General features: G+C 45.1%; 3 protein-coding genes across 8 annotated transcripts; 1 reads left to right on the forward strand and 2 right to left on the reverse strand.

Annotated features, from left to right (window-relative positions):
- The first annotated feature begins 26,911 nt into the window (after window positions 1–26,911).
- Window positions 26,912–48,510, forward strand: LOC132385835 (zinc finger protein 234-like). 6 transcript variants are annotated; one of them, XM_059958065.1, is made up of 3 exons: window positions 26,912–26,930; window positions 34,834–35,112; window positions 38,234–40,408. In XM_059958065.1, the coding sequence occupies exon 3, from the start codon at window positions 38,596–38,598 to the stop codon at window positions 39,796–39,798; it is 1,203 nt and encodes a 400-aa protein (XP_059814048.1). In that variant the 5' UTR covers window positions 26,912–26,930; window positions 34,834–35,112; window positions 38,234–38,595; the 3' UTR covers window positions 39,799–40,408. The 6 variants fall into 6 exon arrangements, 3 of the variants coding, with proteins under 3 accessions (XP_059814048.1, XP_059814046.1, XP_059814047.1); XM_059958063.1 differs by lacking the exon at window positions 26,912–26,930 and adding an exon at window positions 34,025–34,072; XM_059958064.1 differs by lacking the exon at window positions 26,912–26,930 and adding an exon at window positions 34,075–34,153.
- Window positions 48,511–60,513: 12,003 nt separating this feature from the next.
- On the reverse strand, window positions 60,514–61,514 carry LOC132385833 (gastrula zinc finger protein XlCGF8.2DB-like). Its single transcript, XM_059958060.1, has one exon. The coding sequence runs from the start codon at window positions 61,383–61,385 to the stop codon at window positions 60,660–60,662; it is 726 nt and encodes a 241-aa protein (XP_059814043.1). The 5' UTR covers window positions 61,386–61,514; the 3' UTR covers window positions 60,514–60,659.
- A 1,371-nt stretch (window positions 61,515–62,885) lies between these two features.
- Window positions 62,886–66,885, reverse strand: LOC132385836 (gastrula zinc finger protein XlCGF8.2DB-like). The gene is made up of 2 exons (XM_059958066.1): window positions 66,866–66,885; window positions 62,886–64,646 (listed from the first exon to the last, which is right to left on the reverse strand). Exon 2 carries the CDS (start codon window positions 63,755–63,757, stop codon window positions 63,032–63,034), a length of 726 nt encoding a protein of 241 aa, XP_059814049.1. The 5' UTR covers window positions 63,758–64,646; window positions 66,866–66,885; the 3' UTR covers window positions 62,886–63,031.
- Window positions 66,886–144,179: the final 77,294 nt, after the last annotated feature.

Below are 144,179 nucleotides of genomic sequence, written 5' to 3' on the forward strand. Positions count from 1 at the left end.
CTGAGATAAACTCCCACCCTCCCGGGGATGGGACCGGCAGCGAGACGGGACTCGGGGGAGGGGCGACCGAACACGTCACAATCCCGATGTAACACGTCATCAACCCGATGTAACACGTCACCAACCCGCCCGATGACCCAGAATCCGGTCTCCGGACCCAGACTGACCCATCCCTTCCTCTCCACAGACTCTGCGGCGACTCCCAGACCCCAGCCCCCAATCTCCGTCACCTCCACCTCCCAGTAATGTCTCCCCGATGTGAATCCCTCCGATCCCAGCACACAAGCCCAGAATGTGAATCTCTTCCCGGTGTCAGGGAGATCCCTCCGGGTCCCGGTCCATCTCACACTCTTCCGATCCTCAGACACCTCGAGACCCGGACTCGCCGTTTCCACATCCAGGGTGACAGAGACTGGGGGGAGAAGCAGAGAATTAGAGAGTCCCGGGGATCGGGGGGAGACTCGGGCAGCGCGGCCCCGGGGATCGGGGGGAGACTCGGTCAGCGCGGCCCCGGGGATCGGGGGAGACTCTGTCCTAAATGGACATCCCTATAGTCGGAGGCTGTGCTCACCGTTCTCGACCCACCCACATCCTCCCAACATCAACTCTCTCCAGACAGGTGTCAGAGAGATCTGGCGAGACCCTTCATCAGGACCTGTGCAGCTTGGATTACCAGCATCTGTAGATTTTCTTGTGTTTGATTTTTAAAGCAGGAGTTATTTTATCATGAGCTGATCCATTTTCCCATTCTCCCATTTAGTCCCACTCTCCCACCCTCTCACCATGACCTTTGATGCCCTGTCTACTCACATACCTATCAATCTCTGTCTTAAATACACACAATGACTTGGCTTCCACTGCCGCAAGAAATACACAGATTCACCACCCTCTGGCTAAAAAAAATTCTTTGCATCTCCGTTCTGAATGGGCGCCCTTCAATCCTTAAGTCATGCTCTCGTACTAGACTCCCCCACCATGGGAAACAACTTTGCCATATCCACTCTGTCCATGCCTTTTAACATCCGAAATGCTTCTGTGAGGTTCCCCCTCATTCTAAACTCCACGGAGTACAGTCCAAGAGCGGTCAAACATTCCTCACATGTTAACCCTCTCATTCCAGGAATCATTCTCGTGAATCTTCTCTGAACCCTCTCCAATGTCAGAACATCCTTTCGTAAACAAGGAGCCCAAAACTGCACACAGTATTCCAAGTGAGGTCTTACCAGTTCCTTATAGTGCCTCAACATCACATCCCTGCTCTTATTTTCTATTCCTCCAGAAATGAATGCCAATATTGCATTCACCTTCTTCACCACCGACTCAACCTGGAGGTTAACCTTAAGTGCACGAGCACTTCCAAGTACAATTGCATCTCAGAATTTTGAATTCTCTCTCCATTTCAATAATAGTCAGCCCGTTTATTTCTTCTACCAACGTGCATGACCATACACTTTTAAACATTGTATTTCATTTGCCACTTCTTTGACCATTCTCCCAATCTATCCAAGTCTCTCTGCAGACTCTCTGTTTCCTCAGCACTACCGTCCCCTCCACCTATCTTTGTATCATCAGCAAACTTAGCCACAAATCCATCTATTTCATAATCCAAATTGTTGATATACAATGTAAAAAGAAGTGGCCCCAACATGGAGCCCTGTGGAACACCACTGGTAACTGGCAGACAACCAGAATGGGATCCTTTATTCCCACTCTCTGTTTCCTGCCAATCAGCCAACGCTCTATCCACATATGTAAATTTCCCATAATTCCATGGGCTCTTATCTTGTTTAGCAACTTCATGTGTGGCACCTTGTCAAAAGCCTTCTGAAAATCCAAATACACAACATCCACTGCATCTCCCTTGTCTAGCCTACTTGTAATCTCCTCAAAAGATTTCAATGGGTTTGTCAGGCAGGATTTTCCTTTAAGGCAACCATGCTGAGTTTGGCCTATCTTGTCATATGCGTCCAGGTACTCCGTAACCTCATTCTTGACAATTGACTCCAGAAACTTTACAACCATTTCTCAATCTAACAGGTCTATAATTTACTTTTTGCTTCCTTGCCCCTTTCTTAAATACCAGAGTGGCATTTACAATCTTCCACTCCTCCGGAACCATGCCAGAATCTATTGACTTTTGAAAGATCATTGCTAATGCCTCCGCGATCTCCACAGCTACTTCCTTCAAAACACAAGTGTGCATTCCGTCTGGTCCTGGAGATTTATCTACCCTGAGACTATTCAGCTTCCTGAGTACTTTCTCTGTCGTAATTGTGACTGCGCACACTTCTCTTCCCTGACACCCTTGAGTGTCCGGTATACTGCTGATATCTTCCTCAGTGAGGACTGATGCAAATACTCGTTCAGTTCCTCAGCCATCTCCTTATCTCCCATTACAATTTCTCCAGCATCATTTTCTATCTGTCTAATATCCACTCTCACCCGTTTTTTATTCTTTATATACTTGACAAAGCTTTTAGTATCTTCTTTGATATAATTTGCAAGCTTCCTTTCATAGTTCATCTTTTCCCTCTTAATGGCCTTCTTAGTTTCCTTTTGTAAGCTTTTAAAATCTTCCCAATCCTCTGTCTTCCCACTAATTTTTGCTTCTTTGAATGCCCTCTCCTTTGCTTTTACTTTGGCTTTGACTTCTCTTGTCAGCCACTTTGGCTTTGACTTCTCTTTTTCCATTTGAAAAATTCTTCTTTTTTGGAATATATCTGTCTTGCACATTCCTCACTCCTCACATAAACTCCAGCCACTGCTGCTAGGCCGTCCTTCCCTCTAATGTCCCCTTCAAGTCAAATTTGGCCAGTTCCTCTCTCGTGCCACTGTAATTTCCTTTACTCTACTGCAATACCGACACATCGGATTTCGGCTTCTCTTTCTCAAATTTCACAGTGAACTCAATCATGTTACGATCACTGCCTCCTAACGGTTCCTTCACCTCAATCTCTCTAATCACCTCTGGGTCATTACACAATATCCAATCCAGTATCTCTGATCCCCTAGTCCTTCCTGACATCTTTACTGCTCACTATCTTAGATTTATAGATTCCCTCTCCTCCGCTCTATCATTCCGGTTTACCATCCCCCTGCCAAATTAGTTTAAACCCTCCCTAACAGCTCTATTAAACATTCCCGCGATGATATTGATCCCCTTCGGGTTCAGGGGTAACCCGTCCTTTTTGAATAAGTAGTACTTCCCCCAGAAGAGATCCCAATGATCCAAGAATCTGAAGCCCTGCCCCCTGCACCAGTCTCTCAGCCACACATTCATCAGCCTGATCCTACTATTCTTGCCCTCGCTAGCACGTGGCACAGGCAGCAGTCCTGAGGTTACTACCCTGGAGGTCCTGCTTCTCAGCTTCATTCCTAACTCCCGGAAATCTCTCTTCAGGACCTCCTCCCTTTTCCTCTCTATGTCATTGGTACCAACATGTACCAAGACAGCTGGCTGCTCACCCTCTCCCTTCAGAATATTCTGGACCCGATCCGAGACATCCCGTACCCTGGCACCTGGGAGGCAGCACACCATGTGGGTATCTCTGCCAGGCGCACAGAATCTCCTGTCTGTTCCACTGACTATGGAATCCCCTATGACTACCGCATTCCTCTTCTCCCTCCTTCCCTCCTGCACAACAGCGCCAGGCTCAGTGCCAGAGACCCGGTCACCGTAGCCGTCCCCTGTCAGGTCATCCCCCTCAACAGCGTCCAAAACGATATACTTGTTGCTGAGGGGGGCAGCCACAGGGGTGCTCTCCACTATCTGGGCATTTCCCTTCCCTCTCCTGACAGTCACCCAGTTTTCTGACCCCTGTAGCCTAGGGATAACTACCGCCCTGTAGCTCCTGTCTATCACCTCTTCATTTTCTCTAATAAGCAGTAGGTCATCAAGCTGCAGCTCCAGATCCCTAACACGGTCTCCGAGGAGCTGAATCTCGGTTCACCTGGTGCAGATGTGGCTATCAGGGAGGCTGGAGGTCTCCCAGGATTCCCACATCTGACACCCTGAACAAAGCACAGACCCTGCAGACATGCTACCTAATTCTACAGGAATGACACAAAGAAAGATGGGTCTACTCACCCACTTACTTCACCAAGCACACGGACTTTTTAAACGGTTAACTAATGTGCCCTGCTGTTCCCCCGTCCGTCCAGGCCGATTTGCCAAGGGGAGAAAAAGAGTCGGTTCCTCGCTCTCAGCTCTTCCCGTTACCGCCTAAGCCCGTTGAGCCAAAGCCCTACACTCTGCTGCCACCCACTCCGCTGCCCGCTGTATAGGGTGGTCATCTTTTTAAACTCTCCGTGCTGTCCTGTGCAGTCTCGCCGTTCTTGTACACAAAGTTTTTTTTTTACATTGTCTTCCTTCAGAATTTTGCTCCCACGCCGCCCTTCTTGTCCCAATCTAAAAAAACACCTTCAGTCCTGTATTCATCAGCCTATTCCACACTGTCCACATGAACTTAAGCAAGGCCTTTGATGTCGATGACAGACCACACTTGGAGTATTGTCTGCTTTTCCGGTTCCTGAATATGGGGAGGATGTCATTACACTGGACAGGAGGCTTCAGGAGGATGTTACCAGGACTGGGGGCTTGGGTTAAAATCAGAGAGTGGGTAAGCTTGGGCTATTCAGCTGTAGTGTAGGATGTTCAGGTATGACCCCTTATCAAGGTAAATAATTCTAAGGAGCTTAAATAACGTTCTTTTTCCAAGAAATGGGAGTACAGAACCAGAGGCCTCAGATGGAAAGTGAGATGGGAAATCGGGTAACATTCTCAGAGAGAGGGAGGTTGTTGAACGGAATTTGCCCTCAGACGCTGTAGAAACAGGTAAAAAATAACATATTTTAAAATAAATACACAGATGGGGAATGGTTAGAGGGATGGGGGGGGGGCAAACACACAAATGGGCCATGCTCAAGAAGACATCTTAGTCTTGCGCAGATTGATGAAGTGGGCCGTGAGTTCAACATCCATCAAACCCTCCCAGATCATCCTCCTGAGGAATCTCACCCTGGAGTCTGTCTGTGAAGTGTTGATGTGACGTCACGTCAGAGGGCAGCTCAGTGACACAGAACAGACAGACTGGGTAAGGACGGCAGATTTCAATCCTAAATGGGAATTTGTGCCTATAACTGTGGCCGTGTGTCACACTCTGATAGTATATCTGTGTGTGTGTGTGTGTGTGTGTGTGTGTGTGTGTGTGTGTGTGTGTGTGTGTGTTGATTGTGGTAAATATCCGTGTGGTGTGTATACACATTGAAGGATAGTGTGCACATTGAAGAATTTGTATGTTACAGTGTGTCATCACATGTCTGGTGTGTGTTGACAATGTGTCACACGTGATTGAGTTGTTTAAATGAATAAATTACTGTCTCTGAAGAGACTGGTTTCCAGGTTACTGAGGGAAATAACAATGTACATTGCTGAGGCTCTGACTACAATCTGCCAGTCCTTCCTGTGTATGTGTGTGAGGGAGCTTTGCCAGGCCGGTTATGCTGTGTGTGCTTCTCCCGAGATGAAATCTTGACTCATGTCAATGCTTGTTGGTGTGTCCGAGCTGATTCTCACAATGCTTCAATGAAGTGGTCTGATCACCATAAAACATAGGAGCAGAATTAGGCCATTTTCCTATCGAGTCTGCTCCGCCATTCAATAATTGATGATCCTTTTTTTCCCTCCTCAGCCCCACTACCTGGTCTTCTCCCCGTAACCTTTGATGCTGTGTCCAATCTAGAACCTATCAAGCTCTGCCTTAAATACACCCAACAGGTTCCACAAATTCACTAGCTGCTGGCACAAATTTCTCCGCATGTTTTAAATAGATTCCCCCTCTGTCTTGAGGCTGTGCCCTCTTGTCCTAAACTCCACCACCATGGGAAACATCCCTTCCACATCTACTCTGTCTGAGACTTTCAACATTCGAAAGGTTTCTAGGAATTTCAACATTTGAAAGGTTTCAATGAGATTCCCCCTCATCTTTCTAAATTCCAGCGAGTGCAGACACAGAGCTATCAAACGTTCCTCGTATGATAACCCTTTCATTCCTGGAATCATCCTTATGAAATGAACCTTCTGCAATGCCAGCACATCTTTTCTTAGACGAGGAGCCCAAAATTGTTCACAATACTCAAGGTGAGTCTTCACCAGTGCCTTATAAATCCTCAGCATCACATCCCTGCTCTTGAAATGAATGCTATTTAAACTGATTGAATTCAATGCTAACATTGGATTTGCCTTCCTCACCAGTGACTCTACCTTCAAGTTAACCTTTAGGGAGTTCTGCAGAATGACTGCTGAATCCAATTTCGGCTCAGATTTTTTGATTTTCTCCCCATTTGAAAAAAAAATCTGCACATTATTTCTACGACCAAAGTGCAGGACCATGTATTTTCCAACATTGTATATAATTTGCCAATTTCTTTCCCATTCTCCTCATCCTTGTCCAGCCTAACTGTTTCCTCAACACTACCGGCCCCTCCGCCAATCTTCGTATCATCTGCAAAGCCTGGAAACAAAGCCATTTACTCTAGGACAAGAGGGTATGACTTCATGATTGAAGGACGTCCTTTTAGAACTGAGATGCGGAGAAATTACTTTAGTCAGTGTGTGTGGAGAATCTGTGGAATTTGTTGCGACATGTGGCTGTGGAGGCCAAGGCATATTTAAGGCAGAGATGTACCGGTTCTCATTTAGCCAGGGCATCAAATGGTATGGGGTGAAAGCAGGGGAGTGGGGATGTCCGGAAGAATTGGGTCTTCCCATGACTGAATATTGGAGCAAACTCAATGGGCCGAATGGCCTATTTCTGCTCCTATATCTTATTGTCTATTCCATCAGCTAAATCTTGATATACAGCATAAAATGAAGGTGTCCTAACACCTGTGTCCCTGAGGAACACGAGTCACTGGCAGCCAACCAGGAAAGGTTCCGTTGACTCCCATTCGCTGTTTCCTACCAATCAGCCAATGTTCTAACCATGCCTGTAACTTTTCTGTAATACCATGGCCTCTTAACCTGGTTACCACCTTCATGCGTGGCACTTTGTCAAAGGCCTTCCGAGATTCCAAGTATACAACATCCACTGCATCCCCTTTATCGATCCTGCTTGTAATCTCCTCAAAGAATCCCAACAGGTTTGTCAGGCAGAATATTCCCTAACGAAGCCATGCTGACTTGTCCTATCTTGTCCAGTGTCACCAAGTATTCCATAGCCTCATACTTAACAACTGACTCCAATTTCTTCCCAACCACAGAGGTGAGGCAAACTGGTCAATAATTTCCTTTCTGCTGCCTTCCTCCTTACTTAAAGAGTCAAGTGACATTTGCCATTTTCCAGTCCTCTGGCACCATGCCAGGGTCCAGTGATTTTGAAAGATCATTTGGAATGCCTCCATAATTTCTACTGTGACCTCTTTCAGAACACTGGGGTGCAGTTCATCTGGTCTGGGTGACTTATGTATCTTTGGGGCTTTCAGCTTTTTGAGCAGCTTGTCCCTTGTAACAGTAACTGCACTCACTTCTCTTCCCTCGCACTCTTCAACACCGGGCACAGTGCTGGTGTCTTCCACGGTGAATACTGGTGCAAAATATTTGGCTTATCTGCCATCTCTTTATCCTCTGTTATTATGCATCCAGCCTCATTTTCTAGCTGTCCTATATCCACTCTCATCTCTGTTTTATTTTTTTTACAATACTTGAAAAACAATTTGATATTGTTTGCTATCTTGTTTTCCAAAGATAGGTGTGTAAAAAGGGCCTGAAGGATCATTGGATACCAGAGTCACCCCAACCACAACCTGTACCAGTTGCTACCATCCGGGATACGGTACCGCAGCATAAAAGCCGGGAGCAACAGGCTCCGGGACAGCTTCTTCAACCAGGCCAGTTCAATTCAAATCAATTTCTTGTTTATTTTTTCCCACCCAATCATCCTTTTAGTTCCTCTCTGTAGATATTTAAAAGCTTCCCAATCCTCTCTCTTCCGAATAATTTTTGTTTAGTTGTATGCCCTCTCCTTTGCCTTTACATTAACTTGTCAGCCATGGTTGTACTATTTCGCCATTTGAGTATTTATTTATTTTTGGAGTACATCTATCCTCATTTTCCCAGAAACTGACACCATTTCTGCTCTGCTCTCATCCCTGGCAGCATCTCCTTCCAATTTGCTTTGGCCAACTCCTCTCTCAGACCACTGTAATTTCTTTTACTCCTCTGAAATACTACAAAGTCAGACTTTACTGTCTCCTTATCAGATTTCAAGTTGAACTCAGTCATGTTGTGAGCTCTGCCTCCTAAGGTTTCTTTTAACTACTCACCTCTGGTTCAATACATAACACCCAATCCAGTAGAGCTGTTCCCCGAGTAGGCTCAACGACAAACTGCTCTAGAAAGCCATCACATTGCATTCAACAAACTCACTCTCTTGAAATCCTTTACCAACCTGATTTCCCCAATTGCCCTGCATGTTGAAATCTCCCATGATTATCAGAACATTGTCCTTTTCATCAGCTTTTTCTATTTCCAGTTGTAATCTGTGGGCCTCAACCCACTGACTGTTGGGAGGCCTGTATATGACTGGTGTCAGTGTCATTTTTATTTTTGCAGTTCCTTACCTCAACCCACAAGGATTCAACATCTTCCAATCCTATGTCACATCTAGCTGCTGATTTGCCAGCAGAGCCACACCACCCCCTCACCCGACCTTCCTACACCACCGATACATTGTGTAACCTTGGACATTCAGATCCCAACTACAACCATGATTCTGTAATGGCCACAATATCACACCTGACAATCGGTAATAGTGCAACAAGATCATCCACCTTATTTCTCATACTCCATGCATTGAGATATAACACTTTGTGTACTGTATCTGCTACCCTTTTTAAATCTGCATCTCTAATGCACTGACACTCACCCTGCTGGCTGACATTTTGTCCTCGCATCTGTCCGCCATATCTGACAGTCTGACTGCACGCTATCTTTGCATTTTACCATCAGTCCTATCCCTTCACTCCAGTTCCCGACCTCCCCCCCAACAAATTAGTTCAGACCCTCCCCAACAGCTCTATCAAACCTCTCTGTGAGAATATTGTTCTCCCTCGGGTCGAGGTGCGACCTATCCCTTTTGAGCAGTTCGTTCCTCCACCAGAACAGATCCCGATGATCCAAGAACCTGAATCCCTGTCCCCAGCACCATCTTCTCAGCCATGTTTCTCTGTCAGATTATCCTGTTTCTACCCTCACCAGCACGTGGCACAGGCAGCAATCCAGAAATTACAACACTGGGGGTACTGCTTATGAGCTTTCTACCAAGCTCTCCAAATTCTATTTTCAGGACCTCTTTGCTTTTACTTCCAATGTCATTGTCATAAATTTACCAAGATATCTGGCTCTTTGGCCTCCCTCTCTAAAATGCTGCGGACACGATTCGAGGCATCCCTGACCCTGGCACCCAGGAGGCAACATACCATTCGGGTGTCCCGTTCACATCAATAGATTCTCCTGTCTGTTCCCCTGGTGATTCAGTCCCCGATCACGACCACTCCCCTCTTCGGCCTCTAACAACAGTGAGAGTTGCTGATCCGGAAGGGGGAAGACCTGTGTCAGTCAGGGTCTGCACTCACAGGGCACATGAAGGACTTGTGTATTTTCCTGACAATCCCGGTCACCACACTGATACTCATTTTTATTCCCTACAATATTATTGTCAGTATTAAATTCCCAGTTCCTCTGGTTAGATCCAAACTTATGTACTGGCGTGTTAGTGCATTCGCCTGGGATTGGAACACAGTGGTTCATCTGCCAGTCCCGTGTATTGGTTGTATTGTGACCCTGTGCTGGTGTGTCCAGGGGTCTGACATCTCCAGCTGACCATGTGACAGTGATGCCTCCCAGTCAGTGGGGTTGATGTGGAATAAACTTCAGTTCCCCTGCACCCCAGTATTATAGACAATCTTTGCCTCAAATTGGAAGTAAATTGATCTTCATAAACAAGGAGAAATGAATCTTTGTAAGTTTTACCTCGATTAATAGCATCAAGCATTTCTCTCAGCACTGTGTTCAACAAATAGAGGTGATCGAATTTTTCAACCGGTAGGGTCTCATCTGTCACTGACAATTCCTGGACATCGTCATTAATCCTGTAAATATTAAACTGCTGGTTATAAATTGCTATTCTGAACTATTTTCAAATCCATTCAGGGTTTCAGTAAAGAGCCTGTCCTACCTTCTGTTCCGACGAGCTTCCTCCTGAAATAAATAAAACACAAATCTGATTAGACTTGGACTTACTGTCCACATCCTGAATTTCATCCAAATCATTACAAGGTGTTGAAAATTCCCACTCCCACAATCACTCAGACACACGGACAATACAGAACCATGGGGTAAATGACAGGGAAAGTTTATGAATGTCAGACCATTACTGAGAGGAAGAAACTTACAGGGAGGACAGGACAGGCTGTGCATTATCATCTGGATATGACATCAGTGTGATAGGATGGAGAAATTTAAGATCAGTGATGTATGTGATTGTGTGCAGGTGGAGGAAGTACCTCTATTTATGGGGAGACTCGTGGGGAGATGTAATTCCAGATGGATTTTAACAAATTCCACAAGAAATTTAGTGAGGAGGATGTGAAACTCGCTGCCACAGGAGTGGATGAAATGGAACAGCAGAGACTGACTGTAATGGGGAGGCTGGATAAACAGTTGAGGGACCAGGGAGTTCGGGGCACTGTTGCTGGGTGCGGTGAGTAGGTGGCAGGGGGCTTGTGAAGCAGGGATACTGATAGAAGATGGACCTAATGGCCTGTTTATGATAGAGAATGGGATATAATCCCATGTGAAATGTATCCAAAAAATAAAGAGACAGTGAAAGTTTCCATAATCTGACGGAAACCGGATACAGGAGATAAGTCTGATGTGTGGGTCAAATTCTTTGTTCTCACTGAGACCCTCACACCAACTGCATCAGACACACTCACAGCCTGTGACTGGAACCGGGTGTTAATGGGAGTTTTGGAGGATATTTAATGCGGTATTTAAGGAAACAGTCAGCAGCTCTGTGTTATGATCGGAGTAAATAATTTCAGAGAGATTTGCATTCTGTCCTGGGATGTACAGAAGTTGTGGAAGTCTAGTTTTGGGACAATAGACAATAGGTGTAGGAGTAGGCCATTCGGCCCTTCTAGCCAGCACGGCCATTCACTGTGATCATGGTTGATCATACACAATCAGTACCTCGTACCTGCCCTCTCCCCATATCCCTTGACCCCGCTATCTATAAGAGCTCTATCTAACTCTCTCTTGAAAGCATCCAGAGACTTGGCCTCCACTGCCTTCTGGGGCAGAGTATTCCACGTATCCACCACTCCCTGCGTGAAAAAGTTTTTCTGCATCACTGTTCTAAATGGGCTACCCCTTATTCTTAAACTGTGGCCTCTAGTTCTGGACTCACCCATCAGCGGGAACATGCTTCCTGCCTCCAGCGTGTCCAATCCCTTAATAATCTTATTATTATGGGACAACAACAACCCTGAATAGTTGTATCAGTTGTCTGGTGAGAAACAGTTTGCTGCCATTTGCAAATGCTGTGTGTAGGAGCAACACGTCTGTTTTCTGTCTGCATTGTATTCTGTGTTACGTGTTTATTATGGTAACTCGTCACGTGAGTGGGGACGTGGTAAAAGCGAAGGGAATAAGTTACGTATTCATACTTTGTTCTTCACAGTTTTGAGGGGAGGATGGGCGGATGTCATTCTGTTCTTGACCGCTGTGTTGCAGCTTACTTTACAATGAATTACCCTGAAGCTTCATCGCTTCAAGATTGTATTTTACTAATGAAGGACTGAAAGCGTATCTTGGACATTTTGAAATGTCATTATTGGAGTGATTGGGGGGCGCATCATGCAGGTATAACAACTTGTGTGAGGTCGCCAGCAGCGGCAATTGATTTGTTAGAATTGGCCGCTGTGCTGTGTTTATTTCAAATATACCACTGTTCATTCAGTGCCCTTTGACAGAAACAAATTGAAATATAATCCCTCACCTTGAGAAATATCACACCATCTTTCTGATCCATCTGTTCCTTTAACTTAGTGATTTCCTCCTGAATACTCCTTATATTCTCTTGAAGAGCTAGAAGATTTTTCTCCATTGGGTTGAGAATCCTCTTCTCTTCTTCCCTGAGATCCCTGAGTAAGCTCTGCTCTTTCTCAGTGATAATCTGGCGCAGTTCAGCAAACTGGGATGTGACGTGGGACTGAAGGCTGTGTGACTGTTCCTGTTGAATGAAAGGTGAAGATTAATATACTGCATTGCTGTGCTCTGTTTCCTTTTGTCGTTCAGTTCGGTCTATTGGAGTCCATGCTACTTCTGAGTGCATTCCCGTCAACACCATTCCCTCACGTTTTCCTGAAACCTACTCTCACATATTGACCCATAAACTCCCATCTGATTCACACACACCCTCCCCACCTTCACAGGGTTAACGGTAATTAGCCATTCATCCGGCATGTCCTTGGGATGTGTCGGAATCTCTCGTGGTCACAGGGGGAGCATGCAAACTCCACACAGACAGCAGCAGAGGTCAGGATCGAACCCAGGTCACTGGAGCTGCGATACTCGGCTACTCTGCATTAAAGGGAGCAAAACTCGACAGTAAAATCAGAAATTCCGCTCAGGAAGCCTCACCCGAACTCCGGAAATCTTCTCTTTCTGTTGCTGCTCCTTTTCCTGGAAGTCTGATTCCTTTTTTGTGAGAGAGTCTAAGGAAGATTTTAGCTGATCCTGGAAGTCAGAGAGTGAAGGAAATAGAAACAAAGATGCTTCAAAAGTAACAGGTGATCAAACCCGATTATCACACAAAATGCCGGAGGAACTCAGTGAGTCAGGCAGCATCTATTCAGGGGAAATAAACAGTCGGTGTTCCGGGATGAGACCCTTCATTAGGACTGGGAAGGAATGTGACAGGAGCCAGAATAAAATGGTTGGGGATGAGAACCAGCTGACAGGTGACGGGTGAGACAGCGTGAGGGGGACGTGGGGGAGGGTGATGAAGTGAGAAGCTGGGAGGGGACAGGTGGAAGAGGTAAAGGGCTGGAGAAGTAGGAATCTAATACGAGAGGACAATCGACCATGGAAGAAACGGGAGGAACTGGGCTGTTTGCGGCCCTGAATGGCGACGAGGGAGGAGGTTAGGAGTCAGGTGTAGCAAAGGACAAAGGAAATATGTTAAGTTAACGTTAGTTTTTACCTTGTAGATTTTAACAGCTTCTTTAATCGGCATGAAGCGGTGCTCTCTGTGTTCCTGCGCGTCTCTGCAGATCACACAGATCAGTGTCTTGTCCGTTTCACAAAACAGCTTCAATTCTTCCTCATGTTCCTCGCAGTGACGTTTACTTTCCTTCCCTTTCGGGTTCAGGCTTAGATTCCGAACTTTTTGTGTCAGATTTGCTAAGGCCCGATTCACCCTGAGGGTGCGGTCAGCAAACTCCTCTCTACATTCCGGGCAGGAGTTTCTCTGCTCCCTTTCCCAATACCGTGTGATACAAGAGCGACAGAAGTTGTGTCCACACTCCAGTATAACCGGATCGGTGAAGAAATCCAGGCAGACGGGGCAAATTACCTCCTCGGTCCAACTCTCGGTCTCTCCTTTCGAAGCCATGTTAACTCCGGCACTTCCTGATTCAGAATGCTTTCACTTTCGGGGAGTTGCTGATCCCCTGCAGTACCGGGATTGTCCACTACGCGCGCTGCAGACTCGGGGAATCACACAACACACTCAATGCTGGTGGAACACAGCAGGCCAGGCAGCATCTGTAGGGAGAAGCACTGTCGACGTTTCGGGCCGAGACCCTTCATCAGGACAGCAGTAATCGTGCTGCCCGTTGGAGAGATCTGGTGATGAGGCATTCTGCCAGATGGTCTGGACTGTCTGCTCAGGGAACCACTCCACTGTGTCCATCCAGTCCTTCTCCTGCAGTAACTGCAGGACATTCCGTGCTGACCACTGTCTGGTGTTCTTGTGGTCAAAGCTGCTGGTCTGAAAGAACTGTCACCAATTTCATTAACACAAGGTTCACATGGAGAAGCTTCCCGACTGAGACAGACACAGTCTCATGGGGTATTTACAGGGTAGGGGCAGGAATGATGTTTTTCCTGGCTGGGCAGTGGAACCAGGGATCGCAGACTCAAAATCCGAGGCCACCTCAGCAGGACTGAGATGAGGAGAAATTTCCCCAACACAGTGCAGTGAATATTTGGAGTTTTCTCCACAAGTTTCCTAAAGTAAACGGACATATTTAGGAGCTCGGCGATGTTGGGAACGTTTCAGGAAAGTGGCGCTGAGGTCAAAGTTCAACATGTTCTGAGTGAGGGGCAGAACAGTGCAACGGGCCGAGTGGCAACGCCTGCTCCTGTTTCTTATTTTCTAAATCACGAATTTACCTTTGCGCCTTGTTCTCCCTTGGCCTTCCGCCTGTCGGATTGCACAGGGGAGCGGTGAGAGCTCCGGAGATCCATCAGCAGCCGCTGCGGTTATTTCATGCTGTTGTTATTTTATCGGTGTTTCTCTGTTTTTGCACAGTTTGTTACCTTCAGCACTCTGGCTGATCTTTCACTGCCTGCTTCTGTTATGGTTACTATTCTATACTTTTTCTAAGTACGTCCGCAGGAAAATGCTTCTCGGGGTTGAATGTGGTGATTTATCTGTACTCTGATAATAAAATTTACTTTGAAATTTGAGTTTCGGGGATTTTCCTTTAATTCTGGGGACAAACTGTGACTGACATCTCCAGCTCCCAGTAGCAGCCCGTTCTCACACACATACAGCCAATCAGCGACCACCGCTGGGAGAGGGATGCTCCCATTGGCTGAGGGGTGTCAGTGGGCGGGACGCTGTTTGGACCGGGACCGAGTGGGCCGGAGACCGGGAGCTGCGCCTCGGGTTTCGGCTGCACCACCGGCGGGTCGTGAATCCTTTCGAAGGCAGAGCTGGAGAGACCGGCGGAGATTCCGTGAGATGTTTCAGCTACACGGAGGCGCCCGGCCTTTCCCCGCCGAGGATCGGGGCCTGTTGTCTGGAGTTGTCTCCCAGCCCCGTCCCTTCCTGCTGGGAGACGGGAGCTGCCCCGCAGCGGCTGCCGGTGGATCTCCGGAGCTCTCACCGCTCCCCTGTGCAATCCGAACGGCTGAAAACCAAGGGAGAACCAGGCGCAAAGGTAAACTCGTGCTTCAGAAAATAACCAACAGGAGCATGTCTGGCCATTCGGCCCTTTGCGCCTATTCCACCCTTTCCTCAGAATAGTCCTTTTTAAATCTTTTTATTGATTTTAAACAAACATAAATGAAACATGAATACAAAGAGCTTGAGAGTACATAATTAATAGGTTAAGGTAAAAATACAAATAGATGATAATAACCTCCGAAACTCATGGTGGTTACAAAAAATGGAGAAAATAAGAAACACCCCCCCCCCAAAAAAAAATGGAAAAAATCCTAACCGACATGGGCCATTGCATTATATCAATTATACACAGTAGCGTCAATAACTCCGCACCTCCACCCAAACAATTAAGGACAATAAAAGTCAGGTTCAGGAAAATTCAGTTTAGCTCATATGAAAATGTTGAATAAATGGTCTCCAAGTTTCTTCATATTTAACTGAAGGGTCAAAGACAACACTTGTAATTTTTTTCTAAACTCGAACAAGAAATAGTTTGAGAAAACCACTGAAATATAGTTGGAGGACTAATTTCTTTCCAATTCAATAGGATAGATCTTCTAGTCATTAATGTAACAAATGCAATCATCCGCCAGGCTGAGGGGGGATAAATGACTATTATCCACCATTGTTAAATGGAAAATTGCAGTAATAGGATGCGGTTGCAATTTCCTATTCAGAACTGTTGAAATAATACCAAAAATATCTTTCCAATAATTTTGCAAACAGGGGCAAGACCAGAACATGTGGGTCAATGAAGCAACTTCAGAATGACATCTGTCACTGGTTGGATTAACATAAGAATAAAATCGAGCGAGTTTATCCTTGGACATGTGAGCCCTATGAACAACCTTAAATTGTATTAGGCATGTTTAGCACAAATAGAAGAAGAATTGATTAATTGTAAAATATTCTCCCACTGCCCTGTGGGTATAAGACAATGAAGTTCTTTTTCCCATTCCTTCTTAATTTTTTCTGATACTCCTGGCTGTATTTTCATGATCATATTATAAATGATGGCAACTAAACCCTTCTGGCAAGGATTCAGAGCCAGAATTTTTTTCTGTAATGTCCATTGGACATAATTTCAGAAAAGGCTAACATTCAAGAAATTTCAAACGTGCAAGTATCTTAAAAAAAAATGAGTTTTAGGCTGGATAGCTGTTCAAAGGACATAAAACTGTTATCTAAAAATAGATCACAAAAACATGTTATACCTTTTGCTTTCCATAACACAAAGGCTTAGTCCATAAAAGAGGGCTGGACAAAAAGTTAGATATAATAGGGGTTGATAAGATAAACTTATTCAAGCTGAAGAATTTACGAAATTGAAACCATATTCTTAGGGTATGTTTAACTAGGGTTAGTTATTTGTTTATTTGATTTAGATAAAGCAAAAGGAGGCAAAGATCCTAAAATAGAAAACAATGAGAAGTCTTGTACAGATTTACACTCCAAGTTTACCCATTGTGGGCAAGGTACTACGACCAATGCTCGTGTCCATGATATTAACTATCGGATGTTAACTGCCCAGTAGTAAAATCTTGGGTTTGGCAAAGCCAAACCACCTTCCTACTTAATCTTCTGTAAATATTTCTTACTTAATCTAGGATTTTTATTCTGCCACATGTATGAAGATATTTTGCAATGAATAATATCAAAAAAAGATTTAGGAATAAAAATTGGTAATGCTTCGATTAAATATAAAAATATGGGTAATACTATCATCTTGATAGTATTAATTCGACCAACCAATGACAGAGATAATGGGGAACACCTGGTAACAAGTTGCTTGATTTGTTCAATTAAAGGTAAAAAATTAACTTTAAATAAACCCTTATGTTTCTTGCTAATTTTAATACCCAAATAAGTAAAATGATCTGTGACAACTTTAAATGGTAAGTGTTTATAAATTGGAACTTGCATATTTAATGGAAATAATTCACTCTTATTAAAATTCAGCTTGTAGCCAGAAAAGCTAACAAAACTGAGCAAGCAAGGATGAAATAGCAGGAATAGATCTCTCAGTGTCAGATATGTATAGTAACAAATCATCAGCATATAATGATATCTTATAAGTCCCTTACCCACGGGTAATACCAAAAATATTAGGTGATTCACGAATGGCAACGGCTAAAGGTTCCAAAGCAATGTCAAATAATAGAGGACTTAAAGGGCAACCTTGCCTGGTCCCACGGGACAACTGAAAAAAAGGAGATCTTTGATTATCGGGAAGAAGTGAAGCCAAAGGTTTATAATACATTAATTTAATCCATGATATAAATTTCAAGCTAAAATTAAAATTCTGCAATATATTAAATAAATATAGCCATTCAACTCTATCAAACGCTTTTTCAGCACCTGAAGAAATGGCATTCTAGTATTTTAGATGAAGAAGTATAAATTATATTAATTTATTTTCTAATGTTAAAAGATGTATAACAGATTTTAATAAATCCGGTCTGATCTTCAGAGATAATTTGAGGTAATACATTTTCTCATGTAGTGGCCAAAATTTTGGTAAAAATCTTAGAATCCGTATTCAGCAAGGATATTGGCCGATAGGATGCAAATTCAGTGGGGTGTTTATCTTTTTTAACAATTGGATTAATGGAGGCACCATAAAAAGATTGTGGTTATTTACCTACAGTTAACGCATCTTTAAAAATTTTACAAAGCTAAGGAGCGAGTATAGAAGAAAAGGACTTTAAACATTCAGCAGTTTAACCGTCCGGACCAGGGGCTTTACCTGAATTCATTGAAAAAGGGAGTGGGTTCCCCTTTCCAGACCCTGCCCGGGGACTTGTGCCACTTCTCAGGGTTAAATATGGAACCTCTCGGACAGGGACAGGGAGTGGGTTCCCCTTTCCAGACCCTGCCCAGGGACTTGTACCACTCCTCAGGGTTGTATATGGAACCTCTCGGACAGGGACAGGGAGTGGGTTCCCCTTTCTAGACCCTGCCCGGGGACTTGTGCCACTCCTCAGGGTTATATATGGAACCTCTCGGGCAGGGACAGGGAGTGGGCTCCCCTTTCCAGACCCTGTCCCGGGACTTGTGCCACTCCTCAGGGTTCTATATGGAACCCCTCGGGCAGGGACAGGGAGTGGGATCCCCTTTCCCAGGCAGATGCCCGAAGGAGCCACCAGAGGGGCTGATGTAATACAAGCCATGGCACGGTGGGTCGCTGAGGTAAGGGAACCCATTTGAATGACAGCCCGACTGCACGCGGATTTTGGTGAATTTACCCGATAACTACAGAAAAAAGGAGAATCCCTTGCGTACATTATAGCTCGTTTTAAGGATACGTGAGAGTCCAATGCCGGCAAACCGCTGGATCGATCAGTATGTCCAGCTGGCAGTGTAGACTTTTCTAAACTGTCTCAGGCCCAAGCCTGCCCACTCCTTTAAGTTAACTAATCTCAATTCACTGTGTCAGACCTGGCCCCAGAGTGACATAAATTCTGATGAACATGGAGCACAATAGACTCTTTAAAGGGACTGTGGAAAAGCGAGAGTGTGCACAGAGATCCGGTACTGAAGAGATGGAGTTCGGGTCCCGACGAAGAACCCAGAACGGGTGACAGGATCGTGCGGACGGTGCAGATGAAGAGGACACTTGGCTAAGGACAGAAATTGGATTTGTAGAAAGAGGGGACATTGGGCCAGAGATTGTCGCACTGCAATCACAGACAATAATAATAAGAGGCCGGAAGAGAGACCGGATGACAGTGATACTCGACAGAGTACCACATTTACTTTCCACAATCCCTTTGGTCCCGGATAGGGCAGGCCAGATGGGACGGATCACAGTGATACTCGACAGAGTAGCACATTTACTCTCCACAATCCCTTTTGTCCCGGATAGGACAGGCCAGAGGGGACGGATCACAGTGATACTCGACAGAGTACCACATTAATTCTCCACAATCACTTTGTTTCCAGATAGGGCAGGCCAGAGGGGATGGATCACAGTAATAATCGACAGAGTAACATATTTACTCTGCAGAATCCGTTTGGTCCCGGTTAGGACAGACCAGATTGGACGGATCACGGTGATAATTGATAGTGTGCCACATTTACTCTCCACAATCCCTTTGGTCCCGGATAGGGCAGACCAGAGGGGACGGTGATACAGGCGGCTGTGATCAGGCTCACCACACAGGCAGGCTCTTTTCTCACTGCTGTAATCGGGTAGAAGGTACAAGAGCCTCAGGACTCGCCCCACCAGGATCAGGAACAGTTACTACCCCTCAATCATCAGGGTGTGGAACAACACAGGATAACTGCACTCATCTGCTGTCCATAGAGATGCTCCCACAACAAATCATCGTACTGGGACTGTCTCAAAATGAGTGAAATAAGAGGTTGTTTCACTGAGACAGATCACATTCCTGTCTCAGAATTAGAGAAATACAATCTCACAGGATATTTACAGCGGAAGGGCTGGAATGATGTTTCCCATAAGGTGTGGAACCAGCGCTCACAGACTCAAAATCCGAGGAGAACTCAGCAGGACTGAGATGAGGAGAAATTTCCTCACCCAGAGTGCAGTGAATCATTGCAATTATCTCCACAAGGTTTCTAAATTGAATAGACATATCCTGGGGCTCAGCGGTGATGGGAAGTTGCAGGAAAGTGGTGCTGAGGTCAAAAGTCAAGCATGTTCTGAGTGAAGGGCAGAAGAGGTGCAAGGGGACGAATGGCCACACCTTCTCTATTTCTTATTTTCTGAAACACGAGTTTACCTTTGTGCCTCACTGTTTCTTGTCCTGTCAGATTGAACAGGGATCGCTGAGAGCACCGGACATCTATCGGCAGCCGCTGCGGTTATTTCATGTTCTCGTTGTTTATTTGCATTGACGAAGTCTGTTGTCTTCTGCACTCTGATTGATCTTTCAGTGATCCAGATATTGTTACCGTTCTGTAGCTTTGCTCTGTGTGTTTGTAGGTGTTGTATGTGGCGACTTATATGTACTCTGTTAGTTTTTGGAATAGTCGCTTGGGGAATCTGAGGTGGAGGAGTATTTGGGGCTTATTTAAAACTATACATAGATATTATCCAAATAGTGTTTATCTGACGGGTTAATTCTGATATTGAAACTAAGTGTTATTTTTGTGGTTTATAACCAGAGGATTTATTTCATCTGTTTTGGGATTGTGAATATGTTAAAACATTTTAGGTTGATGTTTGTCAATTTATAGATCAATATATTGATGTGGATTTTACTTTTTGTTTTGAAAATGTCTTATCTGGGTTTACTAATAACACCAAATCTCATGGGGATCATTTCTCTGTCACAAATATTTAGAGCGGCTTTCCTTGTTTATTTGTATATTTAAAGGTAATGGTTATATATTCGTTGCTGCTTTTGTGTGCTTCCCTGGCTTTGTTAGCATATGTTTAGTGTTTCTGTTTTTGTTTGTTTTCAATAAAAAGTTAAACTATTAAAAAAATAATACAATTTACCTTGAACTTTGAGCCTCGGGGAACTTGCTTTGACTCTGTTATCAAACTGTGACTGACATCTCCAGCAACCGGCAGCAGCCCGCCCTCGGATACACTCACAGCCAATCGGAGATCACCACTGGGAGACTCTGGCCTCCATTGGCTGAGGAGTGTCAGTGGGCGGGACGCTGGGCGGACCGAAGTTTGGAACCGGGAACGAGTGGACCCGGTGAGAGACCCGAGATTGGGAGCAGCTCCCCGGGTAAAGGCTGCAACAGCGGCCGGAGTTTTGAATCCTTCCGATGGCGGAGGTGAAGATTCGGGCGGAGATTCCGTGAGATGTTTCAGCCACACAGGGGGAGCCCGGTCTTTCCCCGCCGTGGATCGGGGCCTGTTATCCGGAGTTTCCTCCCGGTCCTGTCTCCTGCTGCTGGGATCCGGGAGCTGGCCCGCAGCGGCTGCCGATGGAGCTCCGGTGTGTGAGCGCTCCCCTGTGCAAAAGGACAGGCTGAAGGCCCAGGGAGAACCAGGCGCCAAGGTAAACTCGGACTTTAGAAAATAAGTAACAGGAGCAGGCCAGGCCACTCGGCCCGTTGCGCCCGTTCCAGCCTTTCCTCAGAGTAGTCCTTTCTTTTTAAATCTTTTTATTGATTTTAAACAAACATAAATGAAACATGAATACAAAGAGCTTGAGAGTACATAATTAATAGGTTCAGGTATAAATACAAATAGATGATATTAACCTCCCAAACTCATAGTGGTTACAAAAAATGGAGAAAATAAGAAACCCCCCCCCCCAAAAAAAAATAAATGGAAAAAATCCTAACCGACATGGGCCATTGCATTATATCAATTATACACAGTAGCGTCAATAACTCCGCACCTCCATCCAAATAATTAAGGACAATAAAAGTAAGGTTTAGGAAAAGTCAGTTTAGCTTATATGAAAATGTTGAATAACTGGTCTCCAAGTTTCTTCATATTTAACTGAAGGGTCAAAGACAACACTTGTAATTTTTTCTAAACTCGAACAAGAAATAGTTTGAGAAAACCACTGAAATATAGTTGGAGGACTAATTTCTTTCCAATTCAATAGGATAGATCTTCTAGTCATTAATGTAACAAATGCAATCATCCGCCAGGCTGAGGGGGGATAAACGACTATTATCCACCATTGTTAAATGGAAAATTGCAGTAATAGGATGCGGTTGCAATTTCCTATTCAGAACTGTTGAAATAATACCAAAAATATCTTTCCGGTAATTTTGCAAATAGGGGCAAGACCAGAACATGTGGGTCAATGAAGTGACTTCAGAATGACATCTATCACTGGTTGGATTAACATAAGAATAAAATCGAGCGAGTTTACCCTTGGACATGTGAGCCCTATGAACAACCTGAAATTGTATTAGTCATGTTTAGCACAAATAAAAGAAGAATTGATTAATTGTAAAATTTTCTCCCACTGCTCTGTGGGTATAAGACAGTGAAGTTCTTTTTCCCATTCCTTCTTAATTATTTCTGATACTCCTGGCTGTATTTTCATGATCATATGATAAATGATGGCTACTAAACCCTTCTGGCAAGGATTCAGAGGTAGAATTTTTTCTGTAATGTCCATTGGACATAATTTCAGAAAATACTAACATTCAAGAAATTTCTAACTTGCAAGTATCTAAAAAAGAAGAGTTTTAGGCTGGATAGCTGTTCAAAGGACATAAAACTGTTATCTAAAAATAGATCACGAAAACATGCTATACCTTCTGTTTTGCATAACACAAAGGCTTGATCCGTAAAAGAGGGCTGGAAAAAGAAGTTAGATATAATAGGGCTTGATTATACAAGCCAAAGATTTTACGAAACTGAAACCATATTCTTAATGTATGTTTAACTATAGGATTAACTATTTGTTTATTTGGTTTAGATAAAGCAAAAGGAAGCGAAGATCCTATAATAGAAAACAATGAGAAGTCTTGTACAGATTTACACTCCAAATTTACCGTTTGTACTATGACCGATTCTTGTGTCCAAAATATTAACTATCAGATGTTAACTGCCCAGTAGTAAAATCTTGGGTTTGGCAAAGCAAAACCACCTTCCTTCTTAGGCTTCTGTAAATATTTTTTACTTAATCTAGGATTTTTATTCTGCCACACATACGAGGGTATTTTGGAGTCAATAATATAAAAAAAATTAGGAATAAAAATTGTTAATGCTTGTAATAAATATAAAAATATGGGTAACACTATCATCTTGTTAGTATTAATTCGACCAACCAATGACAGATAATGGGGACCACCTGGTAACGAGTTGCTTGATTTGTTCAATTAAAGGTAAAAAATTAACTTTAAATAAACCCTTATGTTTCTTGGTAATTTTGATACCCAAATAAGTAAACTGATCTGTGACAACTTTAAACGGTAAGTGTTTATAAATTGGAACTTGCATATTTAATGGAAATAATTCACTCTTATTAAAATTCAGTTTGTAGCCAGAAAAGCTACTAAACTGAGCAAGCAAGGATGAAATAGCAGGAATAGATCTCTCGGGATCAGATATGTATAGTAACAAATCATCAGCATATAATGATAACTTATAAGTCCCTGACCCACATGTAATACCAAAAATATTAGGTGATTCACGAATGGCAACAGCTAAAGGTTCCAAAGCAATGTCAAATAATAGAGGACTTAAAGGGCAGCCTTGCCTCGTACAACAGGACAACTGAAAAAAAGGAGATCTTTGATTATTTGTAAGAACCGAAGCCAAAGGTTTACAATACATTAATTTAATCCATGATATAAATTTCAAGCTAAAATTAAAATTCTGCAAAGTATAAAATAAATATAGCCATTCAACTCTATCAAACACTTTTTCAGCATCTAAGGAAATCACATTCTGTTATTTTAGATGAAGAATTATAAATTATATTAATTAATTTACTAATGTTAAAAGATGAAGAACAGTTTGTAATAAATCCAGTCTGATCTTCAGAGATAATTTGAGGTAATGCATTTTCTAATCTAGTGGCAAGAATTTTGGTAAAAATCTTAGAATCCGTATTCAGCAAAGCTATTGGCCGATAGGATGCACATTCAGTGGGGTCTTTATCTTTTTTAAGAATTGGAGAAATGGAGGCATCAGAAAAAGATTGTGGTTATTTACCTATGGTTAACGCATCTTTAAAAATTATAGAAAGCCAAGGAGCGAGTATAGAAGAAAAGGATTTAAAAAATTCAGCAGTATAACCGTCCGGACCAGGGGCTTTACTTGAATTTATTGAAAAAGGGAGTGGGTTCCCCTTTCCAGACCCTGCCCGGGGACTTGTGCCACTCCTCAGGGTTGTATATGGAAACTCTCGGACGGGGACAGGGAGTGGGTTCCCCTTTCCAGACCCTGCCCGGGGACTTGTGCCACTCCTCAGGGTTATATATGGAACCTCTCGGACAGGGACAGGGAGTGGGTTCCCCTTTCCAGACCCTGACCGGGGACTTGTGCCACTCCTCAGGGTTATATATGGAACCTCTCGGACAGGGACAGGGAGTGGGTTCCCCTTTCCAGACCCTGTCCCGGGGACTTGTGCCACTCCTCAGGGTTATATATGGAACCTCTCATACAGGGAGTGGGTTCCCCTTTCCAGACCCTGCCCGGGGACTTGTGCCACTCCTCAGGGTTATATATGGAACCTTTCGGACAGGGACAGGGAGTCGTTCCCCTTTCCAGACCCTGCCCGGGGACTTGTGCCAATCCTCAGGGTTATATATGGAACCTTTCAGGCATGGACCGGGAGTGGGTTCCGCTTTCCAGACCCTGCCCGGGGACTTGTGTCACTCCTCAGGGTTATATATGGAACCTCTCAGACAGGGATAGGGAGTGGGTTCCCCTTTCCAGACCCTGCCCGGGAACTTGTGCCACTCCTCAGGGTTATATATGGAACCTCTCGGACAGGGACAGGGAGTGGGTTCCCCTTTCCCAGGCAGATGCCCGAAGGTGACCGGGAGCCACCAGAGGGGCTGATGTAATACAAGCCATGGCACGTTGGGTCACTGAGGTAAGGGAACCCATTTGAATGACAGTCCGACTGCACGCGGATTTTGGTGAATTTACCCGATAACTACAGAAAAAAAGGAGAATCCCTTGCATACTTTATCGCTCGTTACGTGGGAGTCCACTGCCGGCAAACCCCTGGACAGATCAGTATGTCCAGCTGGCAGTGCAGACTTTTCTAAACTGTCTCAGACCCAAGCCTGCCCACTCCTTTAAGTTAACTAATCTCAATTCGTTGTGTCAGACCTGGCCCCAGAGTGACATAAATTCTGATGAATATGGACTCTTTAAAGGGACTGGGGAAAAGCGAGAGTGTGCACAGAGAACCGGTAGTGAGGAGATGGAGTTCGGGTCCCGACGAAGAACCCAGAACGGGTGGCAGGATCGTGCGGACGGTGCAGATGAAGAGGACACTTGGCTAAGGACAGAAAAGGAGTTTGTAGAAAGAAGGGACATTGAGCCAGAGATTGTCGCACTGCAATCACAGACAAGAATAATAAGAGGCAGGAAGAGAGCCAGGATCACAGTAATACTCGACAGAGTAAAAAATTTACTCTCCTCAATCCCATTGGTCCTGGATAGGACAGGCCAGAGGGGACGGATCACAGTGATACTCGACAGAGTAACACATTTACTCTCCACAATCCCTTTGGTCCCGGATAGGGCAGGCCAGAGGGGCCGGATCACAGTGATACTCGACAGAGTAGCACATTTACTCTCCACAATCCCTTTGGTCCCGGATAGATCAGGCCAGAGGGGACGGATCACACTGATACTCGACAGAGTAGCACGTTTACTCTCCACAATCCCTTTGGTCCCGGATAGATCAGGCCAGAGGGTACGGATCACAGTGATACTCGACAGAGTAGCACATTTACTCTCCACAATCCCTTTGGTCCCGTATAGGGCAGGCCAGAGGGGACGGATCACAGTGATACTCGACAGAGTAGCACATTTACTCTCCACAATCCCTTTGGTCCCGTATAGGACAGGCCAGAGGGGACAGATCACAGTGATACTCGACAGAGTAGCACATTTACTCTCCACAATCCCTTTGGTCCCGGATAGATCAGGCCAGAGGGGACGGATCACACTGATACTCGACAGAGTAGCACATTTACTCTCCACAATCCCTTTGGTCCCGGATAGATCAGGCCAGAGGGTACGGATCACAGTGATACTCGACAGAGTAGCACATTTACTCTCCACAATCCCTTTGGTCCCGGATAGGACAGGCCAGAGGGGACGGTGATACAGGCGGCTGTGATCAGGCTCACCACATAGGCAGGCTCTTTTCTCACTGCTGTGATCAGGTAGAAGGTACAAGAGCCTCAGGACTCGCCCCACCACGGTCAGGAACAGTTACTACCCCTCAGCCTTCGGTCTGTGGAACAACACAGGATAACTACACTCACTTGCTGTCCATAGAGATGCTCCCACAACAAATCATCGTACTGGGACTGTCTCAAATTGAGTGAAATCAGAGGTGGTTTGACTGAGACAGAACACATTCCTGTCTCAGAATTAGAGAAATAGAATCTCACAGGATATTTACAGCGGAAGGGCTGGAATGATGTTTCCCATAAGGTGTGGAACCAGCGGTCACAGACTCAACATCCAAGGACAACTCAGCAGGACTGAGATGAGGAGAAATTTCCTCACCCAGAGTGCAGTGAATCATTGCAATTATCTCCACAAGGATTAGAAATAGAATGGACATATCCTGGGGCTCAGCGGTGATGGGAAGTTGCAGGAAAGTGGTGCTGAGGTCATAAGTCAAGCATGTTCTGAGTGAAGGGCAGAAGAGGTGCAAGGGGCCGAATGGCCACACCCTCTCTATTTCTTATTTTCTGAAACACAAGTTTACCTTTGTGCCTCACTGTTTCTTGTCCTGACAGATTGAACAGGGAGAGCTGAGAGCACCGGACATCTATCGGCAGCCGCTGTGGTTATTTCATGTTCTCGTTGTATATTTGCTTTGGCGAAGTTTGTTGTCTTCTGCACTCTAGTTGATCTTTCAGTGATCCAGATATAGTTACCATTCTGTAGCTTTTCTCTGTATGTTTGTAGGAGTTGTATGTGGCGACTTATATGTACTCTGATAATAAATTTTACTTTGAACTTTGAGCCTTTGGGAACTTGCTTTGTTTCTGATATCAAACCTTGACTGACAGCTCCAGCTGGGAGAACCAGGCGCAAAGGTAAACTCGGACTTTAGAAACAAATAAACAGACTTTCCGTCTTTTCCGCGTTTCACACAGAACATGCCTGATCTTTGACCTCAGCGCCACTTCCGCGCAACGTTCCCGGCATCGCAGAGCCCTAAAATTTGTCCTTCATATTTAGAAACCTTGTGGAGAAAATTCCAAAGATTCGCTGCCCTCTGGATGAGGAAATTCCTCCTCATCTCAGTCCTGCTGAGGTGAACTCGGATTCTGTGACCCCCATTCCTCACCACAGCCAAAGGAAACATCATTTCTCCCTCAACACTGTCAATTCCCTGTGAGACTGTGTCTGTCTCAGTCAGACGGCCTTTTATTTCTCTAATTTTGAGACAGGCCCGGTCAGTATAATCTCTCCAAGGACACTACCTCACCTCCTAAATCAATCTGGGAAATCTCTTCATTCCCTTCATCCCACAGGCTGACTCCGGGAGGGAGACCAGACCTGTGCACAGTGTTCCTTGTACGCTCTCACCAGGACCCCATATACCTTCAGAGGAGATCTTTATTCTTCCAATCAAACCTTCCTTCCCATTCAATGCTCTTCATTTAATATCGAACTCAAACAGTGAACAGACACGACACAGCCTCAGCCATGAATTTAAAGGGCAGGTGTTGCAACAGTTTGAGCTTCATACCGGGGGCCACGGAGCAAGCAGTGTGTCATAAAGGGAGGAATGTGGGAGTGTTGTATGTCTGAGCCCAGCTGTGTGTGTTTGTGTATCAGAATCAGGTTTAATATCATCTGCATATGTGGTGAAATTTGTTCCTTTGTGTCTGCAGTACATGCAATACATAGTAATAAAAACTAAATTACAACAAGTATTTATAAAATTAAATTTGAAATGTAGTGGCAAACGTGAGGGAAAATACTGAGGAAGTATTCTAGAGTTCATTGTCCATTTAGAAATCTGACGGTGGAGGGAAGAAGCTGTTCCTGAAACAGTGAGTGTCTCTTCAGGGTCCTGTAGCAATGAGCCGAAGGCGTTCCTGGGTGATGGGGGTCCATAATGATGGATGTCACCTTTTTGTGGCCTCATCTTTTGAATGTGTCCTGGATGCTGTGGAGTCCAGTGCCCATGAAGGAGCTGGCTGTGTTTACAACTTTCTGCAGCGTTTTCCGATCCTGTGCAGTGGCCTCTCCACACCAGGCATTGATGCAACCAGTTAGAATGCTCTCCACAGTACATCTGTAGAAATTTGCAAGTGTATTTAGTGACAGACAGATTCCCCTCAATCTCCGAATGAAATATAGCCGATGTTGTGCCTTCATTGTAACTGCATCAATATGTTGGGCCCAGGATAGTTCCTCAGAGATGTTGACAGGCAGGAAATGGAAACTGCTCACCCTGTTCACTTCAGATCCCACGATGAGGACTGGTGTGTGTTCCCTCGACTTCCCCTTCCTGGATCCACAATCAATTCCTTTGTCTTCATGATGCTGAGTGCAAGGTTGTTGCTGCGACACCACTCAACTTGCTGATCTATCTCACTCCTGTACTCCTCCTCGTCACCGTCTGAAATTCCAACAACAATAGTTGTGTCATCAGCAAGTTTATAGATGAGCCTAGACACACAGACGTGGTGCAGAGAGAGTAGAGCAGTGGGCTGAGCACGCATCGTTGAGATGTGCCGGTGTTGATTGTCAGCAAGGAGGAGATGTTATTTCTGATCCACACAGACTGGGGTCTCCTGGTGAGGATACAGTTGCAGAAAGAGGTGCAGAGGCCCAGGTTTTGGAGTTTGTTGATTACAATTGAGGGTCTGATTGTGTTGAACGCTGAGCTGTAATCAGCAGCCTGACTTGTGTATTGCAGTTGTCCAGGTGATCTAAGGCTGAGTGGAGAGTCAGTGAGATTGCACCTGCTGTAGACAGATTGTGCTGATCGGCAAATTGCAGTGGGTCCAGGTCCATGGACAGAGAGGATGTGTTTCCCGTCAGGACCAACCCCCTCAAAGCACTTCATCACAGCTGTGTGTCTGTGTGTGTACGTGCACGCTGGAAACAGTGATCCCAGTTTAATTCAGGAATCTTTCCTGTAGCTGGGTATCTCAAAAGAGGGGTCATTGTGATGGGACGACCATTCTGATCTGAGCCAAATCATTTAGCCAGTCGATGCTGAACCTTTAGAAATTACAAAGCACATGTGTGTTTGAGAGAGTAATTTAAACGTAGAATTCAATATTTACAAAGTAAGTTTATTATCGAAGTTTACACATGTCACGATGTTCAATCCTGAGATTGTTTTTTTTCGGACAAACTCAGTAAATCAAAGAATCATGATTGAATCAATGAAAGCCCAAACCCAATATTGTAGACAAAATACAATGTGCAAAAGACTACAAACTGTGCAAATACAAAAGAAAAAAAAGTAATAAATAATTACCATGAACAGGAGATGAAGAATTCGTGAATGTGTCCATGGGTTATAGGAACAGTACAGTGATGGAGCAATTGAATTTGAGTAAGATTATCTGTTATTTTCTCTGTTTGAAGAACTTGATGTTTGAAGGGTGATAACAGTTCCTGAATCTGGTGGTGTGGGTCCTGAGACTCCTGCACTTTCTTCCTGATGGCATCAGTGAGAAGAGATCATGTGCCACATGGTGGGTTCCTTGATGATAGATGTAGTTTTCCGATGACAGCTCACCAGAGAAATGTGCGCAGTGGGGGGAGCGTTTTTCTTGTGATGTACTGGGCCGTATCCACTACTTTCTGTAGGATTTTCCTTTCACTGGCTTTGGTGTTTCCATACCAGGCAACGATGTAAGCACTGAACATATTCTCCACACACATCTGTAGAAGTTTGTCAAGGTGTTAGATGTCATGCTGAATCTTTGCAAGCTTCTAAGGAAATGGAGATGTTGCTGTGATTTCTTTGTAATTGCACTTCCATGCTGGGCTCAGGGCAGATCCTGGAAAGTGATAACATTGAGGAATTTAAGGTTGCTGACCCTCTCTGCCTTTGATCTCTGATGAGGATTGGCTCACGGTTCTCCTGTTTCCTCCTCCTGAAGTCAAATAATCACCTCCTGGCTCTTGCTGACGTTAAATGAGAGGTTGCTTTAAGACCATACGATATAGGAGCAGAATTAGGCCATTCGGCCCATCGAGTCTGCTCCACCATTTCATTTTAGCGGATCCAATTTCCCTCTTGGCCCCAATCTCCTGCCTTATCCTGGTCGCCCATCATGCCCTGACCAATCAAGAAACTATCAACCTCTGCCTTAAATGTACATGAAGATTTGGCCTCCACAGGTGCCAAAGATACATTATCCATAGAGTACATGGATTCATTACTCTCTGGCTAAATAAGTTCCTCCTCATCTCCATTCTAAAGACACCCCTCTATTCTGAGGCTGTGTCCTTTGGTCTTAGACTGTCCCAAAAGAGGAAACATCCTGTCCATATTCACTCTATTAATCCTTTCACTATTTGATATATTTCAATTAGGTCTCCTCTCATTCTTTTGAATTCCACTCACTACAGGCCCAGAGCCATCAAATACTCTTCATATGACAACATATTTAATTTTGGAATCATTTACGTGAACCTCTTTTGGATACTCTCCAGTTTCAGCACATCTTTTTCTCAGATAAGGAGTCCACAACTGCTCACAGTACTCCCACTGAGGCCTCACCAGTGCTTACAAAAATGTCAACATTACATCCCTGTGTTTATATTCTATTCCTCTTCAAATGAATGCTGACATTACATTTGCCTTCTTCACCACAGACTCAATCTGCAAATTGGAAAATAGTCAGCCCTGTCATTTCTTCGACCAAAGTGCATGCTGATACCCTCTGCTGACACTGTATTCCATCTCCCACTTCCTTGCCCATTCTCATCTGTTGAAGACCTTCCATAGTCTCTCTATTTCCTCAAAACAACCTGATCCTCAACCATCTTCATATCATCTGAAACTTTGCAGCAAGGTCATCAATTTCATCATGCACATCACCGACATTTAACATGAAGAGTATCAGTCCCAACACAGACGACTGTGGAACCCACTCGCCAAGAGGCTCCGTTTATACCCACTCTTTGCTTCCTCTCAGTCAGCCACGGCTTTTTCCATGCTGGAATCTTTCCGGTAATACCATGGGCTCATGGGTTGTTAAAGCAGCCTCATGTGTGGCATCCGCTCAGAAGCCGTCTGAAAATCCAGGTAAACACCATCAATCGATTCTACTTTGTCCTGCTTGTTATTTATTAAAATAATTTCAACAGGTTTGTCAGGCAAGATTTTCCCTTCAGGAAACCATGCTGACTGTGGTCTATTTTATCTTGTGACACGGTACTCTCAGACCTCATCATTAATAATCGACTCCAGCATCTTCCCAATCACTGAAGACAGACTAACTGGCCGATAGTTTCCTTGCTTCTGCCTCTCTCCCTTCTTGAAGAGTGGTGTGACATTGGCAATATTACATTCTTGAGGAACCATTCCGGAACATTGTGATTCCTGAATGTTCATTACTAATGGGGCCACAATCTTTTTAGCCACCTCTTTCAGAAAGCCGGGGTGTACACCATCTGGGTCACGTGACTTATCTAACTTGGCCTTCCAGTTCCTCAAGAACCTTCACTCTGGTTCTGGTAACTTTGCACACTTCTGGCTCCTGACACCCGGAAGTCCCACCATTATGCTGGTGTCTTCCTCTGTGAAGACAGACACAACACATTTATTCAGTCTGTCTGCCATTTCTTTGTCTCCCGTCACTGCCTCTGCAGCATCGTTGTCCAGCCGCCCTAGACGTTTTATTAGATAAAAAGTGGGGTCCAAGTGCTTTAATTGGGCAAGAATGTTGCACCAACACACCAGACAAAACTGAAAATGTAACTCACCTGATGGATTATATTTGAGAGGCAGCAGATAGAATGAGAGAAGTGGGAGAGCAGTTCCACAATGATAACCCCTCAGGAAGCCGGTGGCCATTTGGGCCTCTGGAAGGATGCTGGGATACTGGTTTACATTGTACATTTCCGCAATGATAACCCCTCAGGAAGCCGGTGGCCATTTGGGACTCTGGGAGGATGGTGGGATACTGGTTTACATTGTACAGTTCCACAATTAAACCCCTCAGGAAGCCGGAGGCCATTTGGGACTCTGGGAGGATGTTGGGATACTTGTTCACGTTGTAGAGTTTATCAATCATAACCCCTTAGGAAGCTGGTGGCCATTTGGGATTCTGGGAGGATGGTGGGATACTGGTTTGCATGATGGAATAACCATTGGAGCAATAATAATACAAACAATCTGATTATGATTCTCCTGCTCAGTCGGGAGTCTGAAAAGGAGGAGATATCAGGGTTCTGGCTCCTCATGGGGAATGGACGGGGAAAAGAAAGCCCTGAGATCTGAAGTATTTTCACTTTAAAGACATCATTCACTTCGTAAGTTCTGATGATATTGGATGTCTGTTGTCATGGGACAACAAAGAGGAGGGAATGGGGAAATATGTACTGAACTTTAGATTTTATTGTAAGTATTTGATGAGACAAAATGGAGCTGTACAAACCCCGGAGTGCTGAGCTAGTATATGCGATATATGTAGGTGGGAACAGTAACCTCGTCTCGTTCTTATGTACGGAAGGAATATTTTGTAAACGCTGTGTTTGAGGTCCCCTCCCATCCCTGGTGAGAATGGAGGTGAACTTACCCCCTGCAGGTAATAAAGAATAAAGCTGCTTGATGAAGAAACACTCAGTGTTGGGATTGTGTTCTGTGAGTCTCAGCAGAGAGATACTTGACAGGGGGTTAAGGGTGAAAGGTGGGGAGTTTATGGGGCACATGAGGGGATACCTCTTCACTCAGAGGGTCACACACCCACAAAACGTCTCCCCCCGAATGAGGCGGAGCCCAAATGTCGGGTCCCTCAAATGAGCTGCTGCCAACCGGAGACCGGGGTCTTCGGGCTGGTTTGTTGCCGCCAGAGAACATGATGTGTGCCCCTGGTGATGGACACACTGACGGTAGGTGTCGGCGATTGAAAGCCCGTGTTTCCCTGCACCCCACCCCCCCCCCCCGGATCCAGCCAGTCTCGTTCCCCCGGGAGATGAAAGAGAAAGTAAATTCATCCGCTTACAACTGGACAATGATGTGTGTTAATTATTTGGACAATGCAGTTCAAACAATTAGTGAGGTTGTGGATGTCACCAAAACCGGTGTGTGGAGAAAGTGAGGGTTGTCTAAGGTTCCAGTGGGATCGAGACCAGTTGGGAAAGTGGGCCGAGGAATTGCAGGTGGATCTTAGCTGTCACTCAGAAACAGTTCTTCAGGGGGTCATAGACGACTGAGACACGAAAGAGAGCTTTTCTTGGGCTCTGGATTCAAACGGACAAGACTCATCTCGTTTGAAGGTACCACGGCAGAATAAAAGTTGTTGCTCCGCCACCCTGAGGGTGCAGTCATCAATTAGGAGCAACTTCGCACCATCCTCCACAAGTCTGACTTACCAGTCAGCACGCATTTTAATTCTTCATTCCCAGTCCTGTTCCGCCGTGTCGATCCATGGACTCCTCTTGTGCCAAGATGAGCTCCCATCCCCCCACCCCAGGGTGGTGGAGCAACACATTATATTCCGTCTGGGTACCCTCCAACCTGACGGCATGAACATCGATTTCCCCTCCTGTGAATAAATTACCGTCACCCTCCTCTATGCCCCACTCTGACCTTGTACTTCTCACCTTCCTACATTCCTCCCGGGACCCTCCTCCTGCCCTCTCTCTGGTCCACTCTCCCCTCCTATCAGATTCTTTATTCTCCAGCCCACCCTTTCTTGACCTTCCCCACCCACCCGGCATCAAATTCCAGCTCGCCTCTTCCCCTCCCCCACCACATTTTTATTCTGGCATCTTCCCCCGTGCTTCTCTGCCCTGCAGAAGGCTTTCTGCCAAAAAACGCCGTCTGTTCATAATTTTCTATAGATGCTGCCTGAGGTGCTGAGTTCCTGCAGCGTTTTGTGTGAGTCGCCTTGAATTTCCAGCATTTGCAGACTTTCTCCTGTTAGTTCCAGAAATCGCCGTCAGCGACCAGGCGATCACATGCGCATGCGTAAGGGTCGCGGGCGTTTCGCGCGTGCGCACGGTGGACAAAAAGCTCGGAGACTCGCTGCAGGTAGGAGCGGGGATCCGGGCGGATTATCATCGGTACCGGCGTCCGAACCGCGACCGGCCACACCTTTCTTCCCCACCCCGGGTTAGTCCAAGTCCTTACCCCTCTCTCTACGGGGGCTCCGGGGAATTTGCTGCTGAGGAGCGGAGACGCTGGAGCCGTGGCGGATAGATGGGTCTCTTCTTCGTGTAGGTTTCTGGGTAATGAGGCAGCCATTGATGACAGGGCCAGCGTTTTCCCCGTTAGTCCATAGGCCGTATTTGGAATCGCAGGGGGAGGGAAGGGGAGTAGATGGATCACTCGGGCACCACCGAGCACTGAGGAGCTGACCTTCCAGTCAATGAAAATGTCAATTTTTACTGTATGAAAAGAAGGAAACAAAATCCTTACATCAGCTTTAGTCCTTGTGGAAATCACCTTTGTTCCATCTTGATCTGGACCTTTCTACCTGTGAGAACTTGTTTAGTACCATTCGCTTTGGGTACATAATAATACCAATTACCTTTGGCCTGGTTAACAAGTGACCTGTAGCGTTCTCATCACAAATATGCCACACTCCAATGAGAACAAGGACTGCCCTCCCCATCATGTTCATTGGCATTGCCGCTGACGGGCTCTCCACCGTCAATCACCTGTGCGGAGGGGCAGAGTAATTTGAAACTCTCCAGGGTTTGCTATGTAACATCACATGCTCTTTGTAGTGCTGCCGTACACGATCAGAACTTGAAATAATACCTATGTTTTCTCTAATTTATTTTTCTCAGAACGTATGGACCGACCATTTGTCTGAAAGTTAAATGTTTAAACAGCCTGAAAACAGCACGGCATCAACAAAACACCAGCTGTGCAGCAGCAAAGGCTGTCTGTGTGGGAACATTTCAGTTACTGCGCAGCTCGGAATAATATGGGACAGAGAATAATACTAATGGAAGGAATCAGACTGAGCTAAGTCACAGATTGAAATTCCCATTCTCACACAGGCAGGAAATCTGTTGGGGAATTAGATGGACAGACCAGTTGCCGGCGTCATGAGCAGTTAGAAGGTGAGTTTTTCCCCCAACTTGGGTTGATCCTCGCTGTAACAGTGTGATGTCAGAGTTCAGAAAGGAGATTAAAATTATCTCACAATATATCGGCTGTGAAAATTAATCAGATACAGGAGCCGAATGAGGTTGTTTGGCCCATCGAGTCTGCTCATATAACCATATAACCATATAACAATATAACCATATAACATATAACCATATAACAATCACAGCATGGAAACAGGCCATCTTGGCCCTCCTAGTCCGTGCCGAACCCTTAATCTCACCTAGTCCCACCTACCCGCACTCAGCCCATAACCCTCCACTCCTTTCCTATCCATATGCCTATCCAATTTTACCTTAAATGACACAACTGAACTGGCCTCTACTACTTCTACAGGAAGCTCATTCCACACAGCTATCACTCTTTGAGTAAAGAAATACCCCCTCGTATTTTCCTTAAACTTCTGCCCCCTAACTCTCAAATCATGTCCTCTAGTTTGAATCTCCCCTACTCTCAATGGAAACAGCCTGTTCACGTCAACTCTATCTATCCCTCTCAAAATTTTAAATACCTCGATCAAATCCCCCCTCAACCTTCTACGCTCCAATGAATAGAGACCTAACTTGTTCAACCTATCTCTGTAACTTAATTGTTGAAACCCTGGTAACATCCTAGTAAATCGCCTCTGCACTCTCTCTAATTTATTGATATCTTTCCTATAATTCGATGACCAGAACTGCACACAATATTCCAAATTTGGCCTTACCAATGCCTTGTACAACTTTAGCATTACATCCCAACTTCTGTACTCAATGCTTTGATTTATAAAGGCCAGCGTTCCAAAAGCCCTCTTCACCACCCTATCTACATGAGACTCCACTTTCAGGGAACTATGCACAGATATTCCTAGATCTCTCTGTTCCTCTGCATTCCTCAATGCCCTACCATTTACTCTGTATGTTCTATTTGGATTATTCCTGCCAAAATGTAGAACCTCACACTTCTCAGCATTAAACTCCATCTGCCAACGTTCAGCCCATTCTTCTAACTGGCATAAATCTCCCTGCAAGCTTTGAAAACCCACCTCATTATCCACAACACCTCCTACCTTAGCATCATCGGCATACTTACTAATCCAATTTACCACCCCATCATCCAGATCATTTATGTATATTACAAACAACATTGGGCCCAAAACAGATCCCTGAGGTACCCCGCTAGTCACCGGCCTCCATCCCGATAAACAATTATCCACCACTACTCTCTGGCATCTCCCATCTAGCCACTGTTGAATCCATTTTATTACTCCAGCATTAATTCCTAACGACTGAACCTTCTTAACTAATCTTCCATGTGGAACTTTGTCAAAGGCTTTGCTGAAGTCCATGTAGACTACAGCCACGTAGACTACATCCACTGCTTTACCCTCGTCAACATTCCTCGTTACTTCTTCAAAAAATTCAATAAGGTTTGTCAAACATGACCTTCCACGCACAAATCCATGCTGGCTACTTCTAATCAAATCCCGTCTATCCAGATAATTATAAATACTATCTCTAAGAATACTTTCCATTAATTTACCCACCACTGATGTCAAACTGACAGGTCTATAATTGCTAGGCTTCCTTCTAGAACCCTTTTTAAACAATGGAACCACATGAGCAATACGCCAATCCTCCGGCACAATCCCCGTTTCCAATGACATATTAAAGATCTCCGTCAGAGCTCCTGCTATTTCTACACAAACTTCCCTCAAGGTCCTGGGGAATATCCTGTCAGGTCCCAGAGATTTATCCACTTTTAAATTTCTTAAAAGCGCCAGTACCTCCACCTCTTTAATTGTCATTGGTTCCATAACTTCCTTACTTGTTTCCCACACCTTAGACAATTCAATATCCTTCTCCTTAGTGAATACCGAAGAGAAGAAATCATTCAAAATCTCTCCCATCTCCTTCGGTTCCACACATAGCTGACCACTCTGATTCTCTAAGGGACCAATTTTATCCCTCACTATCCTCTTGCTTTTAATATAACTGTAGAAACATTTCGGATTTACTTTCACCCTATTTGCCAAACCAACCTCGTATCTTCTTTTAGCTTTTCTAATCTCTTAAGATTCCTTTTACACTCTTTATATTCATCGAGCAATTCCTTTACTCCATGCTGCCTATATCTATTGTAGACATCCCTCTTTTTCTGAACCAAATTTCTAATATCCTTTGAAAACCATGGTGCTCTCAAACCTTTAACCTTTCCTTTCACCCTAACAGGAACATAAAGATTCTGTACCCTCATAATTTCACCCTTAAATGACCTCCATTTCTCTATTACATCCTTCCCATAAAACAACTTGACTCAATCCACTCTCTCTAAATCCCTTTGCATCCCCTCAAAGTTAGCCTTTCTCCAATCAAAAATCTCAACTCTAGGTCCAGTCCTGTCTTTCTCCATAATTATATTGAAGCTAATCCAATTCCATCTCAGCCGCACTCTCCTGCCTTCTCCCCATATCCCTTCCTGCCCTGACTAATCAAGAATCCATCACCCTCTTCCCGAAAATAGACCCAATTACTTGGACTCCAGAGCAACTCATAGCAGCAAATCCCCCAGAGTCACCACGCTCCGGTTAAAGAAATTCCTCCTCACCTCCATTCTGAAAGAACAAAGCTCGATTTTGATGCTGCGTCCTCTGGGTTTCGACTCCCCCACTCTTGTCAACATACTCTCCATATCCACTCTATCGAGATTTTTCAATGTTCGATAGATTTCAATGAGGGCCCCTTCATTATTCTGAACTCCAGTGAGTAGAGGCCCTGAGCCATCAAATGTTCTTCATCTGACAAACCTTATAAGTCCTGAAATATTTTTGTAAATTTCCTTTGAACGCTCTGCAATGTAAGTACATCTGTTCTACTTAAGGGACCTGAATCTGCTCTCAACAGTCCAAGTGAGGCCACATTTTATAAATACTCAACAATACATCCTTGCTTTTATATTCTCCTACTCTTCAACATTATTTCCTCTCTATTGAGAAAACAGTCTGCACTCTCATTGCCTCTAACAAAGTGGATGACCATACACTTCTCTGAATGATGACTTTCATTCATTGATGTCTTTTGTAAATCTTTTTTACAGGTTAGAAATGACAAAAATTGTGTACGGGAATTTTAAACAGAACAACATGTCAGTTTGCTGTCTCTGCCCAGATATTTAAGGAGTTACTAGATATTTAACAATGTATCACTGTTGATCTTTGGAGATGAAGAATTTTGTCATCACAGCTGGAAAAGTGCTTTGTGTCTGAAATTAAGTTTTCTGTTGTAACTCACTGAAATCCACTGGAACCGGGGAACTGAGAACACACCAGCATTTGTTCACTGGAGATCAGTTCTTCAACTACTTTGATTGTGCAAGGGGTTTACTACATCTGATATTTGACTTATGAATTGAAAGAACTGTGGGAAGGGATTCACTCTTCACTCACTCATCTCACCTGCATGCACAACAGCGATAAGATGTCTTTCACCTGCGCTGATTGTGGGAAGGGATTCACTCGGTCATCCTGCCTACTGACACACCAGCGAGTTCACACTGGTGAGAAGCCATTCACCTGCTCAGACTGTGGGAAGGGATTCACTCAGTCATCGCAACTGCGGAGACACCAGTCACTTCACACTGGGGAGAAGCCATTCGCCTGCTCAGACTGTGGGAAGGGATTCACTTGGTCATCTGAACTGAAGATACATCAGCGAACTCACACTGGAGAGAGGCCATTCACCTGTTCAGACTGTGGGAAAGGGTTTATTCGGTCATCTCAACTGAAGGTACATCAGCGAACTCACACTGGGGAGAGACCGTTCACCTGCTCAGTCTGTGGGAAAGGATTCACTCAGTCTTCTGTACTGAAGGAACATCAGCGAATTCACACCGCAGAGAGGCCATTCACCTGCTCAGACTGTGGGAAAGGATTCACTCATTCATCTGTACTGAAGGTGCATCAGAGAATTCACACTGGGGAGAGGCCGTTCACCTGCTCAGACTGTGGGAAGAAATTCACTGACTCATCCAGGCTACAGGCTCACCAGCGAGTTCATACTGGAGAGAGGCCGTTCACCTGTTCAGACTGTGGGAAGGCATTTACTCGGTCATCTCAAGTGATGGTACATCAGCGGATTCACACTGGGGAGAGGCCATTTTCCTGCTCTGAATGTGGGAAGAGATTTATTCATTTATCTGACCTGCAGGTGCACCAGCGAGTCCACACTGGAGAGAGGCCGTTCACCTGCTCAGACTGTGGGAAGGCATTTACTCGGTCAGTTGAACTGAAGACACATCAGCGAATTCACACTGGGGAGAGGCTGTTCATCTGCTCAGACTGTGGGAAAGGGTTTATTCGGTCATATCAACTGAAGGTGCATCAACGAGTCCACACTGGGGAGAGACCGTTCACCTGCTCAGACTGTGGAAGGGGATTTATTCAGTCATCTCGACTGATGATACATCAGCGTATTCACACTGGGGAGAGACCGTACGCCTGTTCTGATTGTGGAAAGAGATTCAGTCAGTCATCCGACTTACAGACACACCGACGAGTCCACACTGGAGAGAGGCCATTTTCCTGCTCCCAATGTGGGAAGAGATTCTCTCAGTCATCCCACCTTGTGACGCACTACCGAGTTCACACTGGGGAAACTGTTTAAACAGGCGACAGGCTACAGGCTGGATATTTCACCATCACAGTTGCTGAATCAAGTTCAAAAGTGACTGTTGGTGCCGAACTCGGCAATTACTGCTGCTGTTTATCAAACCCAGTTCCGCACTCTGGTCACTGGGCGTGGGAGTTATTCCTCAGCGAATGTTCACGTTTAATGGGACTGGAATTTAATGGTTTGGATCTGTGACGCAGAAATCAGTTCTAATTTAAATCCTGTCCACACCTACAGAATCTCCTTTCTCTCCCCAGAATATCATCTCTTATAACTGCCACAAGGGCTAAATTTACACTTCCCTGTTAAGCTTCAGAGTGGACAGTGCTGCCGGCCTTTCTGTTGCTTCCATGCCCCAATGGATCAACTCCCCACCCACTGAGCAGTATCCAACAAGGTGTTCTGCTGTGGAGAATGCCCACAGGACAGCCCTGCACTGTCTTCCTAATGACCCTTACCTCTGCTGGTGGTCACGCTTCTCCTGTCCGAAGCTTGTACTCTGGGTGTGGCCACCTCTTCAGATGTTTCATTGATAGTATCTTCAGGCTCCCGAATGATCCTGAGTACATCCAACTCCCTGAACCAGTCAGTCCGGCGCTGTGAATGGGTGCACTTCCTGTAAATAGTCATCGGAAAACTGTCGGATGTCCAGAGTTCCCACATCTGACTGGAGGAGCATCCCATCCTGACTGCTCTGCACCAAAATACACCACTGTCTGAATGAATTAACATACGCAAGAAAACATCGAACGGGAATGGGGCAATGACAGTGGAAGTAGAGTGTTCAATTACCTGTGTTTTTGCCATGAGGTCGAAGGAATAGAGGCTGCCATTTTGTGAAGCTGTTCTGTCACCCCCATTTTGTGCACTGATTGCTGTGGGATAACCTGATCAGATCAACTGAACACAAGAAGTTACTGGTATTCCCATTGTAAGCCTGAAATCACTCTCACATAATCTGTGCATTATGTACACTGTCGGGTTTGCAGAAGTAATCTCGTTATCTCTGAACCTGAAGTCACTCTGAGATAAGGTGTGTATTACGTACAGTGGCAGTTCTGCAGAAGGAATCTCGATATTTCTGCTGAGAGTCCGAGCGACACAGTTTGTCTGTTTGGATCCATTGTGGAGGAGAACAAAATAAATTACCTTTGACATGATGTTGTGTAGCCCTTGGACTACATCCAATGGAAATCTGTTAGTCATCAGCCTGATGGACCTCAGCCAACAAGAATGAGATGCGTCCTCTGAACTGATAAGAGTTGTGTCAAATGTTTCAAATCATGCTTGTTTCAAAACAAGTAAAGAGTTTCAAATGCAAAGGTGTGATAACTCCGGAGACTAACTATCACAAGGAAGAACCCCCATGGAAGGGATAGGAGAAGAAATGATCGATCATTTGGATACAGTGGGATCCCCTGTTTCAGTGTTGTGAATTTGAGAAGTGGTCAGGGTGTTTATTAATACAGAGGCAGCAGTGGAATTCATGTTTCAGTTGTTAGCCTGGGGTTTTCATTGTTACTTTGTTGTTTGTGCAGGAAAATTAAAGAGAGAGCTGTAACAATTACGAGTTTCCTGATGAGGTTCCAAACTGATCTCAGTTGATGAACGGTGAACATATTTTCGCGCCCTGGGTGCACTCGAAAAGAAGGAAAAGTGGTCTGGGACCCTGGTGTCGAGTTGACCCACACAGTAGATTAGGATATTAAACTGTGAAAGGGAAAGGACAGGAGGAAGAAACCAGGGATTCAGAGGATTTCAGAGATTACTTTCATCGTTAATTATTAAGGAAATGGTCAAATTATGAGGTGTGGTTAGAAAAGTTTGACAGCCAAGGTTCCGGGACTGTGGAGGAAGAATTGTGGAAAATAGTTCGTGAAAATAAGTTAAAGAAATTACCAGGGATTAAAAATGTTGTAATGTGATGTTTGTTGGATGATCTAATTGAAGTGAAGAGAGAAAAAACTGAAATTGGCAGAGAAATTGTGTAAGTGTAGGGAAGAGTTAGAAATTGTGACGGAGCAGGATCAGGTGAATTTGATCCACATGAGTCAGTTTCAGGCTCAGTGTGAAAGCGTTAACAAGAGAAAATGAGAAAACAGAAGAGGAGGATAAACAGGCGGATACAGAATTAGAGAAAGGAAAAGTCAGGGTCGGGATTTACGGCTGTTACGAATGTCATGAAGAAATTGGCAGCTGAGAAGAAAGGCTGCGCTGATCACAAGTGTTTAAAACAGATGGAAAATCTGCAAAGTGAACTCTCAGCTCGGAGAGGAGTGATATGTGCGAGGACGGACGATGATGGTGATGCAGATTGGGGTGATTTAACGTATGAAGAGACGCTTGTATCACACACCGGTCACCAGTCACCTGATGAGGTAATCGTAGCCTTTGTCCGGGGTCAGATATGGTCAGGTCGTGTCCAAATTTCATAGAGTGTTTCAACCGTTAACCACTACTCTTTCCAGTTGGTGGATCAGGAGTGAGGGTCAAGTCACTGCCCAACTGTTCCTGACTTCGAGCTCATCCCCTCTCTCCAGCTCCATACCCAGTAAGGGGCTCTTTCTGCTCCCTCCCCCATCCTGCCAGCTGCTTGCTTCTTGCTCTTTTCATCAAGGCCCAGCACAGACAGCAACCTCCATGCTGGCCGTGCCGGGAACCCACTACAGTCGATCTCCATGAGGAACAGCCACGTCTGCCATCCTTTGTCCCTGCACTCCGGGACTAACAGTGTCAGAGCCAGGATTATTGGGGAAGTGGCCCGCCTCCCAGCAGGTTTTTCCGAGAGTGGGTGGAAGCTTCAACACCCAGTGCCCCAGTGGCGCCTGTAGTAATGGAGGGACTGCAGGACACACCAGAGTCGGGGGTGTAGGGCGTTTGTGACACGTTATTCTGTCCCCTTTGACGTGGCCCAATTGAGTGCTTGAGCTGTGAATGAGAGATGATTCTCGGAAATTTTCCCGGTGCATTCAGCAGATAGGATAACTCACGGTCTATATGAAACGGAGGAGGGGAAGCTAACCCTTCACTGTCTAACTTCAGCTTTCCATTTAGCCCTGCCTGAGGAACAGGCACCCTCCCAGGGGACACGGGGTGATTTTCAGAAGGCACCATTAGAAGCTGCTGGACTAATAGAGGTGACAGTGGAGGTTTTGCATAACTGCAGACAGTGGAAAGGGAGGAACCTTCTTTATTTGTTACGAGGTTGTGGCCGGTTTTCTCGAGTATTTTGGGTCCTATTTTGGATACGCAGAATTTGACTCCGTGACAGAGTAGGAACTGGCCGAGGAACTTGGTATCGCACAGTACCGAGGAGACCAGAAGGGTGTGTGAAATGATTGCTCCATTCAAACCCCACACATGCTGAAGCATGGGCTCTCAGAAGGATGATGCGAATGAGGGAAAGGGAGTGAGGGAGAAAGGTACTGAGGAGGATAAGGGGAAACAGGGTTCTAAAACGACCCTATCACAGAACAAAGTTTGCAGTGGCAGAATGAAGGGAGACGGGGGTGGGTGCGGCCGATCAGTACAAACTCCACAACGCCACCTAATGGCTGGGTAGTCAACGACGTGGTTGGAATATCTATGTTCCCCCTGTTATGAATACTGGATCCACAAAGTAATGATGCAATACTGGACACGAAGTTTATTTTGGCATTGATTGCCCACAACCCAGGTGGGTTGGGACTTGTCAGCATGTAACGATGGCCTATTGCCCCAAGAAGGTCAACTGTGTTACCTATAATATAATGCCCATGGTGCTGATGATAAGCCACGACTTGAATCCAGAGTTACCCAGGGGGTCTCCAAGATACATGTGCGTTCACCACATTGTTGGATGGTGCAGCTGGACCCCTTGTTGAAACTAAAGTAGGAATCCGCCCCATAAAATTTCTTGCAGATGATACTAAGGTAGATGGCGTTGTGGAAAGCTTGTTTCAAAGTTTACAGAAAGTTAGAAGAGTGGGCTGAACGATGGCAGATGGAGTTTAATGCTGATAAGTGTGAGGTCCTACATTCTGGTAGGAATAATCCAAATAGGACATAAATGATAAATGGCAGGACATTGAGGAATGCAGTAGAACCAAGGAATAATGGCAGAGTTCGCTGAAGGTGGAGTCTCAAGTGGATAGGGTGGTGAAGAAATCTTTTGGTATGCTAGCCTTTATAAATCAGAGCATTGAGTAATGTTAAAATTGTGCAATGCATTAGTAAGGCCGAATTTGGAGTATTGTGTACAGTTCTGCTCACTGAATTATAGGAAAGATATCAACAAAATAGGCAGAGAACAGAGAATATTTACTAGAATGTTACCTGGGTTTCGGCACCTAATTTACACGGAAAGGTTGAACAAATTACGTCTTTATTCTTTGGAGCATAAAGGTTTGAGTCGGGACTTGATAGAGGTATTTAAAATTATGAGGGGGATAGATAGAGTTGACGAGGATAGGCTTTTTCCACTTAGAGTAGGGGAGATTAAAACAAGAGAACATGATTTGAGAGTTAGGGGACAAAAGTTTAAGGGTAACACTAGGGGGTATTTCTTTACTCAGAGAGTGGTAACTGTGTGGAATGAGCTTCCAGTAGAAGTAGAAATAGTAGTGTATATATATATATATATATATATATATATATATATATATGGTTCATAATGCGGGAGAGTCTCGAACCACCCTAAACATGGCTACATTCAATGCAACACATTGGGAAACAGAAGATGCAGTTATTATGAATGAATTTACGTGACACTCACGTGTGGGAGTACCGTTGATATACATTCAAAACTTGGAGATTTTTTAATGTATTTAATCTTGTAATGTGCTCAATAGACCCTACATTATCCCAGATTGCTTTGCTGTATGCTAACTAAGGACGTGGAAGGAGGCGTGTGACTTTGGCTTCGAAGGACAAAAAATAAGATGATCAAAGTAAATATGTTATTATGACCTGAATTCACTTTTGTGTTGAAAATGCATTTTTGTGTCAGTGTCCCACGCAGCTGTATCCACCCCCACCCCCACGTTTCTTTGTAATGTGTGAAAGTGCACTGTTTATTTTAAGTTTTGCAATTATTCTGTGGAACGAAACAGCTGTGGGATTGGGGACAATGTTTCTGTTGCGTTTTTATTTGTTTTTCTGCATTTCGTGCGGAAGAGGAGTTGTTGATGTTTTTTTCTTGGTTTCGAGGCTATATGGTGAAGAAGAATCACAGGATTGTGTACTGCATACATATTCTGATAATAAATATAATGAAATGAAGGAATGAAAGAATGATACAAACATTGATTTTTGTACTGTCTTCTGTGTGTGTGTGTGTGTGTGAGAGAGAGAGAGAGAGTGTGTGTGTGTGTGTGTGTGTGTGTGTGTGTGTGTGTGTGTGTGTGTGTGCGTGTGCGTGTTTCGTTGTGTTTCCTTATTTGTTTTCCATGTAATTGATATTAAGGTCACCCGAATTCCACTCTGGCAATGTGAAATCCTGGTTGAGCAGATGGAAATCCGTGCATCTGTATTCGGATATAGCTGCCTACATTTCAGGAGAATATTACTCATTGGTGTACCGTTACGTTTGGGAATTTGAAATTAACAATTTTGTTAAGACTGGAATAATTTGAGAGCAGTCCTAAAAATTGCTTAACTAACAAGATATTTTTTCTTTTATAGAACAGAAAAGATTTTCAAGACTTTTGACAACTTGGTTAGAGTCCCCCAAACACAAACTAATCCAAGAGTTCATACTCTCGAGGAGAATGATAACAGTAGGTGATGCAATACAATTTTACAGGCTACAATGACATAATTTACTTCAGTATTATGTTTCTCAAATGGCTCCATTGAAGTACATACTTAGAGTGGGAGAATATTGAATTGATAAGAAACCACTGAAGGTTCAGTCACCTTTGTTGGGACAAACTAATTCACATAAACAGTCCACACATTGCACTCGTTCATTATTTAATCGCAATCTGTCACCACGGGGATTGCATCTGCCTGACGTAATTGGTTTGTAAATAATTTTAAAACAGCTATTTTTAAATCTGTTAAAATGTGTCCCTCTGGAGTCGCTAAATGGTATTAAAAACCGTAGGCTTGGGCTGCCTTTACATTTCATTCCAAGAGATCGCCTGTAGCACAGTGGGGACAGATCACTGGACAGAGAAAATGCCTGCATTGTTCAATAGGTACAGAAGTGTGGAGAAAATACTGTACGTGTTCATCGCCGTCATTGGAGTTCCTGGTAAGTGAGCAGAGCAATTCTTGTTTGGTATTTCTGTGTGTTAACCATGTGAATCTGTTTATGATCATTTGACGAGCTTCTAACTTGATGATCATTGTAGAAATATCCGTCAGAGATATTGATCCTGTCAGTTCAACACTCTGAATTTTCATATTTAATGACAAGCGGAGCTAAACTCCTGTCTCTCATCAAACTCACGTGATCGACTCGAACGTTGTTCTTGCCTTCAATGACACCTTGTCCGGAGTTGTCCCAGTGTGGGGACAGGCAGCTCTCCCGCAAGGTGTGACTGGAATGGGTTTACATTGTAAAGTTCACTGTTTCTGAGTTATCGATCAGAGAGAACCCCTGGTCCTGTGTTTCATGTCTCCCTGTGGAGTCTGTCACAGTCCGATCCCACTGCCTGTCGGTCAATAATTGGGTCTGATCATCTGAACCAGTGTCAACGGATCTGCTGACGAGAGTTATCGAATTGAACTGCGCTGTGGAATTAATCCATTAACGGAGCCGCTCAGCCTCAGGTTGCTCAGTTGTTCCTGCTTTCCCTCTGAGACGCGTCGTAAATTTTCTCCAGGACAACTCTTCGTCCTGGAGAAAAGTCTCGGCCCAATACCAAAGTTTGTTCAATTCCATGTACAGAATGTTGCCTGACCTGCTGAGTCCCTCCAGTGTTTTGTGTGTGTTCCTCTCCTCTGCATGCCTTATCGGCCCCATCATTTACGAGTTTCCAGGGGCCAGGTCAGTCACGATTAAATCAGTGAAACCGGCCAGGTCAGGGACAGGAATCGTGATCAGCACCGACCTATGTTGTTCATGCAGATCGCTTTTATCGCCGACGATTGTCCACAATTGTCTTATCTCCACACTGAAGAAGGCAGGTCAGAGACAGTGTGACCAGTGTCCCATGTTAGGTTAGCAGCCGTGCACTGACTCCACAACTCCTGGTCTTCAGCTGAAACCCGATCCCTTGAGGAATGCGTTCAGTAATGGCCTCTGTCTGTTATCTCTCTCTCCCTCACTCTCTCTGCTCCCTCGCCCTCCCACCTCCCCTCTCCCTGTCTCCCTCCCCCTCTCCCTCCTCTTCTCCCCCTTTCCCACACGCAGTGAATGTAGTGGCGATTGTGATCCTGTCTCGGGAAAGTGCGGCCTCTCTACCTGCACCACTCGCTACCTGGTTGCCATGGCAGCGGCTGATCTACTGACCATTGTCACCGCGGTCATTTTGTGGCGAATCAAATCCTATTACTTCAGGTGGAGTTTTCTGGACATCACCCCTGTGTGCAGTGTTATCGATGTACTGAGATGCACAGCCACAAACTGTTCTGTCTGGTTCACCGTCGCTTTCACCTTTGACCGGTTTGTCGCCATTTGCTGCCAGAAGCTGAAAACAAAATATTGCACCGGGAAAACTGCAGCTGTGGTTCTAACAACAATCGGCGCACTATTCTGTCTGAAAAATGTTCCCCGATACTTCACACGGCAACCCAGGGTGATCATCGACAATGTACCGTGGTTCTGTAAAGTGATGGACAGTTATTTCACTGACCCCGGGTGGGGAGGGTATGACTGGTTCGATACGGTTTTAACTCCGTTCCTCCCTTTCGCTGGGATCCTGCTGCTCAACGCTCTGACAGACACATTTTAGTGGCCAGTCGGGTCCGAAAGGGGCTGAAGGGACAGGGCAAGGGGGGGAACCGCAGTGACCCGGAGATGGAGAGCAGGAGGAGGTCTGTGATTTTACTCTTCACCCTCTCCGGCAGCTTCATCCTCCTGTGGATGACACTGGTTGTAAATTTCATATATTATCAGGTCTCAGGGAAAGGATTCAGTTTCAATGATTCTGAATGGATCTTTATGTACGTCGGGGTTTTGCTGAGTGATTTCAGCTGCTGCACCAACACGTTTATTTACGCGGTGACTCAGTCAAAATTCAGGGAACAGATAATTAGGTCGGTGAAATATTCTGTCACCTCGGTGGTTCATTACATTAATAAAGCTGCGTCCTGAGCACAAGCCGGACGCAGCCACAATTTCTCCAGTCCGGAGGCCAACTCCTCACATTCACCGCCTGATCTCGCAGTTGTTATTCCGGGGCCGACTGTCCCATTGACCAGTAGGTCTGGGACATTAGGATAGTGTGTTTCTGGGGAGGGGCAAAGCACTGTCCTGGACTCGCCAGATGTCAGTCAACGAACTACTCTGAAATGCCAGCCATCCATTGGTCTGGGAATATGTCCATCTACTCCTATTCCCACCCACCAACCTCACAGACCGACTTTCCCACAAGACAGCTGGTGTTCTAGTCTGATGCTGGTAGGATAATCAAATGTCAAGCACACCAGTTTCCGCCTTCCGCTTGAATGATTGGCTAACGTGCATATAAATAGGGCGGGTTTTGGATACATGGTGGTTGGTACTCCAAATTAATGCACGTTCCCGCCACTAACTGGACTGGAATATGGTGTAGAGGATTGGGAAATAAAAAAACTGAATTACACTCCAAAAATCCTACAGATTGTACCCACGTGAAGCCCAATAGAGAGAATCAAATTAAACTCATTCCCACGACTGAAATGAAAGATATCCGCCCCCAACGATTGTAATGAAATCTGTATTTCATTTCTGTCTACCTGATCACCTTCACCCTGAAATAGTGTGTGTTCAAGTGCTTCATAATGACAAGAACTACATGACCCAGTATGGAGTTTTCCAACACGACATAAGGAATAATTCGTTATAGTCGGGCTAATTCAGGTCGTATCAATATAATTCCTTCCCTTCTTGTTTTTACCCGGTTCTCCCATGAACCGAACACAGGTGTTCTCTAAAGGTGCTCCCCTTGTGCCCAGTATCCCACTAGATTTACCATAAGCCCCTAATTCTTAACCCTGCAAACTCTGAACCAGCTTCTGATTTGCAAAGTGGAAGGTTTGAATCTACAGTTGAATCTTCAACAGCTTTTGCAGCGAAATAGTCAACCCGTTCATTCACACCCAATTCTGAATGGACGCCCATTCCAAGTGAACCACAATATTCGACAAATGAACCACAATTGCTCACATCCGCAAACCGGTGTGTACCCCGTATATGGCAAATTACATCAGCAAATTACTGTGCATCCCATATTGGCCGACGCATTCCGTAATCTGTGTACACCCCAAATCCATGTTCAACCCCAAATCGGGGCGCCCCTCCAAATCCGCAAGCAACCCGCAAATCAGTGTGTACACCCAAATCCGTGTGCACCCACAAATCTGCGCACATTCTGAAACAGGAGCGCACTCCATAATCATTTTGCACACCAACCAGGTGAAAGCTCCACATGCAGTTCATCTAATCCCAAAGCATAATTTTCAAACAGTACACAAAACGGCTGACTCGATATTAAGCACTCGCACGCAACCCACAATTCTTGTGTAAATCCAAATCCGCTGGCGTTCGCTGATCCCATATTCGACAACACAGAAATAAGAGAGCACCACAAAATCTATGTGCACCCGTTGAAAGGACAAAGCACAGGGGTTATAAAAGTATCGGAAATTAAAACCCGTCACAACTCCAAATCCGCAGTCTCCAAAAAATCTGTGAGAACACCGAACTCAGTAAACATCGCCAGAAAGCCCGAAAGCAATGAAAATCTGTGCCAGCCCCAAATCAGTGCGCACCCCAAACACCTCACATGCATAATAGCTTATCTCAGAGCAAGAATCATTTCAAACAGTTTAGAAAATGGCTGTATCAACATTAAAAAAGTCCCCAGCCAACCAGTTGTTTGTTTGCACCTTCCGATCGGCCGAAACCCCAAATCTGGATGCAACCTTAAATCTGTGTGCAGTCCTACCTCCGACAGCACAATCCTAAATCTGCGTGCACCCCCAAATCCAAATCCCCCCACCCAAAGCCGTGTGCACTCCATAGTTGCCGACAAACCGCTAAATCTGGTCCCCAGGTAAGTGCGCCCCCACATGTTCGGGAAGACAGCCATGAATTTGTGTGCAACCCTAAACGCATGCGCACCACCAAGGACCACGATTGTCGTTCCAAATCAGTGCGCACAACAGACCTGCTGACAACCCCATATGTGCATGAGATTATCTCAGAACAAAAAATGAGTCGCATTGAAAATCTGCCTCGACGTAAAAACTCCGAACCCAGTCCAAAACCCGTGTGGAAATCTTGATGTGCAAGACCATCACGTGCTGCCACGTATGCACCCCGATATTTGAAAGCGGACATCACTAAATCCGCGTGTGTTCCCATGTTCGACAACGCACACTAAATCTGCGAACATTTGGGTGCGCACCCTCAAATATGTGCACATCACCAAGAGGGCACCACAAACCCGCTAAAAATCTGACACGCACATCAGAATGGTTTCAAGCAGTTCTCAGAATAGCTTCCACCACCTTCAAAAAGCTGTGTACATTCATTATCAACGTACAGGAAACAACCTTTATATTTATTACTCAACCAAATCTACCGACACCCCTAAATTCATTTACATGCACGTCCTGAACTGGGGTTCTGCCAGCGAGATGTTTCCTGAGACGCCCGGGCAGAAAGGGGGCGCTTCACGCAAAAATTAGAGTTTCTGACATTGAGACAGTCTGTGAAGCCGATCTATTGACTTACATCCTGACCTTGGCAAAGTTGGATGCCAAAGTTCATCGTTGGTTCGTCGCGTTGTCTGCCTATGATTTCAGCCTGAAGTACCGGCCGGGCGGCCGGAACATTGATCCAGTTGTTTTCTCCCATGTGTGCATGAAGGTCTGGAAATGGACTGAGAGTGGATGGGCGTTCCCGTGCCTGGATTCATCACGGGGCTGGTTTGAGCGGTGGGTCATTTGGGAACTTCTGGTTGCGCCATTCCACAAGCCTGACCACTCTGGATGCAAAGCAGTTCTCTGAGCTGCTTCCAGAGGGAGTGACCTCCGCTCAGCGAGATGACCCTTGTGTAATCACTGTTTGCTCGGCGGCTGCGGAAGCGGAAATGGCCCAAGCTGAAATGAAGAAACACCCTGCCGTATCTCTACTGCGGAGAGACTGGCCGAAACGGCAGTTGAGGAACCAGATTCTGTGCCGGGTCACGTCTGCTCCAGAAAGTTCTCCGCGTTCCCAGTTGCTTCAGTCTGGGAAGTATCGAGGATTGTGTTGAAGTCATTTGATGATAATTCAGGTTAATTGGGGGTTGAAAAGATCTAGGGATTGGATCGTTTCTACTGACCCCGAATGAAAACTATGGTCGAAGAGTACTGTAAACCGTGACTGCGTAAAGACTGTGTAAACCGCGCATTCGATGTGTTCGGAGGAAGACGCTGCCTACAAGGCCCATTCCGTTATCTCATTTGCAGAGAGTGGGGCCACTTGTTCTGGTGTGTATGGATTTCCTATCAATAGAGTCTGGTTCCAGCAACACGGCGATCTTGGTTATTACTGAACACCACACCGGATGTGCTCAAACCTTCCATACAAAAGATCAGAGGGCATCGACCGTGGTCAGTGTTATGCTCATTCTGGCCGCCCCAGACGGATACATAGCGATCAGGCCCAATTAAGGAGGTAGTAGCAAGATGGGGAATTACCCGAAGGAACAATGACAGTACCCTTCCCCTCAACGGAAGCCTCCAGGCAAGTTCCTCCATGATTGTCCTGATGGTCCCGGTGGAAGTGTTGGATGAGGGAAGTGTCCAGGATAAAGGAACTGGCAACCTAGGAACACTGGGCCCAGTCGACCCCTGTCCCGACGTTTCACATCTAGTAGCCGCCGGATGGTTGGCAATGATCCGGGATCGTGTAGGGGTTTCAGTCGGAGGACACAAGGGGCTGACGGAAAGTGGATTTAACTGGGAAACGTGCAAAGATCTTGGTAGTTTAAGTAGGACCGCTGTGAGGTTGATGATACTTTAGACTCCTAAAGGTTCCAGGAAGCGAGGGGCGAGTTTCTTAGCCTCGTTTTTGAGAGGGATGTCTTTGGATGAAAGCCACACCATCTGCCCAGGTCGATACTCAGGCGCAGGAGTCCGGTATCGATCGACAATCCTCCTCTTGCGATCGGCTGATCTGAGCAGGGTCGTGCGTGTGTCCTCCCAAAGTCGCGGCACCTATAGATATGGGCCGGAACAGACGGCACCACGATCTTGCTCGGGGAACAGCGGGGGTTGTTTCCCAAAGGAGCACGCGAAGGGAGATCTTCCGAAGGCCGCATTAACCAGAGAGTTGTGGGCGTACTCAACCCACGCGAGGTGGTCACTGCTGGTAGATGGGTTGTTGGTTTTTATACAACGTAGCGTCGCCTCCAAGTTTGACATGACCATGGTTCCTGCCTTGGCCCAGCTTGTCATTGCACTCTTTCCTCCCACTTTGCCCAGAAAAGACCCAAGGCTTGAGCTTCAACCCTCCGGCCTTCGGGATCTGCTCCACATTCGCCGTAATGGATTTTAGCTGGTCAAGGTTGTTGTGGGAGGTGAGAATGTCATTGACGTATCTGTCGTGTTGGAGCACCTGCCGCTCCTCCTTGAGTTGGGTGAAAGGAGGGAGGTTAGCAGTTTCGCGCATTGCTAGCTGCGCAATGCCCCCTGCTGGTTTGTCTCAGATGTTCACTCTTGTGTTTGCATATTCTCCCAGCTCCTCGTCCTCGGAGTCTCGCCAGAGGAATCTATGCAGGTGCACTTCCCGGTCTTCCAACCAAATCGAATTGTACATCTTTTTAATGTCACCCAGAGCAGCGTATATTCCAGCCCTAAATCCGAATCGGACAGATCGAATCTGGTTGAGGACATCTGGACCTTTCATTAGCAGGTCGTACAAGCTCACGCCTCTGAACGTTTGGCTGCTGTTCCACACGAGTCTCACTGGGGTCGTGACAGAGGGCGGGTTCGGAGCAATAAGGTGACTGGAACTGGCCCGTTCCAGCTGAACACCGTGTCCTCGGACAATTTCATTTCAACCCTTCGATCAACCATGTCGCGCACTTGAGCAGTGTACTTAGGTTTCCACTCGGTTCTTTGGCTCGTTGCTTTTCCGTCCGGAGAAACGTAGCTTCGACTGTTCTTTTATTGTTTGGCAAGGAAGCTGGGTCTTCCAACCAAGGATACCTGGCGTGTCAACGTGGTTCCTTGCTGTGGCGGTCACCTGTGACATAGGTGAGGCCTCTTCTTACAACTTCAGGTTCCCTCTCTTCAGCCAGAGTCATTCATTCCTTTGCCGCCCGGCTGGCAGTTTCCGCAGCGGCAACCCCGGCATCTTGGCTCGCATGCTGCGCCAATACGATCCCACTTCCTCCACTCCAGGAAGTCCCGGTTGGTGGTTGAAGTACCTGACTCCTGGAGCTTGATGCCATCCTGTCTGTTTGGTGGAAGTTGCTCTGGGACTCTGCTGGTGAGCTCCTCGTACTGGACAGCAGCCGCTCTCATTGACCTTGCAAACTGTGACTTGGACATGGGGACCGCCACAGACAGCTACTCAAAGAGGTCAGGATGTGCTCCTCTGGCCATCTTCCCCAGGGGTCCGTCCCACAGCACGAGGTCTCCAACAGCTCCGACTCTCTGAGACGCCAGCTGACCTTCTCTATGGCTTATGAGTAAATCTATTTCTCTGGGTCGCACAAGTTCATCAGGCGGTATGTCTGGGAAGAATTTCTGCAGTTGCTTCGGTGTCACAAGTTTGTGGAGATTTGTGGAGTCTAGACAATAACAAACCGATTGCTGTGATTTGAGAGTGCCCTTGGGTGTGACGTTTAGAAGGTACCGCTTTGTCTCCACCTGAATCTTCATCCCCGCAACCCCATGGACGACGAGAGTGATTTCCTCACTCCTGAGGTTCAGTCCACTTGCAGCCTTCTGGGTTGTATAATTGCTGTCTGAAGCCAAGTCAATTAACGTCCCTATTTTTTGTCCAGCATCAGCTGTGACTTCGAGAAGTCACTGGCATCTCTTACAATCCACTTTCCACCGGAAGGCCCGGCTTATCTTTCACAGTGCTGAAGGCTCAGGATGCAGTGTTTGAAAATACATCGCAACACTGTTTGGCCAATTCCGGTGAAAGTTTACTGAAGAACTCCTCTTGATCCTCTCTATATTTCTTCCTGCCTTTATCTTCCTCTGGAACGAATCTGCTCTTTCCCTGACCTGCGCTGCTTTTCTTTATTTCAGCATTGGGGCACAGATAGTAATGATGCTCGGGAGTACGCTCATCCTTGCAGTCTTGGTCTTTACACAGACAGGCGGGTTTGCAGTATGAACAGTCATCATGGACCTCGAGACACCTCTTGCATGCCGCCACCTTTCTTACTGCAGCCTTTTTCTCTCGTAGCTTTGGCGCTCGAAACCGTTTGCAAAAGTGGAGCTTCCTTTTGTGCTTTCCATCACCGCAGACGACACACCGCGCATGGTCGTCGCCTGACTTGGTAGACTTGGCTCAGCCCTGGTTTCTCTTCTACTCGGATCTTCATCCCTCAGTTGCTGCAGCTGCTCATATACGCTCTCTTGCTCTTTGAGGAATTCCAAGAGACTGTCAAACCGATTATAAGGTGCCACAGCATTTCCCCCGTCAGCGACATAGACCAGCCATTCCTTTTTGACAGTTTCTGTAAGTTTACTTTCAATTGAACTTGTCACCAGTGGATTTTTGATAGCACCCGTGTCTCCAAGGCCACTCAAGTCTTGTCGTGCCTACTCCACAGTTTGAATTAATTCCAATATTTTCCGTGGCTGACGATTTCTGGCATTTTCTGTAACTCCTCCACTATTTCAACAGCAATGCGCGTTCGATTCCCATAGCGGTTTTCGAGAACACGGAAGATGTCATCAGCAGTGTGATAAGTAGAGAGGCGAAGGTCTCTTCTGATTTTGTGGTCAAGACTGTCCGGTGGTTGAATCTCTATCACCTCTCTTGAACAGGTCGGCTCTCCCTGCCTCTGCAGTGCTTCCCAGCCCTTTTTCCATCTGTGAAAATCACGTTTTCTCCCAGTAAACTTGGGAAGGGCCGTCGGTTTCAGTCTGCTGGCGGGCGTGGGAAAATAGGAGGAAAAGCCCAACGCCGTTGGGGTTAGTCTTTCAGCATCCTCATTTCTCCTTTCTTTCTTGGAAACCAACTTGGGGATGTGGAGTTCGAGCCACTTTAGGCGATTCAGAAGGTGCTTCCGATCACCTGGCGGGATCCATCATTTCCACCGACCATGCACCTCCTTCGCTGTCTGTACCAGTCCTTGCAGGTGGTTAAGCAAGATGTCATACGCCTCCTAGTGGCCATCGGGTTGTACAGCAGCGACGTTTTCACATTCATCCTCTGCTGCTTGTAGTGCTGTGAACAGTTCAACATTTCCAAAGTTATTCCAAAGAGTCTCCTGGATTACGTTTCTGATCTCCTTCAGTTTCAACTCAGACTCATTTGCCGTCTTTGCCAGGTCGGCTTTTTGCTGTTCAGTTAACACGGCTACTTTCTCTGCGTTCAGCTCCGCCTCCCGTTCCACAATGAATCCGGCCTCCACATCATCATTGGCTTCCATGACTTTCTCGGCTTCTGTTGTGAGTTTATTGAAACTGACTCTGAGATCCTCTTCAGACATGTTTTGATGGGCCCTGGTAATACTGTTGGCCAGACGAGAAAATACTCATTTTGCTGTCGTTCGCATTACCTTGAGTTGCTCAACTGATTTCCCAATAGCCTGATCAGCCATGTTTGATTCCACCTGCAGGCTGTTCACAGGTGAAAGGGCAAGTACAACTTTTTAATGGCGCTTTGATGTTGTTTTATCTCAACTTGATTTTCTTCCTTTTTGAGGATTCCAAGTTATTGCTCCTACTGCTCCAGCTCAAGGCTCCCAGATTTCTGTTTCCTGGTCCTCCAGCTTCCCGGTCAAAAAGTTTTATTTTTCCCCACTGACAAGCAGCATTTTCACTGTCAACACACACAAAACGCTGGTGGAACGCAGCAGGCCTGGCAGCAACTATAAGGAGAAGCGCTGTGTGTGTTGCTTGAATTTCCAGCATCTGCAGATTTCCTCGTGTTTGCCTTTTCACTGTCAACCAGTTTTTCACTGTCAAGTCGGAGTTCTTGTTCTGTTGTTTGAACATGTGCAGCTTCCCCACTTGAAAGAGATTGAATGCGCCTACCTAAAGGTTTTTAACTGGATTCCACTCAATGACCAAACAACGTTTCCTTATATTTTTCGCAACTGCGGCAGTTTTAAAGTTCCGTTAGTTCTTAGTCATAAGTCATAAAAAATGTCATAAGTAATCAGTCATAAGTTTTCATTAGGTTAAGGTTAAGGTTGAGGTGAAAAACTGGCTGCCTCTCGGATTTTGTAGACGAATTCGGACCTGCACCTCGGTTTCTCTACTGAACCGCTATGGCCTCCGACCGGGCGAACTCTCTCGAAGGTTCGCGAGCTCTTAAGCCCCACGTCATCTCCAAGAAGCGCCTGCGCGCGATGGGCCCCGTGTCGGAGTTAACTCAAACGCAGTGACAGCGGTGCTCTTTTCCATGAAACGGGCTCCAGTTATTTAAAGTTCGGCATCTTACCGCAGATTCCAACGCTGCTCTCGGACTGCCGGCGTGATGATGCAGGGTCCGCCAAACTGTTTCAGGCAGTAGGTTCTGTCTGGTCTATCAGTAAATTCTTGTTCTTGCTTTTAACCATTTAAATATTATTTTCTTTTGCCTCTGTGTCCCAATGCTTTCTAGAAACTCAAGTTTGACTTGACACTCACCTTACTCCCCACCGCTCCACCATCTCACCACAATACCACAAGTCATAGGAACTGAAATACTCATTCCGTCCGTTGAGTCTCCTCCACCATTCGATCACGACTATTGGATTATCCCTCTAAACCCCGTTCTGCTGCCGCTGCCCCGTCACCTTCGACACTCGTATTAATCAACAACGCACCATTTATTTACTTAAAGCCTATTACTCCGCTGGGTTTAGGACAGCAATGCAGAGGTTCACCAGGATGTTGTCTGGATTAGAGGCATGAGCTGCTGTGTAAGGAGAGTTCGGACAAACTTGGGCTGTTTTCTCTGGTGTGGGGGCGGCTCAGGGTGAGCTGAGAGAGCTTGATCAGATTACCAGAGGTATAGACAGAGTAGAGAGCTGCCACTTTTAACCTTCTGCGTCAAAATGTCCAATAGCAGAGATCATGCATTTAGAGAGATTGCAGAAGAGGATCACCAGGATGTTGGCTGGATTAGAGGCATGAGCTACTGTGTAAGGAGAGTTCGGACAAACTTGGGCTGCTTCTCTGACGTGGAGGAGGCTCAGGGTGCCCCGACACGGCTTGATAAGATTAAAAGAGATATAGATAGAGTAGATAGCTGCCATTGTAAATCTTCGGGTCAAAATACCTAATACCAGACAGCATGCATTTAGGTAGATGAGGGGCCTGTGGAATTTATTGCCACTGACGGCACAGTTGCCAAGTCATTATTTAAAGCAGAGGTTGATCAGTGCTTGATCAGTAAAGGCATCAAAGGTCATGGGGAGAGGGCAGGGAATGGGGTTGAGAAGGGAAATAAAAGACACACGGGCAGACTCATTTAGGGGCTCTTGTCTGGCACGGAGCAGTGGGGCTGAACACCGTTTTCCACTATCGGACCTTCACTGAGACCATTTCCCATCAGTACATGTTTTACCAACAGTACATTTCAATGTTCAAGTTCAATGTAAATTTATTATCAAAGCGTGTTAAGCAGATGTTATCGAACAATTCCTTTTCTTGTTGGCAAGGTGACTCAATGCTCACCCCCAATCTTGGGGAGGGAATGGGACCAATTCCAGAGGGGAGGGTTGGGTGAGTGTGGGACTTTGTGAAGGAGTCCGAACTCCATCCTCCTCATTCCCCTTCCCCTTCTCACTCCCCTCCCTCCCACTCCACTGATGTGTTTGTGAGAGAGACAGAGAGACCTGTGTGCCCAGTCACATTCCGTTAGTGATGTGCTGTCCCTACTCACACTCCTCACTCCTCTGTACACAGCAATCCTCACAAGCTCAAATGATCCAAAAATCTTATCCCCTCCCTCCTGCACCAACTCTTTAGCCACGTGTTAAACTGTATAATCTTCTGATCCCTGCCACATCACACGGACAGCAGTCCTGAGATCACAGACCTGGAGGAGTTGTCCTTTCAATTAGCACCTCACTCCCTGAACTCCCTTAACTTAACCTTGTTACTCTACCAGCCCATATCATTGTTACCCACATGGACCACGACCTTCACTGTTCACCCTCCTGAGGAATGCTGAGCACTCAACCTGAGATGACCCAGATGCCAGCATGCAGGAGGGAATTTCATTCATCCTGGAATTTCATTCTCACCTACAGAACATCCTGTCAGTTCCCTGAGCTAACAAGCCACGTATCAACACAGCTCACCTCTTCTCCTCCCTGCCCTTCTCAGTCTCAGAGCCATGCTCAGTGCCAGAGACCCTATTGCTGTGACTTTTCTTTGCCAGGTCATCCCACCATCCCCGACTGTACCTAAAGTGATACCTGTGTTGTTCAGAGGGATGGGCACAGGGGGAAACAGAGAGTCCAGTTTCTTCCTCACTGTCACCCAGTTCCCTGTGCCGTGCACCTTGGGTGCAAATACCTCTCAAATGTCCTACCTATCACCCCTTCAGCCTCCTGAATGATCTGGAGTTCATCCAGTTCCAGCTGCAACTCCGTAATGTGGATTGTTCGGAGCTGAAGCTGGATGCCTTTCTCACAGGTGTAGTTATCAGGGACACAGCAGGGTCCTCTGCCTTCCCACATCCCAGAAAGCAGCTTTCCACCACCCCGCCTGTCATCTCCACTGTTTCAACTGAGAAAATGTAAAGAAGGGGCAAAAAAAATTCTACATCCATCATGATTTTGCCTTCTCTGACTGACTGCTCTCCCCACTGAAACCTCAAAGAATTAAAGCCTCAAAGTCTCCGCTCCAACTCTGTCCACTCCAACAGTGACAGCTCCATTTGCTCCAGCTAATGAAGGTTTTCTTGATAATCCATCCTGACTGTGGAGTGGCCACCGCTGAAAGCTCAAAAATAACCAGCCCTGAACCACTGCCTTTAATACTCCATTGGTGAACCTGAGTGAATTACGTCCTCTGAAGCTTATGATCTCTCAGATTCACGTTGGGTCAAAGCTTGATACGGTGACACAAGGATGAATGACTGATTGAAACCCATCCCAGTCAGAGCAGGTGACCACCCTCATCACAGTGTGAACCCACCACTGTCTCTGCAGTGTGGATCAGTGTGTGAATGCCTTCCCACAGTCTGAGCAGGTGACCACCCTCATCACAGTGTGAACCCACCACTGTCTCTGCAGTGTGGATCAGTGTGTGAATGCCTTCCCACAGTCTGAGCAGGTGACCACCCTCATCACAGTGTGAACCCACCACTGTCTCTGCAGTGCGGATCAGTGTGTGAATGCCTTCCCACAGTCTGAGCAGGTGACCACCCTCCCCACAGTGTGAACCCACCACTGTCTCTGCAGTGTGGATCAGTGTGTGAATGCCTTCCCACAGTCTGAGCAGGTGACCACCCTCCCCACAGTGTGAACCCACCACTGTCTCTGCAGTGTGGATCAGTGTGTGAATGCCTTCCCACAGTCTGAGCAGGTGACCACCCTCATCACAGTGTGAATCCACCACTGTCTCTGCAGTGTGGATCAGTGTGTGAATGCCTTCCCACAGTCTGAGCAGGTGACCACCCTCATCACAGTGTGAACCCACCACTGTCTCTGCAGTGTGGATCAGTGTGTGAATGCCTTCCCACACTCTGAGCAGGTGACCACCCTCACCACAGTGTGAACTCACCACTGTCTCTGCAGTGTGGATCAGTGTGTGAATGCCTTCCGACGGTCTGAGCAGGTGACCACCCTCACCCCAGTGTGAACCCACCACTGTCTCTGCAGTGTGGATCAGTGTGTGAATGCCTTCCCACACTCTGAGCAGGTGATCACACTCACCACAGTGTGAACCCACCACTGTCTCTGCAGTGTAGATCAGTGTGTGAATGCCTTCCCACAGTCTGAGCAGGTGATCACACTCACCCCAGTGTGAACCCACCTCTGTCTCTGCAGTGTGGATCAGTGTGTGAATGCCTTCCCACAGTCTGAGCAGGTGACCACCCTCCCCACAGTGTGAACCCACCACTGTCTCTGCAGTGTGGATCAGTGTGTGAATGCCTTCCCACAGTCTGAGCAGGTGACCACCCTCCCCACAGTGTGAACCCACCACTGTCTCTGCAGTGTGGATCAGTGTGTGAATGCCTTCCCACAGTCTGAGCAGGTGACCACCCTCCCCACAGTGTGAACCCACCACTGTCTCTGCAGTGTGGATCAGTGTGTGAATGCCTTCCCACAGTCTGAGCAGGTGACCACCCTCCCCACAGTGTGAACCCACCACTGTCTCTGCAGTGTGGATCAGTGTGTGAATGCCTTCCCACAGTCTGAGCAGGTGACCACCCTCCCCACAGTGTGAACCCACCACTGTCTCTGCAGTGTGGATCAGTGTGTGAATGCCTTCCCACAGTCTGAGCAGGTGACCACCCTCCCCACAGTGTGAACCCACCACTGTCTCTGCAGTGTGGATCAGTGTGTGAATGCCTTCCCACAGTCTGAGCAGTTGATGTTCAGTCAGTTGAGATGTCTGAGCGAATTCATTCCCACAATCAGAACAGGTGACTGGCATCGCCCAGTGTGAACTCGCTGATGGACTTTCAAGCCTGATGACCGAGTGAATCCCTTTCCACAATCTAAGCAGGTGAACGGTTTCTCCCCAGTGTGAATTCGGCAGTGCCTCAGCAGGTTGGATGACGCAGTGAACCCCTTCCCACATTCACAGCACGTGAACGGCTTCTCCCCAGTGTGAATTCGGCAGTGCTTCACAAGGTGGGATGAGTCAGTGAATCCCTTCCCACATTCACAGCATGTGAATGGCTTCTCCCCAGTGTGAATTCGGCAGTGCTTCACAAGGTGGGATGAGTCAGTGAATCCCTTCCCACATTCAGAGCAGCTGAACGGCTTCTCCCCAGTGTGAATTCGCTGATGTACTTTCAGATGAGATGACTGGGTGAACCCCTTGCCACATTGAAAGCAGCTGAACGGTTTCTCCCCAGTGTGAACTCGCTGATGTTCAGTCAGTTGAGATGACCGAGCAAATCCTTTCCCACATTCAGAGCAAGTGAACGGCCTCTCCCCGGTGTGAACTCGGTAGTGTCTCACAAGTTTGGATGAGTCACTGATTCCCTTCCCACATTCAGAGCAAGTGAATGGCCTCTCCCCGGTGTGAACTCGCTGGTGTCTCTGTAGTGTGGATGAACGAGTGAATCCCTTCCCACAGTCTAAGCAGGTGAACGACATCTTTTCAGTGTGAACTCACTGGTGTTCATTCAGTTGAGATGATTCAGTGAATCCTTTCGCACACAGAGCAGGTGATTGGCCTCTCCCCGTTATGAACTTGCTGGTGTCACTGTGGCATGGTTGAGTGTGTGAATGCCTTCCCACAGTCTGAGCAGGTGACCACCCTCATCACAGTGTGAACCCACCACTGTCTCTGCAGTGTGGATCAGTGTGTGAATGCCTTCCCACAGTCTGAGCAGGTGACCACCCTCCCCACAGTGTGAACCCACCACTGTCTCTGCAGTGTGGATCAGTGTGTGAATGCCTTCCCACAGTCTGAGCAGGTGACCACCCTCATCACAGTGTGAACCCACCACTGTCTCTGCAGTGTGGATCAGTGTGTGAATGCCTTCCCACAGTCTGAGCAGGTGACCACCCTCCCCACAGTGTGAACCCACCACTGTCTCTGCAGTGTGGATCAGTGTGTGAATGCCTTCCCACAGTCTGAGCAGTTGATGTTCAGTCAGTTGAGATGTCTGAGCGAATTCATTCCCACAATCAGAACAGGTGACTGGCATCGCCCAGTGTGAACTCGCTGATGGACTTTCAAGCCTGATGACCGAGTGAATCCCTTTCCACAATCTAAGCAGGTGAACGGTTTCTCCCCAGTGTGAATTCGGCAGTGCCTCAGCAGGTTGGATGACGCAGTGAATCCCTTCCCACATTCACAGCACGTGAACGGCTTCTCCCCAGTGTGAATTCGGCAGTGCTTCACAAGGTGGGATGAGTCAGTGAATCCCTTCCCACATTCACAGCATGTGAATGGCTTCTCCCCAGTGTGAATTCGGCAGTGCTTCACAAGGTGGGATGAGTCAGTGAATCCCTTCCCACATTCAGAGCAGCTGAACGGCTTCTCCCCAGTGTGAATTCGCTGATGTACTTTCAGATGAGATGACTGGGTGAACCCCTTGCCACATTGAAAGCAGCTGAACGGTTTCTCCCCAGTGTGAACTCGCTGATGTTCAGTCAGTTGAGATGACCGAGCAAATCCTTTCCCACATTCAGAGCAAGTGAACGGCCTCTCCCCGGTGTGAACTCGGTAGTGTCTCACAAGTTTGGATGAGTCACTGAATCCCTTCCCACATTCAGAGCAAGTGAATGGCCTCTCCCCGGTGTGAACTCGCTGGTGTCTCTGTAGTGTGGATGAACGAGTGAATCCCTTCCCACAGTCTAAGCAGGTGAACGACATCTTTTCAGTGTGAACTCACTGGTGTTCATTCAGTTGAGATGATTCTGTGAATCCTTTCGCACACAGAGCAGGTGATTGGCCTCTCCCCGTTATGAACTTGCTGGTGTCACTGTGGCATGGTTGAGTGTGTGAATGCCTTCCCACAGTCTGAGCAGGTGACCACCCTCATCACAGTGTGAACCCACCACTGTCTCTGCAGTGTGGATCAGTGTGTGAATGCCTTCCCACAGTCTGAGCAGGTGACCACCCTCCCCACAGTGTGAACCCACCACTGTCTCTGCAGTGTGGATCAGTGTGTGAATGCCTTCCCACAGTCTGAGCAGGTGACCACCCTCCCCACAGTGTGAACCCACCACTGTCTCTGCAGTGTGGATCAGTGTGTGAATGCCTTCCCACAGTCTGAGCAGTTGATGTTCAGTCAGTTGAGATGTCTGAGCGAATTCATTCCCACAATCAGAACAGGTGACTGGCATCGCCCAGTGTGAACTCGCTGATGGACTTTCAAGCCTGATGACCGAGTGAATCCCTTTCCACAATCTAAGCAGGTGAACGGTTTCTCCCCAGTGTGAATTCGGCAGTGCCTCAGCAGGTTGGATGACGCAGTGAACCCCTTCCCACATTCACAGCACGTGAACGGCTTCTCCCCAGTGTGAATTCGGCAGTGCTTCACAAGGTGGGATGAGTCAGTGAATCCCTTCCCACATTCACAGCATGTGAATGGCTTCTCCCCAGTGTGAATTCGGCAGTGCTTCACAAGGTGGGATGAGTCAGTGAATCCCTTCCCACATTCAGAGCAGCTGAACGGCTTCTCCCCAGTGTGAATTCGCTGATGTACTTTCAGATGAGATGACTGGGTGAACCCCTTGCCACATTGAAAGCAGCTGAACGGTTTCTCCCCAGTGTGAACTCGCTGATGTTCAGTCAGTTGAGATGACCGAGCAAATCCTTTCCCACATTCAGAGCAAGTGAACGGCCTCTCCCCGGTGTGAACTCGGTAGTGTCTCACAAGTTTGGATGAGTCACTGAATCCCTTCCCACATTCAGAGCAAGTGAATGGCCTCTCCCCGGTGTGAACTCGCTGGTGTCTCTGTAGTGTGGATGAACGAGTGAATCCCTTCCCACAGTCTAAGCAGGTGAACGACATCTTTTCAGTGTGAACTCACTGGTGTTCATTCAGTTGAGATGATTCAGTGAATCCTTTCGCACACAGAGCAGGTGATTGGCCTCTCCCCGTTATGAACTTGCTGGTGTCACTGTGGCATGGTTGAGTGTGTGAATGCCTTCTCACCATGTAAACAGGTTACTGTCTTCTCACTGGGGAATTTTCAGATGTATATTTAGCACCGTCGACAGAATGAATTGCTTCCTGCTGTCAGAACAGGTGGAGCATCTCACTGTGGTGTGAACTTCCTGATGTATCTTCAGGCTGGATGACTGGGTAGTTCCCCTCCCTCACACAGAGCAGGTGAATGGCCTCTCCCCACTGTGAACTCACTGGCGTGTCTGTGGGTAGGCTGTGAGTGAATCCCCTCCCTCACACAGAGCAGGTGAATGGCCTCTCCCCACTGTGAACTCACTGGCGTGTCTGTGGGTAGGCTGTGAGTGAATCCCCTCCCTCACACAGAGCAGGTGAATGGCCTCTCCTCACTGTGAACTCACTGGCGTGTCTGTGGGTAGGCTGTGAGTGAATCCCTTCCCACACTGAGAGAAGGAGAATGATATCTCACTGCGATCAATCATCTGGCAATTCAGACAGTCAGATGTTTGAATCCCTTCTACAATCAATGGGTTGAAGAACTGATCTCCAGTGAGCAAATGCTGGTGTGTTCTCAGCTCCCGGTTCCAGTGGATAACACTGAGTTACAACAGAAAACTTCATTTCAGACACAAAACACATTTCCAGCTGGGATGAGATAATTCTTCATCTCCAAGGATTGACAATAGCTGTGTCGGTCTTGCAAAGAAAATATTTGGCCAATCCTTATATATCCGTAAATAGACAGCCCATGCACAAGTGTTCTGCCATTTCAAACCTGTAAAAATATTTGAAAGGACATCAATAGGTGAAGGACAGTTTTTCAGGTGAGATTTTAGTCTGTGGTGAGAACATAAGGAAAAGGAGTAGGAGAACATCATCTGGCCCGTCTCCACCAACCTGCCTTTTCCCCATCGCCCTTCATTCCCCTTCTTTGCAAACATCTATCCAACCTCGTCTCAAATGCATTTACTGAGGTAGCCTCCACTGCTTCATTGGGCAGAGAAATCTATAGATTCCCAACTCTTGGGGGAAATCTTCATCTCCATCCCAAATGCCCCGAATGTTAAAGTGATGTCCTCTAGTTCTACTCTCAACTACCAGTGGAAACAACTTTTCTACCTCTACCTTAACTATCTGAATCATAATTTTGCATGTTTCTATAAGATCATCTCTCAATGTGAGCTCTGGCATCAGAATATCACCCAGTTCATCTCATGTTGAGATATACCACAGGTGACTGTGGGAAGCAGATGGAGTTCAACCTGGTGGTTCATTTCGGTAGGTCCAATTTGAAGACAGAATACAATATTAATGATAGGACTCTTGGCAGTTTGGAGGAGCAGCGAGATCGTGGGATCTATGTCAATAGTTCATGCAAAGCTGCTACGCAGCTGGACAATGTTTTTAAGAAGGCCTTCATCAGACATGGGACTGAGTTCAAAAGTGGTGAGGTACTACTACAGATATAAAAGGCCTTCGTTAGGCCCTACTTTTAGCACTGTGTTCAATTCTGATCACCTCACAACAGGAAAAAACACTCTAAATAGGGTGCAGAGGAGTTTGACAAGGATGTTGCTTGGATTGGAGAGCACGCCTTACAAGAGTAGGCTGAGTAAACTTTGGAGCGATGGAAGATGAGAGGTGACCTGAGAGAGTTGTATAAGATGATGAGAGGCATTGATCGTGTGGATAGCCAGAGGTTTCTCCCCAGGGCTGAACGAGCCAACATGAGGGGGCATAGTTTTAAGGTGCTTGGAAGTAGGTACAAGGGGGATACCAGAGATAAGCTTTTTTTTTCACTCTCTTTTCACACAGAGAGTGGCAGGTACATGGAATGCACCGCCAGCGACGGTGGAAAAGGTGGATACAATAAGGGTCTTTTCAGACACTGTTCGGTAGGTACGTGCAATGCACTGCCAGCGACGGTGGTAAAGGTGGATACAATAAGGGTCTTTTCAGACACTGTTCAGTAGGTACGTGGAGCTGGGAATAATAGAGGGATATTTGGTAGTGAAACTCTTGGCAGATTCTAGAGTAGGTTATATGGTCGGCATGAGGTTGTCATCCGAAGGGCCTGTAATGAATTGCAGACTTATGTTTCTGTGTTTATATGTGAACTCCCCATCTTCTAACAAGGCATGGATCAAGCCTCCTGACTGACCAACAAAATCTCTGACTGTATTCCTGTCTGTATGAGAAAGGGCTCTACTTCTGCCTTCAATCAACCTATGACTTGGCTCAGTCTGTCTCTGTCCTTTGGTATTATTTCAAGTTCATGTTCCACAACACGACAAAGTGAACTTGTTACTACATGTCTGATCCTGGAGATTTTCTAATTACTGGGATCCCCTCCCCCCAGCTGAGTGACAGTGATGAACCCATCGATGGCAATGCCAATGACTATGAAGGGGTGGGCAGTAGTTACTCTCATTGGAGTGTGGCAATTTTGTGATGTGAAAGCTACAGGTCACCTGTCATCGAGGACAAAGGTGTTTCATATCGTTATTTACCCAGAGAGAACTAAAGCTGACCGGAGGATTTTTTTTATGCTATACAATAGTAATTGACATTCTCACCGACTGGGAGGTAGACTCTTTATCTGAGAGTAACCGGACACTATATTTTTGTTCCGAGGTACCGATCCTCGGATTTACATGGCTGGAAGTCGCTGCGTTAGGGACAATCTCTATGGGGACAACGCTGGCCTGTCAACCATGGCTGCCTCCTTACCCAGAAGACAGCACGGCGGAGAAACCTGTCCATCAGCCATCCAAGGACCCAGCGATGCGCATGCGCCGGAGAAATGGCGGCGCCGCCAGCTCTCAACCGCCGTAAACTCCCCGTGACTCGGGTAAATCGTGGGACTGAGAGAGACGGAAAGGACCGGGATTGTCCTGAGGTGCGGGACCAGTGTGGACGGAGCTCATGGTAATTTTCCTTTAATCGCGGTTCAGACGCCGGTGATTAAGCTCCCACCCGCGGCCCCGCTCCTACCTGCGTCCGATCCCCGAGAGCCTCTCGTCTGCTGAGCGCATGCGCAATGTTCACGATTGGCTGTGCCGCCCACGCATGCGCATTGGTTTAAACAGGATTAAAAAATCTGCAGACGCGGAAATCCAAAGCAACACGTGGAGGAACTCAGTGGGGCAGAAAGCAACTATGGAGAGGAGAGAACAGTCGGCGTTTCAGACCCACACCCTTCTTCAGGACTGGAAAGTCAGTATGTGGGGGGAGATGAAGTGATAGGGCAAACCGGGAGACGGGGAGAGTAAAGAGCTGAGAAGTTAATGAGTCAGAGAGATAAAGGGCTGGAGAATAATAATATTTTATTGATCCTGAGTGGGAAATTCATTTCGTTACAGCAACAACATTTAGAAATACACTTAACAGTGTGCAGACTTTACTAATAAGAAAGTAGAGAATAATAATATACACAGTAATACTGTACCAATGTGCAATAATATTGCATGAAATAATAATGCAGGGATTATTGAACTAAGATGTGTGTTCACCTATCTCAGAAAGATGAACTCTTGCAGTTGGTAAGAAACAATTTCTGTAACTATGCTTGAGACGGCGGGGATGAGTGAGTCTGTTAGAAAGAGGGATGGGGAATCTGCTGCCTGTCGGGTAGGTGATGGAGAGGATATGACAGATTGTCCATAATCGGTAAGTTTATCAAAGAATGGATCCATGTCTCCTGATGAGTTTACTTTGTCTTTTTGCACCGATGCTGCTCCCCCAACAGAAAGCAGCAAAGAAGACTGCACTCGCTACAACAGACTGGTAAAAGATCTGCACCAACCTGCCTCACACATTCAAGCATCTCGGCTTCCTTAGAAGACAAAGTCTACTCATCCCCTTCTTGAAAACAACCTTTCTGTTGGTTTTTCAGTCATGTCTTTACCCGAGGTGAACACCCAACTAATTGTCCTCCACCACAGTGACCTCTGCTCCCAGAATGTGTGCAGGACTCGTCACTGTCCTCTTCCTCCTAAAATCAATCACCATTTCCCTGGTTTCGGCCACATTCAGGAGCAGGTGATTCCTCCTCACTATTCCACAATCCTGTCCACCAGTCCTCTGTACCCCGACTCCTGCCCATCTCTAATGCACCCAACTACCGCAGAGTCATCAGAGAACTTCTGCAAGTGGCCAGACTCAGAGTTGTACTGAAAGTCTGAGGCGCACAGTGTGAACGGAAACGGAGACAGGACAGTCCCTTGTGGGGCTTCAGAGACACTCACCTCCACTTCAGGCACAGAACTACCGAGCGGTACAAACTGGGGTCTGTCTGCCAGGAAGGCAGTGATCCAGGAGAGAGTGAATTTGTCTACACCCATTCTTTGCAATTTCTTGCTCAGAAGACGCGGATAGATTACACTGAAGGCACTAGAGCGATTTAAAGTGATGATTCTCACAATGCCACCAGCATCATTCCAGTGGGAGTGAGCTCACTGCAACAGGTGGATGACAGAACACAGAAGCAAAGAAAACCTGCAGCACAACACTGAGCCCAACATGTCCTTATCGTAGAACTGCCTCGGCTTGCCCATAGCTCCATGTACCTATCCAGGAGTCTCTGAAAAGACCCTATCGTTTCCACCTCCACCAAGGTCGCCGGCAGCCCATTCCACGCACTCAGCACTCTCTGCGTAAAAAACACAGGCCCCTGACATCTCCTCTGTATCTACTTCCAAGCACCTTCAGAATACCTCCATTCGTGCTCGCCAGTTCAGCCCTGGGAAAAAGCCTCTGACTATCCACATGATCAATGCCTCTCATTATCTTGTACACCTCCATCAGGTCACCTCTCATCCTCCGTCGCTCCAAGGAGAAAAGCCAGGTTCACTCAACCGATTCTCATAAGGCATGCTCCCCAATCCAGGCAACATCCTTGTAAATCTCCTCTGCACCCTTTCTATGGTTTTCACATCCTTCCTGTAGTGAGGCGACCAGAAATAAGCAGAGTAATCAGAGTGAGGTCTGACCAGGGTCATATATAGGTGCAACATTACCTCTCAGCTCTTAAACCCATGCACCGCGTGCCTTCTTTACCACAAATACAACTTGTGTAGCAGCTTTGAGTGTCCTGTGAACCCGGACCCCAAGATCCCTCTGATCCTCCACACTGCCTAGAGTCTTACCATTAATACTACGTTCTGCTATCATATTTGACCTACCAGATGAACTACCTCACACTTCTCTGGGTTGAACTCCATCTGCCTCTTCTCAGCCCAGTTTTGCATCCGATCAATGTCCCGTTGTAGCCTGTGACATTCCTGGGCGATCTCTACTCTCTTTCTTGGAAAAGGGAACAGCATCTGCATCCCTCCAATCGTCTGAAACGTCTCCCGTCCTCATTGATGATGCAAAGATCATCGCCGGAGGCTCAGCAATCTCCTCCCTCACTTCCCACAGTGTCCTGGGGTACATCCCATTGGGTGTCGGTGACTTATCCAACAGATGCTTTCCAAAAGCTCCAGCACACGGGATTGTCCACTCCTGACACACAGTAATCCAGAATGTCTCACAGAACACAGAAAAAAAACGGCGAAACGTAGGAGCTGCAGCAACAAGCTGTCACAAGCGCAGCACCATCTTAGAATGTAAGTAGCCTGGAGTGTCCCGTCTGACAGTGACCGCAGGTCAGGGTAGGAGACAGCCGGAGAGACTACATCTGCTGACCCGTCTGACAGTGACTGGTCAGGGTAGGAGACAGCCGGAGAGACTACATCTGCTGACCCGTCTGACAGTGACTGGTCAGGGTAGGAGAGCGCCGGAGAGACTACATCTGCTGTCCCGTCTGACAGTGACTGCAGGTCAGGGTAGGAGACAGCCGGAGAGACTACATCTGCTGACCCGTCTGACAGTGACTGGTCAGGGTAGGAGACAGCCAGAGAGACTACATCTGCTGACCCGTCTGACAGTGACTGGTCAGGGTAGGAGACAGCCGGAGAGACTACATCTGCTGATCCTGTCAGTATCAGCCCCAGGACACTGAAGGCCTGTGTGAGCCTGCTCTCTGGTACTTTGTCTCACCTTTACAATCTGAGACTGAGTCGAGAAAAGATACCGGTGCTGTGGAAGACTTCCTGTTTGGTTCCTTTGCTCAACAAGGCGACTCCATCTGAACTTAATAACGACAGACTAACTGCCCTCACATCTCCTGTGATGACGGTGACCGAGAGGCTGGTTCTGACTTATCCTGGACGCTCTAAAGTTTGCCTACCAACCTCATGAGGGTGTGGATACATAATCTACCTGTTGCAGCGAGCTCACTCACATTGGTATTGTGAGAATCGCTTTTTTTTAATTTCGCCAGTGCCTTCAATACAATCCAGTCGCGTCTTCAGTGCAACAACCTGCAAAGGATGGGCGTGGACAAACTCACTCACTCCTAGATTACTGCCTTCCTGACAGACTGATGCACCATCAATAACTCACTCTGAGACGCAAGGCGAGATATCGGCTTTTATTGATTGGAAGAAGGAACAAGCAGTGAGTGACCACCATACTACATCCTGGAGACTGAGAGGCCGGGCTCAGGCCTTGATCGCCTTTATCCAGGGGTCTGTGGGAGAAGCCACAGGAGCAGTCGGCAGGGGGCGTGTCCAGACAGGTATATGTAGTTCACCACACAGACAGACCCCAGTTTGCACTGCAAGTGGTTCTCTGCCGGAAGTGGTGATGAGTGGTACTGGAGACCCACAAAGAACTGTCCAGTCCACGTTTCTGTTCACACTATTATCTCACCTCCCCTCACATTCTTTCTCCCTCCCTTCCGTTCCAGTCCTGAAGAAGGGTCTCGGTCTGAAACGCCGACTGTTCTCTCCTCTCCATAGTTGCTGCAGGCCCCTCTGATTTTCCTCCAGCTTTGGATTTCTCACATCTTAAGTTTTTCTCCTGTTTACTCGCATGCGCATGCGCGGAGGTCGCAGGTCATCCCGAATATCGCGCATGCGCTCAGTAGGCGAGAGGCACACAAGGACCGGTCGCGGGTAGAAGGGTCTCAGGGGGGGAAGTAATCTCCGGTGTCTGAGACACGATTGAAGGGTTATTACTGTGAGATCCTGCCGCACTGGTCCTGCACTCCAGGACAGCCCCGATCCGTACCCGAGCCCCGGGAAGTTTTCAGCTGACGAGCGCTGCAGCCGCCGCCATCTCTGCGGCGCATGCGCATCGTAGATTTTTGGTGCCTGATAGATAGGTTTCTCGTTCGTGCGGCCTTCTGGGTAAAGAGGCAGCCATGCGTGTCTCTGCCAGCGTTGTCCCGGTTCAGTCGAGGAATTGTGAGCGAATATCTCTCTCAAACACTGCCGAGGTCCAGCTGTATAAATGCAAGGATTAGAAACTCGAAGCAAAAATATATTTCCGAGTTAATCTTGGATGAAAAATCTACCTTCCAATCAGTAAAAATTTCATTTAATGCTGTATGGCAAAAAAAAATCCTTCAGTCAGATTTAGTTCTCTCTGGGTAAAGAAGGAGAGAAAACAGCTTTGTCCTCGATGCCAGCTGAGTTATGGCTTTCACATCACAAAAGTGCCACACTCCAATGAGAGTAACTACTTTCATGTCATTGCCATTGCCATCACTGTCAATCAGCTGGGGGGAGGGAGTCCAAGGAATTAGAACATCTCCAGGATCAGACATGTAGTAACAAGTTCTCTTTGCAGTGTTGTGGGACATGACCAGAACTGAAATAATACCAAAGAACAAATTGAGTCAAGTCACAGGTTGATTAAAGACAGAAATTGCCCATTCTCATGCAGACAGGAATACAATCAGAGAATTTGATGGTCAGTCAGGATGCCTGATCCTTGCCTTGTTAGAAGATGAGGAGTTCATACAGAAACATAGAAATCTACAGCACATTACATTACATGGTATGAACTAATTTAATAATTGTTTTAAATATTTACTGAACCATCATGTTACACCCCAGCCTGACTCTCTTTATACCTGGAGAAAAGTAAAAACGAGCTGCTGGAGTTACACAGCTCGTCAGGCAGCGTCTGTGGAGGGAAATGGAAAATCGACATTTTGGGTTGAGACATTCCAGATGAAGGATCCCAACCTGGAAAGTTGATTGTACATTTCTCTCCACATTTGCTGCCCGACCCACTCAGTTCCTCGTCATCACGTTTCTTACTCAAGATTCCAGCATCTGCAGTCTCTTCTGCCACTCTTTACAGAACTTGCCCCTTTCAGTCCTGCCTTAGACTGAACCGGGCTCTTCTCTCTGGCTTCATTTCTGTTCTGCTTCTAATTTAGCCCATCACGCCTACCGGGACACAGGCGGCCAGCAGCATCTCGTCAGAGTCCCCTGTCCAGGGCCTGGGATTGATTGGCGTCTGGCTTCTCCTCTCACCACACGACTTCAATCGTCAATCGTCTTCCAGGGGAAGGTCCTTCCGACCGCAGGGATGAGGCCTGTGGAGATTCATTTGACGTTTCTGTCACACTGGGTTTTTACGGGATGCCCGACCCTTCTCCTATCATATCAGGGCTTAGGCAGTCTATGGCTGAGTTTTCATTCAGTTCTGATCTGCTTAATCTATTTCTGATCCCTCACTGATCTGGAAATTACCACAATTCCTTTCCACAGAGAGCAACATAATGTTCACTCCCTAAGACTACAGCGCGCGTAGTGGACAATCGCGGTACTGCAGGGGATCAGCAACTCCCCGAAAGTGAAAGCATTCTGAATCAGGAAGTGCTGGGAATTAACATGGCTTCGAAAGGACAGGTCGAGAGTTGGACCGAGGAGGTAATTTGTCCCATCTGCCTGGATTTCTTCACCGATCCGGTGTCACTGGAGTGCGGACACAACTTCTGTCGCTCTTGTATCACACGGTGCTGGGAAAGGGAGGAGAGAAACTCCTGCCCGGAATGTAGAGAGGTGTTTGCTGACCGCACCCTCAGGGTGAATCGGGCCTTAGGAAATCTGGCTGAAAGAGCTCGAAATCTAAACCTGAATCCGAAAGGGAAGGGAAGTAAATGTCACTGCGAGGAACATAAGGAAGAACTGAAGCTGTTTTGTGAAACGGACAAGACACTGATCTGTGCAGGTGTGAAGGAACACAAAGAAAACCGATTCATGCTGATTAAAGAAGCTGTTAAAATGTACACGGTAAAATGAACGTTAATTTGATACTCAATTCATTTTCTCATACATATATACCATCAGCCTCCAAAATAAACTGATCATTCAGTTTAAACTTCTACCATCTATCCCTCCTGCTGCCCACCTCCTCAACCCGCAACTCTCCGCTCTCCATACGGATCGTGCTCTACGTACTGTGTTACGTATTCAGGCAACAATAAATATATGAGTTCGGCAAGGGTTTCTTATAATAAAACAACACGTTTATTAAACACAGAAAACAAACCCCCCAAAAGTAAACAAACACTACCGTAACCGGAAACAGCTGCTGAGCGGCTGTTCAAACAGTTCGTAAAGTGATATTCCCAAAACAGTTCTTTGAAGTGATATTCCAAAACAGTTCTTAAAGTGATATTCCAAAACAGTTCTTAAAGTGATATTGCCAAAAGTTCAATATGCTCACAGTCCATTTAAAAGGAGAGACTTTACAGGACGATTTAAGTTCTCTTTCACGTCGCTTGCTTCGATTCCCGACGTCGAAATTCCCACGAAGAATTTACGAAACAGAACGGCTTAAAGGCACTGACCTTTCCTTCTCCACTACCTTCAATCCTTTCTAGGTAAACCTAGGGATTAACACGAAGATAGTCAACGAAATCCTTCCAAATAAGGATCAAACAAAGGTCGCCCCCGTTTCACCGTAGAAAGCGATTCTCCTCGATCTTTACTTCCAACCTTAAATCTTCACTCTCCTGTAATTGCGAAATAACAGAATCATAAAGAACCTGTTGGCATTAACCTTTTCAACTTCAGGCATTAAATAAAAACTTCATCCTTCAACTAAACTGCGTCATCACTTCAAACACGCAGTGGCATGAAGTCAACTTGGCAAATCCAACCACGAACTGCCCCTCCTCACAGGGTGGGGTCTACCTTTTATAACCTGTAAAAAAAACCCGTCACATGATCTCTACTGGCGGGAAAATGACGTCATTCCACCATCACAAGACCATCACCTCAAGTCCAGTACAGCTTCAACCCCAGTCACATGACAAGGGCTCCACTGTCATGTGTCACGAGTATGTAACACCTCCCTCCAAAAAAAAACATTTTTGGTCTGACAAGAACAAAATTTTTTAACAATTGCTTACAAGAAAAACAAAGGTATAAATTTTATAACATATACAATCCACAACACCATCATATAACAGCTTATAAGTCACAATACAGTAGGAGCGTTACAATTGAAAAAAAAACCACTCCATAAAAAAAATTACAGTGTACATTCAACATCGAGATAGACAATCAGCAACCACATTATCTTTACCTTTAATATGAGTTATCACAATATTGTACTCTTGTAACATCAAACTCCTTCATCTGTTGTCTCTGATCTAACTGTAAATGTGCTAATTTTTCATCAATATTTTCCAGAATGGTTGAATTTGGTAACCTAACAGAAACAATGTTGGATTTAGAATGAAAGTCAGATGAATCATCTATCACGTTCCTAGTTAAATCAAACTCATTCTCACTAACCACAACAGTCACTGTATCAGATTGTTTCTCAAAATATGGTTTCAACATATTTATATGGCAAAGTTGTGTTGACCTTCTACGATCTGGAGTTTTTACCACGTAATCCACATCATTAATTTTAGACACAATTTCATAAGGACCATGAAATCTAGCTTGTAAAGGATTTGTCTGCACTGGGAAAAGAACCAACACCTTATCTCCAGGCTTAAACATCCTCATCCTAGCATCTTTATCATACCAAGTCTTCATTTTCTCCTGAGCCAACTTTAAATTTTCCCTAGCTAAGCTACAAGCTTTATGTAACCTGTCCTTAAATTTCAACACATAGTCCAACAAATTAGTGTGTACTTCCTTATTAATCCACTGTTCTTTCAACAAAGCTAAAGGTCCTCTAACTCTATGCCCAAACACAAGTTCAAATGGACTAAAACCTAAAGATTCCTGTACCGATTCCCTTACTGCAAATAAAAGTAAGTTTATACCCTCATTCCAGTCACTTTCATTTTCCACACAAAATGTCCTAATCATATTCTTGAGGGTAGAATGAAACCTCTCCAAGGCACCCTGCGATTCTGGATGGTATGCAGACGAAGTGATTTGCTTAGCTCCCAATTTATAAACAATCTGTTGAAACAATCCAGACATAAAATTACTGCCTTGATCAGTTTGTATCTCCTTAGGTAATCCAAAATAAGTAAAAAAATTTATAAGGGCCTTTGTCACAGTCTTAGCTTTTATATTCCTAAGTGGTACTGCCTCTGGAAACCTAGAAGAAGTACACATGATAGTCAACAAATACTGATAACCAGTTTTTGTCTTTGGTAATGGACCAACACAATCTACAATAACTTTAGAAAATGGTTCACCAAATGCTGGGATAGGTTGTAATGGAGCTACTGGTGTAACCTGATTTGGTTTACCCACAATTTGACAAGTATGGCACGTTTTACAAAACATCGCCACATCTTTTCTTAGACCAGGCCAGTAAAAATGTTTTAAAATCTTGTCCACAGTTTTCCTTACCCCTTGATGTCCACCTAAAGGCACACTATGAGCTAAAGTCAAAATCTCATTTCGATAAGCTTTTGGAACAACTACTTGGTAAACAACATTCCAATCCTCACTTGCAGGAATTGTAGGCGATCTCCACTTCCTCATCAACACTCCTTTTTCCAAGTAATATCCTACTGGCACCTTATCAATTTCACTATCTAGTAAAACCTGCTCTTTTAATTTTATAATCTCAGAGTCTCTATTTTGCTCTGCTATCATCTCCTTCCTAGACAAAGATAAATCTTTATAGTCAGACTTACTCCCAGAATCTTGTTCAAACAACGAAGATAAGAAAGTCTCTGACACATCCTCAAAACTCGAATCCTGAGTTGAACAGTCCTGAATAACAACCTCATTCTGCGTATCAATCTTTTTAGCCATAGCTCTAGTCACAACACAGGAAGAATCTGTGTTAGAATTCATCTCTGGTTCCTCTGACTCCATTGTCAAATGCACTTCAGGAAAAACTTGTCCACCTGCCAAGTCATTACCTAACAATAAAGAAATACCCTTCACAGGTAAGCTATGCTGTAATCCTACTTTAACAAATCCAGTAACTAACCCTGATTTTAAATTTACTTTATGTAAATGTACAGGCATAAAATCACTTCCAACACCTCTTATGTAATTTACCTCACCAGTATCAGACTCTTCATTAAAGTTCAACACACTGTCTAACATCAATGACTGAGAAGCACCAGTATCCCTAAGGATTTTTATTGGCACCAGAGTAGATCCTTCCTTCAAGGATACAAACCCTTCAGTTACAAAATGATCATATCCCTTTCTAACTTGGTCAGACTCTAACAAAGCCTCATTTGTTTTTATCAAACCCTGTAACTTTACATGTGCTTCAGTATGTTGCACACAAGCATCTGGAACTGCTTCCTTCTCTTTCTTTCTCAATTTGAAACAGTTAGCTATTACATGGCCAGGCTTCTTACAATAGTTACAAGTAAGACCAAACTGTCTTTCCTTCACAGGCTTTCCTTTCTCATTAACTTTCTCATTAACCTCCGATTTAATTTCAGATTTACCTGGAGTCTCCATGTTATTTTTCCTCTTAAAAATTCTGCCCTGAGGAAATTTGTTCTTGTGGATCAAAACATACTCATCAGCTAATCTAGCACAGTCCTGCAATTTATCAGTATCCTTCTCATTTAAGTAGGTCCTTACTTCAACAGGAATGCTTCTTTTAAATTCCTCCATTAAAATCAGCTCTCTCAATGTATCATAGTCCCCATTTACATTTTTAGAAGAAACCCATCTCTCAAAACACATAGCTTTATCATAGGCAAATTCCACATAAGTTTTTTCCACAGACTTTTTCAAACTTCTGAATCTTTCCCTATATGCTTCTGGGACTAACTCATATGCGTTTAAAATATGACTCTTTACAATATCATAATCAAGAGCTTGTGCAGCTGTTAAAGCTGTGTAAACTTGTTGTGCTTTGCCTTTAATTACACTTTGTAACAACACTGACCATTTATCTTTCGGCCACTCTGACATCAGAGCAATAGTTTCAAAATGTTGAAAATACCTTTCCACTTCTGTTTCACTAAATGGAGGGACCAATTTAATTTCTTGACTAGCAACAAACGTTTTTTTAGAACCAGAAGACTGATTTCCAAACTTTAATTCCTCCATTGCATATGCAAATTCTCTCTTCTTTTGTTCCATCTCCAATTTACACCTCTCCAAATCAGCTTTACTTTGTTCCAATTTCATTTGTTCGATTTGCAACTGCATCTCCAGTTTACTTATTTGAAACGACTCTAAAATCGATTCATCAAAAACACCCGAATCCACATAGTGTGACGCGATTTTCCTCTGTATTACAGCCTTAGAAGTAGTCTGCAAAATACCTTTAAGTTGCAATCTACTAGCTATCTCAAACACCTCAGTTTTTTTCGCCGTCGCCAACACCTCTGCAGCTGGCGAAGCCAGAAACTCATCAATATTCATTGCTGCCGAATACCACAACAAGCCAAACAAAAGAACCGAGTAATCCCCGTTTCCAAAACACCGATTTAAAAGTTAGCAAGCATGTAAACTCAAAAAATTCAATCCCGACGCAGCCCCCATATTTAATGTTACGTATTCAGGCAACAATAAATATATGAGTTCGGCAAGGGTTTCTTATAATAAAACAACACGTTTATTAAACACAGAAAACAAACCCCCCAAAAGTAAACAAACACTACCGTAACCGGAAACAGCTGCTGAGCGGCTGTTCAAACAGTTCGTAAAGTGATATTCCCAAAACAGTTCTTTGAAGTGATATTCCAAAACAGTTCTTAAAGTGATATTCCAAAACAGTTCTTAAAGTGATATTGCCAAAAGTTCAATATGCTCACAGTCCATTTAAAAGGAGAGACTTTACAGGACGATTTAAGTTCTCTTTCACGTCGCTTGCTTCGATTCCCGACGTCGAAATTCCCACGAAGAATTTACGAAACAGAACGGCTTAAAGGCACTGACCTTTCCTTCTCCACTACCTTCAATCCTTTCTAGGTAAACCTAGGGATTAACACGAAGATAGTCAACGAAATCCTTCCAAATAAGGATCAAACAAAGGTCGCCCCCGTTTCACCGTAGAAAGCGATTCTCCTCGATCTTTACTTCCAACCTTAAATCTTCACTCTCCTGTAATTGCGAAATAACAGAATCATAAAGAACCTGTTGGCATTAACCTTTTCAACTTCAGGCATTAAATAAAAACTTCATCCTTCAACTAAACTGCGTCATCACTTCAAACACGCAGTGGCATGAAGTCAACTTGGCAAATCCAACCACGAACGGCCCCTCCTCACAGGGTGGGGTCTACCTTTTATAACCTGTAAAAAAAACCCGTCACATGATCTCTACTGGCGGGAAAATGACGTCATTCCACCATCACAAGACCATCACCTCAAGTCCAGTACAGCTTCAACCCCAGTCACATGACAAGGGCTCCACTGTCATGTGTCACGAGTATGTAACAACTGTATCGCCCTGATCCATTCGCTCCTCCCCACTGATCTCCCTCCTGGCACTGACACCTGCAAGCAGGACAAGTGCTACACCTGACTTCTAACCTCCTCCCTCGTCACCATTCAGGCCCGTTTCTTCCATGATCGATTGTCCTCTCGTATTAGATTCCTTCTTCTCCAGCCCTTTATCTCTTCCACCTGTCCCCTCGCAGTTTCTCACTTCATCACCCTCCCCCACATTCCCCCTCACGTTTTCTCATCCGTCATCTGTCAGCTGGTTCTTATCCCCAACCTTTTTATTCTGGCTTCTGTCCATTCCTTCCCAGTCCTAATGAAGGGTCTCATCCCAAAACACCAACTGTTTATTTCCCCTGAATAGATGCTCCCTGACTCACTGAGTTCCTCCGGCATTTTGTGCGATAATCGGGTTTGATCACCTGTTTCTTTTGATGCATCTTTGTTTCTATTCCCTTCACTCTCTGACTTCCAGGATGAGCTAAAATCTTCCTTAGACTCTCTCACAAAAAAGAAATCAGACTTCCAGGAAAAGGAGCAGCAACAGAAAGAGAAGATTTCCAGAGTCCGGGTGAGGCTTCCTGAGTGGAATTTCTGATATTACTGTCGAGTTTTGCTCCATTTAACGCAGAATCGCAGAGTATCGCAGCTCCAGTGACCTGGGTTCGATCCTGACCTCTGCTGCTGTCTGTGTGGAGTTTGCATGCTCTCCCTGTGACCACGAGAGACTCCGACACATCCCAAGGACATGCCGGATGTATGGCTAATTACCGTTAACCCTGTAAAGGTGGGAAGGGTGTGCATGAATCAGATGGGAGTTTATGGGTCAATAAGTGAGGACAGGTTTCAGGAAAATGTGAGTCTAATAGACCAAACTTAATGACAAAAGGAAACAGAATACAGCAATGCTGTATATTAATCTTCACCTTTCATTCAACAGAAAGAGTCTCACAGCCTTCAGTCCCACGTCACATCCCAGTTTGCTGAACTGCGCCAGATTATCACTGAGAAAGAGCAGTGCTTACTCAGGGATCTCAGGGAGGAGGAGAAGAGGATTCTCAATCGAATGGAGAAAAATCTTCTTGCTATTCAAGAGAATATAAGGATTGTTCAGGAGGAAATCACTAAGTTAAACGAACAGATGGATCAAAAAGACAGTGTGATATTTCTCAAGGTGAGGGATTATATTTCAATTTGTTTCTGTCAAAGGGCACTACAAGAACAGTGGTATATTTGAAATAAACACAGCACAGAGGCCAATTGTAACAGATCAATTGCCGCTGCTGGCGACCTCACACAAGTTGTTATACCTGCATGATGCACCCTCCCATCACTCAAATAATGACATTTCAAAATGTCCAAGATATGCTTTCAGTCCTTCATTTGCAAAACACAATCTTGAAGCAATGAAACTTCAGGGTAATTCATTGTAAATTAAGCTGCAACACAGCGGACAAGAACAGAATGACATCCGCCTGTCCCCAGCTCAGAACTGCCCAGAGCAATGTACAGATACGTAACTCTTTCCCTTCGCTTTTACCACATCCCCACTCACGTGACGAGTTACCATAATAAACACGTAACACAGAATACAATGCAGATAGAAAACAGACGTGTTGCTCCTACACACAGCATTTACAAATGGCAGTAAACTGTTTCTCACCAGACAATTGATGCAACTATTCAGGGTTGTTGTTGTCCCATAATAACAAGATTATTAAGGGATTGGACACGCTGGAGGCAGGAAGCATGTTCCCGCTGATGGGTGAGTCCAGAACTAGAGGCCACAGTTTAAGAATAAGGGGTAGCCCATTTAGAACAGTGATGCGGAAAAACGTTTTCACCCAGAGAGTGGTGGATATGTGGAATGCTCTGCCCCAGAAGGCAGTGGAGGCCAAGTCTCTGGATGCTTTCAAGAGAGAGTTAGATAGAGCTCTTATAGATAGCAGGGTCAAGGGAGAGGGCAGGAACAGGGTACTGATTGTGTATGGTCAGCCATGATCACAGTGAATGATGGTGCTGGCTAGAAGGGCCGAATGGCCTACTCCTGCACCTATTGTCTATTGTCCCATAACTGGACTTCCACAATTTCTGTACATCCCAGGACTGAATGCAAACTTCTCTGAAATTATCTACTCCGATCATAACACAGAGCTGCTGACTGTTTCCTTAATTACCGCATTAAATATCCTCTAAAACTCCCATTAGCACCCAGTTCCAGTCACAGGCTGTGAGTGTGTCTGGTCCGGTTTGAGTGAGGGTCTCTCTGTCAATCAGTGAGAACAAAGAATGTGACCCACACAATTAGACTTATTCTCCGTATCCGGTTTCCATCAGATTATGGAAACTTTCACTGTCTCTTTATTTTTTGGATATATTTCACATGGGATTATATCCCATTCTCTATCATAAACAGGCCATTAGGTCCATCTTCTATCAGTTTCCCTGCTTCACAATCCTCCACCCACCTACTCACCACAACCAGCAACAGTGCCCTGAACTCCCTGGTCCCTCACGTGTTTATTCAGCCTCCCCATTACATTCAATCTCTGCCGTTCCATTTCAACCACTCCTGTGGCATTGAGTTCCACATCCTCTTCACTACATTTCTTGTGGAATTTTTCATAATCCATCTGGGATTACATCACCCCACGAGTCTCCCCATAAATAGAGGTACTTCCTCCACCCGCACACAATCACATACATCACTGATCTTAAATTCCTCCATCCTATCAGACTGACGTCATATCCAGATGATAATGCACAGCCTGTCCTGTCTTCCCTGTAAGTTTCATCCTCTCGATAATGGTCTGACATTCAGAAACTTTCCCTGTAATTTACCCCGTGGTTCTGTATTGTCCGTGTATGTGAGTGACTGTGAAATTGGGAATTTTCTACGCCTTGTAATGATTTGGATGAAATTCAGGATGTGGACAGAAAGTCCAAGTCTAATCTGATTTGTGTTTTATTTATTTCAGGAGGAAGCTCATCGGAACAGAAGGTAGGACAGGCTCTTTACTGAAACCCTGAATGGATTTGTAAAATAGTTCAGAATAGCAATTTATAACCAGCAGTTTAATATTTACAGGATTAATGACGATGACCAGGAATTGTCAGTGACAGATGAGACCCTACCGGTTGAAAAATTCGATCACCTCTATTTGTTGAACACAGTGCTTAGAGAAACACTTGATGCTATTAATCGAGGTAAAACTTACAAAGATTCATTTCTCCTTATTTATGAAGCTCAATTTAGTTTCAATTTGAGGCAAAGATTGTCTATAATACTGGGCTGAAGGGGAACTGAAGTTTATTTCACATCAACCCCACCGACTGGGAGGCATCACTGTCACATGGTCAGCTGGAGATGTCAGACCCCTGAACACACCACCACAGGGTCCCAATAGAACCAATACACGGAACAGGCAGATGGACCACTGTGTCCTGATCCCAGTCAAATGCACTAACACAGCAGGACATGAGTTAGGATCTACCAGAGGAGCTGGGAATTTAATACTGATGATAATATTGTAGGGAATAAAAGCAGGTATCAGTGTGGTGACAGGGATTGTCAGGAAAATACACAAGTCCTTCATGTGTCCTGTGAGTGCAGACTCTGACTGACACAGGTCTTCCCCCTTCCGGATCAGCAACTCTCACTGTTGTTAGAGGCAGAAGAGGGGAGTGGTCGTGATCGGGGACTGAATCGTCAGGGGAACAGACAGGAGAATCTATTGATGTGAACAGGACACCCGAATGGTATGTTGCCTCCTGGGTGCCAGGGTCAGGGATGCCTCGAATCGTGTCTGCAGCATTTTAGAGAGGGAGGGAAAAGAGCCAGATATCCTGGTAAATTTTGGGACAATGACATTGGAAGTAAAAGCAAAGAGGTCCTGAAAATAGAATTTGGAGAGCTTGGTAGAAAGCTCAGAAGCAGTACCCCCAGGGTTGTAATTTCTGGATTGCTGCCTTTGCCACGTGCTGGTGAGCGTAGAAACAGGATAAATTGACAGATAAACCATGGCTGAGAAGATGGTGCTGGGGACAGGGATTCAGGTTCTTGGATCATCAGGATCTGTTCTGGTGGAGGAACGAACTGCTCAAAAGGGATGGGTCGCACCTCGACCCGAGGGAGAACAATATTCTCACAGAGAAGTTTGATAGAGCTGTTGGGGAGGGTCTGAACTAATTTGTTGGGGGGGGGGTGGGGTCGGGAACTGGTGTGAAGGGATAGGATTGATGGTAAAATGCAAAGATAGCGTGCAGTCAGACTCAGATAGGGCGGACAGATGCGAGGACAAAATTGCAGCCAGCAGGGTGAGTATCAGTGCATTAGGGATGCAGGATTAAAAAGGGTAGCAGATACAGTACACAAAGTGTTATGTCCCAATACATGGAGTATGAAAAATAAGGTGGATGATCTTGTTGCACTATTACCGATTGTCAGGTATGATGTTGTGGCCATCACGGAAACGTGACGGAAGGATGCTTGTAGTTGGGATTTGAATGTCCAAGGTTACACAATGTGTTGGTGGTATAGGAAGGTCGGGTGAGGGGGTGGTGTGGCTCTGCTGGTAAATCAGCAGCAAGATGTGACATAGGATTGGAAGATGTTGAATCTTGTGGGTTGAGGTAAGGAACTGCAAAAGTAAAAATGACACTGGCACCAGTCATATACAGGCCTCCCAACAGTCAGTGGGTTGAGGCCCCCAGATTACAACTGGAAATAAAAAAGGCTGATGAAAAGGACAATGTTATGATAATCACGGGAGATTTCAACATGCAGGTCAATTGGGAAAATCAGGTTGGTAAAGGATCTCAAGAGGGTGAGCTTGTTGAATACAATGTGATGGCTTTCTAGAGCAGTTTGTCGTTGAGCCTACTCGGGGAACAGCTCTACTGGATTGGGTGTTATGTATTGAACCAGAGGTGAGTAGTTAAAAGAAACCTTAGGAGGCAGAGCTCACAACATGACCGAGTTCAACTTGAAATCTGATAAGGAGACAGTAAAGCCTGACATTGTAGTATTTCACAGGAGTAAAAGAAATTACAGTGGTCTGAGAGAGGAGGTGGCCAAAGCAAATTGGAAGGAGATGCTGGCAGGGATGAGAGCAGAGCAGGAATGGTGTCAGTTTCTGGGAAAATGAGAAAGGTGAAGGATAGGTGCATTCCAAAAATAAATGAATACTCAAATGGCAAATTAGTAAAGCTGACAAGGGAAGACAAATTATTGTAAAGGCAAAAGAGAGGGCATACAACTAAACAAAAATTAGTAGGAAGACAGAGGAGCGGGAAGCTTTTAAATATCTACAGAGAGGAACTAAAAGGATGATTGGGTGGGAAAAAACAAACAAGAAATTGAGTTGAATTGAATTGACTATTAAATACATCTTCATATACATGAGGATTAAAAATCTTTACGTTACGTCTCCATCTAAATGTGCAATGCGCAATTTATAGTAATTTACGATGAATTATATGTATAACATGCTGGTCAATATAACATAGAAATACAGTTGTGTCCACACGAGTTAATCAGTCTGATGGCCTGGTTGAAGAAGCTGTCCCGGAGCCTGTTGCTCCTGGCTTTTATGCTGTGGTACCGTATCCCGGATGGTAGCAACTGGTACAGGTTGTAGTTGGGGTGACTCTGATCTCCAAAGATCCTTCAGGCCCTTTTTACATACCTGTCTTTGTAAAACAAGTCAGCAAACAATATCAAATTGTTTTTCAAGTATTGTAAAAAAATAAAACAGAGATGAGAGTGGATATAGGGCTGCTAGAAAATGAGTCCAGATATAGAATAACACAGGATAAAGAGATGGCAGATAAACCAAATATTTTGCACCAGTCTTCACTAGCACTGTGCCCGGTGTTGAAGAGTGCGAGGGAAGAGAAGTGAGCGCAGTAACTGTTACAGGGGAGAAGCTGCTCAAAAAGCTGAAAGCTCTGAAGATACATGTCACCCAGACCAGATGAACTGCACCCCAGTGTTCTGAAAGAGGTCGCAGTAGAACTTAAGGAGGCATTTCAAATGATCTTTCAAAAATCACTGGACCCTGGCATGGTGCCAGAGGACTGGAAAATGGCAAATGTCACTTAACTCTTTAAGTAAGGAGGAAGGCAACAGAAAGGAAATTATTGACCAGTTTGCCTCACCTCTGTGGTTGGGAAGAAATTGGAGTCAATTGTTAAGTGTGAGGCTATGGAATGACTGGTGACACTGGACAAGATAGGACAAGTCAGCATGGCTTCGCTAAGGGAATATCCTGCCTGACAAACCTGTTGGGATTCTTTGAGGAGATTACAAGCAGGATCGATAAAGGGGATGCAGTGGATGTTGTATATTTGGAATCTCGGAAGGCCTTTGACAAGGTGCCACACATGAAGGTGGTAACCAGGTTAAGAGGCCATGGTATTACAGAAAAGGTACAGGCATGGTTAGAACATTGGCTGATTGGTAGGAAACAGCGGATGAGAGTAAAGGGATCCTTTTCTGGTTGGCTGTCAGTGACCCGTGTTCCACAGGGCACCTTCATTTTATGCTGTATATCAAGATCTAGCTGATGGAATAAACCATAAGATATAGGAACAGAAATAGGCCATTCAGCCCATTGAGTCTGTTCCACCATTCAAACATGGGCTGATCCAATTCTTGCAGTCATCCCCACATCCGTGCTTTCACCCCATTCCCTTTGATGCCCCGACAAATCAAGAACCGATCTATCTCTGCCTTAAATATGACTTGGCCTTAACAGCCACTTGTGGCAACAAATTCCACAGATTTTCGACACACTGACTATAGTAATTTCTCTGCATCTCAGTTCTAAAAGGACACCCTTCAGTCCTGAATTCATGTCCTAGAGTAGATGGCTTTGTTTCCAAGTTTGCAGATGATACAGAGATTGGTGGAGGGGCCGGTAGTATTGAGGAAACAGTTAGGCTGGACAAGGACTTAAATGAGGAGAATGGGAAGGAAAGTGGCAAGTGATATATAATGTTGGAAAATGCATGGCCATGCACTGTGGTAGTAGAAATAATGTGCAGATTTTTGTTTTCAAATGGGGAGAAAACCCAAAAAGCTGAGATGAAAATGGACTTAGCAGTCATTCTGCAGAACATCCTAAATGTTAACTTGCAGGTAGAGTCAGTGGTGAGAAAGGCAAATCCAATGTTATCATTCAATTCGAAGGGTTCAGATAGCATTCAATCCAAGAGCAGGGATGTGATGCTGAGGCTTTATAAGGCACTGGTGAAGCCTCACCTTGAGTATTGTGAACAATTTTGGGCTCCTCATCTAAGAAAAGGTGTGCTGGCATTGCAGAAGGTTCATTTCATAAGGATGATTCCAGGAATGAAAGGATTATCATACGAGGAACGTTTGATAGCTCTGAGTCTGTACTCGCTGGAATTTAGAAAGATGAGGGGGGATCTCATTAAAACCTTTCGAATGTTGAAAGGCCTGGACAGAGTAGATGTGGAAAGGATGTTTCCCATGGCGGTGGAGTTCAGGACAAGAGGGCACAGCCTCAAGATAGAGGGGGGTCTATTTCAAACAGATGCGGAGAAATTTGTGCCAGCAGCTGGTGAATTTGTGGAACTTGTGTGTATTTCAGGCAGAGCTTGATAGGTTCTAGATTGGACTCAGCATCAAAGGTTACGGGGAGAAGACCAGGGAGTGGGGCTGAGGAGGGAAATGTGGATCAGCCATGATTGAATGGCGGAGCATACTCGATAGGCAAATGGCCTAATTCTGCTCCTATGTCTTATGGTGATCAGACCACCACATTGAAGCATTGTGAGAATGAGCTCAGACACCAGCATTGACATGGTCAGGGAAGGGAAATGCCCAAATAGTGGAGAGCACCCCTGTGGCTGCCCCCCTCAGCAACAAGTATATCGTTTTGGATGCTGTTGAGGGGGATGATCTGACAGGGGACGGCCACGGTGACCGGGTCTCTGGCACTGAGCCTGGCGCTGTTGTGCAGGAGGGAAGGAGGGAGAAGAGGAATGCGGTAGTCATAGGGGATTCCATAGTCAGGGGAACAGACAGGAGATTCTGTGAGCCTGGTAGAGATATGTGCTGCCTCCCAGGTGCCAGGGTACGGGATGTCTCGGATCGGGTCCAGAATATCCTGAAGGGAGAGGGCGAGCAGCCAGCTGTCTTGGTACATGTTGGTACCAATGACATAGAGAGGAAAAGGGAGGAGGTCCTGAAGAGAGATTTCCGGGGGTTCGGAATGAAGCTGAGAAGCAGGACCTCCAGGGTAGTAATCTCAGGATTGCTACCTGTGCCACGTGCTAGCGAGGGCAAGAATAGTAGGATCAGGCTGATGAATGCGTGGCTGAGAGACTGGTGCAGGGGGCAGGGCTTCAGATTCTTGGATCATTGGGATCTCTTCTGGGGGAAGTACTACCTGTTCAAAAAGGACGGGTTACATCTGAACCATAGCGGGAATGTTTAATAGAGCTGTTAGGGAGGGTTTAAACTAATTTGGCAGGGGGATGGGAAACTGGAATGATAGAGTGGAGGAGGGGGAAAACAGAAATAAATCTAAGATAGTGAGCAGTAAAGATGTCTGGAAGGACAGGCAGGTGATGGGGCAAATTTGCAGCCACTGGGATGAATTGCAGTGCAATCAATGCAAAAAGTACCAAATACTGGGCTTAAGGTGTTAAACTTAAATACACACAGCATAAGGAATAAGGTGGATGATCTTGTCGTACAGCTACAGATTGGCAGGTATAATTTTGTGGCCATCACTGAGACGTGGCTAAAGGATGCATGTCTCAGAGAGCTGAACGTCCAAGGATACACGGTGTATCGGAAGGATAGGCAGGTAGGCAGAGGGGGTGGCATGGCTTTATTGGTATGAAATGATATTAAATCATTAGAAAGAGGTGACATAGGATCGGAAGGTGCAGAATCTTTATGGGCTGAGCTAAGAAATCGCAGGGGTAAAAGGACCCTGATGGCAGATATCTACAGGCCTCCTAACAGCTGCAGTGATGTGGACTACAAATTACAACAGGAAATAGAAAAGGCTTGCCAGAAGTGCAGTGTTATGATAATTGTGGGGATTTTAACATGCGAGTGGATTGGGAAAATCAGGTCGACACTGGATCTCAAGAGAGAGTATTTGTGGAATGTCTACGAGATGGCTTTTCAGAACAGCTTGTTGTTGAGCCCACTAGGGGATCAGAGGTACTGGATTGGATATTGTGTAATGACCCAGAGGTGATTAGAGAGATTGAGGAACCGTTAGGAGACAGTGATCGTAATATGATTGACTTCACTGTGAAATTTGAGAAAGAGAAGCCGAAATCCAATGTGTCGGTCTTGCAGGAGAGTAAAGGAAATTACAGTGGCATGAGAGAGGAACTGGCCAAATTTGACTGGAAAGGGACACTAGCGGGAAGGACTGCAGAACAGCAGTGGCTGGAGTTTATGCGAGAAGTGAGGAAGGTGCAAGGCAGATATATTCCGAAAAAGAAGAAATTTTAGAATGAAAAAGGGAGACGACCGTGGCCGACAAGAGAAGTCAAAGCCAAAGTAAAAGCAAAGGAGAGGGCATTCAAGGAAGCAAAAATTAGGGGGAAGACAGAGGATTGGGAAGTTTTTAAAAGCTTACAAAAGGAAACGAAGAAGGCCATTAAGAGGGAAAAGATGAACTATGAAAGAAAGCTAGCAAATAATATCAAAGAAGATACTAAAAGATTTTTCAAGTATATAAAGAATAAAAAAGCGGGTGACAGTGGATATAGGACTGATAAAAAATGATGCTGGAGAAATTGTAATGGGAGATAAGGAGATGGCTGAGGAACTGAGCGAGTATTTGCATCAGTCCTCACTGAGGAAGATATCAGCAGTATACCGGACACTCAAGGGTGTCAGGGAAGAGAAGTGTGCGCAGTCACAATTACGACAGAGAAAGTACTCAGGAAGCTGAATAGCCTAAGGGTAGATAAATCTCCAGGACCAGATGGAATGCACCCTTGTGTTTTGAAGGAAGTAGCTGTGGAGATCGCGGAGGCATTAGCAATGATCTTTCAAAAGTCAATAGATTCTGGCATAGTTCCGGAGGAGTGGAAGATTGTAAATGCCACTCTAGTATTTAAGAAAGGTGCAAAGGCTTGTGCAGGATACACTTAAGGTTAACGTCCAGGTTGAGTCGTTGGTGAAGAAGGTGAATGCAATGTTGGCATTCATTTCCAGAGGAATAGAATATAAGAGTAGGGATGTGATGTTGAGGCTCTATAAGGCACTGGAAAGACCTGACTTGGAATACTGTGTGCAGTTTTGGGCTTATTTAAGAAAGGATGTTCTGACATTGGAGAGGGTTCAGAGAAGATACACTAGAATGATTCCGGGAATGAGAGGGTTAACATACGAGGAACATTTGACCGCTCTTGGACTGTACTCCGTGGAGTTTAGAAGAATGAGGGGGAACCTCACAGAAACATTTTGAATGTTGAAAGGCATGGGCAGAGTGGATGTCGCAAAGTTGTTTCCCATGGTGGTGGAGTCTAGTACGAGAGAGCATGACTTAAAGATTGAAGGGCGCCCACTCAGAACGGAGATGCGAAGAAATTTTTTTAGCCAGAGGGTGGTGAATCTGTGAATTTGTTGCGGCAGTGGAGTGCAGGTCATTGGGTGTATTTAAGGCAGAGATTGATCAGTATCTGAGTAGCCGGGCATCAAAGGTCACGGTGAGAGGGTGGGGGAGTGGCACTAAGTGGCAGAATGGATACACTTCATCAGGACCTGTGTTGCTTTAGGGTTCCTGCAAAATCATCCACTGTCCTTATGAGGGGCTGCAGGGGATGGGGTTGTGGGAACGGGGACAAATTCATCCTCATCTGCCATCTTTGCCCCCTCTAGCTTCTCATTACGTCTACACACACAGTTCACCCACAGGCTTTCCACCCCTCTCCCTCCTGGTTCAATCTGCCATTCATCTCTCCCCTACTGGTTCCCATTATCACCTCTTTTCTGTCTCAAACCATCACACTGCCCCACTTCCCACTCACAAATGAAAGTGAACATTGTATGACGGGCCTGTTCCTGTGCTGTACTGCTCTATGTTCTCTGTTCCCAGTTTTGGAGAATGAGAGGAGATCTCATGGAAACACAAAATTCTTTCAGGGGTCAACAGGCAAGAGTGAGGGGGGATGTTTCCGCTGTCTGAGGAGTCAAGGGCCAGGGGTCTCTCTGCTCTCCGTCCAGCGGAAAACCCTTGGGAAGACATTAGTTGTCCATCCGCTTTTGTCGAGTCAACGGTTCGTGTCGGGCACCCGACTGCGCCTGAGGCCCAGCGGCCTTTCCCCGACCCCCGAGGCCGCGCTGCCCGAGTCTCCCCCTGTTCCCCGGGGCCGCGCTGCCCGCCTCCCCCCAATCCCTGGGGCAGCGCTGCCCGAGTCTGCACCCGATCCCCGAGGCCGTGCAGCCCGAGTCTCCCCCCAATCCCCGGGGCCGCTCTGCCCGTCTCCCCCAGATCCCTGGGGCTGCGCCGCCCGAGTCTCCCCCCGATCCCCGGGGCCGCGCTGTCCGAGTCTCCCCCCGCCCCCGGATCCCCTGGGCCCCGCTGCCCGAGTCTCCCCCCGATCCCCGGGGCCGCGCTGTCCGAGTCTCCCCCCGATCCCCGGAGCCGAGCTGTCTGAGTCTCCCCCCCACCGGATCCCCGGGGCCCCGCTGCCCGAGTCTCCCCCCGATCCCCGGGGCCGCGCTGTCCAAGTTTCCCCCCGATCCCCGGGGTTGCGCTGCCCGAGTCTACCCCCGATCCCCGGGGCCGCGCTGTCCGAGTCTCCCCCCGATCCCCGGGGTTGCGCTGCCCGAGTCTCCCCCCGATCCCCGGGGCCGCGCTGTCCAAGTCTCCCCCGCCCCGATCCCCGGGGTCGCCCTGCCCGTGTCTCCCCCCGATCCACGGGGCCGCCCTGCCCGAGTCTCTCCCCCGATACCCGGGGTCGCGCTGCCCGAGTCTCCCCCCGATCCCCGGGGACTCTCTAATTCTCTGCTTCTCCCTCCAGTCTCTGTCACCCTGGATGTGGAAACGGCGCATCCGTGGCTCGAGGTGTCTGAGGATCGGAAGAGTGTGAGATGGACCGGGACCTGGAGGAATCTCCCTGACACCGGGAAGAGATTCACAATCTGGGATTGTGTGCTGGGATCGGAGGGATTCACATCGGGGAGACATTACTGGGAGGTGGAGGTGACGGGGAATCGGGACTGGTTTTTGGGAGTCGCAGTAGAGTCTGTGGAGAGGAAGAGACAGGTCAGTCTGATTCCGGAGACCGGATTCTGGGTCATCGGGCGGAGTTATGACGTGTTACATCGAGGTTATGACGTGGACCGTGGTCTCACCTCCCCCGAGGCCCGTCTCCCTGCCGGTCCCATCCCCGGGAGGGTGGGAGTTTATCTCAGTTACGAGTCCGGGACAGTTTCATTTTACAATGCGGAGACCAGGTCCCATCTCCACACCTTCACTGGGAATAAATTCACGGGGAAACTTTATCCTTTCCTCGCATCCGGGGATGGAAACCAGTGGCTGAGAATCTGCTGCGGTTCCGCTCCGGGTCTGTAAACGCGTCGGGTCCCGGGACCGGCGTCAGGAGTAAAGTCCCTGTAAATATAAATGTGCGGAGAGTGCAGCTAAATACGTGGCTAAGGAGATGGTGCAGGAGGGAGGGCTTCATGTTTCTGGTCAATTGGGCTTTGTTCCCGGGAAGGTGGGGCCTGTTCCGACGGGACGGTTTGCCCCTGAACTGGAGGAGGACTAACATCCTTGCGGGTAGATTTGCCAGTGCTGCTCGAGGGGGAGGGGGGTAAAAAAGATTTTCAGAGGGAGGAGAACCAGAGTGTTAGAGCAGATAGTGAGGTGGAGGAGGATAAAGGTCATGCGAGGACTGCATGTATAGACAGAAATCAAAGGTTTGTACATTAGGTTGTAAATTAATTTTGTTTAATCTTTAGTGATTAAGTGGATCTGTTCTTTTTGCAGATTTATTTATTTTTATTATCATTTATTTTGTGATGGTCGATTGATGACTTTTGAAGAGATAATTAGCAAATATTCTCTCTCTCATACATACTTACTGCAATATCTTCAGGTTAGACATTTTTTACAAAAATAATTTTCTAAGTTCCCATATATGCAAGAATCTGATTTGTTGGATACTATTTTGAATATGAATCCTTTAGTAAGAGAATTTGTAATTCTCATTGGTAGTATTTATCATTTATTCTTAATACATTAATACAAAAAGATAACCTCCTACATAAGGTTTATACATGATAGAAATATTTGTTGTTTCAGACGTGATAGAGGGGGAGGGATGAAAGGGGGAGGAGTGGCATTACTAGTCAGGGAAAATATCATGGCTGTGCGTAGACAGGACAGCCCAGAGGGCTTGTCTACAGAGGCCATATGGGTGGAGCTGAGGAACGGGAAAGGTGTGACCACACTAATAGGGGTGTATTATAGACCGCCCAATAGTCAGAGAGAATTGGAGGAGCAAATCTGTATAAAGATAGTAGACCGACGTAAGAAACAGGAAGTTGTAATAGTATGGGATTTTAACTTTCCTCATATTGACTGGGACTCCCAAACTGTAAAAGGGCTAGATGGCTAGAGTTTGTCAAATGTTTTCAGGAAAGTTTTCTAAATCAATATATAAAGGTACCTACGAGAGAGGATGCTATACTTGATCTCCTATCAGGAAACCAGACAGTCAGGCGACAGAAGTATATGTGGGTGAACATTTTGGGTCCAGTGACCATAATGTCATTAGTTTCAAGTTAATTATGGATAAGGATAGGTCTGGTCCTCAAGTTGAGATTCTAAATAGCAGAAGGGCCAATTTCGTGAAAATGTAAAAGGATCTAGGAAGAGTGGATTGGGATAAGTTTTTTTCTGGCAAGGACATGTTCAGAAAATAGAAGGCCTTCAAAGGTGAAATTTTGAGAGTGCAGAGTTTGTATGTTCCTGCCAGGATTAAAGACAAAGTTAACAGGCACAGGGAACCTTGGTATTCAAGGGAATATTGGTGATCTGGTTAAGAAAAAGAGAGAAGTGTATAGCAGGTATAGGCAACAAAGAACAAATGAGTTACTTGAAGAATATAGAAAATGTAAGAAAATACTAAAGAAGGAAATCAGGAAGGAAAAAAAGAAGACATGAGGTGGCTTTGACAGATAATGTGAAGGAAAACCTGAAGGGTTTCTACAAGTATATTAAGAGTAAAAGGATAGGAAGGGACAAAATTGCTCCCCTAGAAGATCAGAGTGGTCGTCTATGTGTGGAGCCTCACGAGATGGGGGAGATCTTAATCAGTTTTTTTGCATCAGTATTTACTCAGGAAACTGGCACAGTGTATATGGAAGGAAGGGAAACAAGCAGTAGTGTAGATTAACGAGGAGGAGGTGCTTGCTGCCTTACAGCGCATAAAGGTAGATAAATCCCCCGGGCCTGACTTGATATTTTCTCGGACCTTGAGAGAGACTAGAGTTGAAATTGCAGGGGCCCTGACAGAACTATTTAACATGTCCTCAGCCACGGGTGCAGTGCTGGAGGATTGGAGGGTAGCTCTTGTTATTCCATTGATTAAAAAAGGCTCCAAAATAAACCAAGTAATTACAGGCTGGTGATCCTGACATCAGTCGTAGGTAAATTATTGGAAAGTGTACTGAGAGATTGGATATACAAGTATTCGGACAGCCAAGGGCTGATAAAACACAGTTAGTTTGGCTTTGTGCGTGGTAGATCGTGTTTAATGAATGTTGTAGAGTTTTTCGAGGATGAAGGAAAGGCTGTGGATGTTGTCTAGATGAACTTTAGTAAGGCCTTTGACAAGGTCTCTCATGGGAGGTTAGTTCAGAAGGTTCAGACACTAGGTATCCATGGAGAGGTTGGAAACTGGATTCGAAATTGGCTGTGTGGGAGAAGAGAGAGTGTGGTAGTGGATGATTACTTCTCAGACTGGAGGCCTGTGACTAGTGGTGTGCCTCAGGGATCTGTGCTGGAACCTTTGTTGTTTTTTGTCTATATAAATGATATAGATTTGGTAAATTGGATCAGCAAGTTTGCTGATGACTCCAAGATTGGAGGCGTTGTGGACAGTGAGGAAGGCTTTCAAAGCTTGCCGAGGGATCTGGACCAACTGGAAAAACGGGCCAGAAAATGACAGATGGAATTTAATGCAGCCAAGCGTGAGGTGTTGTGTTTTGGAAGGACAAATCGATGTAGGACATACAGTAAATGGTAGGGCACTGAGGAGTGCGGAGGAACAAAGGGATCTGGGAATTCAGGTACATAAATCCCTGAAAGTGGCGTCACAGGTAGACAGGGTTGTAAAGAAGGCTTTTGGCATCCTGGCATCCTGGCATAAATCAAAGTACTGAGTATAGGAGTTGGGATGTTATGCTGAGGTTGTATAAGGCATTTGTGAGGACAAATTTGGAGTATTATTTGCAGTTCTGATCACCTAACTATGGGAATGATATCAGTAAGATTGAAAGAGTGCAGAGAAGATTTACTAGGATGCTGCCAGGTCTTCAGGGAGCTCCCAGTTGAGTTACAGGGAAAGATTGAACAGGACTTTATTCCTTGGAGTGTAGAAGAATGAGGCGAGATTTGATGGAGGTTTACAAATTTATGAGGGTATAGACCAGTGGCTCCCAATGTGGGGCGTAATTTGATTTTTAAGGGGGACAATTCGAGAATGAGTTATTAACAGTGAATTTTTTCTAGTCAGTCTGTGTGAGTATGAGTGTGTGCGAGTTAATACATATGTGTATATACAGTATGCATACATAAAAATACTTGTGTATATGTACATGTGTAATTGCGTATGTACTGTATATATAGTGTATCACCATCATTACAACCATCAAATGGCTTTCATAATTAAATTAATGAATTGACTGATGTAGGAAGGAATGAATGAACAAGTCCAAACGCGTACGAAACTCGTACGAGGTCGCGCCAATCCTGCTTTTTGCAATAGCTTTCAGTTCTAGGTGGTGTGAAGGTGTGTTCATTACGTCATCTCTTTTAAACGGTGTATCTGTCTTTGTATGCTGTAGAAACGAATCAGCATTGTTTTATTGATTTATTATTATTAATATTTTAATATCACTTAATGTTCTTTTTATTACAATTTCTCAGTAATTTCTTCCTCAGAACTTTAACAGTCCTTTGGTTCTTTTATTTTTCTCTTTCATGAATGCCACGTTCTTTGGAAGCTTGTTTAAACCAAGTTAATGGTCTTTTAGGCTTCCTCCAGGTGAATAGGAGTTCACTTTTTGAATAATAAGAATTATATATCACCACAGGGGGCATCAGGATTTTAGAGATGATTAGGTGGGGTATGGCCAAAAAAAGGTTGGGTACCACTGGTGTAGACAGTAAATGCGAGTAGGTTCTTTCCATTTAGATTAGGAACGATAAATACGAGAGGACATGGCTTTAGGGTGAAAGGGGAAAGGTTTAGGGGAACATTAGGAGGAACTTCTTCACTCAGAGAGTGGTGGGAGTGTGGAATGAGCTGCCATCTGACGTGGTAAATGCGGGCTCAATCTTCAGTTCTAAGAATAAATTGGACAGATACATGAATGGGAGAGGTCTGGAGGGTTATGGACTGGGTGCAGGTCAACGGGACGAGCAGAGTAAAGTTTCCGCACAGACTAGAAATGCCAAATGGCCTGTTTTCTGAGTTGTACTGTTCTATGGTTCTATGGAGTGAAAAAACATGAGATGAGAATTATCGATTGATTAATTTTAACTCGTTCACCGCATCCGTTAACAGAACAGAAACACTGGGGGTTCAGCAGCAGCTGCAGGCGGTGGGTCCTGAGCTCCCCCGGGTCCTAAATTCCACCCGTAATGAGACAGGTTAAATCGGACAAGTGGGGGCCGTGCTAACCGGAAAAGGCAGTGAAGATTGTTCATTAAGTTCATCTGCCATTTCTTTGTCCCCCATTACTACTTCACCAGCATCATTTTCCAGTGGTCTAGTATCAACTCTCATCTCCCTTTCATTCTTCATGTAACTGAAAACTAAACTTTTAGTATCCTGATTTATATTATTGGCCAGTTTGCCCTCATATTTCGTCTTGACCATTCTTATGGCTTTTTTTGTTGCCTTTTGTTGGATATTAAGAGCATCCCAATAATCCAACATCCCACTCACCTTTGCTACCTTATATGTCATTTCCTTAGGTACTGAAGACTGCATTCGATTTTTCTTCAACCTTATATGCTTCACATTGAAATAGTATGTGTTTCGACAGTTTCGTAATGACAAAATGTACACGACACAGAATGAAGTTTTCCAATTAGTTACAAGGCTTAATTAAGCGTAGTGTGGGCATTTCTAAGTCGAGTCAATATCATTCCTTCCCTTGTTTTAAGCCCTTCTTGTAGAAACCCAACAGGTTTATGTATTCTGTAAAGGTGTCTGTCCTTATGTCCATTATCCTACGTCTTGCCATAAGCCCCTAATTCTTAACACTACCAACCCTTTAGCTTCTAATTTGCTAAGTGGAAGGTCTATATCCACAGCTTAACATTTAACAGCTTTTGGTACTAAACAGTCAACACCATCATTTCCCTCAACAGTGTGATGTGCAGGACCATAATGTGCAGACATATAAATCAAACTTTATATATCAAATACCGTTTGAGGAGTTTTCAACCATCAATCTGACCTAATGCCAGAATGGACTGTTTAAGACTCATCAAAACCGAAATGTATTCTGAGCAGATTATAAGGACCAATTTCCTCCACCCACTGTAAGCCTAAACTGTTGGTCAAGAATTCTGCTTTCTATGCTGATAAATTATTACAAGTCATTTCTTTATCATGACCTGCAATTCAGGCACAAAAACAGCCACACCAACATCCCCAGTTAACTTATCTTTTGATTCATCTGTAAAAATGGCTACTGTATGATAATAACTTTCATTAATATACTGATGAACCAACAGACTCTCAGGCAGAACCAAATCCGATTGTGTAACTAAACTCAGCTGAAGTCATTGGAAAAAACAAGTTGGGGTTACGGAGAAAGCTACAGTGGGACATAGCGTATCATCAAATACACCCATATTCCCAGCGTGATAAGAACCCAGCCACCCAAAACAAAAAACACTCTTCTTGTGATGTCCCCAACCGTCCTCCAGCACACCTTTAACAGGATAATCATTTCCTTGCCCCCGCAAAATATTCCAGAATGTTGACATCAACTTGAACCTCTGTTACTTTGAGGGCAATTGTCCCATTGCAATCAGTAAAGCCAAAACAGGAGACAACATTACCGCACCAGAACACAATCTTAAAGTCTGTAATTGTATCACATACAAACATTTTTAACTTGAAGATGAAGCTGATCCATAAGCCACACAGACATATTCAAGAACAGATTAAATTAAACAAATATAATTGGTCAACAAAGATTTTCATGTTGCACCCAAGAATACCCACATAGATGTCTGAGGAGATTTAAAGCTCCTTTACATTTATCAATTATTTTACTGATAGGTGCTTCCACGTCAGCTTATTATCCATCCACATACTGAGAAATCTTACCACTGACACTTCCACAAGACATTAATCATATAATTTTAAATCAAGTGCAAGGCTATTGATGCTGTTTGTAAACCACACAATGTGTTTTAACGACTGAAAGCTTAAAATCCTCATCATTCTGTCCACTGTTTGATCTATTAATTGTAAATTGCAATTAATACCTCTAATCTATAAAGTTACGTCATTTGTATATTGTGATTTACCCAGGCTATCCCATTTTCCCATCTCAGAGAAAAAAATCATTAATCATAATATTAAATAATGAAGGGCTTGTGGGATCCCATTCTCTATCTCATAGAAACACAAGCATAACATGCCGACCGGTACTTGGACAGTCTATCCAAAAAAAAACTCAGAAAAAAAAAATACAATGTCCCCCTCACTCCTAATTTAATCAGAAGTCCTTTCTTCCATATAATTTCCCTTTTCAGTCTCAAGAAATACTGCTATTACAACATCTTTATTTAATTCTGTTTTCAGAATATCATTTTCCAAACCTAAAACTGAATCTAATGTCATTTTATCCTTCCAAAATCCACTCTAATAAAACACTTTATCATCACTCTTTGCAAAATATAACTCAAGTGCTTGATTACCATACATTCCATAAGTTTACATAAATGAGACATTCACGATATAGGCCCCATGACTCGAAGGATCAAATGGGGATCAGTCAGATTTTAGAATAGGCACTACTATTTCCATTTTCCATGAGGAAAGGTAAATGCACAATTCAAACATTTAATATTTTCACAAAAGAGAATTATATACAATTACAATTTCAAATATCACTCTTTCCTGGGACACTGGACCTGCATTATTAATAGACTTCTTAAATTCATACAAAGAAATCTCTCCATCAGTGATACTATCACTGCTACAGCTGACTTCCAGCACATCAGGGTATTCACTGAAAAACATATCCCTACATTGTTTAACTTCTTCACTTAAATTATCCTGATTATGAATCTCAACAAATGACCCAGCCAGTAACACAACCTTCCCTGTTTCAGTAACTATCATTTTGCCCTCAATAATCAACACTGGAATATTATGATCCCCACAAATCCCCACATTTTCTAAATCATATCCCAAACAATTCCAAGTTTGATATCCCTTCCAATATTATCTCCATATAACCTCCGGTAAATCACCTACTTCCTCACCACGGCCTTTGCCCTTTTATTGTTAATAATGTAACTCGGAGACTGATGCACCATCACATAAAAACTCACATTTCTCCCAATTTGCTTCCTGTCCCGTTATGAATCCAAATCCAAACTCATAAAGACAGGAAGGCTGACTGACGTTCACATCAACTAATCACCCTCTGAGTTCCCACTTGAGCGACGGGCACTACAGCCAATGACAGCAGGGGTCAGTGTTAGGTCTGAGCTACGATAGGTTGGAGGAAATCGGCGCATGACCAGCCCCTCCTCTTCCGCTCCATCGCCATGGCGGAGATCAGCGAGTCGCTTCTGTCGGTGTCGCCGGCCTCGGCGCCCACAAGGACGGGTGTGATTCCCCTTCGCGCCTCGGTGCGTCTGTTTCGGTGACGTCTGTGGTGGCTGACGAAACATGCTTTAACAGGGAGCGAGCGAGGAACAATGACTACAACTCCCAGATGACGTTGTGGTGTTTCAGGGTAAGGGATAAAAGCAAAATGGAGGAAAATGTAATGCATTACGTTTTCTGGACTGTGTCGTGCCTTCAATAGACAATTAAACTAAAAGAGAGATTCCAGCGAGAAATAGATAGAACATAGAACATTACAACACAGTACAGGCCCTTCGGCCCACAATGTTGTGCCGACCCAAAAGCTCTGCCTCCCTAAGCTTAAATTCCTCTAATAGACTCTTAAACTTCACTAGAGTCAGGACCGGGCAGTTCATTCCACGCACCAACCATACTCTGAATATAAAATCTTCCTCTAATATCCCCCTCGAACTTCCCTCCCTTTACCTGAAAGCCATGTCCTCTTGTATTGAGCAGTGGTGCCCTGGGGAAGAGGCGCTGGCTGTCCACTCTATCTATTCCCCTTAATATCAACTATACCTCTATCATTTCTTCTCTGATCCTCCTTCTCTCCAGAGAGTAAAGCCCTAGCTCTCTTAATCTCTGATCATAATCCATACTCTCTAAACCAGGCAACATTCTGGTAAATCTCCTCTGTACCCTTTCCAATGCTTCCACATCCTTCTTATAGTGAGGTGACCAGAACTGGACAGAGTACTCCAAGTGTGGCCCAACCAGAGTTTTATAAAGCTGCATCATTACATCGTGACTCTTAAACTCTGTCCCACGACTTATGAAAGCTAACGACTTATGAAAGCTTTCTTGACTACTCTGTCTACCTGTGAGGCAACTTTCAGGGATCTGTGGACATGTACCCCCAGATCCCTCTGCTCCTCCACACTACCAAGTATCCTGCCATTTAATTTGTAGTCTGCCTTGGAGTTTGCACTTCCAAAGTGTACCACCTCACACTTCTCCAGGTTGAACTCTATCTGCCACTTCTCAGCCCACTCCTGCATCCTATCAATGTCTGTCTGCAATCTTTGACAATCCTCTGCACTATCCACAACACCACCAACCTTTGTGTCTTCTGCAAACTTGCCAACCCATCCTTCTACCCCCACATCCAGGTCGTTAATCACGAAAAGTAGTGGTCCCAGAACTGATCCTTGTGGGACACCACTAGTCACAACCCTCCAATCCGAATGTACTCCCTACACCAGAACTCTCTGCTTTCTGCAGGCAAGCCAATTCTGAATCCACCTGGTCAAACATCCCTGGATCCCATGCCTTCTGACTTTCTGAATAAGCCTATCGTGTGAAACCTTATCAAATGCATTACTAAAATCCATGTAGTTCACATCCACTGCACTACCCTCATCTATATGCCTGGTCACCTCCTAAAAGATCTCCATCAGGCTTGTTAGACACGATCTGCCCTTCAGAAAGCCATGCTGACTGACACTGATCAGACCATGATTCTCTAAATGCCAATAGATCCTATCTTTGTGAATCTTTTCCAACAGCTTTCCCACCACAGATGTAAGGTTCAATGGTCTATAATTATCCGGACTGACCCTACTAACCTTTTTGAACAAGGGTACAATATTTGCCTCCCTCCAATCCTCCGGTACCGTTCCCGTGGACAATGAGGACATAATGATCCTAGCCAGAGGCTCAGAAATCTATTTCCTCGGCTCGGATGCAGAACCGGGAAGTGGCAGATGGAGTTCAACACAGACGAAGAGATTCATTTCTGCAGGTCAAATTTGAACACAGAATATAATATTAATGGTAACACTCTTGGCAGTGTGGAGGGTCAGAAAGATCTTGGTGTCCATGTCCATACGACACTCAAAGCTGCTGTGGAGGTTGGCCGTGTTGTTAGGAAGGCGTCTGGTGTGATGGCCTTCATCAACCGTGGGGTTGAGTTCAAGAGCTGTGAGGTGATGTTGAAGCTATATTTCTCCTAACCTGTACATAAGTAATTGTACCCGAACACGGCAGGGCTGTAGGCTTAGTTGGACCCCACTTGGGAGTCCTGTCTTCAGTTCTAGTGGCCTCACTACAGGAAGGATGTGGATACTATAGAGAGTATAGAGTAGATTTGCAAGGATGTTGCTCTTGGATTGGAGAGCATGCCTTATGAGAATAGATTGCGTGAACTTGACCTTTCCTACTTTGAGCGACGGAGGATGAGAGGTGACCTGATAGAGGTTTATAAAATGATGAGAGGCTTTGACCATGTGGTAACCAAAGGCATTTTCCCAGGCTTGAAATGACTAACACGAGGGGACGTAGTTTTAAACTGCTCGGAAGTCGGTACTAAGGGAATGTCAGGGGTAAATTTCTTACACAGAGTGGTGGGGGCATGGAATGCACTGCCTGCAGCGATGAGCGATGGTGGAGGTGGATACAATAGGATATTTTAAGAGACTCTTTGATAGGTTCATGGAGCTTAGAAACATAGAGGGATATACGATCAGGAAATCCCAGGCAGTCTCTAGAGTAGGTTACATGGTCGGTACAGCATTGTGGGCTGAAGAGCCTGTAATGTGCTGTAGATTTCTGTGTTCCGTGTCAAAGACAGGCAGAGGGATTAGTTTAAATGGACAGGAGGACAGCATGGAAAGGTTGGGCCGAAGGGCCTGTGTTAGTGCCGAAAGGGAGGGGTTCTGTCCCAACCATCGACTCTCTTCCCCTCAATATATGCTGCCTGACTTGACAACGTTCTTGAAACATTCAGTTACGCTTAGCATTCTGTACAAAGGATCTTCTGTGATGGAAGAGTGCAGAGGGGATTCATCATGATTGAGGGGGCTTGTGTTCATAAGTACAAGACTATAAAGCATAGGAACAGAATGAGGCCATTCAGCCAATTGAGTCAGCCACATTTCCATCATGGCTGATCCAAGATCGCACTCAATTCCAGATATCTGACCTCCCGCCATACCATTTGATGCCCTGAATGATCAGGAAACGATTAACGTCCGCCTTGAATATACCCACACACTCGGGCTCCACCGCAGTCTGTGGCAGAGCATTCCGCAGATCCAATACACCTTGGCTAATTTTAAAAAAAGGCTGCTTACCTCTGTTTGAAAAGGTAGCCCCTCAAAATTGTGGCTGTGCCCCACCACAGGTAATACCTTCTCCACATCCACTTCATCCAGTCCTTTCAACATTCGGTAGGTTTCAATGAAATGCCCCCGCATTTTTCTAAGTTCCAGGGACACAGGGTCAAAGCTGCCAAGTGCTCCTCATATTTTAACCGCTTCATTTCCAAAATCATCCTCGTGAATCTTCTCTGGACTCTCTCCAATGACAACACATCCTGTTTGAAATGTGGGGCCCAACACTGTTGACAATACACCAAGTGCGGCCTGACTAGTGTCTTATAAAGCCTCAGCATTATCTCTTTGCTGTTATATTCATGGGGCGAGATTGGACTGTGAAGATCTACAGGGGGATCTTGGAATCCGAGTTCATAACTCCCAGATAGTGGTTCCATTATCAGGCAGTTATGTTGCAGTTGTATAAATCTCTAGTTTAACCACGTCTGGAGAATTGCATTCGAAGACAGGAATAATGCGGAGGTTTTGGATGGTGAGTGGAAGAGGCTTAACAGGATGCTGCCTGGATAAAGTGAGACTGGGAAATCTCGGGTAATTTTCTCAGGTGTGGCAGAGGCTGAGGGAGGTCTGACAGACGTTTACAGGAATGTGAGAGACACAGACAGAGTGGACAGCCGGGATTTTTTCTCTAAGGAGGAAATGTCCAATGCCAGTGGGCATGCACTTCAGGAGAAAGGGGGAACACATCCTCATGGGTCCTTTTTGCACTATTGAAGTATTTTGTGATTTAGTGTAATTTTGTCTTTTCTCTGCATAGCTGCTATTGGAAAAAAAAAATTAGAAGAGACAATTATGTTAAAAACCTGACTCAGAATGTTTAAAGGAAATTTGCATTTCAAGTTTTGTTTTTCATTCCCATCTTGGTGGGTGGCTGGCGTGAATATCGGGTTGTGGTGGAGGCAGAAGCGAAAGGGACTATTAGATACCACGTGAATGTGAGGAGAATGGAGGGATGTGTTCCTTGTGTAGGCAGAAGGGATTAGTTTAGTAAGGCATGAAGTGACCAGTTCAATTGTTTCAGAACAACCCAGTGAGCAGAAGGGCCTGTTCAAGGACAAGTACAGCAAGCAGAGCAGGTAAACTGGATAAAGTGATCCCACTCCGAGAACAGACTGTGACGTCAGTGGATATATGACGTCATCACAGTTCTCTCACCAAAGATACTTCACTGCTGGATAAAATGATGTTTGTGATGTTTATAACCAATCTGGTAAATTGTACTGCTCAGACATCTCATCCTACTGAGGAAATTAAAATTATTGTGAAAGCAGCAGAAAGGCATCTTGGTGTAACTGGTGTTTTGTGGGAAGCTTTAAATGAAGTTTTGTTAAGTGGGGTATCTGTATCCCAGTCTACTTGTGAACATACATAATAGTATTAAAATATATCAATGAAAGCCTGGGGAGTTTTATAAAATTTTCACTACGTTACTTACACCTTATTTATCCTCTGTTTTATCAGAGTCTTTCAAATCAGATAAACTCCCTCAATCTTTTTATGAAGCTTTTATTTCTCTTATTCTTAAAAAAATAAAAACCCAGCTGAATGTTGTTCATACAGAGTGATTTCTTTATTAAATGTTGACGCAAAAATTTTACCCAAAATCTTACCTCGAAGACTTGAAAATATTCTACCATCTATTATATCACATGACCAGACAGGATTTATTAAAAATCGTTACTCACATTTTAATATACGTCGGTTATTGAATGTGATATATTCACCATCCAAAAAAAATATCAGAGTGTATATTATCCTTAGATGCAGATAAAGCCATTGATAGGATTGAATGGAATTATCTTTTTAAGAGCTTAGAAAAGTTTAATTTTTGGCCTAATTTTATGCTTTGGGTTAAATTAATCTCCTTGTCTCCTACCGCTCAGGTTATTACTAACTCCCAAATTTCTAAGCCCTTTAGATTACAGCGGGGAACTTAGACAAGGTTGTCCTCGTAGTCCTTTACTTTTTGCTTTAGCTATAGAACCCTTAGCCATAGCATTTAGAGAATCTAAGGACATTTCTAGTACACTAAGGGAAGGTATGACTCATCAAATTTCGTTATACGCTGATGATATTTTACTTTTTACCTCTAATACTGAAACTTCTTTACCTTTGGTTCTTTCTTTAATTTCCCAGTTTAGTTCTTTTTCAGGATATAAACTGAACCTGCATAAAAGTGAGCTATTTCATTTAAATGACCTAATGTCATCAAATGCCAAATTTCCGTTCAAAGTTGTTACAAGTCAATTTACATATCTAGGTGCAACAATTACTAAAAACTTTAAATAAAGAATGTATTTAAAGAAAACTTAAACTCCTTATTGAATTATGTTAAAAAGACGCTTTCTAAATGGCCCCCTCTTTCTTTATCCCTAATTGGACGAATTAATTCGATTAAAATGAAGATTCTTCCTAAATCTTTATATCTTTTTCAGGCCTTATCTATTTTTATTCCTAAGACGTACTTTGATTCTTTAGATTCAATTTTAACCTCTTATGTTTGGAATAATAAACAAGCCCGTTTAAGTAAAGTTTACCTACATAGAAATAAAGAGATGTGTGGACTAGCCCTACCCAATTTTAGGTTTTACTATTGGGCTGCCAATATAACGAATATTACTTTCTGGTTCTATTATACTTATCGTAAAGATCGCCCATCATGAGTCTCCTTAGAAGTTAATTCTGTGAAAAACTCCTCTATTGTCTCTCTTCTTCGATCATACTCTTTTTCAGCAAATAAAACAACAGATAACATAATTGTTAAGCAACCTTTAAGGATCTGGTCTCAATTTAGAAAATTTTTTGGTTTAGCAAATTTTTCATTATCATCCCCCATTCTCCTTATTTTTTTATCCCTTCCATGACTGAGAAAATCTTTAAAGATTAGGATGAACTAGGTATTAAGTGTTTCGGGGACCTATTTATCTCAGGATCTCTTGTTTCATTTGGTGGAGGATGAATGCGTGGCTGTGGGATTGGAGAAGGGGGCAGAGATTCAAGTTTCTGGATCATTGGGACCTCACCTGGGGCAGGCGTGACCTGTTCAAGAAGGATGGGTTATACTTGAATCCTGGGGGGACCAATATCCTAGAGGGGAGGTTTGCTAGGGCTACAGGGCAGACTTTAAACTAGTAAAATGGTGGGGGAAATCAATTTGAGGAAACTATGGGAGAGGAGGTTAGTTCACCAGTAGAGCAAGTAAATAGACAGTGTGTGAGGGAGGAAAGGCAGGTGATGGAGAAGGGATGCGCTGAGCCCGAAGATGTGGGGGAGAAGAAAGAAAAGGATAATAAATTTGAATGCATTCTTAGGTATGAAAAGAGAGGAGGAGGTGGAGAGTATCTTAAATGTATCTATTTTACTGCTAGGAGCATTGTAAGAAAGGTGGATGAGCTTAAAGCGTGGATTGATACCTGGAATTATGATGTGTAGCTATTAGTGAAACATGGTTGCAGGAAGGGTGTGATTGGCAACTAAATATTCCTGGATTTAGTTGCTTCAGGTGTGATAGAATAGGAGGGGCCAGAGGAGGAGGTGTTGCATTGCTTGTCCGAGAACATCTTATGGCGGTGCTTTGGAAGGATAGATTAGAGAGCTCCTCTAGGGAGACTATTCGGGTGAAATTGTGGAATGGGAAAGGTGTAGTAACACTGATAGGAGAGTATTATAGGTCACTTAATAGGGAGCGTGAGTTGGAAGAGCAAATGTGTAAGGAGATAGCAGATATTTGTAGTAAACACAAGGTGATGATTGTGGGAGATTTTAATTTTCCACACGTAGACTGGGAAGCTCATTCTGTAAAAGGGCTGGATGGTTTAGAGCTTGTGAAATGTGTGCAGGATAGTTTTTTTGCAACAATACATAGAAGTACCGACTAGAGATGGGGCAGTGTTGGATCTCCTGTTAGGGAATGCGATAGGTCAGCTGACAGCTGGATGTGTTGGGGAGCACTTCGGGTCCAGTGATCACAATAGCATTAGCTTCAATATAATTATGGAGGACAGGACAGGACCTAGAGTTAAGATTTTTGATTGGAGAAAGGCTAACTTTGAGGAGATGCGAAGGGATTTAGAGAGAGTGGATTCGGTCAAGTTGTTTTATGGGAAGGATGTAATAGAGAAATGGAGGTCATTTAAAGGTGAAATTATGAGGGTACAGAATCCTTATGTTCCTGTTAGGTTGAAAGGAAAGGTTAAAGGTTTGAAAGCACCATGGTTTTCAAGGGATATTAGAAATTTGGTTCGGAAAAAGGGGGATGTCTACAATAGATATAGGCAGCATGGAGTAAAGGAATTGCTCGAGGAATATAAAGAATGTAAAATGAATCTGAAGAAGCTAAAATGAAGCTAAAAGAAGATACGAGGTTGGTTTGGTAAATAAGGAGAAAGTAAATCCGAAAGGCTTCTAAAGTTATATTAAAAGCAAGAGGATAGTGAGGGATAAAATTGGCCCCTTAGAGAATCAGAGTGGTCAGCTATGTGTGGAGCCGAAGGAGATGGGAGAGATTTTGAACGATTTCTTCTCTTCGGTATTCACTAAGGAGAAGGATATTGAATTATGTAAGGTGTGGGGAACAAGTAAGGAAGTTATGGAACCTATGACAATTAAAGAGGTGGAAGTACTGGCGCTTTTAAGAAATTTAAAAGTGGATAAATCTCCGGGTCCTGGCAGGATTTCCCCAGGACCTTGAGGGATGTTTGTGTAGAGATAGCAGGAGCTCTGACGGAGATCTTTCAGATGTCATTAGAAACGGGGATTGTACCGGAGGATTGGCGTATTGCTGATGTGGTTCCATTGTTTAAAAAGGGTTCTAGAAGTAAGCCTAGCAATTATAGACCTGTCAGTTTGACATCAGTGGTGGGTAAATTAATGGAAAATATTCTTAGAGATAGTATTTATAATTATCTGGATAGACAGGATCTGATTAGGAGTAGCCAGCATGGATTTGTGCGTGGAAGGTCATGTTTGACAAACTTATTGATTTTTTTGAAGAAGTTACGAGGAATGTTGACGAGGGTAAGGCAGTGGATGTAGTCTATATGGACACAAGCAAGGCCTTTGACAAAGTTCCACATGGAAGGTTAGTTAAGAAGGTTCAGTCGTTAGGTATTAATGCTGGAGTAATAAAATGGATTCAACAGTGGCTAGATGGGAGATGCCAGAGAGTAATGGTGAATAATTGTTTATCGGGATGGAGGCCGGTGACTAGCGGGGTGCCTCAGGGATCTGTTTTGGGCCCAATGTTGTTTGTAATATACATAAATGATCTGGATGATGGGGTGGTAAATTGGATTAGTCAGTATGCCGATGATACTAAGGTAGGAGGTGTTGTGGATTATGAGGTTGGTTTTCAAAGCTTGCAGGGAGATTTATGCCGGTTAGAAGAATAGGCTGAACGTTAGCAGATGGAGTTTAATGCTGAAAAGTGTGAGGTTCTACATTTTGGCAGGAATAATACAAATAGAACATATAGGGTAAATGGTAGGGCATTGAGGAATGCAGTGGAACAGAGAGATCTAGGAATAACAGTGTATAGTTCCCTGAAGGTGGAGTCTCATGTAGATAGGGTGGTGAAGAAGGCTTTTGGAACGCTGGCCTTAATAAATCAGAGCATTGAGTACAGAAGTTGGGATGTAATGTTAAAATTGTACAAGGCATTGGTAAGGCCAATTTGGAATATTGTGTGCAGTTCTGGTCACCGAATTATAGGAAAGATATCAATAAATTTGAGAGAGTGCAGAGAAGATTTACCAGGACGTTACCTGGGTTTCAGCACTTAAGTTACAGAGAAAGGTTGAACAAGTTAGGTCTCTATTCATTGGAGCGTTGAAGGTAGAGGGGGGATTTGATCGAGGTATTTAAAATTTTGAGAGGGATAGACAGAGTTGACGTGAATAGGCTGTTTCCATTGAGAGTAGGGGAGATTCAAACGAGAGGACATGATTTGAGAGTTAGGGCGCAAATGTTTAAGGGAAACACGAGGGGGTATTTCTATACTCAGAGAGTGATAGCTGTGTGGAATGAGCTTCCTGTAGAATTAGTAGAGGCCATTTCAGTTTTGTCACTTAAGGTAAAATTGGATAGGTATATGTACAGGAAAGGTGTGGAGGGTTAGGGGCTGAGTGCGGGTAGGTGTGACTAGGTGAGATTAAGAGTTCGGCACTTAATGAGATGGCCTGTTTCCGTGCTGTGATTGTTATATGGTTATATGGTTAAAATTCTCAATATCAATAGTATTCTGGTAAACTGCTTTTGCAGATGACACCTAAATTCAGAGCGTGAGTGGGCAGCGTAGTAGGTGATCAAAACTTTCAACATGAATTAAGCAGCTGGAAATAATTTCTAAAAATGACAGATGGAATTTAATGCAGATTAGTGTGAGGTGTTGCACTTTGGGTGGACCAAACAGAGAAGGACATGCAAAGTGAAAGGTAGGCAATTGAGGAGTACGGGAGAAGAGAGGAATCCGGGAATACACGTCCATAATTCCTAGGCAGGTCATAGATTGGGTCATAAATTGTGCTTTTGCCACATTGACCAACATAACAGCAGACGATTCTACACGTGATAAAATCAAATGAAGATCCAATTTGGCTCTTAATACGACAAGAGGATAGATCCAGGAAACATTTATGTGAACATCCTGTGAGCCCTCTCCAACGTCAGCCTATCCTGCCTAAGATAAGGGGCACAAAACTGCTCACAATACTCCAAGTGAGGCTTCACCAGTGGTTTATAAAGTCTCAACATTCCCTCCTCGCTTTTATATTCTCGTCTTCTCGAGGTGCATGCCAACACCGCACTTTCCTTCCTCACCACCGACTCAACCTGCAAATTAGCCTTCATGTCATCCTGCGCAGTCTCACAAGACCCTTTGCGCCTCAATTTAAAAAAATCGATCACCTAATAAATAGTCTACCTTTTATTTATTCTACCAAAGTACATGACCATACACTTCTTGACAATATATTCCATCTGTTACATTCTGCCCTTTCTTCTAATCTACCTAACACCTCCTGTAGCCTCTCTACTTCCTCAAATCTATCTGCGCTTTCACCTACCTTTGTATCATCTGCAACCTTGGCCACAAATCACTCAATTCTGCCATCCAAGCCATTGACATATAATGTAAAAAGAAATGGTCCCAACACTGCATGCTGTGGAACCCCTCTAGTTACCGACATCCAACCATTAAAGGCTTCGCAACACGCCAAACAGTCAATGTTTTCTACATACCAGCAGCTTTTGTGTAATACCATGTGCTCTTAATTTGTTTTGCAGCGTCATGTTTGGCACCTTGTCAAAGGCCTTTTGATAATCAAAGCAGACAAATTCCTCTGCTTCTCTTTCGTCTACCCTGATTGTTATTTCTTCAAAGAATTCCAACAAAATTTCAGGCAAGATTTTCCACTGACAAAACCATGCTGACTACGGCCTACTCTATCATTTGCCTCCAGGAACCCAAAACCACCTACTTAATAATCAACTGAAAACTACTGAGTAATACGATAATATTTAACCTGACTCAGAATGTTTAAAGGAAATGTGCGATGCAAGCTTTCTTTTTTCCATACTCGTAGTGGTGGGTGCCTGGAATGAATGCCTGGGGAGGTGATGGAGGAATTTCATTACTCAGAGAGTGATAGCTGTGTGGAAGGAGCTTCCTGTAGAAGTGTCATTTAAGGTAAAATTGGATAGGTATATGGACAGGAAAGGAGTGGAGGGTTATGGGCTGAGTGCGGGTAGGTGGGACTAGGTGAGATTAAGAGTTCGGCACGGACTAGGAGAGCCGAGATGGCCTGTTTCCGTGCTGTGATTGTTATATGGTTATATGTTATATATCAAAGTATCACACACCATCTGCAGTAAATACTTTTACATTCCGAGAAAGGAAACTTCCATGAACACAAATGACTTTCCTATAGTCATCTGCCTTTCCTGCAATACTCTATCCCATCTAGTCCTTTAACCGTATGGGAGTCCCAGCCATTATTATATTCCAAATCACATTGTATAACATCCTTATATTTCCTGGAACTGTCCGTGATCTCTGAGAATTTATTCCTCTAAAATTTTCAGGCAATTAGGCGGTCCGTTAATATTTCGTATTCCTCATTTGCACCCATACCGCCTCACCAGACGAGTTCCCCAGTCCGTTCCGCCTGGGCACTGCCGCGACATTTTTCCCGACGGGTAATCAATAATCCCCACCTCCCGCCTACGCTCTGTTGCGTCTAAAACGATGGAACTCTTAATTTGGAGCGACCAGTCCTTTCACTCCTGTAGGCAAGTTTAACTAATGGATACAATATCATAAATCCAGGTGTTGATCCATGACCTGAGCTCATCGGCCATTCCTACAATATTTCTTTCATTGGTGAATAAACAGAGACGTACATCGAGTATTCTGGAAAATGCCTTTGTCACGCATATATATATATACAGTGGCATGCAAATATCTGGGCACCCCTGCTCAAAATTTCTGTTACTGTGAATAGTTAAGTATGTAGAAAATGTACTGATCTCCAAATGTCATAAAGTTCAAGATGAAACTTTCTTTTCAACATTTTAAGCAAGATTTATGTATTATTTTTGTTTTGTACAACTTTTAGAGTGATAATAAAGTAAAGAACACCATAAAATGTTTGGGCACCCCAAGAGATTTGAGCTCTCAGATAAATTTTACCGAAGTGTCAGACCTTAATTAGTTATGGCTATGGCTTGTTCACAATCATCGTTGGGAAAGTCCAGATGATGCAAATTGCAAAGCTTTATAAATACTCTTTCTCTGCAAACCTTGTCCCAACAGTCAGTAGCCATGGGCTCCACTAAGCAGCTGCCTAGCACTCTGAAAATTAAAGTAAACGATGCCCACAAAGCAGGAGAAGGCTATAAGATAGGAAAACGTTTCAGGTAGCCGTTTCCTCAGTTCGTAATATAATTAAGAAATGAGAATTAACAGGAACATTGGAAGTCAAGTTGAGGCCTGTAAGACCAAGACAATTTTTCACGAGAACTGCTCGTAGGAAGGCTAGAAAGGCAAATCAAAATCTCCGTTTCACAGCAAAAGACATTCAATTTGATTTAGCAGACTCTGGAGTGGTGGTACGCTGTTCTACTGTGAAGCGACACCGGCACACATATGTCTTTCATTGAAGAGTCATCAGAAGAAAACCTATCCTGCGTTCTCACCACTACATTCAGCGTCAGAAGTTTGTAGAGGAACATCTGAACAATCCTGATCTATTTTGGAAACAAACCCTGTGGACTGATGAAGTTAAAATGGAACCTTTTGGCCGCAAAGAGAAAAGGTATGTTTGGACAGAAAGGGTGCAGGATTTCATGAAAAGAACACCTCTCCAACTGTACGGGGGTGGATCGAGCATGCTTTGGGCTTGTGTTGCAACCAGTGGCACGGGGAACATTTCACTGGTAGAGGGAAGAATGAATTCAATTAAATACCAGGAAGTTCTGGAAGCAAACATCACACCGTCTGTAAAAAAGCTGAAGATGTAAAAAAAAGGATGGCTTCATCAACAGGATAATGATCCCAAACACCCCTCAAAATCCACAATTGTCTACCTCAAGAGGCGCAAGCTGAGGGTTTTGCCACAGTACTCATAGTCCCCCGACCTAAACATCATCGCAAATCTATGGATAGATCTCAAAAGAGCAGTGCATGCAAGACGGCCCAAGAATCTCACAGAACTAGACGCCTTTTGCGAGGACGAATTGGTGAAAATTCCCCAAACAAGAATTTAAAGACCCTCAGCTGGTTACAGAAAGCGTTTACAAAATGAAAAGATGCAAATTAAAAAGTAATCTTGCTTAAAATATTAAAGAGATATGTCATCTTTAACTTTATGCCTTTTGTAAATCAGGTTATATTTTAATCACTTAGGTATTCACAGTAACGGGAATTTTGACCAGGACAGCCTAGATGTTTGCCTGCCACTGGACATGTGGAAGTGCCGGCAGGTACTGGGCTACGTTCGGATTTCGGAGAGCAGACAGATTTGATGATGTACGCTCATTTAGGGATGTATTGGAGAACATGAGGTGTACAGGGATTTGCAGATGTGTACAGAATTTTGTGTTTGTCAGAGTATACTTGGGTGCACGCCGATATGGGGGAGACGGCTGATGTGAGATTGCCGGATCCTTTCTGATACCATCAGAATTCGCCTTTTTCCAAGTAGGCATCTCAATTTGATCATGAGTTTCATTCGGGAGTCCACGGAGGAATTTGTCCCTCAGAAATTGGTCAGCGTCTATCCAGCCCAGAAACCCTGGAAGAATAGTTCCGTGTGAGCAGCACTTACTAGGTGTCACAGAGCTGCCGTTGTCGGTAATCAGAAGGAGTTCGAAAATGCAGCGACCATATGCGCAATGTCATCAAGGCAGCGAAACGACAAGATCCAGACACAACTCCCCACGAGCAACACACGCAGCTTATGGCCAAGTCTGCACAGCACCGCAGGCTTCAAAGGAAAGCGCAGTGGAGTTTCTAACATCTCTGCTTTTCTCCCAGATCAGCTGAATCTTGTTCACTCTCGATTCGATGTTCGCAACACTCAATCCCCGAGGAGAGCCTTCAGAGAGAAAAACACACGGATTTTGGGGTGCACACGGATTTTGGGGTGCAGACGTGGTTTGGGTATGAGTGCCGATTTTAAATGTCGGCATTTTTGAGGGTCCACAGGGATTCCGGGGTTTTGCAGCCTCCTCATGGATATGGAGGTGCGCATGTATTTCAGGGTATTCAGGATTTTCAGGTGCGACAGTTATTAAAGTTGTTTCGTTCATGGATATTCTAATAATAAATGCCCTTTGAACGTTGAAATTTGCTCCTGCAATTATCTCTTGCTGCTTATTTAATAAAAATTCAGTATGAACTTGGACCTCTGCTGATATTTTTACGGCTCATGCAGCCTTTTAGTGTTCGCGAGCATGCAGTTTGCGGGGACAAATGGGAAGGGTCTGGCTCAACGGAGATAAACTGAATTGGAGGTATACGGACACGTGCATAGTCAGGCGGGGGCAGTTAGAAACAATGGACCTACCACACAGAGCCATAGACACAACTACACTTTCTTATCCACTTCTCCAGCTCTCTGCCCTGTTCTTTAACCTACGAGGTGACAGGATAACCACCACGCCCCATCCCCCTTCGATTAGACAGCTGTGTTTGATAACCATGTGTAAGGGTTAAAGGTGAGTGCTGGACGAGCCCTCAAATGTTCTGTGTGATTACGTCACGGAAGACATTGGACGGTGTCGTGGAGTTGAAAATGTTCATTTAGCACCACAAGCACTTTCAAGGGGACCCCCTCAGAAGACACCCCAAGCACAAACTGCATCAGGAGTTTACACTCTTGAGGAGAATGGTAACAGCAGGTGATTCAGTACAATTTCACAAGTACAATGACATAATTTACCCCAATATTCTGTATTTGACAAATGGTCGCTTTGAATTAAACAGTTACAGTAGAAGCGCCTTTACTTGATAAGACAACTCGAAAGGTTCAGTCACTTTTGTTGAGAGAAACTAACTCAGACAAATGCTCTAAATATAAATCGACTAAATGAATCAGAATCTGTCCCCACAGGAATTGTACCTGTCTGATGCAATCGGTTTATAAATACTTTAAGAACCTTTATTTTTAAATCTTTTGAAATCTGTCTCTGTGGAGTTACTAAATGACATAAAAAAAACCCAGGCAGGTGCTGCCGCAGCATTTCATTCCGAGAGATCGTCTCTAGCACAGGAGGACAAATCACTCGACAGAGACATTATCTGAAATGTTGGATAGGTACAAGGATGTGGAGAAAATATTGTACGTGTTTATTGTCGCCATTGGAGTTCCTGGTGAGTGAACAGAGCCATTCATGTTTTGAATTTTTGTGCGTTAACCGGTGTGAACCTGTTTATGATCATTTTACAAGCTTCCAACCTGATGATTATTGCTCAAATATCCGTCAGAGATATTGATGCTGTTAATTCAGCATTCAGATTTTTCATATTTAATGACAAGCGGAGTTATCTAGGAATCTCTCCTGCAATTCACGGGATGGACGCGAACATTGTTTTTGCCTTTAATGACATCATGTCCAGATACGTCACAGTGCGGGAGAGTGGTAGCTCTCTGGGAAGTTGTGACTGGGATGAGTTTAATGGGACTTTTCCAGATATGTCCCAGTGCTGGGAAGTGGTAGCTCTCCGGGAAGTTGTTACTGGGATGAGTTTAATGGGAGTATTCCAGATACGTCCCAGTGCTGGGGAGTCGTAGCTCTCCGGGAAGTTGTGACTGGGATGAGTTTAATGGGAGTATTCCAGATACGTCCCAGTGCTGGGGAGTGGTAGCTCTCCGGCAAGTTGTGACTGGGATGAGTTTAATGGGACTATTCCAGATATGACCCAGTGCGGGGGAATGGTAGCTCTACGGGAAGTTGTGCCTGGGATGAGTTCAATGGGACTATTCCAGATATGTCACAGTGTTAGCTACAGGAAGCTCTCCGGGAAGGTGTGACAGGGAGTGGTTTATATTGTGAAGTTCCCTTATCCTGAGGTATTGATCAGAGTGAGCCTCTGGTCCTGTGTTTCACGACTCTCTGTGGAGTCTGTCCACGTCGGATACTATTGTCTGTCGGACAATAATTGGGTCTGATCACCTGAACCAGTGTCCACGGATCCGCTGACGAGAGTTATCGAATTGAACTGCGCTGTTGAATTAATCCATTAACGGAGTCACTCAGACTCTGGTCTCGGTCTGACACGAGAATTTGTTCATTCATTGAGTGCTGCGTGACCTGCTGAGTTCCTCCCGCGTGTTGCTCCTCTCTGTATCCCGTCCCGGCCCCAGCAGAGGTTGAGTTTCCAGACATCTGATCGTTCACGGTTAAAAGAGTGCAACCGTCCCCATCAGCGACTGGAATCGGGACGAGCATCGGCCGTTGTTCACGCAGCTCGTCTTTTATCGCCACGCATTGTCTTATCACCACAACGAGTGTGTGTCCCAACTCTTATCTTAGATTAGCAGCCGTTCGCAGCCTTTAGCATTTAGAATTTAGCTGAAACCCGATCCTGTGTAAATTCCCGGTGAATGAGTTCAGTTATGCCCAGTGTCTGTGCACTCACATTCACACTCCCTTGCCTCTCCCCTTCCCTTCTCCCCCACCCCCGGTCCCCTTGCTGATGTACCTCTCCCTCACTTTCCCTCCCCCCTCTCTCTCTCTTTCTATCTTCACAGTGAATTTAGTTGCGATTGTGATCCTGTCCCGGGGAAGGTGCGGCCTCTCTAACTGCACCACTCGCTACCTGGTTGCCATGGCAGCGGCGGATCTACTCACCGTTGTCACCGAGGTCATTCTGTATCGAATGAAAGGGTATTACTTCCTGTGGAGCTTTCTGAGCATCACCCCCGTGTGCAGTGTCGTCAATGTGCTAAAATACACAGCCACAGACTCTTCTGTCTGGTTCACGCTCACTTTCACCTTTGATCGGTTTGTCGCCATTTGCTGCCAGAAGCTGAAAACAAAATATTGCACCGGGAAAACTGCGGCTGTGGTTCTAACAACAACCGGCGGACTGTTCTGTCTGAAAAACGTTCCTCGTTACTTCACACGGAAACCTTGGATGATAATCGATAATGTACCATGGTTCTGTTCATACATTAAAAATTATTTCACTGACCCGGGGTGGATAGGATACGGCTGGCTCGATACGGTTTTAAATCCGTTCATCCCGTTCGCTGGGATCCTGCTGCTCAACGCTCTGACAGTCAGGCATATTTTAGTGGCCAGTCGGGTCCGTAAGGGGCTGAAGGGTCAGAGCAAGGGGGAGAACCGCAGTGACCCGGAGATGGAGAGCAGGAGGAGGTCTGTGGTTTTACTCTTCACCCTCTCCGGCAGCTTCATCCTCCTGTGGATGACAACGGTTGTAAATTTCATATATTATCAGGTCAAAGGAAAAGGATTCAACTTCAATGATTCGGAATGGATCTTTACCTCCGTCGGGTTTTTGCTGAGGAATTTCAGCTGCTGCACGAACACATTTATTTACGCGGTGACTCAGTCAAAATTCAGGGAGCAGGTGATCAGCGCGGTGAAATATCCGGTCACCTCGGTGCTTCAGTTCATTAATAAAGCCGCGACCTGAGCACAAGCCAGAGGCGGCTGCAATTTCTTCTGTCCAGACTCCAGCTCCTCCCATTACCGGCCTGATCTCCCATGTGTTTCAAGCGGGCGGATTGTCCCATCGACCAGCAGCTCCAAGCCATTAGGGCCGTGTGTGTGGGGAGAGGGTCGAAACCATCATGGAGAATGCGTACCTCATTGGCCCGCCAGATGTCAGTCACAGATCCACTCCGCAATGCCATTCACGGATTGATCTGTGGATAAGTCCAACTATTCTCATTCCCATCCGCCAACCTCATAGGCTGACATTCCAAGAGGACGGCGGCGAGCTGGTCTGACGCTCGGTGGCGAATGCAATGTTTATCACAACAGTCTCCGCCTTCCTATTGAATAATTTGAATCTCACTGTTTTTTTTGTTCCAATGAAAGCGAAATTACCCCCAAACTCTCTATATACGTAATGAAGTGCAATATTGTGAATGAAACTAGTCACTCCGATACTTAAGAAAGTATTAAAATGAAAGATGTCAACACTCAACGATTGTAACGAAGCCTGCATTTCATTTATTTCAACCTGATATGTTTCCCACTGAAATAGTATGTGTTCAACTGTATCATGATGACAAAACTTACGCAACCCCGAGTGATATTTTACAAGATGACATAAGGAAACATTAAGCATAGTATGCCCAATGCTAAATCGTGTAAACCCCACACTTTTATGTATTCTGTAATGGTGTCTCCCCTTGTACCCATTATCCCACCAGCCTTTCTATAAGCCCTTTCTTGTTAATCCTAAAATCCTCTTAACTTTTGATTTGTTAAGTGAAAGGTCATGCCCAACAGTTGACCTTATAACAATTTACACAACGAAAGTCAACCAGCTCATTCCTCCCAAATCTTCTGTGTGCAGGGACCCATAAGAAGAGAAAAAATCATTCCATACTTTACGTATGGTGTAATGTTTAATGAGTTTCCAGCAGATTTTCTGATCGACTGCCACAATAACCTGTTTTAAGACACTCATGCTAAAAGGAATTTGAACGAATTACAAATTTACACGGATAAATGGTTAGTAAGTAATTTTTCTATCATTCTTTGTAATTCAGGGACTAAGACGGCTACACCAACATTCCCAGTTAATTTATCTTTTGATCTGTCCGTAAATGTGGTCAAAATTATTAACACATCATAATATTGTTTTCTGCATATACTGATGAACCAACAGCTTCTCAGGCATAACATAATCCTTTAAATTTATTAACTTGTTAAATCTGAGATCAACTGAAGTCACTGGGGGTAGATCACAAGGTAGGGCAACCGAGAAGGCAACGTTGGGACATATTGCACAATCCAAGAAACCCACATTCTTGTCCTGATAAGAGCCACGACACAAAAAATTAATAAAAATAATATTCTTCCCAACAGTTCCCAACAGTCCTCCAACACATCTTTAAGAGGATAATAATCTCTTTGCCTCCTCAAATTAAGCCAGTATGTTAAAACCAACTTCAGCCTTAGATAATTTAAAGGGTAATTGTCCCATTTCAACCAGTAAAGCCGAAACAGGGAACAAATTTACTGCACCACAAAACAACCTTAAAGCCAAACAGTTTACAATTGTAGAAGAAGCTGGTCTATAAGCCAGACAGCCATAATCAAGAACAGATCTAATCAAACAAATATAAATGAACAACAACGTTTTTTCGTACAGCACACCAAGGATAACCACATAGACAGCTGAGTATATGTATTGTTCCTTTATATTTATCAATCGTTTTACTGATATGGTGCCTCCAGGTCAGATTATTCTCCATCCACATGCTTTGAAATCTTACCTTCGACCCGTCTTGAAGTGTTTGATCATATAATTTCAAATGAAGTTCAGGTTTATTAATCCTGTCTGTTAAACACATAACTTCCGTTCTAGCTGCAGAATACTTCAATATTCAGCTATTGGCTTACTGGCTTACTGTTCAAACATACTAATGTCTCCTAATCCAGAAAGCCCCTTCATATGTACATTGTAATTTACCCACGCCACTACCTATCTCAGAGAAAATACAAAGAATCAGAATATTAAATAATAAACCGATAAAAATAGAGCTTTGTAGGGTCCCAGTCTCTAACTCTTTGAAACCGGAATATAACCTCCCCACCATTAATTGCATAGAGCGTTAGAAAAATGATATAATCTTCCCCCTCTCCTGATTTCCATAGCTTAATCAAGTCTGTTCTTCCATAATTATATCATTTTATAATATCAAATCGTACTGTTATTAAACATTTTTATCAACAATACTTTTCTCACATCCTCTTCCAAATCTAAACCTGAATCGAATATCATTCAACATTCCAAAACCAACTCTGATAAAACGCTATGTCACTTTTTTTTTCAAAATATAACTCAAGCGCTCGATTACTATCCGTTCAATGAGTTTATATAAATAGGACCATAATAATAACAACCATAATAACAACTAGAAGGATCAGACGAGGAGCTGCCGGGTTTTAGAATCGACAGTACTGCTGCTATTTACTTAGAGTTGTGAAAAATAACTCCAACAACTCCAGAGCAACATTAAAACCCCTGTCTGTGAATGAAGTATTTCTACTGCTAATGCCGCATACGTTTCATTCACTTTTCACAACTCTACACCCTGTTCCTTTCTCTCTCAAGCTGACCACAACCTCCTACCAATGACTTATCACGACTAAGAAAAATATAACCCTGCACAGAACAAAAATAATCATACGAACAACCAGCGTTCCTGAATTCATACAACTTAGGGAGGATTTCACAAGTCGGAAATAATGTGGTAAAGTCTTGACGTTAGAAATCAGGCTTCTCGCGTCCCCGCACAATATTTTAATCCCATTTTGCAACTTCACGAGTAGACTGGCAGCCATCGGAGCTTCATTTACAGCTTCCAGCAGAGCACCGGGTGCACCAAGATACCTTTCTGCAGCTTTTACAATGAGTTTAATCTCCCCAGTGGGAGAGATGTCGGAGCAGTAAAATTCACCACCTCCTTTATAAACGTCACATCACGAACTTCATTTTATCCAGCAGTAAAATATCTTTCCTATGAGTACTGTGATACCGACATATATCCATTGATTTCACAGTCTGCTTTCCGACTTCATCAAGACTTTGCACCAACTCTGCGTCCGTCAGAAGATGCAGAATCTCCGGTGGCTACCCATTTTAATTCCACTTCCCGTTGCCATTCCGATATGTCAGTCCCCGCTCCCGATGAGGCCGCAAAGGAAGGAGACACAATACCTCATATTCCGTCTGTGTAGCTTCCAACCTGATGGCATAAACATCGATTCCTCAAACTTCAAATAATGCTCCAGCTGACGTCTCTTTCACCAATACCTATCCCCTTTTTCCTCTCTCACCTTATCTTGCCTTGCTAGTCCATCGCCTCGCTCTGTCACCCCTCGCCTCGCTCTGTTACCCCTCGCATCGCTCTGTTGCCCATCTCCTCGCTCCATTACCACTCGCTTCGCTGTGTTAACCCTCGCCTCGCTCTTACCCATCGCCTCGCTCTGTTACACCTCGCCTCTTTCCTTTCTCACATGGTCTTCTTTCAGCACCTATCATACAACCCCTGTTCCCGCCCTGTATATCTTTCAGCCATTAACTTCCCAGCTAGTTGATTCACCTCTCCCCCTCTCGTTTTCCCCTGTCACTTTGTGTTTCTCGCTGTCTCCTCACCCTCTTTTTAAACATACTCTTCAGCTGTTTCTCCCTCCCTGCCTGCCGAAAGGACTCGTCCCGAACATCCGGTGATGCCGCCTGGCCTATTGAGATCCTCCGGCATTTTGTGCTGTTGCCCGGGTTCCCAGAATCTGCAGATTTTCTCTTGTATGTGATTGATCTTTTTGCTATTGGGTTGGAGGCGACCCTCTACGGAACATGAGGTTTTGTCCCTCCTACGTGAGTGTGGACTCATCATGGACGCGGACAGATATGACAGACTGGGAGGCCGGATAGAAATGGGTGGCTCCCGGGGAATCAGGTCTGATGCAGGGAGCAGAGGAAAAGTGTTTGACAAAACAGACCCCGGTCTGTACCGGCAGAGCAAACCGTATCGGAAGATCCCGAAAACTCACAGGAGAAGTTTCACAGAAACTTCTACGAAACTGTTCGGAGTCCTGAATGATGGCGACGGTGTAGGCCATGTTTCGCTTGCAGAAGTTACTGCCAGGAGGATGATCAGTGAGGAGGGAGGAGTGGACAAAGGAATCAAGGAGAGAATCATCCCCGCTGAGTGCGGAGGGGAGAATCAGGGTTGTATTGCCGCCGGTTTTGGGATCACTGCACAGTGACTATCCAGGCTCCTTCTGATTCTCCAGTCCTAAAGCAAAAGTCACGAATCCTTACTGCACCTTCCGAGATTAATCACCGAGCCAGCCGACAAGAGATGCGCACAGTACTCCAGCTGTGGCCTCGCCAACATAGAGCAATACAGCAAACGATCAGGCTTTTCTCCTCCTTGTTATTCCGAACCGATTGAACTGGGCATTTCATGGCTTACTCAACCAATCACTTCTACCTACAGAAGGCCCACATCCCTCCATTCCCCACACGTTCAAGTGGTATCTAATATCCCCTATCGCAGCTGCCTCCCCCGCAGCCCCTGCCATTCACTCCAGACACCCACCACTATGAGTATGGTAAAAAAATAAACGGGCAATGCCCATCTCCTTCAAACATTCTGAGACATGTTTAAAATTACTGTCTTATATATGTTTTATTTTTTCACTGTAGAACGTGTAAGGGGAAGCTACAAATTTATAAAATACATAATCAGTGCAAAAATGATTCAGGAGGTAGTGTCTCCCCTTTCACCTTAAATACATGCCCTCTGGTATTAAAGATTCCTCCTGACGGAAAAAATACAGATTGTCCACTCTGTCTGTGCCTCTCGTTTACCGATAAACGTCCCTCGAACTCTACCGCTCCGGGGAAAATATCACTAAATTATCCAATCTCATCTTATAAGTATTGATACTTGGCCCTTCCAGGCCGACTTGTTGCCCAACAGTCTAGTCCCACCTGTATGCGTTTGTTCCATTAATTTTGGGAGATGAATTTGCTTAAATGCATATCTCAGTCAAACGGCCACAGGAGCTAAAGACACCTTTTCCTGCTCTAAGAGTCTATGACTAGTGGGGACAAGCTCCCTCTACATAAAAGTGCGCCTCAAATAGCCTCGTCCAATTCCTGGCCTTCTCGCGTGACTTAGCCTCTAAGCCCGGCGAAACTGATTCTACTGACAGGAGAAGAGGTGAAGGCGGGTCCTCGCGCCTTAAAACCAGCGCTTCGGGTAGGTGGAGCTCGGCAGACTGGGAACGCAGTCCACCTAAGAGAAGGAAAACTCTGATTTCAAATTCCGCTGCCTTGCGGCCATACCCACTTATGGGAAAGGCTTCGAGAGTAAAACCGGAGGACAAATCCGGAGCTGGACACCACTTCCATGGTTAAAGTTATACATACCTCTGTCAAGGGTCCTGCAATTTCTGTACTAGACTTCCACAAGGGTCAGGGTGATAACTTGTTGTAGTTTTGACCACACTACCACATTTGAACCGAGTAAGGCCCCCCTGTCCATCCTTCTCCCCTTATCCCTTCATACCCTGAACAATTAGGAATCTGTCAACCTCAACCTCATGCATACGCAGAGATATGACACCACACTGTTTCATGTGACAACGAAAGGCACAGATTTACCACTCTTTGGTTAAGAGAATTCCTCTTCCTCTCCGTTCTTAAAGGATGTTCCTCCATTCTGAGTCTGCGTCCTCTACCACAGGAAATATTCTCTCCATATCCACTCTTGCAGGGCATTTCACAATTCGATAGGCTACAGTGACCGTCTACCACTGTACTCCATCTACCACTCCCTTGCCCATTTTCTTCATTTTTCTAAGTAAGTTTGAAGCCTCTTGACTTCTTCAAAAATACCTGCCCCTTCACCTGTTTTCGCTTTGTATGCAAAAATTGCAAGAAAGCATCAATTATATCATCCAAATCATTGACACATGGCGTAAAAGGAGTCGGTCCCAACACAGAGCTCTGTGGAAGAACACTAGTCACAGGCAGCCAATTAGAACAAGCTCCGTTTATTCTCACTCTTCGCCCCTTGCCAGTCGGCAACTGTTAGAATAATCTCTTTAATACCATGGGTTCGCAAATTGTTAAGTAGGCTCATGTGTTTCTTCTTATCAAAGGCTTTCCGAAATTCCAAATTCTCAATATCAACTATTTCTCTTTTGTCTATCCTGTTTCATTATTCTTCCAATAATTCAAATCAGGATTGTCAGACAATATTTTTCCTTGAGGAAATCATGCTGAATACTGCCTATTTTTTCATGTGTCTCCAAGAACCACAAAACCACCTCCTTAACAACAGACTCCAGCATCTTCCTAACCACTGAGTTGATACCCACTATCCTTTCTTCAGTCTCTCTCCCTTCCATTGATTCTGGCTGGTCTGCTGAGTTCCTCCAGCATTTGTTGTGTTGCTTGGATTCCAGAATCAGCAGATTTTCTCTTTTTTTGTGAGAGGTAAGGAGGAATTTTCTTAGCCCGACAGTAGTGATCCTTCGGGATGCTCTGCCGCACCCTGTGGAGGCCAAGTCTGTGGGTTTATTCAAAGCGGAGGTTGGTGAGAGCATCAAAGGATATGGAGAGAAGGCAGGTGTTTGAGGTTGAGTGGGTATCCGGATCAGCCATAATGGAAAGGCGGAATAGCTGGGTTGAAGGACTAATTCTACTCCTTTCTACTTTGTTTTATGGTCCAATGTGCCAAAAGCTTTCTACACGACCCAATCTACTTGTGAAGCCACTTTCAATTAACTATAAATCTGTGTTCCCAGATCCCTCTGATCTACCGACTGCTCAGCGTGTCTGCACGCACCCCTAAATCTGTACGCACAGTAAACCGCTGATACCTTCACTTACTGATTAGATTATCCAAGTAAGAATAATTTCAATCTCTTCACAAAATGGCGCCTGAATCATAAAAATGCAAGAACAGAGGTCAAAGATCAAATTGAATGTACAAAGGAAACAACCTTGAGATTCGTCAGAGCTACAAATCAGCAGACATGCACATTGGATTATCCCAGAGCAATAAGTCTTTTAAACAGTCCACAAAGCGGCTGCCTCCACCAGAGAAAATAATTCAACGTTCAAAGTGCGTTATTATTACAGTATCTAAAAATGCAACAACTGAGAGTCGTCACTCCTCCAAATCCTGAGAACCCGGAAATACGTGCTCACCCCCAGGCCCATGATCATGCTCCAAAACCACCGATTCCCCAAAATCCGTGTGCACACCTAACTCCGGCAGCATTCCCAAATCCACACCCACACCCAGATACGTGCGCACTCCGAAATCCACATGCAAACCTATGCTGGAGAACTCCCCCTAGATCTGCGCACACCCTCAAGTCCGTGTGCACCGAGTCAGTATATGCCCGGGAATGCGCCTGTGCACCCCAACGTTTGCTGAAAGAACTGCAATTTCTACGCACATCCCCAAATCCCCGTGCACCCTCATATTCCACAAACCACTCCAAAATCAGCGCACGTCCTCAAATCTCTGTGTAACCCCGAAACCGTGCTGATTACCGAAACTGTCGACGCCTCTACGTCCACATTAGATTTTCCCAGAGCAAGATTCATTTCAATTTGATCAAAAACAGCTGACACCAACACAAAAACCAAGAACAGAAGTCAAACATCAATATGCATTTATTAATAAAGTTTAAATGAAACAACATTGAGAGTCGATACACCGACGCCGCCGAATCAGTGTGCACCGGCAAAGCAAGCGACACCCCAAATTCCATGTGCATTCAAATCTGTTCACATCCACGTGCACCATCAAATCCGTTTGCAACCCAAATCCGTGTGCACCCCTTTATCACCAAAAAAGAAATTACACCCGGTATAGACACATATCCCAAATCGGTATGCACCCGCACATACGTGTCCACCCCGAATCTGTGCATAAACCCACACAGGTGACTCCCCCAGAGCATATCAGTTTAACACTTATAAAAATTGCTGTCTCCTCCTTGAAAAATATACATCTATAAGTGCTCCTTCAACTGAACTTTGCTGTTGCTATTTCTTTCAGGTAGAGTTAGCTATTCTGTGAATTATTTGAAATGATTTTTTTCTGGGATAACGAAATGTTTATGCTGGGGTGTCAGCGCGATTGCGGGTGTACACAGATTTGTGGATGTATGCAGACTTAATGTTGAGCCATCGAATATGGGGATGATCACAAATATGGGTTTGCACACTGTTTTGTGGGTGTCGGTGGATCTGGGTTAGTGACGAATCACGATTGATTCTGAAACTGCCTTTCTTCCCGGGCGTCTCAGGGCTCATTATCCCTCACTGGCAGTCTCCCAACTCAGTGCCGAGTAACCCGCCTTTCTACAGTCTCGTAAAACCAGGGTTTACACACCTCGGTCCCGCCAAATCCGTGTGATTAGGTTGTTCGCCCAGCCAAACCCCGGTTTGTGTGAATGATGTCTAGTTTGCTGTCCCTGTTTCAGCTCGTCGCAGGAAATAATAATATTCATAAATTGCAGCTTAACTATGGAATTAGTCGAGAAATTAAAAAAATAATATAAAAAGGAGCCCATTATAATTAAACAGTCAAATCTTCCAAAGTCATATTCCCCGATGCCCGGTAGACGACAGAACTTTGTCTCCGATTCTCTGCAGCTTCTACTCTCTTCATTATCTCCAACAATACCCCAAACACTGTTGGCAGTGAAACTTTTGCCAGAACGATATAATTTCCCACACCAGCAATTGTCGTGTCCTCATGACTTTGCTGGCCAATGTCGCACCAGGGAAACAGAGAGTTGCGCCTATGCCCCTGCTGGAATAATTCACTACCATTTACAAATATATTGGAGGTTCTGATGTCACGAAATTCCTTTGAGCACTGTGTTATTAATGAGGGGATGATAGATCATTTCAAAGTCATGAGGACACGACGAATTCTGGTGTAGGAAAGTATAACGTTCTGGCAGAAATTTCACTGCCAACGGTGTTTGGGGTATTGTTGTAGATAACGGGAGTTTACGAATGTGACCATCCTCTGCAGGAGAAAAGGCTGGATGGGCTTTTATTTTGCCTGATACCGGTGTGTGTCCCTGTCTTTGGTCGACTTGTGCTCAGGACGCAGCTTTATTAATAAAATGAAACACCGAGGGGACAGAATATTTCACCGCCCTAATTAACAGCTCCCTGAATTTTGACTGAGTCACCGCGTAAATAAATGTGTTTGTGCAGCAGCTGAAATCATAGGTTTTTTGGAGACTGCGGATTTGGAGTTGTGAAGTGTTTTAATTTCCAATACTTTTATAACCTCTGCACTTTGCCCTTTCAATTGCCGCACATAGATTTTGTGGTGCGCTCTTATTCGGGGAAGTGTGGTGTCGAATATGGGATTGCACTCGAATCAGCGTATGCCAGCCGGTTTAGATTTACACAAGAATTCCGGGTTGCGTGTGAGTATTTAATATCGCGTCAGCCGTTTTGTGTGCTGTTTGAAAATGATTCTTTCGGATTAGCTAATGTGCATGTGGAGTTTTCAGCGGGCTGGTCTGCAAAATGATTATGGAGTGCGCTCCTGTTCAGGGATGCGCGCAGATTTGGGGGTGCTCACGGAATTAGTGTTACAGCCAGATTCGGGTAAGTCAGCCGGTCTGGAGTTGCAAATTAGGTTTCGGTTGCGTAACGACAGCCATTTTCCGAACTATTTGAACGGATTTCAATTGTTCGGTAACCCATTATGCATGCGGGAATGGCACTGATTTGTTGATTGTGTAGATTTAGGGCAGCCTCGGCAAATAGGGGGATGCCCACTGATTTGGTGTTACTCATTGAATTAGGAGTGAGTAGGTCAACATAGGGATTTTTTCGGATTTCGGGGTCTCTCAGAGTTGTGCTGTCTGCGGATTTGGATTTGTGACGTATCTCAAGGTCGTTTCATTTATAGCTGCTTCCCTTATCAATGCACTGAAAAGATTCTTGTTCAGGGATAATCTAATGTGCACGTCGAGGTGTCAGAGTGTTTGGGACGGACAGATTTGAAGTTGCATGAGAATTTGGGGGAGCACTAGGGGTGGGGACGTCTGTGATTTGGGTGTACACACTGATTTGCAGGTTGCTTGCGGATTTGGAGGGGCGCACAGATTTGGGGGTGAACATGGATTTGGGGTGTACGCGGATTTGGGAATGCGTCGGCCAATATGGGATGCACAGTAATTTGCAGATATACACAGGGTTAGTGGTATGTAGGCCACATACGGGGTACATACCGATTTGCGGATGTGCGCGGATCAGATGTAGGGGTGTGTTGTCGAATATTGTGGTTCACTTGGAATGGGCGTGGGTTCAGTATTGCGTGCGAATGAGCGGGTTGACTGTTTAGTTACAGAAGCTGTTAAAGATTCAACTGTACTTATGTTGAAGTAAGTACAACTTACTAATTTATTTGTCTTTCTTATCTGCCTGTGAATACTTCTATCTCACAATGGCTACAAAGATTCCTAAAACTGGGAAAAAAGAAGCTTCAACGTCTCTGTCTGCCAAGATTCTCTCTATCCCGGAACAGAATCGATAGAACATTATAATTGATATCAGAAATGGATTTAGGTCTTCTATCAGTCAGCTGGAGTCAAAATTGGATCAATTTAACGCCAGAGTGGATGACCAAGTCGAACAATTATCTCGCATCGAAGATTTAAAGCACTTGTGCTCAGGACGCGTCTTTATTAATAAAGTGAAACACCGAAGGGACAGAATATTTCACCGCACTGATCACCTGCTCCCTGAATTTTGACTGAGTCACCGCGTAAATAAATGTGTTCGTGCAGCAGCTGAAATCACTCAGCAAAAGCCCGACGTAGATAAAGATCCATTCAGAATCATTGAAATCGAATCCTTTTCCTGAGACCTGATAATATATGAAATTTACAACCGCCGTCATCCACAGGAGGATGAAGCTGCCGGAGAGGGTGAAGAGTAAAACCACAGACCTCCTCCTGCTCTCCAGCTCCGGGTCACTGCGGTTCTCCCCCTTGTTCTGACCCTTCAGCCCCTTACGGACCCGACTGGCCACCAAAATATGCCTGACTGTCAGGGCGTTGAGCAGCAGGATCCCAGCGAAAGGGAGGAACGGAGTTAAAACTGTATCGAGCCAGTCGTATCTTATCCACCGGGGATCAGTGAAATAACTGTCCATCAGTTCACAGAACCACGGTATATTGTCGATGATCACACTGGGTTGCCGTGTGAAGTATAGGGGAACATTTTCCATACAGAAAAGTACGCCGGTTGTTGTTAGAACCACAGCCGCAGTTTTCCCGGTGCAATATTTTGTTTTCAGCTTCTGGCAGCAAATGGCGACAAACCGATCAAAGGTGAAAGTGACGGTGAACCAGACAGAACATTCTCTGGCTGTGCCCCTCAGTACTTCCATAACACTGCACACAGGGGTGATGCTCAGAAAACTCCACCGGAAGTAATGCCCATTGATACTAATCAAAATGGCGCTGGTGACAATGGTCAGTAGATCGGCCGCTGCCATAGCCACCAGGTAGCGGGTGGTGCAGGTAGAGAGGCCGCACTTTCCCCGGGACAGGATCGCAATCGCCACTAAATTCACTGCGTGTGGGGGGGGGGGGGGTGGGAGGCGGGGATCGGGGAAGGCAGAGGGGGATGGGGAGGGGGACGGGGGGAGAGAGTGAGGGAGAGAGTGAGAGATAACAGACAGAGGGCATTACTGAACACATTCCTCAAGGGATCGGGTTTCAGCTAAAGGTCTGGAGCACTACAGTCTGTGAACGGCTGCTAATTTAATGGGTCACTGTCTCCAACCTGCCTTCTTCAGTGTGGAGATTAGACAATTTTGTGGAGAATCGTCGGCGATAAAAGAGATCTGCATGAACAACAACGATCGGTGCTGATCCCGATTCCAGTCACTAACGTGGCCGATTTCACTGATTTAACCGTGACTGACCAGGCCCCTGGAAACTCAGCATCTGATGGGGCCGGGAAATGATACGGATGGAAGCAACACATAAAAAGTACTGGAGGGACTCAGCAGCTCAGGCAGCATCCATGGAATTGAACAAACTCCGGTTTTGGGCCGAGTCTTTTCTACAGGACGAAGCGGTGCAATTTACGACGCGTCTCAGAGGGAAAACAGGAACAACTCAGTAACCTGAGGCTGAGCGGCTCCGTTAATGGATTAATTCCACAGCGCAGTTCAATTCGATAACTCTGGTCAGCAGATCCGCGGACAGTGGTTCAGATGATCAGACCCAATTATTAACACCTACAACAAGCTGGAGGAGCTCAGCAGGTCGGACAGCATCCGTGGAAACGAGCAGTCAACGTTTCGGGCCGAGACGCGTTTCCACGGATGCTTCCCGACCTACTGAGCTCCACCAGCTTGCTGTACGTGTTGCTTTAACCCCAGCTGTGTTCTTTGTGTTTACAAACCCAGTTATTGACCGACAGGCAGTGAGATCCGACTGTGACAGACTCCACATGGAGACGTGAAACACAGGACCAGGGTTTCTCTCTGGTCAATAACTCAGAAACAGTGAACTTTACAATGTAAACCCATCCCAGTCACAGCTTGCGGGGGAGCTGCCTGTCCCCACACGGGGACAACTCCGGACAAGGTGACATTGAAGGCAAGAACAGCGTTCGAGTCGATCACGTGAGTTTGATGAGAGACAGGAGTTTACTCCGCTTGTCATTAAATATGAAAAATCAGAGTGTTGAACTGACAGGATCAATATCTCTGACGGATATTTCTACAATGAGCATCAAGTTAGAATCTTATAAAATGACCATGAACAGATTCACATGGTTAACACACAGAAATACCAAACATGAACTGCTCTGCTCACTCACCAGGAACTCCAATGACGGCAATGAACACGTACAATACTTTCTCAACACTTCTATACCTATCGAACAATGCAGGCATTTTCTCTGTCCAGTGACCTGTCCTCACTGTGCAGCAGGCGATCTCTCGGAATGAAATGTTAAGGCAGCACATGCCTGCGGTTTTAATACCATTTAGCGACTCCACAGGGACATTTTCAACAGATTTAAAAATAACTGCTTTGGATGTCAGGCAGGTGCAATCCCCGTGGTGACAGATTGCGGTTAAATAATTAACTAGTGCCATGTTTGGACTGTTTGTGTGAATTAGTTTGTCCCAACAAAGGTAACTGAACCTTCCGTGGTATCTTATCAATTCAATGTGCTCCCACTGTAAATATGTACTTCAATGGATCAATTGAGAGACACAGAATATTGAAGTAAATTATGTCATTGTAGCTTGTAAAATTGTATTGTATTGAATCACCTACTGTTACCATTCCCCTCGAGAGTTTAAACACTTGGAATAGTTTGTGTTTCCGGGACTCTAACGAGGGTGTCGTCAAGAAAAGATCTGCTTGCGATGGTGAATAAACACTTTCATATCCATAGAAATCACCCCCCCCCCTCTCAAAACCTTCAGTGACATAGTCACAGTCAGAACATTTCGGTGCTCTTCCAGGACCCACCCTTAACCCTAATACATGGCCATAAAGTCCATTCGGGGGAATGAGTATGTTTCAAACACATCACCACGTATGTGTTATAGAACACGGCGGAGCGCTGGAGTGGCGAATAAGAAAGTGTGTAGCGTGTTTCTGTGTCTCTGTGTGGATCGACTCATTGTCTCTCCCTGACCCTCCCTGACTATACACGTGTCCACGGACCTCGAGTTCAATTTATCCCCTCGGTTCAGTCCCGTATCTTCTCTTTCCCAAAGTGTTGCATTGAACGTGGCCGTGTTTAGGGTGGTTCAAGAGTCTCCGGCATTCCAAATAAAGTTTATGGGGCGGATTCCTACTTTAGTTTCTACAAGCGGTCCAGCTGCACCATCCAACAATGTGGTGAACACATATTTAACTTGGACTCCCCACAGGTAACTCTGGATACAAGTCGTGGCTTTTCATCAGCACCATGAGCAATGCATTGTAGGTAACACAGCTGTCCTTCCAGGGGCAATGCGCCATTGTTACATCCTGACAAATCCCAACCCACCCGGGCTGTGGGCAATCAAAGGCAAAATAAACTTTGTGTCCAGAATTGCGTCATTTCTTTGGGGATCCAGTACTCATAACAATGGGAACGTAGGTGTTCCAACCACGTGTTTGACTACCCCGGCAGTAGGCGGCGCTGTTGAACTCGGTGGCAGCTCATCCTGATCAGCACTCCGTCTCCCTTCATTCTGCCACTGCAAACCTTGTTCTGTAATAGGGTCGTTTTAGAACCCTGTTTCCCCTTACCCTTAGACCGAGACGGGTTAGCTTCCCTTCCTCCGTTTCATATAAACCGTGAATCATCCTGTCTGCTGAATGCACTGGGAATGGTTCTGAGAACCGTCTCTCATTCACCCCTCCAGCACTCAATTGGGCCACGTCAAAGGGACAGAATACCGTGTCACACACGCCCCACACTCCCGGCTCTGGTGTGTCCTGCCGTCCCTCCGTTACTACAGGCGCCATTGGGGCACTGAGTATTGAAGGTTCTACCCACTCTCGGAAAAATCTGCTGGGAGGCGGGTCACTTCCCCAATAATCCTGGCTTTGACACTGTTAGTCCCGGAGTGCAGGGACAAAGGATGGCAGACGTGGCTGTTCCTCATGGAGATTGACTGTAGTGGTTTCCCAGCACGGTCAGAATGGAGGTTGCTGTCTCTGCTGGGCCTTGATGAAAAGAGCACGAAGCAAGCAGCTGTCAGGCTGGGGGAGGAAGCAGAAAGAGCCCCTCACTGGGTATGGAGCTGGAGAGAGGGGTTGAGCTCGAGGTCAGGAACAGATGGGCAGTGACTTGGCCCTCACTTCTGATCCACCAGCTGGACAGTGTAGTGGTTAAGGGTTGAAACACTCTGAGAAGGTTGGGCACTACCTGACCATATCTGCCCCTGGACAAAGGCTACGATTACCTCATCAGGTGACTGAAGAGAGCAACCCGGTGTGTGATACAAGCGTCGCTTCATACGCTAAATCATCCCAATCTGCATCACCATCATCGTCAGTCCTCGCACATATCACTCCTCTCCGAGCTGAGAGTTCACTTTGCAGATTTTCCATCTGTTTTAAACACTTGCGAACAGCGCAGCCTTTCTTCTCAGCTGCCGATTTCTTCATGACATTCACAACGGCCGTAAATCCCGACCCTGACTTTTCCTTTCTCTAATTCTGTATCCGCCTGTTTATCCTCCTCTTCCGTTTTCTCATTTTCTCTTGTTAATGTCACTGAGCCTGAAACTGACTAATGTGGATCAAATTCACCTGATCCTGCTCCGTCAGAATTTCTAACTCTTCCCTATACTTACACAATTCCTCTGTCAGTTTCAGTTTTTTCTCTCTTCACTTCTGTTAGATCATCCAACAAACATTCCATCATAACAATTTTAATCCCTTGTAATTTCTTTAATTTATTTTCACTAACTATTTTCCACAATTCTTCCTCCAGAGTCCCGGACCCTCGGCTCTCAAACTTTCCTAACCACTCCTCATAATCTCACCATTTCCTTCAGAATTAACCATGAAAGTAATCTCTGAAATCCTCTTAATTCCTGGGTTCTTCCTGTCCTTTCTCTTTCACAGTTTCGCCCCAGGGAGCGAAAATATGTTCACCGTTCATCAACTGAATTCAGTTTGGAAACTCACCAGGCAACTCGTAATTAATCAAAACTCGCACTTTATTGTTCCTACACAAAGAACAAAGTAACTATGTTGACCCCAGGCTAACAACTTAAAACATGAGTTCCACTGTTCCCTCTGTAGTAATACACACCCTGACCACTTCTCAAATTCACAACACTGAAACAGGAGATCCCAATTTGTCCAAAGGTTTGATCCTTTCTTCTCTCAGTCCCTTCCATGGGGGTTCTTTATTGTGATGGTTAGTCTCAGGGGTTATCACACCTTTGCATTTGGAACTGTTAACTTGTTTTGAATCAAGTCTTATTTGAATCATTTGAAACAACTCATCAGTTCAGTGGACACATCTCACTCCTATTGGCTGAAGTCCATCAGGCTGATGACTAACAGATTTCCATTGGATGTAGTCCAAGGGCTACACAACATCATGCCAAAGGTGATTTCTTTTGTTCTCCTCCACTATGGTTCCAAACAGACAAACTGTGACGCTCAGACTCTCAGCAGAAATATCGAGATTCCTTCTGCAGAACTGCCACTGTACGTAATACACACCTTATCTCAGAGTGACTTCAGGTTCAGAGATAACGAGATTACTTCTGCAAACCTGACCGTGTACATAATGTATGGTTTATGTGTGAGTGATTTCAGGCTTAGAATGGGAATACCAGAATCTTCTTGTGTTCAGTTGATCTGATTAGGTTATCCCATAGTAATCAGTTCACAAAATGGGAGTTACAGAGCAGCTTCACAAAATGGCAGCCTATATTCCTTCGACCTCACTGCAAAAACACAGACAATTGATCACTCTACTTCCACTGTCATTGATCCATTCACGTTTGATTTTTTTTTTGCATATGTAAATTCCTTCCTGACCCACAGTGGTGTATTTTAGTGCAGAGCAGATGGGATGCTCCTCCTGTCAGATGTGGGAATTCTGGATATCTAACAGTTTCCCTCATGATTATTTACAGGAAGTGAACCCAATCACAGTGCCTGACTGACTGGTTCAGGGAGGTGGATGTACTCAGGATCATTCAGGAGCCTGAAGATACTATCAATGAAACATCTGAAGAGGTGGCCAGACCCAGAGTGCAAGCTTCGGACAGGAGAAGCGTAACCACCAGCAGAGGTAAGGGTCATTAGGAAGACCTTTAGGTCATTAGGATGCACAACTTACAGAATCCGAACTTCATAAAACTATTTTTTCAATGCAATCTGTTAAACTTTCGGGACTTAATGATTATCCTGTAGAATAATATTAAAAAATTTTTGGAAAATCGCTTTTTCCATATATGTTGGAGATGCTTCAAGATTCTTTTGAGAAAAGTGATTTACCCTCTACTTTTTATGAGACTTCTACTTCTTTAATCCTCAAAAAGGATAAAGAGCCGACTGACTGTGCCTCATACAGACCTATTTCATTATTGAATGTTGATGCTAAGATTCTGTCAAAGATAATGACCAATCGGTTGGAGAGTATTAAATAAAATCATTTTGAAAGATCAAAAAGGCTTTATAAAGGGTCGTTATTGTTTTTCAAATGTTTGGAGACTATTTGATTAAAATTATACATAAAGCTCCTATTGCCACTGTTGTCACTAATAACTGTAGGTCTCCTTTTTTCAGCTATCAGGGGATTTTAATGGGATTGGTTCTATTATTCTATCTTTTATTTTTGATAATAAAAAACCAGGAATTAGAAAATATCATTTACAAAAGTTGAAAAAGGACGGAGGTCTCGCTTTACCTAATCTAAGAATATATTATTTGGCTGTTAATTTGCGATATGTGTCCTTTTGCTTATATTAGGGTAATAGGAATGATCTGCCAATTTGGGTAAACCTGAAACTGAGAGTTGTGAAACAGTGTTATTTAACTCCATTATTAGGAGTTGCTCTACCTATCCAATTAGCTAAAGTTGCTAATTTAAACCTATATCCTGTGGTTAAGCACTCTTTGCAAATTTGGCTCCAGTTCCACAATTTTTTAAATCTTAAAAAATTTAAACGTTGGAGTATAATTTATCGTAATCACTTTTTTAAACCTTCCTGGAGCGATCCAATTTTTTTGTTTACTTTGGAAAAATAAAAGTATTACTTCTTTTTTAGATTTATTTAATGAAGGCAGAATGATGTCTTTTGAACAATTAGTCGATAAATATACTCTCTCATATTCATACGTTTTACAATACCTTCAAGTTAGATATTGTTTCAAAAATTCAAAAACATTTAAGTAATTTTCCTTTCATATTGGAGGCTGACTTGTCAGAGACTATTATGAATAAAAACCTTTAGATGAAAGGTTCTATTGGAAGAAATTAAAATTTATTATTACAATGGGATAAGCGTCCTTTACTTAAGATTAAACAAGATTGGGAGAAGGAACTCAGTTTGACGTTAATATGGGAGGCTTGGACATGGATTCTGAAGCTGGCTAACTCTTCTTCGATCTCTGCTAGTCATTCACTGATTCAAATTAAAATTTTTCGAAGGAGGGACTTCCTAAAATATTTCCCAATGTTGACAAGTATTGTGATAGATGTAAAACTGAAATAGCTACACGGACACATATGTTCTGGTCATGTTCTATATTAAAACTGTTTTGGAAGTCAGTCTTTTCGACAATTTCAAAAGCACTCAGAATCAACTTACAACCTAATAAATTTACTGTGCTTTTTGGAATAATTCCTCAAAATATCCATGGCATTTCTGTGTCTGACCAACATGTTATTGCGTTTGTTACATTGATAGCTGGGAGGGCCATCTTGTTGAAATGGAAGGACATATCAGCTGTAACTTTGTCACAATGGTTCTCTCAAGTGATGCTGTGTCTTAGTTCGGAGAAAATTAGAAGTCGAACCTTTGAACCTTTATTTGATTTTGAGAATGTGCTCATTTGCTTATTATTATCATTTCTGATAGATTTCCTCCACTATCTAAGTGTAATTGTTTTTGATTTATCTTTCTTTCTTGTTGGCGGTTTGATGTTTATTTTTACAAGCTTTTTGTATGACGCATGGCACCGGGGTTATACCCCCAATGGGTTTCTTTTCTCTCTCACTTTTCTTGCTTAGTAGGGTTTTTTTAATCACAAAAATGTTCAATCTTTAAGATAATTTATTTTGAGGCATTGTGAGTGTTGTTCCTTCAATGTACCTGTGTTATTTTTTAATAATAATGATAATAATAATAATAAAGTTTGAACAGAAACAGCTGAAGAGGTGGCCACACCCAGAGTAGAAGCTTCGGACAGGAGAAACGTGACCACCAGCAGAGGTAAGGGTCATTAGGAAGACAGCGCAGGGCTGTCCTGTGGGCATTCTCCTCAGCAGAACACTTTGTTGGATACTGCTGGGTGGGTGGGGAGTTGATCCACTGTCACACGGCAGCAACAGAAAGGCCGGCTGCACTGTCGGCTCTGATGCGCAACAGGGAAGTGAAAATTGAGGCCTTGCGGTAGTTATAGGAGATGATAGTCAGGGGAGAGAAAGGGGATTCTGTCAATGTGGTTAAATTTTAAATTAGAACTGATTTCTGCGTCACAGATCCAAACCATTAAACTCCAGTCCCATTAAACGTGAACATTAGCAGAGGATTACCTCCCACACCCAGTGACCAGAGTGCGGAACTGGGTTTGATAAACAGCAGCATGAATTACCGAGTTCCGCACTAACAGTCACTTTTGAACTTGATTCAGTAACTGCGATGGCGAAATATCCAGCCTGTAGCCTGTCGCCTGTTTAAACAGTTTCCCCAGTGTGAACTCGGTAGTGTGTCACAAGGTGGGATGACTGAGAAAATCTCTTCCCACATTGGGAGCAGGTGTACGGCCTCTCCCCAGTGTAAATATGCTGATGTCTCTTATGTTGAGATGACTGAGTAAATCCCCTTCCATAGTCTGAGCAGGTGAACGGTCTCTCCACAGTGTGAACTCGTTGATGTACCTTCAGTTGATATGACCGAATGAACCCTTTCCCACAGTCTGAGCAGATGACCAGCCTCTCTCCAGTGTGAATTCGCTGATGTGTCTTCAGTTCAACTGACCGAATAAAGGAATTCCCACAGTCTGAGCAGGTGAACGGCCTCTCACCAGTGTGGACTCGCTGGTGCACCTGTAGGTCAGATAAATGAATAAATCTCTTCCCACATTCAGTGCAGGAAAATGGCCTCTCCCCAGTCTGAATTCGCTGATGTATCATTACTTGAGATGACCGAGTAAATGCCTTCCCACAGTCTGAACAGGTGAACGGCCTCTCTCCAGTATGAACTCGCCAGTGGGCCTGTAGCCTGGAAGAGTCAGTGAATTTCTTCCCACAGTCTGAGCAGGTGAACAGCCTCTCCCCTGTATGAATTTGCTGATGCTCCTTCAGTACAGATGACTGAGTGAATCCTTTCCCACAGACTGAGCAGGTAAACAACCTCTCCCCAGTGTGAATTCGCTGATGTACCTTCAGTTGAGATGACCGAATAAACCCTTTCCCACAGTCTGAACAGGTGAACGGCCTCTCCCCAGTGTGAGTTCGCTGATGTATCTTCAGTTCAGATGACCAAGTGTATCCCTTCCCACAGTCTGAGCAGGTGAATGGCTTCTCCCCAGTGTGAAGTGACTGGTGTCTCTGTAGTTGCGATGTCTGAGTGAATGCCTGCCCACAGTCTGAGCAGGTGAACGGCTTCTCACCAGTGTGAACTCGCTGGTGTGTCAGTAGGCTGGATGACTGAGTGAATCCCTTCCCACAATCAGCGCAGGTGAACGACATCTTATCAGTGTGAACTCGCTGTTGTGCATGCAGGTGAGATGAGTGAGTGAAGAGTGAATCCCTTCCCACAGTTCTTTGTCAATTCATAAATCAAATATCAGATGTAGTAAACTCCTTGCACAATCAGTGAGTTAAATAACTGATCTCCAGTGAACAAACGCTGTTGTGTTCTCAACTCCCCAGTTCCGGTGGATTTCACTGAGTTACAACAGAAAACTTCATTTCAGACACAAAGCACTTTTCCAGCTGTGATGAGATAATTCTTCATCTCCAAGGATCAACAGTGATACATTGTTAAATATCTAGTAACTACTTAAATATCTGGGCAAAGACAGCAAACTGACATTGTTCTGTTTAATATTCCCATACACGATTTCTGCCATTTCTAACCTGTAAAAAGGATTTACAGAAGACGTCAATGAGTGAAAGTCATCATTCCGAGAAGTGTATGGTCATCCACTTTGTTAGACGCAATGAGAGTGCAGACTGTTTTTTCAATGGAGAGGAAATTATGTTGAAGAGTACAAGAATATAAAAGCAAGGATGTGATGTTGAGTATTTATAAAGTGTGGCCTCACTTGGACTGTTGAGAGCAGATTCAGGCCCCTTATCTAGAACAGATGTACTTACATTGCAGAGCGTTCAAAGGAAAATTACAAAAATATTTCAGTATTAATAAGGTTTGTCAGATGAAGAACATTTGATGGCTCAGGGCCTCTACTCACTGGAGTTCAGAATAATGAAAGGGCCCTCATTGAAATCTATCAAACATTGAAAAGTCTCGATAGAGTGGATGTGGAGAGTATGTTGACAGGAGTTGGGGAGTCTGAGACCAGAGAACACAGCCTCAAAATCGAGCTTTGTTCTTTCAGAATGGAGATGAGGAGGGATTTCTTTAACCGGAGCGTTGTGACTCTGTGGGATTTGCTGCTATGAGTTGCTCTGGAGGCCAAGTAATTGGGTTTATTTTCGGAAAGAGGGTGATGGATTCTTGATTAGTCAGGGCAGGAAGGGATATGGGGAGAAGGCAGGGGAGTGCGGCTGAGATGGAAATGGATCAGCTGTAATGAAATGGCGGAGCAGACTCGATGGGCCAAACGACCTCATTCTGCTCCTGTATCTGATTAATTTTTACAGCCGATATATTATGAGATAATTTTAGTCTCCTTTCTGAGCCCTGACGTCACACTGTTACAGCGAGGATCAACCCAAGTTGGGGGGAAAACTCACCTTCTAACTGTTCATGGTGCCGGCAAAATAAATTGGAGAAAACATTGGTATTATTTCAAGTTTTGGTCATGTACGACAGCACTACAAAGAGCATGTGATGTTACACGGCAAACCCTGGAGAGTTTCGAATTACTTTGCCCCTCCGCACAGGTGATTGATGGTGGAGACCCATCAGAGGCAATGCCAATGAACATGATGGGGAGGGCAGTCCTCGTTCTCATTGGAGTGTGGCATATTTGTGATGAGAACACTACAGGTCACTTGTTACCCAGGTATCATTATGTACCCAAAGCGAATGGTACTAAGCATGTTCTCACAGGTAGAAAGGTGCAGAACAAGATGGAACAAAGGTGATTTCCACAAGGACTAAAGCTGATGTAAGGATTTTGTTTCCTTATTTTCATACAGTAAAAATTGACATTTTCATTGACTGGAAGGTCAGCTCCTCAGTGCCCGGTGGTGCCCGAGTGATCCATCTACTCCCCTTCCTTCCCCTTGCGATTCCAAATACGGCCTACGGACTAACGGGGAAAACGCTGGCCCTGTCATCAATGGCTGCCTCTTTACCCAGAAACCTACACGAAGAAGAGACCCATCTATCCGCCACGGCTCCAGCGTCTGCGCTCCTCAGCAGCAAGTTCCCCGGAGCCCGCGTAGAGAGAGGGGTAAGGACTTGGACTAACCCGGGGTGGGGAAGAAAGGTGTGGCCGGTCGCGGTAACGATAATAATCCGCCCGGATCCCCGCTCCTACCTGCCGCCGAGTCGCCGAGCCTTTTGTCCACCGTGCGCACGCGCGAAACGCCCGCGCCCCTTACGCATGCGCATGTGATCGCGCGGCGATTTCTGGAACCAACAGGAGAAAGTCTGCAAATGCTGGAAATCCAAAGCGTCTCACACAAAACGCTGCAGGAACTCAGCACCTCAGGCAGCATCGATAGAAAATTATAAACAGACGGCGTTTTTTGGCAGAAAGCCTTCTGCAGGGCAGAGAAGCACGGGGGAAGATACCAGAATAAAAATGTGGTGGGGGAGGGGAAGAGGCGAGCTGGAATTTGATGCCGGGTGGGTGGGGAAGGTCAAGAAAGGGTGGGCTGGAGAATAAAGAATCTGATAGGAGGGGAGAGTGGACCAGAGAGAGGGCAGGAGGAGGGTCCCGGGAGGAGTGTAGGAAGGTGAGAAGTACAAGGTCAGAGTGAGGCATAGAGGAGGGTGACGGTAATTTGTTCTCCTGAGTGGAAATCGATGTTCATGCCATCAGATTGGAGGGTACCCAGACGGAATATAATGTGTTGCTCCTCTACGGGGAGAGGAGCTCATCTTGGCACAAGACGAGTCCACGGATCGACACGGCGGAACAGGACTGGGAATGAAGAATTAAAATGCTTGCTGACTGGTAAGTCAGACTTGTGGAGGATGGTGCGAAGTTGCTCCTAATTGATGACTGCACCCTCAGGGTGGCGGAGCAACAACTTATATTCTGCCTTGGTACGAGTGCACCAGTCTTGTCTGTTTGAATCCAGAGCCCAAGAAAAGCTCTCTTTCGTGTCTCAGTCGTCTTTGACCCCCTGAAGAACTGTTTCTGAGTGACAGCTAAGATCCACCTGCAATTCCTCGGACCACTTTCCCAACTGGTCTCGATCCCACTGTAACCTTAGACAACCCTCACTTTCTCCACACACCGGTTTAGGTGACATCCACAACCTCACTAATTGTTTGATCTGCATTCTCCAAATAATTTACACACATCATTGCCCAGTTGTAACTGGGTGAAATTACTTTCTCTTTCATCTCCCAGGGGGAACGAGACAGCCAGGACCCGGGGGGGTTCAGGGAAACACGGGCTTTCAGTGTCTGGGCCGGTGAGGAAGCCGTGAGTGGTCAGTCCACAAGACAAGACAGCAAATCCCCTCGGCAATCAAACCGACCCTCATCAGGCCTGTCCCTCCGTGTCCAATCCCCCTCTCAGTGCGAACTCAATCGCCACTGCCACTCCTTCAATGGGGCGACTGAGTCGTGCAGACGCTGTGAAACCACCTCATTTGCGTCGGGACCATTTCCATTCCACCCATCCCCAGGCAAAGGAGCTGGTTTTAAATTTGTTTTTACATTGGTTTATTTCTGATTTTAAAAGTTGTCATTTCTGTGTACTGATGTCTGTTTGTCATCCTGACCAGTTCTGCCTGAAGTTGTTTGGCCTGATTGTTTTTGGTGAGATTTGACAATGGCGTCTCCCCGGGTTTGGACCTTCATGTCCGTATCTCAAAAGGAACCGTCCCTGCTCCCACTCCAGGCTCAGCTGAGAGTGACTGTACTGGCACTGGAGACGGCCTAGTCCCTGACCTCCCAGACTGCACCGTCGGGTAAACCCCGTTACAACTGGTACCAGGATCTCCCAGAATAAAGGACGAGCCCTTGTCTGGCATCTACTGGCTCTGAGATATCTCTACCCACCCGCACAAGTACAACACTGCCCCCACCCCAATCGCCGTCACCTACCGTCAGTGGGTCCATCACCAGGGGCACACATCATGTCCTCTGGCGGCAACAAACCAGCCCGAAGACCCCGGTCTCCGGTTGGCAGCAGCTCATTTGAGGGACCCGCCATTTGGGCTCCACCTCTTTCGGGGGCAGACGTTTTATGGGTAGGTGAAGCTCGTTTCACACTCCAGTGACCCTCTGAGTGAAGAGGTATTCCCTCATGTGCCCCATAAACTCCCCACCTTCCACCCTTAACCCCCTGTCAAGTATCTCTCTGCTGAGACTCACAGAACACAATCCCAACACTCAGTGTTTCTTCATCAAGCAGCTTTATTCTTTATTACCTGCAGGGGGTAAGTTCACCTCCATTCTCACCAGGGATGGGAGGGAACTTCAAACACAGCGTTTACAAAATATTTCTTCTGTACATAAGAACGAGACGAGGTTACTGCTCCCAGCGAGCTCCGTGTTCCCGATACATTTGTTGTTGCTGCCATCTCCGGTTGAGTCGTCTCTGCTACTTCCTCATTCCTGCACAGCGTTCAGTGTTTGCAGTCACGAGTTCCTTTAGTAAGCACAAGTCCTGTTGTTTCCTCCGGCTACTTTAGTCACCTACATATATCGCATATACTAGCTCAGCACTCCGGGGTTTGTACAGCTCCATTTTGTCTCATCAAATACTTACAATAAAATGTAAAGTTCAGTACATATTTCCCCATTCCCTCCTCTTTGTTGTCCCATGACAACAGACATCCAATATCATCAGGACTTACGAAGTGAATGATGTCTTTAAGGCGGAAATACTTCAGATCTCAGAGCTTTCCTTTCCCTTATATCCCACCCATTACCTATGAGTACCCGGAACCCTGATGTCCACTCGTTTCGGTCACATGGAAGAGTAAAAGAATCATAATCTGATTATTATTACTCTAATCGTTATTCCATAATGTAAAACGGTATTCTCTCATCCAGATTCCAAAAATGGCTTCCTGAGGGTTTTTCATTGTGGAACTGTACAATGTAAACCAGTATCCCACCATCCTCCCAGAGTCCCAAATGGCCACCGGCTTCCTGACGGGTTATCATTGTGGAACTGTACAATGTAAACCAGTATCCCACCATCGTCCCAGAGTCCCAAATGGCCTCCGGCTTCCTGAGGGGTTATCATTGTGGAACTGCTCTCCCACTTCTCTCATTCTATCTGCTGCCTCTCAAATATAATCCATCAGATGAGTTACATTTTCAGATTTGTCTGGTGTGTTGGTGCAACATTCTTGTCCAATTAAAGCACACACACCCCACTTTTTATCTAATATAAAGTCTCGGGTGGCTGGAAAACGATGCTGGAGAGGCAGTGATGGGAGACAAAGAAATGGCAGACAGACTGAATAAGTATGTTGTGTCTGTCTTCACTGAGGAAGACACCAGCAGAATGGTGGGACTTCCGGGTGTCAGGAGTCAGAAGTGTGCAAAGTTACCAGAACCAGAGTGAAGGTTCTTGAGGAACTGGAAGGCCAAGTTAGATAAGTCACGTGACCCAGATGGTGTACACCCCAGCTTTCTGAAAGAGGTGGCTAAAAAGATTGTGGCCCCATTAGTAATGAACATTCAGGAATCACAATGTTCCGCAATGGTTCCTCAAGAATGTAATATTGCCAATGTCACACCACTCTTCAAGAAGGGAGAGAGGCAGAAGAAAGGAATCTATAGGGCAGTTAGTCTGTCCGCAGTGATTGGGAAGATGTTGGAGTCGATTATTAATGATGAGGTCTGAGAGTACCGTGTCACAAGACAAAATAGGCCACAGTCAGCATGGTTTCCTGAAGGGAAAATCTTGCCTGACCAACCTGTAGAAATTATTTTAAGAAATAACAAGCAGGACAGACAAAGGAGAATCGATTGATGTTGTTCACCTGGATTTTCAGACGGCTTCTGACATGATGCCACAAACGAAACTGCTTTAACAACCCACGAGCCCATGGTATTACCGGAAAGATTCCAGCATGGACAAAGCCGTGGCTGACTGAGAGGAAGCAAAGAGTGGGTATAAAGGGAGCCTCTTGAGGAGTGGGTTCCACAGTTGTCTGTGTTGGGACTGATACTCTTTCTGTTAAATGTCAGTGAAATTGATGACCTTGCTGCAAAGTTTTCAGACGATATGAAGAAGGTTGAGGGTCAGGTCGTTTTGAGGAAATAGAGAGGCTATGGAAGGTCTTCAACAGATGATAATGGGCAAAGAAGTGGGGGATGGAATACAGTGTCAGCAAAGGGTATCAGCATGCACTTTGGTCGAAGAAATGGCAGGGCTGACTATTTTCCAAATAATCCCTAAAGGTCAATTTTCAGATTGAGTCTGTGGTGAAGAAGGCAAATGTAATATCAGCATTCATTTCAAGAGGAATAGAATATAAAGGCAGGGATGTAATGTTGAAGATTTTGTAAGCACTGGTGAGGCCTCACTGGGAGTACTGCGATATTAGAAAAGATGTGCTAAGACTGGAGAGTGTCCAAAAGAGTCTAAGACCAAAGGACATAGCCTCAGAGTAGAGGGGTGTCTTTAGAATGGAGATGAGGAGGAATTTCTTTCGCCTGAGAGTAATGAATCTATGGACTCTATGGACATTGCATCATTGGTAGCTGTGGAGGCCAAATCTTCATGTACATTTAAGGCAGAGTTTGATAGTTTCTTGATTGGTCAGGGCATGATGGGCTACCAGGAGAAGGCAGGAGATTGGGGCCAAGAGGGAAATTGGATCCGCTAAAATAAAATGGCGGAGCAGACTCAATGGGCTAAATGGCCTAATTCTGCTCCAAGATCTTATGGTCTTAGAACAGCCTCACATTTAATGTCAGCAAGAGCATGGAGCTGATTGTTGAAATCAGGAGGAGGAAACAGGATATCCATGAGCCAGTTCTCATTAGAGATCAAAGGCAGAGAGGGTCAGCAACCTTAAATTCGTCAATGTCATCATTTACGAGGATGTGTCTTGAGCCCAGCATGTAAGTGCAATTATGAAGAAAGCACTGCAACGTCTCTATTTCCTCAGAAGCCTGCAAAGATTCAGCATTACATCTTATATATTTATTGTTATCATTTCCTTTTGCATTTGCACAGTTTGTTGTCTTTTGCTCAGTGTATTTTATCTACGATGTTGGGTTCAGGTTTTCATTGATACAATCATGATTCTTGGATTTACAGAGTTTATCCCAAAACAACAATCTCAGGATTGAACATGGTGACATGCGTAAACTTTGATAATAAACTTACTTTGTAAATTTTGAACTCTACATTTAAATCTGTAGATACTCTCTCAAACACACAAGTGGCTTATAATTTCTAAAGGTTCAGCATCTACTGGGTAATTCATTTCGCTCCGATCAGAATGACCGTCCCATCACAATGACCCCTCTTCTGAGGCACCCCATCTACAGGAAAAATCCCCGAATCAAACTGGGATCACTATTTCAAGCGCGCACACACAGACAAACACACAGTTGTTTCAAAGGGCGACAATCAAAGCTGTGCCTAAAAGGAACAGGCTGAGCTGCCTCAATGACAATTACTCAATGGTGCTCACATCTACGGTGATGAAGTGCTTTGAGGGGTTGGTCACGACTAGAATCAACTCCTGTCTGTGCATGGACCTGGACCCACTGCAATTTGCCGATCATCACAATATACCTACAACAGACGCAATCTCACTGGCTCACACTCAGCCTTAGATCACCTGGACAATAGCAATACACAAGTCAGGTTCTGCAACTGGATCCTCACCAGGAGACCACAGTCTGTGTGGATCAGAATAACATCTCCTCCTTGCTGACAATCAACACCGGCACACCTCAACGATGTGTGCTCAGTCCACTGCTCCACTCTCTCTAAACCACGTCTGTGTGTCTAGGCTCATCTATAAACTTGCCGATGACGCAACTATTGTTGCTGGAATTTCAGATGGTGACGAGGAGGAGCGCAGGAGTGAGATAGATCAGCCAGT

The sequence above is a fragment of the Hypanus sabinus genome, assembly GCF_030144855.1.
Source record: "Hypanus sabinus isolate sHypSab1 chromosome X2 unlocalized genomic scaffold, sHypSab1.hap1 SUPER_X2_unloc_26, whole genome shotgun sequence".
Lineage (NCBI taxonomy): Eukaryota > Metazoa > Chordata > Chondrichthyes > Myliobatiformes > Dasyatidae > Hypanus > Hypanus sabinus.

Coding starts and splice junctions, on each gene's coding strand:
- LOC132385835 (XM_059958065.1), top strand. CDS start 38,596: ATGCACAACAGCGATAAGATGTCTTTCACCTGCGCTGATTGTGGGAAG.
- LOC132385833 (XM_059958060.1), bottom strand. CDS start 61,385: ATGTCGTTCACCTGCTTAGACTGTGGGAAGGGATTCACTCGTTCATCC.
- LOC132385836 (XM_059958066.1), bottom strand. CDS start 63,757: ATGTCGTTCACCTGCTTAGACTGTGGGAAGGGATTCACTCGTTCATCC.